This window comes from Gobius niger (assembly GCF_951799975.1).
Source record: "Gobius niger genome assembly, chromosome: 1".
Classification (NCBI taxonomy): Eukaryota; Metazoa; Chordata; class Actinopteri; order Gobiiformes; family Gobiidae; genus Gobius; species Gobius niger.
In genome coordinates this window covers 58,180,289-58,324,467 of record NC_136852.1, presented here as the reverse complement: position 1 = coordinate 58,324,467, position 144,179 = coordinate 58,180,289, and the positions used below count along the sequence as shown (strand labels likewise).

Below are 144,179 nucleotides of genomic sequence, written 5' to 3'. Positions count from 1 at the left end.
CACAGAAAGGCCCCATCCAGGTGGGAATCGAACCCGGACCTTCTAGCTGTGAAGCACGAGCGCTAACCGCTGTACTACTGTGCTGTTTTTTCTCATTAATTGTCCGTGAGAGTAAATACTACGCTCACAGAAAAGACAAAGGGAGAGAAGGATATTGTACATCCAATGACACAATGGAGATAATTTTGTTCACTCAAACTTGGCTGTAAACACTGCTAAAGTGGCGCTAGCCCACAGTTAGCTTAACTGTTAGCCTGTTAGCTTCTTCTTTGTTATTCTATTAGTGTGTATTGTGCCTCTGACCCGGAGGCAGCCAAGTTGCAATTGTGGTTTTCTGGACAGAGACAACGGGGGATGAAAGACCCCCCAATCATCCCATTAACACTTGTATTAGCCCCAGAGGGACTACGAAAAGGAATTATTAAGGTAAACAAGTTACTTAGTTCTTCTTTAACCATCACAATATGATTCTTCTGATCTTTTCATCTTAGCTCGCGAAACGTGAAGACCCAGCTCAGAAGAATCACATTAAGATGTTCAACAATATTTATTCTTTTGTTTCTTTCGATCGTGTGCGCGATGCTAATTTTTCTTCCGTGAGACTGTCCTGTCACAAAGCTTCAAACAAGATGGGACTCACACATGACTACTTCTTGGTGAGTGACATTGACAATTGCATGGCTAAATTGTCACTCAAGTTCCATCAGCAATTCACGCAACAGTCGAGTGAAATTCCTTCATCCTAGTTTTTTTTTTCTCCTTCCGACATGTTTCCTCCTCGTTTCCCCCCTCGTTTCCCAGGCTTCGCTAAAGGAATTGCTCAAGATAATGGCAGCAATCTATAGAGTGAAAGGGGGAAAGGAAGCGCTCGCCCCTATAACACGGGCACAAATCATCTCCGCCTGGTTGTGGATGTGTAAAGACTGTGGTGATGAGTAGAAACACATGCTTTTACATTGAAGTGCCGCCACAACGCAGCTTGGAAACAATGAGGGATGAGAGAATGGGGCAGAAACAAATATTAAGAATAGGGGTCCCTTAGTGTGTGAAGACAGTAAACATGTGACTTTTGGTGACTTGTGGGATGCTTTAAATGACTGATTCATTGTTAAAAGAGACAGATCTTTTCCAGACTGTTTTTTTGTGCAGATTTGACTGAAGAAACACACACACACACACACAGAAATCAGTAGGACTTTCTGTAACAGGAGTAATAGCTTGGTAATAGGATTGAAACAGGGTCTGTGAAAAGAAAGGGATCAGCCCAGAACAAAAGCAGTGACAGTGTTCTTGCGGTTTGTGTCTTCCTTGCTATTTTGATGTGTGTTTGTACAAGAACTCCAGATGTTTTGGTAATTATTCGAAAAGTGAAAGGGTTCCGAGGTCACTATAGCAGTTTGTTTGTTGACGGTGCGTGATGTTATGATAAGTATCTCACAAAAGAATCATAAATGAAATGCTTATTGGCTTCATTCTGTGACTGCAGGACGTTTTACACAAACATTTCTATACATTTACCCATATGCATATCTTAGTGTTGTCAGTGATTTCTATCCGTATTCATTTGAATAAAGAACAAGAAAGAAATGTATTGTGTTTCTTATAGAAAGTGTGTCTATTCACATGACAACCTTACTGACAACCTAAAATCACAAAAAAGTTCATTCAACATAACCCCTGCAATAAAAGGTTAAGATAGTCAAGGTGCTTCTAGCCACATTCACTCTTTAGTGCCTTGGGAAACATGCTGTATACTATAGATTATTCATGCAGGTTATACTTTACATTCCTCGTAACCCAACTGTGAAAAAAAGTATTAAAAAAGAGTTTCTTCATAGCGGAGCCATTGTTTATTATTTCACAGTGGTCCGTACACTCTTTCATTGAAAGCATCATGGAACCGGCGCAGTGTTATACACAATATTTATTTAGAATATTTAATTACAGCGCTCTAGAAATCGTTTCAGTTCTTTTACACTGACTCTTCCTTCGTATCGCTTTGTTTACATTCTGCGACTGTCCTTGATCATCTCTCACTGGGTCTTCATGTTCAGGTAGTCATGCTGTTGACATTTGTGTCCAAGCCGGGCCTGGTGACATGGCCTTTACCACCACACGCTGAGCTCTTCTTGGCTATCCCATACCCCCCACTGTCGATCTTAACCCACAGAGTCCTTATCATCCTGCCAGAGCAGGACCCAGGGGGGGTGGGTGGTCCAATGGGCGGGTGGGACTATCCTCAGGAACAGCGTCTGTGTTTAAGTTGTGTCTAGGTTGGCCTTGTTGGTGACTGCCTGTAGCATTGGTGCTCAGCAGGGAGCATTGTCAGTGGCAGGTCTAGACACAAAACCATCAAAATGTTACAAGTAACAGAAAATATTACAAATGAATTCATGTATTATAGTACAGTACAGTACAGCGCAATGAAAGAAAGTAGCGTCTTTCATTGCTGTCTCAGAGCATAACATAATCAAGTTTATCAGTAAAAGCACATATTAAATATTTGTACTTCTGAAGTCCTGTATGCTCATAGTTTTTGGGCTGAACATAAGCAATTGAGCCACAATATAGCTGTGTGCCATTGTCTTGGTATGGGCTCAGATCAACTGACATGGTTGTGCCAGAAAGAGCACTCAAAGTAAAAAATAAAAAGCAAACCAATACAAGAATGAAACAAAGAAAAACATGCTCTATACATCACCACACCATACTGTATAAAAATATGAAAAAATAGTCAAGGATTTTATATTGACTGCCTTCATAAAATCAAAGTGCAAAGGTGTATCTGCACGCTCCTGAACTCACACACATGCATAAACCTACACACCGCTATGTCCCTGCAGCCATGGGAATGGAGAATACTGAGGTTCAAGGTCATTTGAAGAATTCAGCAGCCCGGGGCTCGCTATTGTTGCCGCGCTGCATCCTTTGCTCACACATGCACTCAGATCCACACACAAACAGAATGTAGCATCTGTCGCCTCCGTCCACACTACACCAAGACCTGAGCTTGGATATGTCCATCAGGTGTGGACTTGACAAGTCTGCGCTGATGTAACAGCTTACCTTTTTACTAAGGCTCAGTGATTATTATCCATGTACATTTTCTTATTTTGGTTCACATTGACATCATTTCTGCTTCCATAGTGTGGTAGATTCATTTGCAGATTGATTTGGCAAAGGCCAGTTGCCCTTCCCTCACAGACCCCTCCATTTATCCAGGTTTGGGCTAGATCCTATGTACACTGTTTTATGGCCCTCGACAGTTTTTACAGCTTGATAAATATGAAGAGTAGTAACAAATATGGGTTCAATGTTGTATTTATTTTTGCTATAAATGTTTTTGTTTGCGTAAGATGGAGCGAGATGGGAAAAGGGGCACAGTCATAGCGGTGGTTGGTGTGATTAGCCCCTTTGTTGGAGGTCTGTTGAGCTTCATTGGCTCCAGAGAATAGGTTTCTAATGAAGCCAGCCAAGCTTGGACCAAACTTTGTGCTGAAGACAAACTAAGTTATGGTGGTCCGACAGAGCGCTCAGGGTGAGCTGACTGATATACAACGCCTGGACATATGGTCCCCTCAACAGGGCCTCTCACAGCCACTTTCTCATGTCCTGCCTGAGCTTAACATGGTTTTATGTTGTATCTATCTTTATATGATGAAGTGCATACTAATGTCGAAAAATTTAACAAACCTAGTTCTGGTCGTGGTTAGTTACGATAGATGTCTCAGTTTAGCTTTCAAAACTAAAGTAACATAAAATGGATGTTTTTGCTTGTGGTAGCATTAGCCAATTATAAATGATAGAAGTTAATAATAGTAATGATCACTTTCCCGAGCAGCTGTATGTCTTGATATAAGGCCTTGTTTATACTAAGGGTTAAGGAAATATGTGGGGGAAAGGTTGTCTGATGTGTATAAGGAGTGACAAAGGCAAAAGAGCTCTAGGCATTGTCTTTCCAGTTGACCCCAATGCTGGATGTTTACTGACACATCCTAAAAGATACAGAGTGAGTCAGTAAACCAGGCCAATCAGGTCACGGTCCACTACACTATCACTGATGTGGGAACGTGGTCCAGATCTGAAAATACATGAAAAACCTAAGAAGGTACCCCAACAGAGCAGTTCATTTCCAACGTATGTCCAGTATCAACACTGGAGAACTGACTTTCTAAGAACAAGACTGAACTTTAATCCAACTGATCTGTAAATGGTGGTTGAATTATTTCATTTTCTTGCACTCTTGATTACATTAGGACCAGTAAAGCCTGTACTACAGTTTGAGAACCCTGTATTGTGTTGGTTAGTGAGTTATTTGGCCAAGAAGACTGCAGGTGAAGCTGGCTGCGCATTGAGACTAATTGCTAGAGTCAGGGTGGGAGCTGCGGGAAGGTGGACCGGCCTCTTGGTAACTGAGCCGCGTTGGGGAGAAAGAGCCCACTGCCGGGCCACACAGGAGGCTCAAACAACACTTATTCTACTGGCCAAACTGTCAGCCAGAACAACTTCATTGTAGCCAAAATTGGAGTTGAATGCACAGCATAGACTTGTGGAAGGGGTTCTGTAGTGGGGGCTGGGGGGGTGCGGCGGCGGGTTTGGGGAGAGACAGAAGGGGGTGTGTGGGAAATTGGGGGGACATGGGAAGAAGGAACGTGTGGTCCTGGGGATGAATAGGGTCAGACGGTGTGAGTTCATTTTACTGAGCACAATTCCCATAGATCTCACACAAGAGGCAGCAGGCCAGGAGCAAGGCACTGGCCAGAATGGAAAATAATGTATTAAGATGCATTCTGGGGAAGGACAAAAACACATACATTGTCCCTTATTGCCATGCAGGAAACTTTTGGAAACTGTAATGGGTTCCCATCCTGGTGCATGTCTTGCTGGGGTAACGAAGGGTGGTCTTTACAATGCCATCGACCACATTTGGATTCGAAGAACGTTACAAATATTATTACACAAACACATTATCCCTCCCATCTTTCAAGTACCAACAGAGTAAAAACAGGATCAAACCAAGTCTAAAAAGTGGTAAAGAAGGAAAAAGACTTAAATGCGTGACAAAAGCACAAATGAAATGATCTCCAGTTTAAACGAATAAAGTCTAAATTTGCAGACGACCCTGAGAAACACATGAAGAGTACCACCAGTGGAGGTTTGCCAAGTCTCAGCAGCCAAAACCGCACAATAATATTGTGCAGAACTGCCTCTTTCTGTCTCTCTCACTGATAACATACCTCTGATTGCCTTGGATTTTAGATCTTTTCATTCGAAATTGTGCTTCAGCTTTTTTCCACACGTGACGAGGAATAAAAGCCGCACAATTCCACGGTTGTACCACAGACATGGCAACCCTGGACCAGTAATATACTGTATGTGGGACAGTCTGAGAACCACTGTTCCGGCTGCTATCTCACAATTATCTGGTCTCGGTAAACCTTACATAAAACATTTTTCAACTTTCTGAATTTATATTTGCATTCTTTCTTGCCAATCTGCATAAGTAGCTAGATATCAATAGTGCTTCTTCTGAGCCGTATCCCCATTCCCTGGCCTAAAAATGCAACCAGTCTTTGAACTATGATTTGTATTGTACAGAAAAAGAAAAAAAAAAACTCCCTTGACGGACAGTAAACATTTTCCTCCTACCCTGATTTACATTACTTTCGTCTTCTCTCCTGGCTATTTCAAATTCATCTCCCTTGCCCTGGGTAAATAGAGCAAAAGGGTGAAGAAGTTTACTTAGTCACACCAAGTTTAGGGCGCTGAAGAAAGTGTGTGATTGTGTAAAGCAGTCGGCTCTCTCATATGTCAGCGCGGCAGTAGAAAAGACACACACACACACACACATACACACGCACGCACACACACACACACACACACACACACACACACACACACACACACATAGCCCTGTTTGATCCAGAGCTAGCCCTGCAGCTCCCAGAGACTCAACAAAAGGCCTCCTCTATCCATTGTACGGGCTGCGCGTTTCCCAGGAGAGGGTTTGCCGCAGCCAGAGAAGGGCCCCAGATCGCTTTCTCTCAACGTCCGTGTTTATTCGCTCTATGGTCCGGCAGAACATCCCTCCAAAAAGAAGCGACCTTAGTACTTTGGATTTGTAGTTTTCCCTTCTTTTTTTTTTCTTTTTGGGCATTGGCAAGGAAATGAGAGGGCAAGAGACAGGCAAGACAGACAAAAAGAAGAAATATCCCAAGTTGTTCTCTGGCGTTTTATTTGCTCCTTGTCTTTACACAAGTCAGCCTTGTCAACCTTGTTCATGAATGTAGATCCGCTCGGTGGGAGGGGGAAGATTTTAGTCCTGATCTTGACAAGCCCTCCCATCCCGACTGCATACTAATTCTCTAAAACCACTGAACCAGTGCAAAATAAATACAAATTCCTAGGGTGAAAGCAGGTTCTTTAGCAGATAGAAGCCGTCCTTAATAGCTGTGAGGATAAGTGGATGGTCCGCTTTGAAGGGACATTGCCATAAGTTGGGTATATTATATCTGAAGGACCGCGTCAGAGTCGGCGGCTAAAATCCCACTGTAAATTAAGGCTTGTGTAAAATGTCTGTTTAATTTCAGTAACATCAGTTAATAGAGATCCTTGTGATAGCTCTCTAGTTTTTATGACAGTGCCATTCTGGATTATGTCCCTACCTGTTCCTAGCTGATGCAATAACAGTTTCCCCCAATAATGTTGCTGTTTGACGGCTTTTGTCTTACTGAAATTTAGACAAAAAACAGAACAGTGTCTTTTGGGAAACAAAATTTTTCATTTGTGTTAGCCATTTTCTGGCGAAATATAGACTTATTCATCACATACAAATAAAGTCAAGTCTAAATCGGGTCCATATGGATGTTTATTCACAGCAGATTGTTCAGTAGTAGCGAAAAACGGCAGTCGTAGCTAGTGTTAGCATTAGCACGATGTTAGCATTCTCTGTTAGCCTATTTATGTAATTATGGGCTGTTGAACCACTTTGCTCCTCTCCATATGGTTTTCTACTAAATAATATATATAGTAGAGAACTATATCATAATTCATCATTTGTTAAAGTCGTTTTTGAATAATTAGAGAAAGTTTAGATTTTTCTCCAAATTGTTTTCCCCCTTAACTGCTTTCAAACATGACCATGTTATGGGCGATTCCAGATATGCCATCTGTATCTATTAGACCATTGCCATTACAAAGGAGTCTTCCATATGTCACTTAGCTTTACTGTGATAATAGCCATCATTCCCTGTTCCTATTACTGTATGTTTGATAGCAGCATTCAAGATTTAGTTCCTATTCAGTCGGAAAGTGAAACTTGGCCATGGTTTACTCGTCATTTGAAGAAGTGTGTCCAAACCTATGGCTCGTTTTGCAGCAATATAAAGTTTGATTCATCCCAATTGTAGCTTGAATGTGGGACCCTGTCCAACCAACGGTTCATTCTGGGGGCTAAAGTATGTTCATGACGCAGGGCAGACCTGAGGAAGCCGACAGTCAAAAACAAACATAGTCTGCTCCCATCTAATCTGTCCAACACATTATCGTCTAAGATATCACTACACTCCCGTCTGTATCCACCTGTACCTGAACCACACTCCCTCCATGCTCTTTGAGGTGAAAGCTTGTGTGTCGTACAGTCACTGAATGTAAGTCTTTGTCACGGTGTAACTGTACTCCAGTGCATGATGTTTGATCCGGCTTGGGCCTGAAAGTTTTTCTTTTTTCGTCTACTTGTGGAGTTTGAAGAGTCTGCTTTTCACTCTTGGTCAGGGTGTTGAGTGATATTTCTGTTTCCTTTTAAAGGCTCCTCAATATTTGGATGAAAAATAAACCTGTTGTCCTTTAAATACCTAAGTTGTCCAAGGGGCAAAAGGTATGAGTTTATATAAAGTGGGAGTGAACCCTTTGGAAGTTCTTACAGTACATTTCTGCCTAAATTGGCCATGAAATGTGGTCTGATCTTTATTGAAATCACAAGAATGAGTAAACTGATAACTGATTCCACCCAAACAATTACATACACAGGAGATATTCCAAAGGGTTCACATACTTTTTCCCTCCACTGTAAGTTTAGTTTAGTCTGATTCAATTCTGGCAATTCACTTGAAGAGGGAAAAGTAATCTCAGTTGTGTGTCGTATTGATGAGCAAGTATAAGACTGTAGCCACACTACAGAGATGAAGTGAACATACAGAACCAAATGATAAATGGCAATTTCATTTGATTCAATCTGATTACCCGCACAAACCAGGATTCATTTTGTTGTTTCATTTTACAGTGTATATTTGAGGCACTGACAGGAATATTTTGTTGTCTGTTACATTTGCAATTCGTAATACCAAATAATTAGCATTGTATTGTGAGCATCAACAATTTCAGCTATCAACAACAATATCAACCATCAGCTGCTTTGTTCTCTCACATTACTGCGCTGTTGTCCGTGTTATTATATGTGTCCATGTGTTATTTACATTACAACATGGGGCCGCACTTTTTTTTTTCTTCTTCTTTTTTTGTTTTGTTATATTGTCGAGCAGTTGGGCGTTGACTTGCACTTCTTCTACCTTTGTGGCAGTTTGGGCTTTGTGTTTTTCCAATTTATGATCTTTGCGGTGTGTGTGGAGTGCGGACATTTGTGCATAATGTGCATGCAAATAACCTGGTCCCATTATAGCGGCTGTCTTTGTGTCAGCTCTGCTCCCTAAGAGGTGAAGATGATGAGCTGCCGCTGGTGGAGGGGGGGTGGGTGTGTGTGTGTGTGTGTGGGGGGGGGGTGTCCGGTACATCGTGTGTCTTCTTGCTTGATTTTTTTTTTTTTGCACACTCCCATCTGTGCCTCCGTGCTTATTTCAGATGTGAGAAACTGTATCTTCATTTGCATAAGAATAATTGACACTTCAAATTAGCCCTCCAATCAAAGAGGATTTTTTTTTTTTCCCACCCCCTCAGCATATGCGCATCCAGCCAGCTTTGTCATATACTGAAGAATATGAAAGGGAAAAAGCAAACGGGAGCACGTCATAAAGCTTTAACCCTTTCATTTCTTCCTCCCTGTATTTGATGTGCAGTGTTTTTTTTTCTTTTTTCTTCTTTTACAGCAAACATAACACAATCGGCTGTAAAAACAGACTTTTGTGGGGAAATAATAAATTGCCGCACCACTAAATCAGGGAGTTATATCACTTCCTGGTAGAGCAAAAACGTTGTCCCTCTGATGGGCCGTTTTACCTTTAAAAGCTCCCAGGTGCTGACGGTGTTAAATGCACGCGTTTACACAGCCACGGCGCTGGGATCGGGGCCAGGGAAAGCCGGTGCTATTTAGTGGAGTGTGCCGATTTAACATCTGCGCACATCCAACCATTAAAGCAAGTGCTATGTTGAATTATTGATAGTGGCTAATGAAAAGGATCAGACCAGAATGAACGAAGCACAGTCCCAGGGCTATGCCACACACTCTAATACACGTAGCATCATTAGCCTCTGCTGGTTGACATCTATTTCATTTAGTGCTGCGTGCGCTGTCTGGGGCCTCTGCCTAATTTCTAGAACATGGTGCGATATCCGACAACTAATGCTCAATATCGCAATTAAGGAGTTTCACATGAAAGAACTAATTACAATGTAGTCGTTATTCAGTAGGGCTGTGGAGTCAATTGAAATCAAATCGAAATTGCAATCGCAACTACAGTTCATTTCAATTCATCACGGGGCTTTTAGAATCAGCTGGTTTAGCAGTCACGTCACCTGCTTAAGAGTTTTGAGGTGTGATGTGTATGTGTGTGTGAGTTGTGTTTTAGGCTGAGATTATTTTCAAGTGTCTGTTTTGCCTACGTTCATAAACCATATTTGATTTTCGTATGAACGAATCGAATCGAATTGAAAACCGAGGTTGATCAATTTGATTTTTTTTGGAGGGTGAAGTGTCTTCAAACTGAACAAGTCTTAAACAAGGCAATGTTTTCAACATCTTAACAGGTCCTTTCTTTCTTTCTTTCTTTCTTTCTTTCTTTCTTTCTTTCTTTCTTTCTTTCTTTCTTTCTTTCTTTCTTTCTTTCTTTCTTTCTTTCTTTCTTTCTTTCTTTCTTTCTTTCTTTCATAGTATTATAACAATGTGTATAGTTTATTTTTGCATACACATTAGGATAGCCTGTAAAGCAACAGCTCCACTATCTTGATAACAAAGCTTTTTGTTCATGTAACTTGCTTGCTTTAGACTACATAAGTGTGCTGAACAATGAGATTGAAACTACGGCCAATTCACATTGCTGTCTGTGTAATGAAGAAGAATAAAGATATTGACATATATGTAGCTTTATCTGATGCGTGTTGGCAGTCTCTCCCTAACAGTATATTTGATATATACATGTACTATATATCGTGTCCACAGTTTTCAGCCTATTACGGAGTGGTGAAGTCCAGGCATACCAGGATATTGAGTTGAACACATGATTATTAAGAGTGGTATTTTTTTAGCTATAGAACTGGGTAAGGATAAGAATGAGACTGTTTTGGGGGAAGGGACAGAGGACTGCTGGTGTTGAGCGTTTTGGGGAGGAGGGAAGACTAAGGCGCCAGCCCCACTAAAGCTCTCAGCATCCCCCCACTTACGGGATGGCGGATGTGTCTGGGGGTATCCATGACAACACCACTGCGTGCCAGGGACGTGCCTCGGCAACATGGCCAACCAGCAACCAGTCTGAGTGTTTGTGCACATCCAGAAGGGGCCACATATCAGTAATATAAATATTCACGAGTCTGTATCGTTTGAGAGGTATAATACTATTGGCAACAAAATCTGCTGCAAAACAGTGTTCCAAAATGTTCAATAAATGTAACAAATGTAAAAACGTTATTGGTTTGCATTTCAGGAAAGATCACATAATTTAGATTTATATGGTTTACTTTAAACACAACTTAAAAAAAATTGGGTAAGAAATGGCCTTGGTCTTGACCCACAAATGCTGTTTGTACTTTTAGTCGAGGTCTCATAAAATGCTTTTGGGGTTTTGATTTGAGGCTGTCTTTCCTACCGTAGTTGCTCCTCTATGGTCTGGAAAACCTGGAGTAGAGCCTGTCGTTGGTTTCTTTCCGAACAATCAGGAGCCCACTTTTACACTTTGACACACTCACAGTGCCACAGTCACACTCGTACCTACTGCACAGATCAAACTGTGTTATAATAATCCCATCTGGGATTGGCCTGGATTCTCACTCAGGAAGTAGCCATATAATGATGCACTGATGAGTAGTGTGTGTGCGTGGACGAGCAAGGCAGGAGTGACTTGGACAGACAGAGAGAGAGGGGACTTGAAGATGTTTTATGTGTCATGGGTTATATAGGTTACTGTTTTATATTTTAGAGCCACACACCCCACACAAGCAGAGATCCGAGGGGAGTGTATTTTTAACCCACCTCCTGTGCATTTGCTGAAGGGTTAAAGGCCCAATGGAGAACCAAGTAAATAATTCACAGTAGCTGAAACTCTTTCAGTGTACCTTTAAAATGAATGGGGGAGGGCAATGTAAGATTGTTTTAACAGTACAATATGGTCTTGACTAATTGTGGACTGTGTTTCATGTGTTTTAGATTGAACGCTGACCTCTCCAGATCTGGAAACAAATGGTGGTGTAACAACTGGAGTCCATGGGCTAAAGCCAGCGAAGATCTCATCCAGCTGATCTCAGAGGTGACTCTCCTTTGAAGCATTACTGTTTCTGCACTCTTGTTATGGGCGATATTTCATCAGCTCCCTGCTATGGATCAGCTCTCTCTGTGCCTTCGTTTCTCCCAGCTCTATATGCAAGTGTCTATAAGGCATTTTGAGTGACATTGCTTCTGTCAAACGGTTGATTGAAGGAGACACAGAGAGAAATGCTGTGCTAATGAAATCGTCTGACCCACATCCTTTAGTGCTATCCATTTCTCCAAAGACACAGAAAGGGCATTTATACAGGTAAACCATGACTGTTCCCTCAAGTGAAAGAGGGGTTTTTAGAAGGAAGCACTACATCCATTATTTACTATACTGAGGTTGCGAGACACTTAGGAGATAATGCAGTGCTTCAAGCATACAAAACATAGAGGCTCCAGTGTGCAGGCAAGGCCATTGTTGTGTGTTTTGAACATGTCTGTTTCCATCCATACTGACAGATGAAAAAATATGTGTCTCCTCTGGGTTGAGAAGCATGGGCAGAGACAGATAGAGAGACAGACAGCATGGTGAAGGGCTGTGCGCTGTTTGAGTGTGCTGTCAGTCAGACCTCTGTGAAGTCTGTGCAGATGTGTACATGTCTTCTTGTTGCCCCCAGCCTCTATTCTGTATCAAGCTCTACATTTCATGCCAGAGTCCAAAATGATATCATGTAAATGAGTAGTGCAACACCGAGCAACCCTTGTCAGAATTTGTGTATTTGAAGATGCATATTTCTGCCCATTGCCTTCAGTAACTTTGACTCCGGATAGGATTGAATGGAGTGTAATTTTGAGCACATCAGCAGCTACATCAGTGGCTCCTCATGCCAAGTGAATGGCTGTGACTGCAGTCTACTGGGAGTAGTTAGCAGGGATAGCGACTGGCATAAAACTCCTCCACCCTCTTATCAGACTTATGGCAACACCAGGGATTTCTGTCTGCCTTTGTCAATCCCCCAGAGGTGCTCTGACATCAAGTCCTTTTGTGGATGAGGAAGGCCACTTCCAAGAACATCCAGTATTTTTCCGCATAACTGTGCATGATGATTGAGAGCACTGGTGCTAGTTCCACATATATTTTAAGCAGCTCCAATCTGAATTTATGACAGATGCCATATTTTATCACATCTATGACTGGATATGCTGTTTTCGAAACTTGTACATATCAAGCAGAAGACAATAATGAGCATCAAATTTCATAAGGCCTAATTACTATGCATCCTGCATCAAATCTCAGTGTGTTTTGGTGGTAGCTTGCTGAACTAGGTGTTAAAACTAGTGCTGACTTTACTGGTCTGTTGATTTTTGATTTGCTCTCACTTTCTTTCGAATTGCTCAGAAAGTGTGAGTGAAAGACGGGCCGTGCTCCCTGTGCGTACAGTGCGGACATCAGCCTTATGTAGCCTGTAGAAAGTGCAGAGTCAGCAGTACAGATGAGCAGGATGCACAAAGAAGCATGGAGCTGAGTGAGATCAGCTGCCACAGACGACAGGCCGCCCTGCTCTGCTCGCTGTGCCCTTGAGGTACCGCTGCAGCACTGAGTAGAGACTGCCTTCATCTTCTAAGGAGGGGCTTTGGCTGATGGCTCAGGGACCCCTGCCAACCGTACCCCTGTTTACTGTACGGCATATACAATTCGTCTTTGATGTCACAGGTCTCGAAAAACTCTGAAATCAATTAGGATGCGCATTAACACTATTTTAAATGATGTTCATTCAGGGAAAGAGCAAGTGAAAGATATTCTGGCGCAGGTGGTCGCTGCTGCTGAACGTCTATCCATCTGTCAAATGGTCCGTTTAAGATCCTAATCCTCTCAGTAGTCGTTTCAGTTTGTCTCCAATGCCTCCAGCTGTTTACGGAAGCCTCTGTATTGACCCCCTTCACACCTGTATATTTGTGGCGGGAACATAATCCCATAATAGGCGCCGAGGAAGGGAGTGTCTGGTATGGCAGAAATGGAGGACAGGCTGGTCGCACAGGTAGCCCAAGTTCAGTGTGTGTGTGTGTGTGTGTGTATGTGTGTGTGTGTGTGTGTGTGTGAACGAGATACGATAAGGCGTTCCCCAGACCCTCCAGTCCCTATTCTCCTGTATGGGGCAGAAGAAATAGGCAGCTGTTACCCTGAGACACTCCCAGCCTTGTGTCCTCAGGTACAAAAACATGCGGCGGCCATCTTATCGGGTTCTAAGGATATGGTGTAAGACAATACATGTGAGAAGTTCGGCGGGAACAATGGGAGGAAAGTGCACTGTGATATGAGGGGGCCAGTGTCAGCTGCTATTGTCGAGGGCCTTTGTCAACTACAAGTATACTGGAAACTCGCTCTTCAACTCCTTTCATGCAAAGGTCCATACCCGGTGCCCTTTTACACACAGCCCGTTTCGTTGGTTTGGTAAAAGTGGAAATAGAAGCAAGCGGGAGATTTAGGAATGCCAACAAGCTGTCACGTTATAATGCTTTGATACAAGAGCTTATTTTAATGCAGTGTATTTTGTCTCTCTTTACAGGTGGAAGAAGCTCAATCGGACTACCCGCGCTGGATACAGAGACTCCGAAACAAAACCAGATATCGAAATTGGTCACATGCCAAGTGGGAGTTTTGTCATGTACCTACAAATCTCTGCAGGCTAGAAAAGAAAAAGAAAACTTTTTTTTTATTGCAATATATTGTTTTGGTTTTGAGATGGATCATTTGCAAGCCCGTAAAATATTATTGAGACAACTGAAAAGCTGTCAGCAACTGTTTTATATGGTGTAACGAGTTGTAACTGAATCTAACAAGTATTTTTGACAGCTAAATAAAGCCTTTGTTTTCTCTAAGTGATGCCTAAGAGTGAGTTTCCTCCGTTCAATCTTTGCCAATGTGTTACAGTTAAAGAGCTAGCGACTTGACATAATTGGGTCCTATTTGGCAATGAGAGGAGCGCGCAGGCTGATAAAAGCTGGCAGGGTGATCAAAGAGTTCCTGATCAAAATCTTGTACCTGACACACTTCTAGTTTACCCAGACTGCGCACTTACGAAATATGAAGAAACTGTTTCCCCGTGTAATACAACCTCAGTCCCCTGATAGTGCCAAAGGAATGTTTCTGCACTGGCATCAAATAGGGCCACATAGTGTATGGTTTGATGAAAAACAGAAATCTAATTTTGTATACATTAAAAAAACTATTCTATATTTTTTCATGTACTTTAATTAATAATGTACTTTAATTGTCTTATATTAACATACATGCATATTGTGTGTTGAAAATGTGCAGCTACTTTTACATGACTACCTATAAGTAAATGACCAGGATCCATCGCTAACATCTAGTACAATCTGGATCAGACCGTACCAGTTGAAAAATGTCAAAAATTCTCGTTTTGCATGGTCGGATCTTCCGGATCTTCAAAGTTCCAAGTAGAACTTCAATATGCAACAAGATGAAGTGCGAGTGAGTAAACCTTTAACGATAATGAACTAGACTGTTTTGCAGTTGATCAAATGTTTAGGACCACAAAAGACCAAATCTGTGCAAACATGTGGATTCAGTGTCCTTTTCTGTCAGGTGTTCACATTGCCATGACGTCCTGATGGCAAAAGATAAAAAAGTTCTTGTTTTGAACGTGGTTGGGTGGTTGAGCTGCATAAGCAGGGCCTCTCGCACCTCAGCGCACCATCCCTGCTGAGGTGGGACGCAGTAAAACAGTCATTTTGAGTTTCCAAGAAGATCCTGAGGGTTATGGAAAAAAAGCCAAGTGGGGAAAGTTCACTAGCGCTGAGCAGAAGGATTCGATTGGCTGTCCGTCAAGACACTGGACGATCCTTAACCCAAATTAAGGCCGTTACTGGAGCCGACTGCTGCCCAATAGCCTTCTATGGCCTCGTCTCCTTGAACGCCACAGAACTGTCCATTTGGACAATATACTATATGGGGCATTTAAAGGTAGAAGTACGTTTAATTCTCTGATGAGCAAAAATGTAACCCCGATGGTCCCAATGGTTACCAGTGTTACTGGTATCACAAGCAGATCCACCTGAGATGTTTTCTACGCCCACTGGTGAAGGGGGCGCCATAATGATCTGGGGTGCTTTTTCCTTCAGTGGAACAATGGGGCTTCAAGTGGTGCTGGGGCATCAAACGACCGCTGGTTCTGTGCAATTGTCACAGAGCATTCCCTCATGACTGAGGCCCTTGTCTGTTTGACCACTGGGTTTTCAACAGGACAATGCTACAGTTCACAATGCCCGCAGGACAGGAGGATAAAATTACTATTTTGGACCATCCTGCGTGGTCCCCTGATCTAAATCCAATTGAGAACCTTTGGGGATGGATGGCAAGGGAAGTTTAAAAAAAGAGAGTAGATTCCCTTGGAGAACTGTTTCCACTCCCCTCTTTAGAAACGCTTGTGTCAAGAATGCCGCAACACATTTCTGAAGTAATCAACAATAACAGTGGAGCCACTCACTACTGAGTTCATGTTTCGAACATTGATGTCTGTTTTGAGGGGGTTTCAGGTTTTTTTTGGTTTTTTGCTTGTTTTGTTGAGGTGTGGTCCTAAACTTTTAACCAGATGCTAAACTGCCTCTTTTAGTTTAATTGTTGTTTTCAATAAAAGGTTTATTTAAAGCATTTTTGTCTCACTCCCATTTCTTCTTGTTGCATTTTGAAGTTCGACTTGGAACCTTGATAAGATCCAACCATGCAAATGTGAATTTTTGCAATCTTTCAACTGGTCTTTCAACTGGACTGTATTGTAATATGTTGACTACAGGAATGTTTTTGAACACCTCATATTCAAACAAAATCTGCCCAGTCAAAAGTGCTGTTTGAATCACACACTAAAAAAACTCAGCCAGGGCTACATTTGGTCTTTCAGTCTCCCATTTTACATCCATCTTTCTTTCATCTTTCATTACCTCTTCATCATTTTCGCCATATTAATTTTGGCTCATCCATGCTACCTTCCACTCTCACTGTTCATTTCCTCCACAAGCTTCACTCTTCTTCCCCCAATCCCCTACAACCATCTTTCACCCCTGCTATGCACTTTTTTTCTCCCCCTCCTCCCTAGTTTGCCTCCTCACCCCCTTGCCTCTTCTCTCTCCCTCCTTCTCAGATGTCAGATCATAGTCAGGTCTTCCGCTTGCCCTGTCATCACATTTTTCACACATCCTCAAACCCTTAATTGGGCCTGTATCATCATATCAACATCATGTAGAATATGTGATCAAGGCCCTAGATGAAAGATGGCCACCACCTCTCCCCTCCGCTATCCAGCTTCTTCACATAGACAACAGTAAACACACTGAGGGTTGCACTGGGACAGGGAAATCCGAATCCGTGTAGCTTTTTACACCTCGTGTTTGTGCCGAAATGTCGACTTGATTTTGACAGCAGAGACGGTGTGTTTCCAGTGTCCAATGATGTTTGTATCTTGTGGCTTGCTTTGGTGATGACACAAAAGATGCCCTGGAGCCAGCCCATGTCACATCCGCAGGTAACTAGCAAAAATCAAACAGGCAACGAATGGAAAAAAAAGTGTCTCTGGAGTGCTAAAATAACTTACAACACTGTATGTGTGGCATCAGTGTGAAGGATGCAACACAAACAGCATTCCCGGTGTGGGCTGCGCAGTCAATCACAAGGAGGAAAAAAAGACTTCAAACGTAAGGTGGTCATTGGATAGGTTACTTACAAGAATAAGGGTATTTTATTATTATATGTTTGCAATGCATAAGGTAGCACTTAAGTTTACATTACTTTGATACATTGTACCTAAATTAAATTTAGTACAATGTCTGTAACCATATGTAAAAACATATACCTATGGGATAGATACACATTGGAATAATATGTATTTGTAGTTTGGAGGTACATAATGTAGTAAGACATAACTCTAACCCTAACCTTAAGTCCTACATTATGTGCCTGCAAACTACAAATACATATTATTCCAATCTAACCCATAGGTACAAATTATTACACATTGCTACATATGTACTACATTGAAACATGGATTGTACTAAATTTAGTTAGGTACAATGTATCAAGGTAGTGTAAAATAAAGTGTAACCGATAAATACTGTACATACTGTACATCAACAAGCATACAGGGAATGTGGTCTGAATGTGATTGCTGCTTGGGGGAAAAAACACATGCAAAAAGTGCATTTCTTCTATAGTGACACAAGGCCTCGGTCTGTCTTGATAAATTGACTGATTGACTTTTGGGTTAGTGCTAATCTTGTTTAGCTGCTCTGGGGCAACTCACTCACAAACACCGAGGTATATATTATACATACACTGTTTCGGTATTACAGTTCTGGAGTGAGACTCTACAGTATATTGTCCCTGCCTAGGATGAAGTGCAGGAGTCATTATTTATTTATTTATTTATTTATTTATTTATTTATCTGGTTTATTTAATTGATGTCTGATGTATGCCTTAGCTATTTTGCAGCACTATAAATATTCTAAATATTCTGATAATATGATATTTTCAGCAAAAGAAAAACTTAATTTTAAACCGTATACATTCTCCAATCTGTCTTTTACTGATAATTACCCTAATTGTCTCATGCCACCAAAATAGGTTGAATCATTGTTATTCCTGCCTGCTAATAATTGGCTGCACCGTACATTTATGTTTTCCACTCTTTAGAGAGGCAATAGGACGAGCTCTTCGATGCTACTGCAGGGTTAAATGTGTGCACACCGTTATAATATAAGACAGAATCCGCCATAGGAACATGACCTTGGAAGTAGCTTTGGGGAAGGTTCAGCGAATAGAACTTCTAAACTCCATTATGTGATAGAACTTTCCTCTCTTTGTCTCTCTCCTCCTTTCTCCTACAGACGGCACAGTATTTCACTTTTATCTACAGATAGCAGGGCCGGGTGTTATCTTATTTGGTTTGGGAGAGTATTCTCAGGTACTATCCGCCCAGGATCCCAGCAGACGACAAGATACAGAACTCCAGGACTGGAAACTTCACAACGAGAAAAATGAGCTTTTACAGAAGCTACACAACTCTACTATGTGTTTTCATTACTATTGTACAGGGGTTTTTTTGTCAAATAAAGGTAACAATCGGTGTCAGGGCGGAACATGCACAGTGTGCTTTTAAGTTTGCTATATATATTATATATCTATACAATAGCTATATGAAAACTATCACTGCAAGAAACATATATTTAAATGTTTCAAATGTGTGGTTTTCTTGTCTAAAACATGAAAGCAGAACTAAGTAAGTCATAGCCCTAAAGACCATAAGTATATTAGCATGTTTCATTTTTTTTACTCACTAATTGTCCTGAGAGTAAATACTAAGCTGACAGAAAAGACAAATGGAGAGAGGGATATTGTACATTGTGCCACAACTCAATGACACAATGGAGATAATTCTTTTCACTCAAAATGGGCTGTAAGCACTGCTAAAGTGGCGCTAGCAAGCAGTTAGCTTTGCCCGTTTGTCTGTTAACTTCTTCTGGACCCCCCCAATCATCCCATTAAAGGGTTATTTCAGAATTTTTGACATAGGGCCTCATTTCCTAGTTATCCAGAGTGTTGTTGATTTCTGGAGATTTTATTTTATTTTTTTATTCATGCAGTCCTTATATTTGAAGAGTTTAGTGGTGCTAGGCTAATGCATGTCTATGGTAACTAGTAGCCTGCATTAAAAACAGTCTGACCCAAGCACAGGGCACCTGAGGCAAATCACTTATAATACCAGACTACTGATATAAATGTCTGTGTTGACTGAATAATTTTTTAATATAACCACTTTGCATTTAAAAGAACATATATATATATATATATATATATATATATATATATATATATATATATATATATATATATATATATATATATATATATATATATATATATATATATATATCCAGAGATATATAAAAAAAAAAAATGTTTTCCAGTAACCTAACAGTAACCTATATATATATATATATATATATATATATATATATATATATAGGTTACTGTTAGGTTACTGGAAAACATTTTTAATGCAGGCTACGAGTTACCAAAGACATGCACTAGCCTAGCACCACTAAACTTTTCAAATATGAGGACTGCATGAATTAAAAAGATATATGTATCTCCAGAAATCAACAACACTCTGGATAAGTAGTAAATGAGGCCCTGTCAAAAATCCTGAAATATCCCTTTAACACTTATTACCCCCAGAGGGACTACGAAAAAGAATTGTTAAGAAAAACAAGTTTTAGTTATTTTTTAAATTCAAAACATTCTGCATAAAATTTCACCCAGTGCCTTAAATAAAATACAACCATGTATGTATTTGTTGTTGATAATTGGTGAGTCTTACTGTCAATGGACTCACCTCCTAACCCGTAACTTTGCTGGGAGCAGGACTTCACCAGCTCATTTCCATGGAGACGACATATATTGCAACCTCAGTGTTCCGGCGTGTCGCTTTGAATAAAATGGCAAGTAATTATTATTTTTGTTGTTAACATTAATCATTCTGTTAACCACTTGCACTGAAAGAATACAGGCAATGATGTGCAAGATCTGTCACCATATGCTGCACTGACAAAAATATGGACATTTTCTGGATTGGGTCCTATATGATAAGAATAATTCTGTGCTGTGTCCATGGTGTGCGGTGTTGCCAATGCAGCAGCGAAGTGGAGTGATTGATTTTGAAGCATCTTGACAGTGTGGGGCTGTCCCGGGAGGCTGTGTGGACCACCAGCTCCACTGTCGCACCTCTGGCCTCGCTCATTCTGACACCAATCCCCTTTTCAATCTCACCGCGTTCCCCCATGCTTCCTTCTCTTTGATGGCTTTATTGATATGTAACATTGATATTTAGGTGGAGGGTGGGGATCCTTCATGTCAGTCAATAAACGTTGGGCGATTTTGCTTTATTTGCAGCAGATAGCCTATAGCATTGGGTTCAATGGCGGAAGAAAATGAAAAAGGAACTGACCAGTTCTCCTCACTCACATTACAAAGGTATGCCTAACTATATGGGCCCTATATAGAGGTGTCGTTTGAAATAAAGTGGTTGTGTACATGGGCAGATGAATCCATATGTACTCCTTCACCTTATATCAGCCCCAGGACTATTGAGGCAAATGGAAGAGGATTGAATCTGTACTCAGGAAAGCCATCATATGGACAAATTAATTTAACACACAAAGTTAAAATGGAAACCAGGGAGGAAAGTAAAGAATTACATTTACTTGTGTACTAGTTGCAGGTGTTCATTGATTGAAAATATATAACTTGTACTCTGCATTTAGAGCAGACGTAGGCAAGTTTGCTCATAAGATGTGGCTGCCAACACAACTATTACAGTGAACAAATAACAAGTAGCTCACATAGTATCCATCCATAGTAAAGCATCCATACAGAACATAGATGAAATTATTGGGTGTGGTGTTACTCTGTACTCGAGGTTACAAACTCTCTTACTTGGGTCCATTTTGACCACCCATCTTCCGCTGCATACTGACCTCTTAAAGTCAAACCGAGAATTGACAAAGATATTCCACAACCAAAACTAAAATAAACCTGAATTTGGGAGCAGCGCCCAGGAGAGTGCGGAGAAACATCAGAGCACACTCCACATTTGAATTTGTGGATTTGCCAGTGCAGTAGGGTGAGCCTTCCAGTTGTCACCACGACTAAGGGTAACAAAACAGAAGCCGTGTTCGCCTGTGCTCCGCCATTAGAGCTATCATGTCACCCGCTCCTGGGGCACCGGCTTTGTTTTCCCATCATGCCCCTCTGCTGCCTGCTGCTTGGTTTAAACAAGCAGTATTCTTCTTCTTCAGCCTTTCAATTATAGCATGCCCTGCAGCAGCACCCGGCCCGACACCACATTCGCAGAGGAGACAGCAAAGACACAAGGAGGTATTGATTTGAATTTGATGTCTTGATGGCTGTTGCTCTGCAATTGAGATTGTCACTAGTTTGGGATCCTAAATTGTTCTATAACATTATTACCTAAACTCTACAATGACACACCCACAAAGATTCAGTCAAGTACAACCACATTTATAAAAAATGACCTACCACATAAATGTATTGTGTATTGTTTTCGGAAATATTAAATACAAATATATTCACCAAATCTGAGTCAGGATCTTGGTCAGGATTGCCTGCAGTTGGAGAAAAAGACAATATTGTGCACATTTCAGGCTGATGGGGGAAACCATATGCACCTCCATGGGGAAAATAATCCAGCCACAGGAAGAATTTACAAACACCGCATATGAAACTGGACTGGAGTGAGGTGGGAGTAAATATGCCATCGCGCTGCCATAGCAAAACATTGATTTTTTTGCATATTGTAATGCGAGCAATGCTGCGCCAATGATTACGGCCGCTAAATATTAATTATCATGCTGTCATTTCGGAAGTGCTTTGAATGCCTAAAATTGATCAAAAAGACTATTTACATACCAATGGCATGTTGAATTGTGTTATATTTAAAAAGTGACTTCAGAACTTTGCAACCCTGCAGAACTAATGGATATTTCACTGTCCAGAAAAGTGTGGTCCGTATGTGTCAAAGTAGTTCTCATCGCTCACTGTCTTTTTCGGAGTCCCACGGCTGCAGGACATGGGTCAAGTTCTCCCATTGAAAGGGTGAAAGAAAGGCTGAAACCGTGCGACCATAAAAGCACGGCGTCTAGACACGGGCCCCCGGCCCATGACCCCAGTTATACCATGTCCCCCAGGGGCCCATAACACCTTTGTCTCCATGTTGATCAATTCCACTTCCTGTCCTCATCGCCTTACCACAAACTCACCGACATTTAAACTTCTCAAACTTCAACTGCTGGCATGCACGTTCAGAGCTGGACTCAAAATAAAACTTTTAAAGCATGACACGAGGAAATATAGGACCTCATCAAAAACACTCTTTTTTATTGGTTTTCATTTTGTCCATTATGTTTGAAAACAAACACTTTATTTATCAGTGAATAGGGAGATGTTATCTTCATTGTACAAGAAATCTATGAAAAATCACAATGTTTTTTATTGTGACAAATATAAAATACTAAAGGTGTTTTTTTGTTTTTGTTTTTTTTACTGTACAATAATGATTTATAACTCAGTGAAAAGACACTTTGACCCCAAACTACATTTTTTGTTTTTGTTTGGACTGCGGTCTAGGTCACAGAAACTCTTTTTTAGAATTTGTTATTTCGTTACTCATCTTTTATCATTGCTTACTTGTAAATACATGGGAACTGACTGGATCCTAACCATGAGACGTCTGGATTTTAGGCAGGGGATTGATGTGCTCTGTTTTTGGCATGAATTATCATCTATAGTCCCCCAGCATAATTAGCCTATAGGCCCAGACAGAGCACACATGAGCAGGACACTTGTACTGAATGGGCCACAAGGGAAAGCAGCCTCTCAGACGTCTGCACTGCACAGGCCCTGCTTATGGCTAGCTGCTATGATAATTAGCCTCTGTCTTCTCAGACTGAGATTTTTTTCCCACATACCTAAACATATATGACAATGAACATCTGAGCCACGGGATTCAGAAAGAGACCGCCTGATTGTAAATACGGTAATTGTTTTGTGTTGCTGCACGCTGTACTGAATCGTAATGGTTTATGACCAAATTTAGTTCATCTTTAATAAAGGTTGTCTGGTATGTATAGCATCAGTTTATGCTGTCATCAGCCTTTCAGATCAGGAAAGTGGGAGTAGCCAATTTCATCACATGTATGTTTATGTATTTTCTTATCTAATTATAGCAGGACCAAAATCAATATTTACACACTTGAATAATAACAACATAAGTAGGCCTATAACATTATGATACACTAAGGTTCAACTCGTAGTTCATCATTGCTTTATAATTTATTGGTTTCTCTGCAGGAGGAGCTCTTTTTATGATTGTTTACAGCCAATACTTAACAAAGATACCTACTCCTCACATATGGGACAAACTCTAAACCTGATTCCATCACACACAATATTACTCTATATACAGTACACTGTAAACTGTTTTTAGGTCAAGCAACACAAAGACAGTTGGTCCAGCCCTGAAATGCTATTAGTCTGAAAACAATTGGATCTCCCAATGATTAGACACTTGATTTTGCTCTGTATTGAAATTTGGACATTCAGTCGCCGTCGGTATCTCAAACTGTATGCCTCCTAAATCCTGTGAAACACTCCTGGATTTAAAATGATCTGCATCACACCAAAGTCAATTACTCATAATAGATTGTTTTTTTCTGATGATGTTGAAATAAGACACACTCAAGAAGCCACAATAAAAGGCTTCATAATTTGTTTCTTTTTTGCGTGAATACTGATTAAAAATACTGGCACTTGATTTTTCCTATTGTTCCCGCTTAAACCGACACAAAATCTATGGTCAGTAGTTAAACATTTCAATAGGATGCGGTAAGCCCTTGTCAGTCCTCTACAGAGAAGCCCTTTTTGTTGCGGGTGGGAACGCAGTGCACACAACGACTCCTATCCTGATGAAAGATGAGGCATATTGAAAACTATATTAAATTACCCTGATTAACAATTTAGCTACGATCAGGGAGACGGCAGGGGTGCTCTGTGGGGAGGCCCAGCCACTATTCAGCGCCACAGCACCGGGGTCGAAAGGTGCCTCAAGTTCACATGCTCCTCGCCTTTGTTATGCTAAAAACTGCCTCAGCTGCCGTGTTTCACGGACGCACAAGCACTTCCCTGCAAAACTTTCAGATATTTTGTCTACCTTTTGATTTATTTATTTGAACATTTTTATTATTTTGTAAAAAAAAAAAAAAAAAAAAAAAAGAAATATAGTAATAGCCTTCACATACTACCTTACATGTTGTTTTGGTTTAATTAATTGCTGTTACATCTCAAAAAACCTTTCAAAGCTGCAAAAAATGCATGAATTACTTTGAGCTGGCACTGATGATCAATACAATTGAACACGCCAGTCTATAATACACATATCATGGTTCAGAGGTCAAATGCTGGCCAAACAACCTTGACCTCTAGAGGTCAAAGTCTTTAGTGCGAACATGACATTGCTACACAGTCCCAACAGTGTCTGCTATGATTAAATGTTAATAAAATGTTATTCTTCAAAATTCAAATGAGACATTGTTTCCCTTTATATCTGGTTTAATATATATTTTTGTATTACAGTTTTTTAAACCATTAGTCACAATCACCATAACAGCAGCTTGAAATACACAATAAAAAAGACAACAAGGACAATCTGACTGGTACATGTAATTTGATAAAAATGTGTATGATAATAATTTCAATATTTCTAAAATCATGCATTGCCACACAAGCCGTTTCCTCACAATCTGTCGCAGAGCCGAATCCGCAGACCTTCAAAAAAAAGAAAAAAAAATCCTCATCAATGCAAATGAAAGCCCCTAACCTTGGAGGGGGCTCGACGACGCTCCGCATATTTAAAAAAAAAAGAAAGAAAATCCAAAATCACATGCGTTTATTTCCACATCATGCCGCAATGTACATTAGTCCATTCACACAAAACAGTTGGTCACATCCGCAGAAGAGTCTCCTGTTCCCCCCATAAAACGAGTGCTCGTGCTGCCACAAGAGAAAATAAGGAGGCTTCTAATTCTGCCAGCATAATTGCCTGATTATAATGAGCTTCTCTATCTCTCTCCTGCTCTTGCTCGGCCTTTATTTCATTCTCTCTGGGTGTGTTGATATACGCACACACTGGCTCTGGAGCTTAATTCTGGTATGATAAATCATTCTCAATTTGAATCAAGGCCAGAAATTGCACGGTAATATTTCCTCGATTTGCAGGGGTGGTAAGCAGGACAGAAAGCACAAAATATAAAAAAATATATACAGGTGCCACATGAACAAAAAAAGATGGTCCAAAAATTCATGCATTTCAGCCGTGTGGAAGGGCAGAAGTTACATTTGTTGGTTGTCTTTTTTCATTGTTGTTATGATATTGCCCTGATATTGGTGCTAAATGAGAGAAGCTGATTTGCACAGTAACCAGAATCTGACTCATAACTGTCAAATGGTAGCAATAAGAAATCATTAAAATATATATATACTGACCTTCTGTCAGTGTGTATGGCTTCGCGGTCAGATTTTTTTTCATCGGGAAATTACTTTCTTTTTGCAGTGACTCCAAATGATTAACATAGTATGCATTTATAGTGTCAAATCACTGCATTAATATAGTGCATTTCGGCAAACCATACAAATCACCACCAAAGTGCTTTACAACTAATACAATCACTCAATAGGAAACAGGAAAACAACGAATAAAACAAAAGTGGACAATAGCAAAATATGAACTATTCACAAAACATCAGGGAAACTTTTGTGTAGTTGATATTCTCTGCGCAGTATTTTAGTTTTAATGGTGCTACGGTGGCGCGTTCCACTAGAATTTGTTCCTCCATTGCTTTTAAAGCCGTCTAAGCCAAAACAGCCGCAGCCTAAATGAGCCTGCCTACTCATGAATGCTGCTGCTTAATTACAATCATTGATGGATAACGCGCTGAGGGAAAAGACGCCTTTGCAAGAAAAATTGAGGCTTTGGCATTTCTTTAACATGCGTGTGTGCTAAATGTGTGAGCGTGTGATCCCAACCCACAATACTATTATTTTGTGAAATGGTTTTGAGAACAAATTACCCCAATGTAATATTGTCTTCAAATGTATCCTTTTTAAAAACTTAATATACTGTATATGAGACAACAAAAAAAAGGGTGAAAATGTCTAATCATCATCAAGTCTAACCTGTGTTAAACTGTAGAAAATTGATTTTACATGGAACAAGATCTATAGCGCAATGCTGTGGTTAACATAATGCGGGCTCACACTACCATTGTACTGTGTTTAAGCAAAAGCCTGTGGTTTGTGTGAGGGAACACTAGACTAACATAAATTATTCAGAAGTATTTGCATTGTAATTTACATTCTGGTAGATTACAGAGGGAGCGGAGCGGCGACACTGCACCAAAGAGAATTATATTCTGGATGGTGAGGAGCTGACACACATTTTTGCTCTATTTTCTCCCACTGCTTCAAGGTATACTGCTGAGATCAGTGACACACATTTCACACTGTTGTTTGATTAATAAAGGAAGGAAACGACGTATAATGTGAACTAGCACATGCACAAAGAGCCTCCCCATTAAATATGGATAATGACATTCAAGAAAAAGTCTTTAAATGACTAGGTTGAGATTTTACAGTAATATTTGTAGAGTCTTTATTTATATTGTAGAGCGTGTGAGTAGAAGCTCAAAGGCAGCAGTCAACACAGAGATGTCACATGGATTAAACACTAGGAAGGGATGTGGAACTCTCACAAGTGCACTGAAAATTCAGACTATTATGTTTCATCTAAAAATAACAAGCCCGACTAAAAGGAACGCACAACAATGAATGAGAATAATAAGAGTGAAAAAAAAAAAAAAAACTCCAGAGAAGTGGAGTTCAAACGACATCAGTGATAGTGCAGTGCTATGAGCACAGTGTACAGTACGAGACCGCCTTCAATTATAAATAAAAGGCACTCTGTGGGAGATGTGGAAATAGCCTAGACAGATACACATCCAAAATCTCTCCAGAGCCAAATTTGTTAAACTATGTCACACGATGGAGATCCAGACCTACTAAATGTGGTTATTTTCTGTGGTGATGTGGTGTTGCAAGATGCATCATTCATGTTCTGGGGATATATTTTGGTAGATGATATTATCCAAAAGACGGCTCATCAATATTTGCCTTTGTGTCGTGGGAGATATTTCACCAACGGGTGAGGTCTGAGGAGGTCCTACATACATAGGTTATGTCAAAATTACGTTACACTAAACAGTAATGCCACTAGAGCGTAAAAGTGAATTAATTAGTGTTTGATTTTCAGTAGGCTAAACAGTCAGAATAAAATATTACCCTAAAGATTGGGAACATACAGTAGGGCCTATAATATTAACTTTTTTCCTATTACATGCATGATGTTTGCAGCTTAGACTTGATTTTGTTACAACTCACCTCATGAGCTTCTATGGTATTGTATACATGAGTTACACATTTAAACAATCTGTTTGATATTGCTCTCTATATGAATTATAGTTTTATTTATTTATTTAGAGTATAAAGCTAACTGAACTGTAGGCCTACTTGATTATTATTATAAATATTAGTCAATAATGGTGAATAATTATTCCAATAATTCCACAGTTTGTAAAGATTTAAAATGAGTCGTCGGTGATTGCATGATCAGTAAAATAAGTGTTGCAGTGAGAAAGGGTTAGGAATCACGTGACGTAGCCTACTATGATGCACCTGTTTATGGGTAGTGTACTCGTTTGTTCTCTTAATCGCAGTGACAATTTCGCCTCTTCGCAAAGGTACAAACTTTCACCCTGAGTACAGATTCAATCCAGCCAGAGCCCAAAAACATGTGAATGAAGTAAAAGCAAGCGGTTTATTTTATATCTCTCTCCTCTCGGGTCCTTACAGTTGTTCATAGCACTCATAGAAAATCCTGTAAAGAAATAAGGTATATCACCATCGTTATAATTTTCTATATATGTCTATATTATGCATTATCACATAATAAGCAACAGCTGTGTTGTGTTTGCATATTACTAAATTACATATTTAAGATAAAAATAAAATAATCTTGCTTTATACACAGGCATATCTTGAGCCGCCTCCTGTCCCAGAGTTTCAGCGTGACCTCTACTGCAGTTAAAAACACTAGTGAGCGGAGGTTGAGTTCATTGATTTTTGGCGATGTAACACATCTTCAAGTTAAAGCTATAAGGTGAATGAGAAACCCATTAGGTTTGGAAACACCGCACTAAGGGCTTATGTGCTCCTCGCCGCTTGATTCCCGATCAGGGCTGCTCAGTGTTGCCGGGGAAGACTTTTCAGCTGCACTGCATCAACATGGTGAGTGAGAGAGGCAGCGAGCACTGGACAAGGATACATTTTCAGGGAAACCTATTGGTTCTGATTTGACACGTATCTGGACATATGTATTTAAGGACGATTCGATGCCTTTGCTGCCATAATGGCTTCTTTAAAGTACCCCTTTCCTTCAGGTTTCTCGTTAGCTTAGCTGTCTTTGCACGGTAGCATGCTAGCTGAATGAGCTAGCTTTAATGCTACACCTGCGTTGACAGATGTAGTCTAATATGAACGTCTTCTAATATTATGGTGTTTGTTGTTTAAGAATTGAGGTGCATAATCAGTATCTCACTCTGAAGTTCGGAATCACTCAAATTAATGCATTGTTGCGTGCTATGTCAGCCAGCACCGGTAGCCAGTTTGCATAGTAAGTAGGTTTAGGGAAGGTGTGTTCACCTTTGTTGCTGCTCAGTGTGACCCCAAGATGCCCACAGAGGTCATAATCTGAGGTCACAATAGCTCTTCTAATTTTACCAGCTTCTTCCTGCTATATTTTTTCGCATTTTTGTTTCCCCACACTGTATTTTACTCAGGCCATGTGCACAATTCAGCTCCAATCCAGGGTTTTAGATAAGATGGGACTTCATTGATCTCACAAAGGAGAAATTCACTTGTTGCATCAGATGATGTGAAATTATGAATCACTTTAGTTAAGGATTGGTGGTATTTCAAAGTCTTGTGGTAAGGCTTTAAAGTGAGCAGAATTCAAAATTAAATCCATCATTTATTTGAGCAGTATACAGCTGCTCAGGTGGTTGAGTAATTTTATATCTCTTAGGGTAGTGGTTCAATCCAATGTCAGACCACTGAATACCGTTGTTGTGTTTTTGGGCAAGACACTCATCTTAAAGGTATTCATGATTTGTGTGAGTGAAAAACTGCCGTTGGTGGTCACAGTGCTCGTTGGCACAGTTAGTAGCTACATCTCTGTCAGTCAGAATCAGGAGGGCAGGGTGCTGATTTAACTTTAAAGTTGCATTATACAACTTTTTATGTGTCCATCACAGTGGTCTTAGGATGCTCCAGGATCAATTGTTTGGAAGGTTTTCACTGCAGAGGGACCCTCTCACCAGAAAACCTACAAAACAATTGATCCTGGAGCATCATAGAGGCCACCGTCATCGAAAGTAAAGGCACCTTGCTGACCACTCATGCAGCTGCTGGGTCACTACAAGGTGAAATATGCACAAATATCTAACTTTTTTTTTAGCATAAAAAGTTGCAGAATGCACCTTCAACTACACTTGGTTTACCATACCGATACCTGAACAATACTTTTGTTTTTTTCGATAAATGTACTGAAACATTATCTCATCAGAAAGCAGAACAATACAATAATGTTAATTTATTCCGTAAAAGTCTTTTAAAATTGTTTCATTTATTCAGCTGAAACAACAAAGTAATCTTTTTAAAGGAATAGGCCACCGTTTTTACATACTGAGATATGTTCTTACCTTAGCTTAGACGAGTTCTTTTGTACCTGTCTGGTCTTCATCTGTGCCTTCAATCAAAGGCATAATAGTAGTTCGGCGTCCTCACAGTAAAGTGAAGATATTACTACACAAATTTCAAACTACTCCTGGTATTATTACGCCTTACAATATAGTTCCCCCTTTTATCCGCCTTAATTTTCTGTAACTATACTTTTGTAGTGTAACACTTCACACAACCATATTTAAATAGGGAAAACGTGGAAGAGCTTGGTAGCTTCTATCTTGACCTCGTTTGGAGCTATAGTGGAGAGGAGGACAGGCTAAATGCTAACGCCGTCTGTGCTGTGTTTACGTGATTGAAGGCACGGGTGAAGACCAGAAGGGTACAAAAGAACTCGTAAGGTAAGAACATATCTCCGTATGTAAAAACGGTGGCCTATTCCTTTAATGTTGTCCCTGGACCAACAAATATCAAAACTTGGTCCCTAAAAATACACTGCTCACAAAAACTTAGGGCACACTCAAAAAACACATCCTAGATGTCAATCAATTCGATTTTTCGGATGAAAATCTTTATTCATAGTGTAGGGCAATGTGTTGAGAACAAAATAACATAAGAATGATAAATGTCAAATTCTCAGCCCCTGGAGGTCTGGATCCAAAATTATAGTCAAAATCAAAGTGACAAATCAGGTCACTGGTTGATCCAAATTCTGTAGAAATTCCTCAAAACTAGTCAGTATCATCCTCAGTAGTGTGTGTGGCCTCCACGTGCCTGAATGCACTACCTACAACGCCTGGGCATGCTCCTGATGAGACCACGGATGTCCTCCTGAGGGATCTCCTCCCAGACCTGGATTAGAGCATCAGTCAGCTCCTGGACAGTCTGTGGTGCGACGTGGCGCTGATGGATGGACCGAGACATGATGTCCCAGATGTGCTCTATTGGATTTAAGTCTGGGGAACGGGCAGGCTAGTCCATAACATCAACACCTTCATCATGCAGGCCCTGCTGACACACTCTTGCCACATGTGGCCTGGCATTATCATGCATCAGAAGGAACCCAGGACCCACAGCACCAGCATATGGTCTCACAATAGGTCTGAGGATCTCATCCCGGTACCCAGTGCCAGTCAGGGAACCTCTGGCTCGCACATGGAGGGCTGTGTGGCCCTCCAATGAAATGCCTCCCCAGACCATCACTGACCCACCACCAAACCGGTCATGCTGGATGATGTTGCAGCAGCAGAACGTTCTCCAGGGCGTCTCCAGACTCTGTCACGTCTGTCACATGTGCTCAGGGTGAACCTGCTCTCATCTGTGAAGAGCTCAGGGCACCATTGGCCAATCTGCCAATCGCTGTGTTCTCGGGCAAATGCCAATTGGGCTGCACGGTGTTGGGCAGTAAGCACCGGCCCAACTTGTGGACGTCGGGCCCTCATACCACCCTCATGGAGTCGGTTTCTGACCGTTTGAGGACCAACATGTACATTTGTGGCCCTCTGGAGGTCATTTTGTAGGGCTCGGGCAGTGCTTCTCCTGTTTCTCCGTGCAAAATGAGCAGATTGCGGTCCTGCTGCTGGGTTGTTGACCTCGGTCGGCCCCCCCAGGTCTCCTGGTGTACTAGCCTGTCTCCTGGAATCTCCTCCAGGCTCTGGACACTGCGCTGGGAGACACAGCAAACCTTCTTGCCACAGCACGAATGGACGTGCCATTTTGGATGAGCATCACTCCCTGAGCAACTTCTGTGGGTTGTAGATGCTCCTCATGATATCTCTAGTGGTGAGAACACTGGACAAATGCAAAAGTGTTCCAAAAATACGGTACAAAGGATGAAGACAGGGAATGGTCTGTGGTCACCACCTGCAAAACCATTCCTCTTTTGGAGTGATCTTGCTAATTGCCTCTCATTTCCACCTGTTGTCTGTTTAATTTCCACAACACCAAGTGAAACTGATTCACAATAAGCGTGGCTTCCTAACTGGACAGTCTGATATCCCAGAAATTTGATTGACTTGGAGTTACATTGTGTTTTTTGAGTGTGCCCTAAGTTTTTGTGAGCAGTGTATATATTTCTTCCGGTACCTGCTTCGGAGTTTTTTTTGTGTGTGTGTACCAGTAGTAATAATAATGCACCGGTTTTATACAGCGCTTTTCTGGAAACTCAAAGACGCTTTACAATGCATTAATCATTCACTCCATACTTGGTGGTGGTAAGCTATTATTGTAACACAGCTGCCCTGGGGTAGACTGACGGAAGTGAGGCTACCAGTCTGCGCCATCGGCTGCTCCGACCACCACCAACCATTCACTCGCACACTATATTCCTCAGGCATCCTGGTGTTACCAAACGGTCTCCCATCCAAGTCCCGACCAGGCCCTTGCCTGCTTAGCATCCAAGGTCTGACGGGATCGGGCATAGCAAAGGCAGTAGTACCTAAACCTTTCCTTCAATACCATAGTGGTATAGTTTAACGGTTCCCAGCCCTAGTCCCAGTGTGGGCACCAGTATACCTCACCGAGTGTGTGGGGTGTATGAATAAAGCTATGTAATGTTTTAGGCCATGGACCTCAGTTGAAGTTGCATACTTGTTGAGTTGTGCAAGTACAAAGATAAGTAAAGCCACAAGCGGCATCGAACGGCCCTCGCGGGCCGTGCCTCAGCATTCTCCAGACTTCCTGTCAAAATGGCGGACTTCCGGTTTGTCAGGAGGCGTGGCCAAAATAATATTTTTTGTTTGTCGTCACATGAAGAATGTTTGTACCGAATCCCATCGCTCTATGACAAAGTTGACTTTGGCCCCTCCCCCATTGGTGCAATGTATTTTGAGTTTTATAGGTGGTGCTGTCGCGCCATTCCCCCCCCCCCCCCCAATATAAAACGCTGTTTTCGTACCCTCCGCGCACCTCGGTACGTGCGCTTCGCGCACTGGCCGCTCGGGCCTAATTAGAGATATTTGAGTGTGAAATATGAAAGGTTCGTCTCTGATACCTGTCTTCAAAGTAAAGCCACAGTCAGGTCATTGTTAAACTGTTGTGCCTTAGTGGTCAGTCGCCCGTTATCACTTCAGCTCCAACTCTCCACCACAAGATTTCATTTGCTTGTTCTGTGGAAGGGGGTCAAGCAGACTGGCACAGATAAGGGAATCCTGCTGGCTCAATTTCTCCCAGGAAGTAGATTGGAGAAAGTCTCCCACAGAGAGTGGTCAGCGTCTACCAAACTTGGAACATACTGTAGCTTTTGACCTATTTACGGGGACCTCTGGAAGGTTCAAGTGATGGCACCATTTCTAAAACTTTTACTGAGCCAGAAATTTTCATCTGTGACTTCAAAAGAAAAAATCATTTTGGATTTGAGAGTTGACCCATGCTGAGTGTAATTGCTTTTATTTGTATCCATTCATGATCTGAAATTTAAAACAAATACTGTAGAAGTATATTTCTTCACATAAAAACACAGGAAATGAAGTTGAACAATCTGGATTGTGGGTCACATCTAATCAAGTGTTTACAAGTCTTAATGTGTATTTTATAACTTCTTACTTTTTTACCTTTTATCTTACCACAAAAGTACCAATGAGTCCTAATACACGGGTAAATCCTGGGCTGGGAATCTCGCTCATGATCTTTTACTGTGGCGTGACAGCACTGGCTACATTCCCCTCAGCCTAAACAATATAACAGCAGGCGTGTACTGTACTGTGTGAATTTAGAAAGAAAAATGGTCAGAGATCTGTTGTTGCTCTGATTCGTTTTGGTGGGGCTGTTTGTTCCGCCTTGAAAACAAAAACGTTTAAAATGACCAGTATACAGAGTTAATTTTCAGCTTAACATATTAGTTGTGTCAGCCCCGGTTAGTATTTGAAAACTGTATTGGGGAGTCATTGAGGTAATAGCTTCTTTAGGCTTGAGTGTCTGCAGGGACAGATATCAACTGTTCCTACAGCTAGTTAAAAGGATAGGCCAACCACTACCTCCTGCCAACCTGAGTGGATAAAAGCACGGCATGATGGGAATGATTCTGGCCCCTTAAGCTTGAGTGAATATTGATCTAAGCCAGCTCGCCTGATATTGAACTCCTTGAGCTGCTGCTGTAACTACCCCAGGAGTGCCGGCTGTTCAGTTAGTGTAATCATCGAGGTCACGGCAAGAGGTGGTCATTTAGCAATAGATTTAGACCGGATTTCAGTTTAGAAAGATTAGTGGTTAATAACATTTTCAATAATTGCTTAAAAAGAGAGCATGTTAAGACTAAATCGTGCACATTATATATAGTCTTATTTGTTTTTTTGAAATGAATCCATACAATTTTTAGTCTAAATTCTTATTTTAAGGCAGTGATGGATAAATATCTTACAGTAATTCCCTGTGTGGATTTGCGGGCGCTCAGTCACCCACAATGACCAAAGATGTTGCAAGCATTTAGCCTCTCCCAGCATATTCCTAGAGCTCCAAACTGGGGTGACGTTAGAAGCGACCAAGCTTTTCCACGGTTTCCCTATTTAAATCCCGTTATTTGGATTGTGTAACTTTTTACGTAACTGAATTTAAATAGGGAAAACGTTGAACAGCTTCTAACGTCACCCCAGTTTGGAGCTATAGGGATATGCTCGGAGAGGCTATGCTAACAACATCTTTGGTCTTTTTGCATGACTGAGTGCACGCACAAAGACCAGACAGGTATGTATCAACTCGTCTAAGCTAATGTAAGAACATATCTCAGTATGTAAAAACAGTGGCCTATTCCTTTAACTTTCCTTTAAAGTTCTATGCCTTGAGTTTGTAAAAATTCTAATTTTGTGATATATTGTTTGTGCTATACAAGTACAATCACACAGTATAGACCCCCAATTTTCATTTAGCTGTAACAAAGACAAAGAAATGAGGGCTAAAAATTGTCAACTTTGGGCAAATACAAATAAAGTTTGTTTCAAAATCATTCTTTGTGTTGACAGCTTTGGAACTTTGGGAACCGTTGCCCTCGCTTATTTTTTATATTGTTTTGGGTAACGCTGACAGAGGATTTGTTTTTGCATCTTCCTTTGTCATTGGGTTTTTTTTTTAAATTTCTTTTTAGTTACGTGTTTAATTCCAATTCTCAAAAATGGCTGTATGCTCTTTCTTTTAAAACAGGTGCTGTATAATATGTACAATGCCTACTTTGTGCTTTGCCTAATTATATTTTAAATGTCATTCTGAACTGCACTTTTCTTTCCACAGGGTGTGATTGGTGTGCAGCTGGTGGTTACCATGGTAATGGCCAGCGTAATTCAAAAAATCATACCTCATTATTCCTTCGCAAGATGGCTACTTTGCAGTGGCAGGTAATGTACAGCCCTCCGTCCTGCCTCTGCTTTGCCGCGCCTTCTTTCCTAGTTTGTTCTGATGAGGCTGTTTACATGAAATGGTCCCGGACAATAGTGGTGTTTGTTTTGATGGCAGAATGTTAAACTGGGTTGGGGAGAAGATGAAAAAGAATGGTTAAGTTCCCCTTCAAAGACCAAAGGGGTATCAGAAACTGGGTCTGCCCACTGGGATGGCACATAAAATAAACAGCATCACCCACTTTCCTCTAATTAGTGCCACACCATGCTTTAAGTAAACAGCTTATTAATAATGGAGAAATAAAAAAATCTTTCTGGGTTTCAGGTTAAAAGAATGTTTACTAAATGCATTTCCTTTTACAAACTCTACTCTTTCCAAGTAATCTTCAAAAGACCCAGAGTAATATCTATACCTCCAGTCATCTTTTTACCACTCCGAGACAGATAACCTTACTGGTATAAAATAAATACAGCTGATAAAAAGTACTTGTTTCTTCATCTGCCCCTTTTAACCTAATAAGTTTATTGTTATCCTGCAGAGTTACACTGTCACCCCCAAGCCCATTTTATGATAGTCCAAAAACATCATTGTGGGTTAATGCTATTCTTCTTTCAATGTCCGTAACCCCACATATGTCTCTTTCCTTTGTCTCCAGTCTGCGGTGGTATCAGCACCCTACGGAAGATGAGTTGAGGAGCTTAGCAGGGAAACAAAAAGGACAGAAGAGGAAAGACAGGTAGGTAAAGGGAGGGGGGGGGGCTGCAAAGAAGAAGGACTATTGTTTGGGGGGGTGGGGGGGGGTTGGGAAAATGCTGTGGCACAGAGGAGGTGCGGGCTTTCATCAGAGAGGAGAGAAAAAGATGAGAAGCGGGCTCCGGCGATGGATGGAGACCACAGATATGTCAGTGTGGAGATGAAGCTGATGTGTTCATGTGGCTCATTTAAGGCCTGTTTGAAGTCAGAAGACACGGGTTGGCTGCTGTTGTTTGTCTCCTTAACGGCGCTTCACTGAAACTTCAGCTTAGAAATTCAACAGAAGTTTGTCCATTTTTCCTCCCCCCCTGTATGGAGTCAATGCTATTTAGGCTATTTTAGGGGCTGACAGTTTAAAAGGCTTTCCTCCACTTGGGAATCAAAGTATCCCAAACGGCATTATATCTTCAAAGTGGTCAGGTGTCAAGCTTTGATTCCGAAGGATGATTTTTTTTTTCTCTCCTCTGCTAGAGTTATTTTGCTATTCAAAAAAAAAAAGTATCCAATTTTCAGGGTGGCTGCAGGTGGACGTTTGAACCATATGTTGTTCACATGAATTGAGTGGTTTTTTTTCTTCCCTTTGTCCTTTATGAAAAATGAATAGGGGAAACTGAAATAATCCCTTTTCTGTCCCATGCTCTCAAAGTCTTTATACTGACCCGGTATGAGGCAGGTCAGGTTTCTCTAGCGCCACATGTTCAGTAATCCCTCCTAGAGAGAGATGGACCAGTGTCCCTTTTGCCTGCTCATGCCATGCGGCTCGTTTCCCATTGTTAGCCGCCTGACTCCCGCGGTCAGGGGTGAAGCTGAGCCCCTGCTCTGGCTGTCAGGAGCCTCAAAGATGAAATCTGTCCTGGGCATGTTTGGCCGGAGAGTCTTACCGTTTGGTATTGTGCCGAGGATCCAGCCAACGCACAGGACTGAGCAAACAAAGAACCAAAACCAAGGAGGCCCACCACCAGACTGTTCCTCCAGCCAAAAGAACAGCTCAGTGTTAGCATGCTGCCAGTGGGCCAGCACCGCATGAGTATTACCCATTGTGCCTTGTCCTTAGTATTAGGACCACTATCTACAAAATACAGCAGTGATGAAGCAAATGGTTCTATTCGACCAATGCTACGTTATTGATAGAATAAAAATTTGTATTTTTTGTTTTGTGCATATTTTGTCAACAAGGCCTATTTGTTTTCTCAGATAAACATGTTCAAGTCAAACATTGTGTTTTCTAATTGAGTTTTTCACAATTTGACATGATGTAAAGCTTGTTTCTGTTGGTTTTTAATCGGTTCTCAAGTTATCCAACCAGAATGAGCCCCACACCTGTGGTTGCGACATCCTATGGGTAAAACCAGCTTGGGAATGAACATGAATTACTTCACTAGTTAAAGCTCAGTGCCTGAACTCTGGAGAGTCTAAGCTTTCAAATGAGAAATGGTAGAAATTCTTTGCAGTTGTAATAGTTGTAGAGCACAAGCTGCAAACATTTAGCTTTTTACTCCCTCACTGTATCCCTCCTGTGCATGTCCAAACAATGGGACACGGACAGTCCGCTCACCTTTTTTGTTTGTCCTCTGTCCTCAGGAAATACAATGGTCACATTGACAATAAACCTCTAACAGTCCCCAAGGACATAGACTTGCAGCTGGAGACCAAATGTATAACAGAAGTGGACACATTAGGTGAGAATCTGGGTATGAATACACATTTCTTTTTTGTCCATTCTATACTTCAGTAAAACCAATCTCTTTGCACTTGTAGCGTTGCACTACTTCCCGGAGTTCCAGTGGTTGGTGGATTTCACAGTGGCAGCGACTCTTGTCTATCTGATAACAGAAGTGTACTACAGTGTGGCCCAGCCGTCTGCGGAGATGAACATCAGCGTGGTGTGGTGCCTCCTTGTACTCGCCTTTGTCATGTATCCTTTTGTCATTGCTCACGTTAGCCTCGTCCATCGCAAACCATTTTATATGATTGTAGTGAACGGCGTCTAAAAATTGGTTCTGAGGCTCTACCTGGCATCCCATCTGGGATTACTTTATAATATGATGGTGTTTATTGTTTCAAATCATATGTGCTTTTTTTTTATTGCAATGGACAAGAAAAGTAAAGATTGCTGCCTCTTCATTCACTTTTCGATTTTCATGCACTCGTTCCCTTCACTGGATGTTGTCTATTAACATCTTTTTATCCATAAGAGACTCTGCAAGTCATTCCAGGTTGATTTTCCAAATGCTGCAGTAACTGTTAGAGGCTAGAAAATGACCCATACTAGCAGTGTGCGCTTTTATGGTCCAAGGCTACCTGCTATTTGCTTTGCTGAATGATGGTTAAATAATATGCATTATGCTCGCCACCAACCCTTGGGATCAATCTTTGCACCGCTTCTGCTCGAGCCAGCGCTCCATGCGTTCACGTGGCATGTTATTTCCCATCCACACTGGAGATTGGAGGCACACTTTCCAGAGCCAAGCGTGCAGAGACACTTAGGGAAAGGACACACTGGGCAGCAGATGACAAGTTGTACAGTATGATGGCTTGATTAAAAAAAAAAAAAAAAAGAGGATCTGTATTTATCTTGATCTTGTGGTTCATTATATGTGGTTACTTGTATTAAGCTACAGATTTGTCCTTGACCTCCTCACAGTAAAACACTTTTTTCAATCACGGCTCACTACTTCAAGTTGGAAGAAGGAGGCGAGCGCTCACTTTGTATTACGTTTGGTTTCTTCTTTTTTGTCAAAGCCATGGCCATCCTCATCGTCACTGAAAGCTACCTGGAGTTTGGCCTGGAGACCGGTAAGAACACTCATCGACCGTTTACTTACCATTATTATTTGAACACTAATCGTTACTCGATCTACAGGTTTTGAAAATTTCTCTGACAGTGCCCTCCAGTTTCTGGAGCATCAGGGCTTGGAGTCACAGTAAGTACACTTCTGATCTTTGCAGTGGATCATCTCTTCATATTCTATTTCCTGTAAATCAGCTCGCTGTTTCTTCACAGGGGTCCGATATCTAAACTCACCTTCAAACTCATCTTGGCTCTGCTCTGTTCTTTAATTGGAGCCTTTCTAACTTTCCCTGGGTTACGGTTGGCTCAGATGCACCTGGATGCACTCACTTTGACTCATAATAAATTGACACAGTAAGTTCTACGGTAATTGTATTATTGCTGTCACAGGTTATTTTAACTCGGGGTGCCCTTGTTCAAGGCACACAAACTGACATTAACCTTGACTCTTTAGGACCCTGCTGCATATCAACTTCTTATCACCACTCATCATGGTCTTACTGTGGGTGAAACCCATAACCAAGGACTACATTATGAACCCCACTTTTGGGAAGGAGAGTGTGCCTTTGTAAGTGTTTGTGAAAGCATTCTGAATTGCAGTGTTTTGTCTTCAGATGAGAATTAAGTTTGTCTGTTTCTAGAATGACTGAGCAGACATTTGATACTCTGAGGCTGTGGACCATCATTGTGCTTTGTGCACTGCGACTGGCTATGATGCGCCACCATCTGCAGGCCTACCTCAACCTGGCCCAGAAAGGAGTGGACCAGATGAAGAAGGAGGCGGGCCGCATCAGCTCTGTGGATCTACAGAAGATGGTAAATGAGCAAACACAGATCGTGCTTTCTAGATATTTATATACAATTTTATACTGTGTTGCATTCAGATTTCTTTTTTTATATTCCTTCAGGTTGCCCGTGTTTTTTACTACTTGTGTGTAATCGCACTACAATATGTTGCACCACTTATAATGTTGCTACATACAACTTTGCTGCTAAAAACCTTAGGTAGGTAGATGATTCTGCATCTTTTAATTACCATTTTAAAGCAAGTTGCAGCTTGTAATCTCTTTCCTTATTGCAGGCGGACACTCGTGGTGGGTGTACGCTGAAGAAGACCTGCCTTGCACCCAGGACTCGGACTCTGGTGCTGTTGTTTCGGCAGCCGCAGACGCCATGAGGCCAATAGCGGACTCTGTGTTAGAGACAGGAGCGCGGGCCTCTGTTGCCCAGCTGTCAGTCGCCTTGGGAGGCTTGAGGACTGTCTTCAGCCCATTGCTTTTCCGGGGCCTTTTCTCTTTCTTCACGTGGTGGATCGCTGCCTGTCTGTTTTCCACGTCTCTATTTGGGCTTTTTTACCATCAGTACCTAATGGCAGCATAGCATCGGCAGCCTGAGGACAGTTCTGGACACGAGGCTTGTATTGGGGTAGTGGAGGCAAATTGTTGCCCCACAACTGCTCCTACACTCAAGACTGACCATATCGCTGGACCCCTCGGTTCAACTTGTAGTGCTTCCTTCAGAGACTTGTTTTTACTGCTGTGACATCATTTTGGAGGGCAATTTGAAGATTTATACATTTACAAAGCAGAGTGAACTGTAATCTCTTCGCTGTGCCAGTGTCCTTGGCACAATACTGAAAGAACCAGTCAAGTTTATAATTGACATCTTAAATGCTGAATGAAATGTATCACTTGGTGTCAAATGTTGTGTGTTCTTTGATCAAATGGCGGAGATGCCAACTATTGAAATTTTTTTGTGTGTTAATAACGGTGCTTCATAACAGTAGTTCAGTGATCATTTGTGTTGCTCATTTATGCGCATTAAGGGACCATATATTTTCTCTACATATTTTTCTCATATCTGTGTTCAACGACCTTGTCCAAACCTCAAGTCTTAATTAGTACAAGAACATTTCTATGGGTCTAGAAGTGCCCAAGTGGTCCTAGCCTATTGTTGAGTAAAAGATTTTCACCATCAGCAGACAGCACTCCAATGTGGGGGTTGGTCGTGTGAATATAATGTTTAGTTGAATTGGGCCAATTAAAAAAAAACTATATACACATTTATGAACTAGATTTGATTCAGCTGACTGACCACCTTTTACAGTGGCCCCAGTTGTTCGCATGGTTGTTTTTGGGATTGTGGCCTAAATGTTTGGGCCCCTGCCCTACAGTAAACCGTGCCTCCAGTAAAGTGGAAGGTTTTATAATTGCCATTGAAAATAAACTATTAGTAATAATAGGTTCTGCAGTTGTGACGTGCAGATTCGCTTGAGCCATTTGGAACTTATTTCAGAGTGTAGGATATTAAGCTCTGGATTGAACAGCCATAGCAGTGACTGTGGCATTGTTCATCTGAGGAGAGGTCACTGTATGTCGTTAAGCTAATGCCTTTTCCCCTTTTGTCCCTGAAGTTGCTTTTAACCTTAGATCTTTGATTTCTACATTTCTGTTTTATGGCAGATTGTTGATTTGTCATAGTCAGACTTAAATGGTGCCAAGTGTAAGTGTTTGACTAGACTTCGATACTATGAGAAATGCTCCCGTGTCCTGTCCTTCAGTGTTTCCAATCTGTCCAGTCCAATGTCTGTTCTATTGAAGAATGTAAAACTGAATATACACTGATTAGGCATAACATTATGACCACATACATGCTGAGCTACCAAGACTAGTATTTAACTGCTTTAGTGATGTAACTGGTTCAATACCACTTTCCTTGGTCTCTTCTGAAAGTTAAAAACTGTACTTTTGGTGATGCTTTGATTCTGTCATTGAGCTTGACTGCTATTTCTCCTTCCGCATCAATTTAAAGCTAAATGCCCTTCCTCGGGCTGCACACATTGCATTCTAATCGAAATCGCAGCTTTTGGTTTGCAAATCGCTATCACCACTAAATGTCCTGTAACAATTTTACTCCAATATATTTCTATACACAAAAAGCAGAATCAAAGTCTGTTTAAGAGACTGGTGCTGAGTTTTTCCGATATCAATGTCAGCGTTGGTTAATCAATCTGTTGGAAAATACCATACCACTTTCCATGATGTATAACAAATTGAATTTCTTTGGGTTGCGGCCCGTCTTAAGGTGATGGTGTGCGCTGATGCTACACCAGATTGTGCATTCCTTCTAATGTTTCCAAGGTTTAGCTCCCCTCTCATGTAGTCGGCCATGCATGTCACCTGATGTCGCAATCTTATGCCAAATATCAGTCACAACTGTTTATCGCTCAGTTTCTTTGCATTTTTCTTTCAGAATTCATCATCAGTTCATTGAGGACTTTACAAATCAGTTCCACAGCATGTCACTTTACATTTCAAAGTCTTAGTTTGAGTGTTGTACATCTGGGAAATGTGCACATAATGAATGTATTAATCCATTGTCTTGATTCTTTTTGTTTTTGGCGAGTTGATTTAAACATCCTGCACTTCAGTCTCGTGGCTCGTCTGCTACCTGCTAAATGTGTAAATCTTCGAGAATTTGTTGTCGACCATGTGGGGCGTGTAAGCTTTTTTTTTTGTGTTGACCTTAATCATTTGTTACTGATCATTTTCTGATTAACTTGTTTAACTTATTTGAATGCACAGTAGAGAGTAGCTGGCATACTTCGCATTAATTACCGGGTCAGGTCTAGTTGTGTTCATTGCCACCAGTGTTTTTTTTTTGTTTTTGTTTTCCCCATTGTTGATTTTATGAAGTAACACACTGTTCTCATTTATTTATTCATTTTAGACCTCTGTCTTAAATAAATTGTTATAAATTAACTTTTGTTGCTTGGTATTTATTCAGTGACGTATCCCCCCCCCCCCTTTTTTTTTCTTTTTTTTTTTACCAGACTACCCCTTGAATCAGGGAGACGATTCCAACCTTGAGCATTGGTTTCATCTCATTTCAAGTGGGTTTCAGCAACAAAGCTTTGGTTTATGTGTGGAAGGTGGGAAAATAAAGGACCAGTATTTTTTAGAAAAGCAAATTTTATTCATATTTAAGCATAAATGTTGCATAAAACACAATTTCTTGAACGTTTTTTGCTAGACTGCAAGTTTTGTTTTAGCTCCAACACAAAAGTTAAAACCGTGTCTAAAAGTGTCACTTAAAAGATTTTATACAATGATTCCAGTTGTATTTTATACACTGCCGGTCAATAAAACAAACATTCTCCTAATGACCAACTAGACACAGAAAATGTTATTTTTGCAGTGGGTAATCAAAGAAAGGACTTAGAGGACCTAACCGAGGTCGGCGGCACGGTGGTGCAGTGGTCAGCGCCTGTGCCCCACAGCTAGAAGGTCCCAGGTCCGATTCCCTCCTGGACGGTGCCTGTCTGTGTAGGTTTCCTGTGGGCACTACGGTTTCCCCTACCACTAAAAACATGTACAATAATTGAGGATAAATGTGTGTGTTTAAGAGAGCGAGTGGGGGACGACAGATGGAAATTAGCCAGTGTTACTTTAAAACTAATATATTCTGTATTAGTAGTTACAGCTATAAAAATGTAATATGTTTGTATTACACATTACTGTTTCAAAAATGTAGCTGAGTTACACTACTTTGAGTTACTTTTGAGTTACTTTTGGAAAAACATAAACCGAAAATAGTAATTCCACTGAGCAAAACTGCAATCAAAGATTTCTATTTACTTCTCTTTCCCCCACTCTCTCTTTGCTTTGACGATGTAAACTTAACACAACTACACATCTTATACACCAGTGTCCCTTATTTGGGGAAAGTTTGGCAGTTTTTTGTTCGTACATTTAAATGCACTTGTAACTCGAGTTACATGAATTGTAATGACTAATTTAATGACTTTAATGACTGTAATTTATGTAAGTAATATTTCTTAGTTACTGAAAAAAGTAATATTTTGTAACTCGTTACTTTTGTAATACGTTACCCCAACACTAAAATAAGCCTAAGGCCACAATCCGGCGTGGCATGTTTACATTTATGTTCAAAAGTTCATTTATTTCTGTAATTCAGCTTAATATGTGAAACTAATATATGATATAGACTGACTACATGCAAAGTGACATATGTCGAGCCTTTATTTGTTACAATGTTGATAATTATGGCTTACAGTCCATTAACAAAATATTCTAATTTTAAGAGATTTTTAATTGGGTTTTTTACAAGCTGAGCCATAATAATCAAAATTATAACAAAGGCTATGCATATCTCACTTTGCATGTATTGAGTCCATCATATATTTGTTTCACAGTTTAAGTTGAATAACAGAAATGAATTCAGTTTTTAATGATATTAAATTTCTGAGTTCTACCTGTATGTTCATTAACAAGCCAAATTAAGAAATAAATGTGAATGAATTAAAATCTGCCTTTTGTCAACATCTCCATGGCGACGAGCTGAAGACGTCCCGCTCCCAGTGAAGTTACGGTCAGGTTTGAGGAGAGCCGAGCCGCCCACAAAAACACACGTTTGCTTTATCATTGAAAAAAAAAAAAAAAATTAAATGAAAGTTATCAAAGTATCTGTAATGAAATAAATGCTTCTATTTAATTCTATTTATTAGGTGAAATGTTACGCAGGGTGGCTTTAAGTCAAATGTCAGTTTTACCGAACATTTGTACAACCAAATGTGAAACTGAATCGGAAACTGCCAAAAACCTTTCTATTTGAATTCAACAATTACAGCTCAGATTCTACTGATCTGAGCACGTTTTTCCTCTTTCTGCTGAACAAACAATTGTCAACTCGTGATCAATTTAAAGTATGTTGAAACTGCATTCTTTAATATTAATTCACACACACTCACAACAGATGTTAAAGGTGCATTTTGAAAATAGTTTGCCAGAAAACAGCAATGAAAGCCCGTCAGCGGCGACATGCGTAAACTAAAACCTCCTTTCACTTTGTCAACTCATAGAATTGGGAGTGAAAAGATTTATTGAAATACAGCAGAGATTTTTCTAACAGCTTTTTGTGCAACCTACAGCCTTGAGACTAAATTCTTCATTCTGTGCATTTGTCAGAAAATGTACCCACGCCCTCGCATATGGTTCACTTCTCGCTTCCTAAAACTGTATGCACTATAATAATGTTTTCCAAAGTGGATCTGTTGAATAGTCACATTATAACTCATACAATGTCTCTTCAAGGTTCTGGCAAATCAAAAGTGCCGTATGCTCATGTGGTGCCGCTCAGTAATGGGGAGATTATGCTTTGTTTCATGTAGTTTTATGTTAATAGCACATATTTGGACAGGCTTGGTTTTGATGGAGTGATTCGGCAGGTTTTGCATTAACTATGACTGGAAGTGTCCTATTGCTGGTTTAAGGCAGCACAATTTTGGGGGGTATAAAAAGGTTACTGTGATTGACGATTCATAATTTAAAATCACATATTAAACATAGGAGTAAAAATACTGCCCCCATGTATTTCAGTACATGTTTATATAGGTCTAAACTACAGGTTTATTATGAGACTCCATGGAGACAGAATATACAGCGGGAATACTATATGTTTACATACAGTAAAAAGACACGTTTGCATTTGATCCTCAATGTCTGACATGAAACCAGAATTAACTTTTACTGTTTTAGGTCAGTTAGAATTTGAAAAAAACATTTGTATTTGCTAAATGCCAGAAGAATGAGAGATAGAGTTTTCTACACAGTTTTATATTACTTTCTACAAAGCCAAAGGTTTATGTACTTTTCATTAATATTTGGTAGAATTGCCTTTAAACAGTATATTTTCATTGTCATTGTCCATTTGGAAAACCCATCTGTGCCCAAGCTTTAACCTCCTGGCTGACGTCTTGAGATGTTGCGCCAATATTTCCACATAGTGTTCTTTCTTCTTTATTTTGTGAAGTGCACCAGTCCCTCCCGCAGTAAAACAACCCCACAGCATGATGCTGCCACCCATATTTCATAGTTGGGATGGTGTTCTCAGGCATGCAAGATTACCCTTTTTTCCTCCAAACGTGACGATGGTCATTATGACCAAAAAATATAATTTTCTTTTTATTTTATTATTATTATTTTTTATTCATTCATTCACCTCAGACATAGACACAGTCACAGTAGACATTGAATAAAACAAAAAACATAAATAACATAACAATACCAAAATCACAATACATTTCACATAAAGATAATTCCGGACTAAGACAAGACAAGACAAAGACAAGACAAACAAACACAAAGACAAGACATACAAGACATACAAGTCCTTGACACATTTTTCATAAATTCCATATTATTTTTTACATTATATTTTACATTATATTTACATGATTACATTATATTTTACAGTGGCTCTCAAAGAATGGGCACTCCACCAGTCTTCCTTTGTTCTGTTCATCCTTATACACATTTTTATCTTGTTTGGAGTGTTTATTGATTTGATAATTTTCTTTCCGTCAGATCACAGGATATATCTCCAAAAATGAAAGTCTTAATCCTTTTTTATTTGCAAACTCCAATCTGTCTTTTTTTCTGTTTCTTTTGGAGTAAGAGCTTCTTCCTGGCAGAGTACCCTCTCAGCCCATGTCGGTACAGTACTTGTTTCACTGGATAATGACACTCTCTTACCAGTCTCAGCATCTTCACCAAGTCTTTTGCATTTGCTCTTGGGTTGATATTCACATTTCAGACACAGCACGTTCATCTCTGGGACACAGAACCCGCCTTCTTTCAGATCTGTTTGATGACTGGTCATTTCCATCATTGTTAAACCACTGAACGTGGCACCTTCAAGTGTCTTGAAAGTGCACCCAAAGATGAACCAGACTTGTGCTTCTAAGGTCAGGACATCACCTGGGCTTTCCCAAATTGTTTAACGGTATACTAATTTTAGTATACGTAAACTTCTGACTTTGTAAAAAATAACAAAAACATTTGTAAAAAATCTCTCATTCTTCTGACATTTAGCAAATAGAAATAATGTTTGAAATTCTAATTGACCTAAAAAAGTAAAAGTTAATTCTGATTTCACGTAGGACAGTGAGGAAAAAAATGCAAATGTGTTTTTTTATAAAGTGTATGTAAACATCTGGTTCCCGCTGTATATACTGCCTATATAATTGCTGTCTTTGCAATATGAGAATAACCTTGGATTTTGATTGTTAGTGTAGCCCTATTCTGTTTCGTATGTGCTTGCTTAACCTCTTAACTCCCACCTGAACGGATCCCATTTTCTCCAGTTTGGCTTTACCCTAATCAAAAAGCTTATTGGGAAAAAACACCAAAATAGCCACAAAAAATGAGAGGAAAACAAGGATGTAAACGCAAAAAAAATGTGACAAAAATTCAACAAAGATGTGACAAAAATGTGACAAAAACTCAACCAAAGAGTGACAAAAATTCAACAAAAATGTGACAAAAACTCAACAAAAATGTGACAAAAATTCAACAAAAATGTGACAAAAATTCAACAAAAATTCAACAAAAAAATGACAAAAATTCAACAAAAAGTGACAAAAAGCTCAACCAAAAAGTGACAAAAATTCAACAAAAATGTCACAAAAACTCAACAAAAATGTCAAAAAAAAGAAAAAAAAAATACATACAAAAGGTGACTCAACACAGCAACAATGCGAAGAAAAAGATCAGTTTTGTGGGTCTTTGCTTTCAAATGAGGCGTTACACAGGCCTATATAATAGCCAAAGAGGACAGAATGCATTTGGTTTAAGCGGGTGGTAAGAGGTTAACATACTGTACCACTGTTAGACAATAACATAAAGCTTCAGAATTGAAAAAAAAAAAAAAAAAGAATTCCATTGCAGGTCAGTTCAAAATCGTTCCATTAAATGCTTCAGTCGACATCAAGGGGGAAAAAAAGTATTTTAAATTGTATCTTTTACCAACACTTAAGTTGTCGTGGTTTTGGTTTCGTGCCGTATAAAAATGACTAATTTACAGTGGCATCGATTTGTTCAATCAATAGCTGTAGTAGACACAAAAGATGTAATAACAACAACTCTCCACTTAATGCACAACAACTAGGCCACTTAATACAGGCCTTGAGTGTCATTGTTACCATGAACGGGGGAAACTCGGCCAGGACCTTCTCTTCTAAGGTAGACAGATCAATAAGACAGCTTCCAAAACAAACCAATAGAGAGCTCCCATTATATCCTTGAAGTGGCTCTATTCACTTGCCCTAGTCCAGCCCATGGATACCCCCCCACGCCCCCCTTTCTCAATCATCCCAGTGCCTCTGTCCCAAACGCAGCCTGGAGATGCTGAAGACCTTGTAGAGCAGAGCGGCACACATCGCTGTAGGCTGCACTCAGGATCCTACGTTGCATTGTTTGACAATTCTCCTCCGTCTTCCCTCTGACCTCGTAATCTGCAGTTTGACCTGAAAAGGAATGAAAGTACTATTTTAGAACACGCTGGCATTCATTTAGGGGAAGCTACGGGAAATTGTGCTCATATTTCTTAAAGGTAATGTAAGGTAATAAGCAGTAGGTAGTACATCTCAAGTTGTTGATGTGGATTTTTGCTGAATGTGACAACTTATGTCTTAACCTCTTAACCCCCACCTGAACAGTGCACATTTTTTCTAGTTCAGCTTTACCCAAATCTAAAAGCTTCTTTAAACCCCCCCCCCCCCATCAAAATAGCGACAAATAAAAGAGGCAACAAATTTTATGAAAAAGAGGCAAAAATGTGACGAAAAACAATGTCTAATAAGTGTGGACAACACGGCAACAAGACAAGGAAAAAGATCCATTTACATCAGTTTTGTGGGTCTTAGCTTTCAAATGAGGCGTTAAACTGGCCTGTAGGCTGTAAGAACCAACCAATAGCAACCAACCAACAGCCCGGACACTTTAGAATTGGACTTTTATATAGATTTACATTCTTTGCAAAACATGATTTTTATTGTCAACATTCACCAGCATCAACATTTACATTTTGCAGTGTGTGAAATATGATATGACTAAATGAAGGGCTCGTGCGGCGCCGTTTACTTCACATTCACAACCATACACTCAACCAAAATTGCGCATGATAAATCTGGTAAAAGTAGTTGGAAACACGCCTCTGAGCATGCAGGGCATATTTAAATGCGGTCAGTGTTCGTGATTGAGGTCCAGTGCAGAAGAAGCAGAAATATGAAATGGCTGACTGCCCTCGCAGTAATCACTACTTTTACATTAATTCTTTTGCAGATGAACATTGTTCCTCTGGGGTTTGTCCGCGCTTCATTGTTGTAGACGGCTTTAATTAGCCGCTCCCTGCTACGAGCCTTGATACCTGACTATTCACATTCAAATGAACCCAGAGACTGTAACAGCTTAAAGTAAAGCAACAACTATGAGCATTTTCATAATCACATAGACGATATATTAATCCATAGTAATACCTGAATGCTTTTTAATTACTTACGCTGAAATATCTCATGTTTGCATCATACAGTATAAAGGACGACAGCAATGGCCCAAATCACAGTATCTTTGTAACATGAAAGTAACAAACTATAATATAATAATGGAGCTAGGGTGACTCATGAATAGCGAATCATGAATATTGAGTGTTTTAAGAAATTATCTTTAGCATAGCATGACCACACCTTATCAGAGGTCCGCAGTCAATATAGATTTTGATGTTCTTTCATAATGTGTGTATTTATGCAGATTTCTTTGTTCAAAGAAAGGTGTCCGTCTTAGATTTTTGCTGCACACTTTTCGACTGTCTCTTTGACAACTTCACAACCATCTATCGCTATAGTGCCACACAATGTTGAGGTTTCTGCATACATTAACTGAAGCTATGTATTTGTTGTTCTCCTTTATTACATTCATGTCAACACTTGCCTCCCAACAACAGAATAGACTGCCCTCTAGTGCTCCTGGTGACGCATGACGCCAGGTCGAAGGGGGAGGGGGCCGCTGCTTGTTGCTTGCTTTAGCAGAATGCCATGCTTTTTTCTGTGCCATCCAATCAGAACGCTCCTGGCTAACACTGCTTACACCCATGGCAGCGGAACTGGGCGGTGAATGCAAATGCTCCCCCTAAAAGATCAAGGTTTTTTTTTTTTTTCTTTCTTTCTTTGGCAATGGTGCACCACTTGTTTCTATGCCTTTCATGTTGGTCTGATGATGGCGATAATAAGAGGGGTAGGACGGCCCGGATAGAGCCAAGGCACAAGGAAGAGGCATCAAGGAGATCTTTCATATGGAATGCTGCATCACATGACATTAGTGTCTTTCACGGGTACAGTTTGACTGACAGATTATTAGAAAAATTGTGAGAAATGTGCCATTGTCTCCATCCATTTTTCAGCTCTGAAACGCCAACACTTTTTGCCACTTGCACAGTGGCTCTGAACTGGGACAAAGAAACTCATTGCCTACATGATGATGATATTACTCCCCCCCCAAAAAAATATGCTTCTACAATATTGAAATAAAAAGCCTTCACAATACAAATTCCACGTCAAATGTACAGCCTTCAAGTCTTTGAGCAAATAAAACAGATCCACACACTTACAAAAATACAAAACTAAATATAGGCCAACGAGAGATCTTTGCCATGGCCGATCTCCCAGCGCTGACCGTCAGGGCTGCAGAATTAATCGAAACCGCAATTTGGTAGATTTGCCATGAGCAAATCAGAAGAACTGCATTACTATTTTGGCAGTACATTGTCCTTTTATTAAACAAAACACACGGTATGTTATCTTACAATGTTTAAAGCTCCAAATCCTGTTGTTTAGACCACAACAGGTTCTGAAATGCAGGTGATTTTTGTGCCAGTTTAGCACTTCATACTCCAATCTTCTCACAAACGCTATTGTTCCTGCCCAATGTTTATAATATGCACAGTGAACACTTAGTTTTCAAACAAGAAATGCATTTTTTTTCTTCGTAATTGTAATACCTTTTGTATAATCATGAAACCCTAGTCGTCATGTCTGAGTTTAGGGGGAAATACTCTTATACTTCTTTTTAATGAATGCAGTTTAATAGTATCTCAAGATAGCACATTTTAAAACACTAAAAGATTAACAACAAATGTATCAAGTCTTGGGAGCATTTCAAACACTACTTAAAATCATTTCTGTATCTCTCAAAGTATACTTTTGAACTGAGGCAAAAAAAAGAAAGAAGAAGATCTTTACATCTGCTTCCTTGGGCTCTGCCTGCTTTTGCGAAAGACTGAGTTAATAGTAACAAACATGGCCTTATATAATTGCTTCCTTTGTGCTCCTCAAACAAACGCGGGCGGTGTCATGTCGCAGAGGGATCTTATTGTTTAGCGTGCCTCGGGTCTGGAAGACTTCATTTATGGCATTATGTTATATTAGGCTGATGATGCACATAGCATTCACGCGGCACTTCAGCTCCGCGCTTCTCATATACATTGATTTAAAGGCACCCTATGTTCCTAATTAACACCGGGCATATCACCGCCGCTCACAGGAAACGCAAGACTGATTGAGAGGAACGTGGCAAATTGTCGACATTATTCGTGATGCAGGAAGACGTTTTGCTTCAATTAGGAGGCATTGTGAGTTTAAATATGACAACAATATCTTTGATAAATGAGAAATGTGTTTTGGCAAGAATCTGAAATGGACAAAGGATAAGCATTTAAGATTGAAGTTCTCCATTTTACAACACTTAAAGTTACACAAGGATATTGTTTGGCTTTTTGACAGCGGGAAAAAACAAAAATAAAGAACAAAGCAAAGATACTGTTTTGACAACAGCCGGTGTGCTTTCTGGACAAAAGTTATAGCTGAAGAATAAAGGTTGTCGGGAAGAGCATCAAGTGCAAAGTGAGGACACGCTAGGTGGCAGATTTAAGAGATATCAATATTACAAACATTCAAATAGCAGAAGTCATTTTAGCTTCCCATCACCATCGAGTGCCCGTGAACTTGTCGCGGGACCTTATTGCTTGTTTGATCTTGTAACCAGGCACGACCCCTTGACCTTTAGCTTTTGGCCCGACAGCACGTGGGGGTGACCACTGAGGAGGGTCAGCGCAGTCCCGGGGGACACTATCGCCATGTGAAGTGTAGCGCAGGACTGAGAAGCAGTGGAGGTATGTGACTACGAAATGAATGCATATTTATACCCTATATTCATCAAGGATGTTTTTGCAGTGTGTGTGTGTGTGTGTGTGTGTGTGTGTGAGGGGATGGCGTTGAAAAATGTCACACACACACACACACACACACACACACACACACATGCGTATAGGAAAGCTCCATACAACTTTTTTTTCTCCTCGGCAATATTTCATTGCAAAGTGTGAAGCAGGAGCAGGAATGGAAAAATGCACAGCTCTTTCATCATTATCAATTTTGTTTCTAATGAAAGAGTGAGAATTATACATCACTTTGAGCATATTAGGCCTGGGATAATATAAAAATGCTTTCTTTCTTTCTTTTGAAGGCTTTTCTTTTATTCTTCATACAAAAGACTTTTATGTGGTGGTGGTGGTGGTGGTGGTAAATGCATATTAAGCAAGAACAGCAACCATCATTCATCTTCTACAATGCATAACCGAAAATTACGGCATTATCTCATGGCATGGAGAAAGGTATAGGAAGAGCATTAATGTGGGAGAAGGCAGATGCTGGGGGAAGAGAAAAGTCAAACCTCATTTTGCAGTAAACCAGAGCCAAATCCGATGGGCTCCATCAGCTCTCTTCAGAGTTCAGTGTTTATGGTCAGAGCCGACTCACACGGGCGAGTAATACTTCTACTAGGTCCAAGGTCCAGTGATGTAGCTCTATTGGTGCTTGTGTTTAACATAAAATTACACAGTGTGGGGCATCCTAGAGGCTCCAGTGCCTGCTATAACAGATACCCTGCTATAATGATCTTAGTAGACCAGCATTAGCTTTTATTTAAGAGGACTTGGACAGTTTGACGCAGGCAGATATTCTGTTGAGGTCACTTATACTTAAGGGTTGGTTTGCTTGTGAGTTTCGAAAAATGTGTTCCTTTATTATACATTTGTAATACGGAGCCATGTATTTGCATGCACCGAGATGATATTAACTTCCTTTGTATAATTCTGTTAAAAATACTCCATGAATCGTGCACTTTTAGCTAATACAGCTTAACCTTATGTTCAATATGTTTGTCATTGTGCTCTGTTTACCTGTTGCTTTGTACTGTCTGTGTAATGCAAGGTCGTCAGTGCAAATAAGATATTGTTCCCAATCGACCTACCTGGCTAACTAAAGGAATAAAAATGTTTGAATTGGTCTTGTCACCCAACGACATCGGGCACAAAAGTCTACATCAGTCGACCACTTTTCTGTACAGCACCAGTTTAAACCATAGTTAGCAATATTTCATTCCCCACATGCCTCCCTGATTTCCTTTCTGTAATACTGCCTGTCAAAAAAAAAAAAAGGCAAAAGCCCAAAATATAATTTGCAGAGTTTTATAACGTGTGACCTCGCTCGTGGAACCCTTGGAGGTCCAAATCTGACTGGAGTGCATAGAAATAAAGTGACAATACTATGACTGTCAGAGGAATAATAAATCATTCTTCTTTTATTAAAATGTGAACAGCTGTGTAAAGTACTGTATATTAAATTTTAATGTATATCCTACTACTACGATCCAAAATGGCACTCTGAAAGTGAGAGAATGTCGAGGTGTGAGGGGAAAAAATCCGCAGTCTGGAGAACACAAATTATCTGCGGTACAACAAAAACTGCTAAGAAACCCATCATTAAACCAATTACATATTCCATATTCTTATTATTTAAGTGGACTTCAGGTTACTATTTTTTTTTTTTTACCAAGATAAGGCACACTGCTCTGGTCGCTCTCGCTGTCTGGTATCCCAGGGTGCAATGTGGCCCTGGTCGTCGGTAAGCCACGCAGATGAAAGAGGACTACCCCCGGTCTCTCTGTGATGTCGCTGCCAAAAATGAAAAACCACTGACAAATACAGGCCGGGGATTTTAGGAGGCGTAAAATCACCCTCAATGCATTTCATGTCAATATGTCCCACATTTGAAATCCTTATTATAGATTTGGTTTGGGGTTGGGCAAAAAAAAAAAAAAGGGATGTGCTTTCATTGTTCAGGGATATGTCCCCCTCACTCACTCTCGCACACTCACTCTCGCACGCACACACACACACACACACACAATTGGTTCGCCCTGGAGTCTGTGCCACGCCACCCACCTCCGCATATGTAACCTAGCAACTATTTAATTAAAATAGCATCAGCATTGAGGTTTTCTCCGCACATGCAAGAATTTCCTCCATTGCCTTCTGCTCACATTGTGCATCAAAAATTATGTCTGCCAAGCATTTTTCTTTTTTTTCTTTTTTTTTTGCTTTGTTTAGAAACATTAACAGTCAGGGTTGGTCTTGGCGCAAACGCACTGACCACCATCACAACCTTGACGATCCAACAATATTAAGGCCACGTTTTTGTGAATTTCCCGCTCCCACCTTGGCCTTTTCTTTGTACGCCATGTCACGGCCCCCATGGAGCGAAAGCACGAGAAACCTTTCAACGCTTTGCTTTACATGAATGTCCAAGCAGTCAAATGCAGAGCAATTAGAAGGAAATGTGAAGCAGCAACACATGTCAGGGAAAATCCGAGCAAATGCCACTCAAAGTATGCACAGCTTCAACTATAGAGCAACATATTGCAAATCAACGATGTCAAAATATGAGCTCTGCAAAGCTAATGGGCACTGGGGGGGTTATCTGTTTTGTGTAGTCACAGCGCTCAAGGAAGACACTCCTCTCTGAGACGTGTCCTATGTTATTACCTAAGAAAGAAATGCATTGGGAAAAGTCACAGCAAGATTGTAATGAGCCACTTTCCAAATGGGTACATTACAGGGTTGACCTCTTCTTCAGGTTAAGCATTTCGACAAAAAAGAAAAAAAAAAGAGAAAAATTGACATATTTCTGCTTCTTATGTCCCACTTTGCCGCTTTTCTCACGCGCCACTTTTCTGCAAGACGACAAAAAAACCACTTCAGACTCCGCAATTCAGAAAAGAAAAAGGAGTTAAGAAATGTAAGGAGATAGAAAATCCTCACACCCGTCCTAATAGTCAGTGAGAGTCGATTCAGTTTTAAAGAGGTGCTGACATCGAGACATTTGTGGAGATCTTTGCAATATAAAGTATCAATGAGCAATGAGCAAATTCCACTTCGCTCAAAAAGTGACATGAAATATAATTTAGAATAGATCAGATATAACAGCTATGGGAATGTTCATTTGTATCTTCAATGTAAATCTATGGAACTTTTAGGTGAATCCACTTCTGCATCAAAATTAGTTTAAAATGACCAGGTTTGTGTCATTCAACATTCTTCACAAGGACGAATAAGAACACTGCATACCGAGTGCATACCGTGGGCACCCACTACTCGCCAGGCCCGAATCAGGGGGGCAAAAGGGTGCATTGCAACCTCATTTCAAATGTGCCCCCACAACAGTTACTTTAATGACGACACTCTTCTGTAACACCCGTGCACCCTCAGTCTGTTCTGGAACCGGAGCAGGTAACACTTTCTAATAAGGGTTGCGTAAGTATTAATAAGGTATTATAAAGCATTAACAAGCCATGAATTATGTGCTTGTAGAGATATTAATACGCTGCTCATTGTACTATTATCAACAACCATTGTAAAAACCCAAGAATTATATGGCTAATCATGGCCTACCCTATAACCTTAACCCTAACCCATAAGGCTAAGAAGATTACTAATGTTTATTAATACCTGCCAAGGAGACTGGTGAAGATTTGATTTGGTCTATTTTCACATAGTAAAAACAATATTCGCATGATTACAACTGGTTTCAAAACTGCGATGGAACGAAACCCTCAAGGGCAGGTGGCAACCTCCGCAAGTTAAAGTTAAAGACAAATGTAAAGCATGTAAGTTAATATAATAGTCAACAAATATATTGTCATAAAACAAAAAGTACAATTCTAAGCTTATAAATGGATCCCCATGAGGAAAATTGCAATATGCGTCAGCCACTCTGAGTGAGAGATGGTAAGATGTAATGACTAGGGCAGGGCGATATGGCCTAAAATCTATATCACGATATAAAAAAAAGAAATATTATGGCAATGATATATTTGACGATATAATTGACAGTGGACAAATTACTTCAATTCTTCTTCTTCTTCTTCTTCTTCTTCTTCTTCTTCTTCTTCTTCTTCTTCTTCTTCTTCTTCTTCTTCTTCTTCTTCTTCTTCTTCTTCTTCTTCTTCTTCTTCTTCTTCTTCTTCTTCTTCTTCTTCTTCTTCTTCTTCTTCTTCTTCTTCTTCTTCTTCTTCTTCTTCTTCTTCTTCTTCTTCTTCTTCTTCTTCTTCTTCAGTGTTTATGATGCTCTGATGGAGTTGAACGATATCAAAAAATGATATTGCGATAACGATATGCGATACGATATGGCCCACCCCTAGTAGTGACAAAAAAAAAGCCAAAATGAAAGACTTACAAGTAAATAAATGAAAGTACAACAATACAGATTTTCATAAAAGTCAGTGGCACGATGCAAAATGTGAAGCTGTAAAGTGTGTTATTTTAGTTAATCTAAGGACAGAGCCATAACCTCCAAGGACAAATGTAAAACCATTGTCTAGTTCTCATAATTTTGCATATGGGGCATGTATGCATGAGATTAATTCTGCAATCATCTGGATTCTCAGTGTTGCCTATAGCACCATACAGTCCATGTAAATCCTTGTGTGTGTGTGTGTGTGTGTGTGTGTGTGTGTGTGTGTGTGTGTGTGTGTGTGTGTGTGTGTGTGTGTGCCCGCGCCGCTATTTGCATAATGGCACATGATTTTGACAGGCAGGACGAGAGAGAGGGACCCCTTGACATTTTTATAATGGCACTTTACAGGGTGGACAAGGTTGGGGGGGTGGGTAGGATATGAAAGGCAGTTGTGTTGGAACAAAATATACAGACCTTCGCTGTATATGTGTGGCACTGGTGAAGCGAGACAGTGACCTACAGGCGCTTCACTCGGACTCGGCCGGAAAACACATGCAAGCTGTAATTTAGGGCCACTTTACAGTACGGCAACAAATACTTTACGCAGCCGTATAAGCAATATTTCACAACTGCGGCACAGACAGATGAATGCGCACGGGTGCTCTAATAAAATTTTATATGATATGTGGTGGGGAGTGGCGGTTAAAAAATGGACACAATTATAGTCGAAGAAGTCATACGCAATCAAAGATAATTACAATGCCGGAGATGGTCAAGAGGAAGAACCAGGTTGTCTTTTTATGTATAACATTGATAAACTTAAAGGGAAAATATATCCATGACAACAGTATATATTTTTATATTTAAGAGATTATGATTATGTATCATAAGTAAGGCTAGACAATAATCTCACTGTATCAAAATTAGAAGTTTGATATATTAAGGCAGGAAAACTACCACGATAAACAATATTATTGAAGCCACAGAAACTCAAAAAACTTAAAAATGACCATAAAGCTGTATTACTTTAGAAAAAAGGGGGAATTGGGCAAACTATAAATATTGAGCCTAAAATGCATTGTTTATTTGTCATTTATTGAAATTATCATGACAAACCTAATCATTATTATTATTATTATTATTATTATTATTATTATTATTATTATTATTATTATTATTATTATTAATCATTATTATAAGTTATAGTTATATATTTAACGTAAAAATGGGAACATTTTAAATATGTCCAGGAGCATTAACATTTGAGACATTTTGAGCTAAACTAAACAGGACATGTTTGTAGAATTTAAACATAATAAGGCCCAATGAAGACGGGACATTTTGTTATTTGCATTTTTTGTTATATTGCCAAGATAATTTCAGCCACTACGATTAGCTTATTGTGACCATTCAACTTGCAATTTAGGTTTAAGTGAGATTAATTGTCTATGCCTTACGTTGCTCGGTCATTACACACACGTTGTCAATACATCTGATCTTATCCAGGGACTCGTCGCTCTGGTACAGGGGTCTGTGGGAGAGGTCACGACAAATGAGGAGGTCACAGACTGGGACGTCCCGGTCTTTAACGTCGCACACGCCCCTTGTGTCTGCTCCCAGTGACACGTGCAACAATGCCGTCTTCTCAGCAACACAAACAGGGCACAATATGAGGACATATGCTGCAGCCGTCGCTTTAGCCTCTGTCCACCAGTCCCTCATCTATCAGTACGTGGGAACTGGGCAGCCCTGTCTGCAGTCGCACTGGAGTACATCATTTTGTACCAGTCTGGGACATAACAAACACCGTGGGGTTCAGGCGTGTGAAAGTCAATCAGACACAATAGTTTGCTCTCAAAATAATGGATGTGAAGACATATTCAAGTCCCTTTTATACGTAAAAAAATAAGTCATTTTAATGAAAGCAGAGTAAGTGCGGATAAATTCTTCGAAATAAAGTTGTTTCATCTTATCTGGTGCGAGATTAGCACCAAAATGTCTGACCAAGAAGCATAAAGGTCGTAAATTCCTGTTTCGATCTTTTTGATAGCATCTGTTTTGGGCATTTCTGTCACTAGCAGTAATTCACCACACTTTTAGACCTGTGAACACGCCATTCACTCCATCTGCAAATCTTTGTCAACCTGACACACATACACATTCATTAAAATGCATAAAACCTTTGCACACCCCTGCTGCATACATTAATTAGCGCGCCAGTAACAAGCTAGCCTCTCCATTCACACCCTGTGCCTCTTTCATTAGCATGACAGTGGCTAGCAGCGGCCAGGGGCCCAATGGCTGTGAGCTCCTCTCCTCAGGGCCTCTGATTAAAGGCAGCACCCCTAGGATGCAAAGCCCTCCATTCCTTTCATCATGGCACCCATGCAGCGTCTTTGGGATGATCCCGGCCCGCTAACTGTCAAGTATACCTGCTTCTTTGGGCCATCTCTTTGACTCTTCTCTCCATCCCGTCTTGCCTCTCTCTCTTCGACCACTCCAGTCTACTCTCCTCCATCTCAATGTAATTGTCACCTCCTATCAGACCCTTATGGGCTTCTTCATGGAAGTTAATGCATGTATGTAAAAGGGGCCAATGGCAGGCTGGTGTGCTATCTGCTCTGTGCACATATACACGTCACACAGCTGTACTATATGAGATGGTTCACAATAGTAGCCCCAGGTGACCCGGGCAGGGTGCCCACTCTAAGGGCTTATCCATATAGGAATCACCTATTCGTCTAAGGGCTTATCCATATGGGAATCACCTATTCGGACAGTTCTCCATCTGCCCCACAGAGGCTATCATCTGCATGGCAGGTCCATCAGAGTTTTCACCCCTCTACCATCCGGCCTGGATTTCAAGGAAAAGCGTCTCATTAGCTATGGTCCTTGAAAGAAGGGCACTCCATTTCAAATTCAGTTACACATTCCCTTTGAATGAGACTGGGAGGCAAAGTGTGAGGAAAGCAGGGAGATGGTTTCTGTGGACGGCAGAGGCCTGGACCTGCCGCGAGGGAGAGCGCTGGGGAACTCTGCTGAGGCGCTCATAATTTCACACCATCATTACCTCCACACATTTATGCAAATGGAATTTCAGGGAGACACCGGACAAATGGATTTAGCCTGAGCTTTGGACAGACATTTTGTCAAACATGTAGAATGGGGATTTACACACTGCAGTATATTATATGAGAATTATCAATGGAACGTTTTCTGTTTCCCATAATAATTACACACTCATAACCAGCACAAACAAATGAAAATTAATCAAGTACATTGTTTGGTACCATTTCAGTCTTTGCATTCAAGTTGGTCAAAATTAAACATAAATACTGTCTATATGCAACTTGTGAACAACTTCCTGCTGGAGAAGCTTGTTCTGAAGATCCATATATTGAACACACTGTACCTCAGTAATGAAGACTGTAAGGCAGTAGCTGTATGCAGTGGGGGGCAGGTCCACTCTGTCCTAACGAGGAAGTATCTTGTGGAGAGGAAGGTCAGGGGGCGTCATGGCCTTTGCTTCTATCGCAACACAGCAACATCACAGGAAAATGAAGAAAATGTCATTTAGTGCTCCTTCAGCCAAAGCCGAACAAATAATTAGGATTAGTTGATGTTACTTCAAGCACGCAGGGAGCCGGTGTCATGCAGTGTTTTATAGTTAATGACCAGCGTGCAACAGCGCTGGGGTCGGGTGCAATAACGTGGGAATCGATTGCGCTGACCTTTCCTCAATTTTCATTCCTGACCTATCGATTATGACACCTATTGATCTGCCTTTCCACTGTGTTGTGGACATCAGACAGAGACTTGTGAGATGGACAGAGGGAGGAAGGATAGTTATCATGGAGACCACCTGTCACTCCTCGGGTCTTCCCTTCGACAACCTCATCAGAGCTCTCGATACACACGGCGGGAGGTCAGGCCGCGCTTCATAATAAAGAGCTGAGAGGCAGAAGGAACGCAGGCTGGAGGGAATGGGCTATGGCACATCTCACAAGAAACAGCCAAAGCACCAATGACATTTCCACTATTCTATTAGAGTGGTGGGCACCAGCTGCACACATAATGATACACTTAATATTGATCATGCGGCGGTGGAGGAATGTCTGCATTTAGCAGAATATCATTTAGTCTAGTTGTGAATAATTTGATGGATGTATTTAATGATGTTTTGCAGGACTTGTATTTAGAATTTGGGTAAGTTTGTTTTAAAGAATTGTTTCATTGAACTTTAGTAGCTCTAAATAGTTTTATTTTCTTTTTATTATTTGCGCATGAAAACAGTGCAAAAATACCATAATGTTTGATTGCTAGTGTTTCCCCTAATCTGACAATTATAAACCTGACAGAATACACCTGTAACCCTAAAGCTGTTATTCACCTGTGCATCATATGTTTAAGCCTGTGGAAACCGCAATTTCCGACTAAAGTGCTCTCTTCAATCCTAGAGAGTGCTAATAACTGCAGAAAGATAATTTCTCCTTCTTAAACCTGTAATTTACTGCTCATTGCAGTGAAATTAAAGAGCTGGAAGCGATTCCCTCACAGAGGGTTAGGATCCCCAACCAGGGGGGTCGGACTGAGGGGTAAAAGGGTACTGTTTACACAGGGCCTAGAGCAGGGAGGGGCCCTCAAAAAGCCTAACCACTCAGCCACCTTGCCACCAAAATAGCAGAATACAGAAGACTTGGGTATGCAGCAAGCTACAGGAAACTTGTGCGTGTTCCAGCAGTATGGGAGGGTGAGCCTTGTGCCCTACGGCACACTGCAGGGGCTAAAACGCTCCTCCACATGTGCAGCGGCTCTAAGACACAGCGTACATGGGATTACACTGAGCACTCTAGCCCCAGGCAGTCACCGGGAGAGGCTTGCACACCTCCTGCTCTCACAATGTTCATGTAAGTATATACCCCAAACAAATGTGTAACAAAGATTGAAGCAACTACTCCTTTTCTCATTAATGAAAAATCTTAAAATGAGCCTCTAGCCTGAGGCTGTGGGTGCGTTAGAGCCTCTCAGAGGACGCTTCAGAGTTTAAAGAATTCTTTCCAAAAGGACTTGAAGAGCAAACCATTGCATCAATAGAACTTAAATCCCACATTAGGTCAAAGACCTCAGAGGCACAGAGCAATTTGGCAGTTGTATTCTGTCTCGTGATATTGTCATACTGTATTTGTAAAACTTCAGGTTATTAACAAAACAGTTTTGCATTAACACATAGCATAATCTACTATCTAGATCTTTGTCACTCTGGCGACAGGTGAACATGGGCCTGTAGACTCACTTTGTTACTGCATTGAACAGATCCTTGTGTGTGTGGATGCAAAACTTTCTAAACAAGATTGAAATCATCATCTTTGGCGCACAGAATCAAAGAGAAAGTATCAGCAGTAACCTATTAAATCAACAGCTTTTTATCTGTTGATAAGTATCTCCGCCACGTTAGTGCCATATGAACCATCTCTGAGAGTCTCAGGGCGAGTTTCCTGCAGGTGCCCAGAGTCAGGGCTTAATACACTCGTTGCTTTTAATTCAATTATATAAGTATTCAATGCAATGTTCCTGTTCTGTAAAGCCCATTCAAATACTTTATACAAATTGTGCTCTACAAATAAACTTGTTTTCTTTCACATGCCTTACTGCATTAAAAGAACCTGTGGATGGATCAAGAGCAGAGATGTGCTAAGAGCTTACATCAATAAGAATTTTACGAGTGTGTTAAACATCCTGCATACTTTTAATTGTATGTCTTTTCAGGTATAGATAGTTTATACTCTCCACTTTGTGTTGTGTTCAAAGACACAAAAGTGTTGGAAATATTTCATATCCTCCTTCAACTCTTGTACCCATTACCCGTTAGTGCTTGGAGTAATTGTGATTTGAGTGTAACCCCAAATGTGTATAATGAGTGTGGCGATCCATAGAGGGGCACAGGTAAAGTGCTTTTAACGAGAGGGCCCTTATTTCTCCAGTCAGAGAAGAGCACTGGCGCTATTTCACGTTCACCTTCAAAGCAGTGCTTCAAATTGTGCCGACGAGACTTTATTTCCTCTTATCTTCTACTGTATAGGTCCTCCAGAGCAAAAGTGCACCCAGTAAAAATGTAAGGGAATGGTGTGTGACACTGTATAACACACAAAGGCACAAAAAGACAGGAAGACTTGAATTAGTCCAATATGAAAAAGCAAAATGGGGGAAGTTAGATATTACAGCCAGCTATTGCTCCCTGCCTGCACTAAAAACACACACAGCAGAGTGAGAAACAAACCAACAAAAGCAATGTTTATTTTGGTCTGTTAAAACAAATAAATATGATCAACAATTGTGTGTTTTGGCACAAAAGGTCAAGTGTTCCTGGGCAATGGCTGTGAACCTACATCTATTATTCTATACTTGTTGACGGGGAAATCACACTTGTGATCTTTGAGGATCACTACAGTATAGGGCTGCAATCACTATTCCCAATGACACGTTATTTTGTTCTTGTGATAACACTGATAGCACGCTAAATATTAAATAAACTAACTCAGCACATATTCAAGCATGCAGACCTGCATATTCTGTTGGACCAAACCCTTCGGCCACTGCCGCATGGGAAGTAAAATGGGGGGAGGAAAAATATAATTTTGAGTCATTTTTTAACAGTGTGTTCTGTTGTCAAAGTAGCACTGCTGACACATACATGTCACCAATAATGCTTGTTTCTGTAATGTTTGGAAGAATTGATTTGGATAACTTTATTCATAATAAAAACAGTCTGTGTTGATAACCTAAACAGCCATGGCAGGAGTTTCTTGTTTACTGTGATTATTACACACAGTTTGGTGAAGTGACTTCATGACACACAAAGTAATTTACTGCCATTGTATCCGTGACATGTCAAACGCAGCATAAATATAAATTGTCCTGCAAATTTAATTGAAGTGAGCTTCCTGGTTCTAAGTAGCATGGCAGCATGTGCATTCAAACAAAGAGAGTCACTCAGACTTAGGGAAATCACTTGGGGTTTGTAACAGTCCATATAAATTAATAGCATTTTATGCTTACTGAACTAACAAATAACAGCATCCATGTTTGTATGGCTGATGCCATGGACATGTGGAAGAAAACTGAATTAGAATAGTCAATCTTGTGGTAAGTAAGTTACATAAAATCTATATTTTGTCAGATCCTTGCGTACATTTCCTGGTATTCCATTACCCATTGATAGAAATCCTAGTTGGAGACTGCAGCCAACTTGAATGCTCCCCTCCTATCCGTACAACAAAGCATCCTGGACGAAAGAAATACAGCTGGAAACCTTTGAGGTTGGATTGGATGAATGAAAAAAAGAGAAAATGTCACCAATTCCATCTACGAAGATTTCAGATAGAGTCTGACAATGAAAGTACATCAAAGGGAAATGCAGACCCCACAGTCTTCAAAAGGCACTGCGAGCAGCACATTCAGGGTTATTAAATAGATGAATATTGACAGGGTTTTTCCTATTTCAGGTGAGCGGCACCTTAGCTATCTCCACTCATCCAACAGGACAGTGGAGATGGCAAGCAGAGCACCTCACAGCCATTCACCGTGCCTTTAATTGACAGGCCAAACCCAAACGGCTCTCTGCTCCCTCTCCTCACCTCCTCGCTGCTAACTTCGCCTGCTGCAGTGAGCTGTTGCCGAGCCAATCAGGGCAGCTTTTGTTTGCTGAACTCCCGGTACGTCCTTCAGCACTTTGGCCCCATTCATCTCGCCAAACAATCCCCTAAGAATTTAACTGGTGGGCAAACACACGGCACATGAGTAATGATGGGGGCACCTTGGCGCTCGGTCGGAATATTTACCCTGTCATCAAAAGAAGGGGCATGCATATAAATCTAACGCCTGCTCGGCAAGTTCAAGTTCAGGCGTTTGCGAGTGCACAGGCCAAAGGGAGAGAGACAACAAGATCTAGCTGCATATATGGCACGTAATCCTGCACAGAATCTATGGCGTGGTGAGAAAATTAGCTTGCTTTGTAACACGGCAGGCAAGCAGAGGTTGTTTAAAATGTCAGATCCATGAATAAATACATTTGAAAATAAAATGGCAACCCTCCCACTCATCAGAGCTATTTGACAAGAAGGTATGCGGAGACTGCGTGGCACACAAGTATTTTTCAGATGCAAAGGTTCAGTGTGAGGGAATTGGAACAAAGTTTGGAGTTTGCGGTGGAAGCGTCATGACCCTTTGCTTTTATGTTTTGCAGTCTTGTTTAAGTCTCTCAATAAGCCGCATTTTTCTGCTCCTGATAAACTCAATTGGTAAGGGCCAGGAAACAATTCAACTAAAGGGAGAGCCGAGAAAATAACTGCAATCAGCTGGCGGATTGCAATGTTTTGTCTGTGATTTGGAAGACTGGAGAGATTCTATCAGGCTGGCTCTTGTGGCTGATATGCTACAGGTAATGTGTTCTGCTCAGGTAAACCTACAATGTGACGAATCAGAGACATTTTCAGGCAACTTGCAGGCCAACACACAACGCACAGCAGCAGCCACCATGGTCCGCTGGAGACAAGCAAACAACGTGTGTACATTTTCCCTCAAAGTACCTCATCTGTCGCAATGGGATTTTCCTCACGGTTCAGCTTCATTCATGAGCACCAAACTACACGCTATCAACTCTTATGTTTTCAATGACTTAACCTGCAGTACCTTAAAACCACAGCAATTCCCATTCCAAATCTTTTTATCTTTCACTGTTACCGTGAATGTATTATCCATTATGTAAGTATTGTTGCCAGAGGTGGGTAGTGCTGCATTACATTTACTCAAGTACATGTACTTGGCGCCTTGCTTTGTGTACAAAATGCACAGTATAAATAAACATGCCTCGCCTTACTTAAAGCCACACCGCGTAGAATTTTATCCAGGAAGTAAAATTGAAATACAAGCATTTTTTAATGACAGATATTTTCATAATTGAGAAATACCTCATAAATGTATGAACAAACATGTGCTTTTGCGGCTCTGCTAAGACACGCCTGTAACTTTACCGGGAGTGGGTACGTCTCAAGCTCGTCTCCATGGAGATGTTGACGAAAGGCAGCAGAATTCGAGATTTAAACAGGTTAGGTTCTCATCCAAATCCGTTCTTTGATTACCCACTGCAGTAAGAGCATTTTCTGTGCCGGGCTGGTCATCAGGAGGCATGTTTTGTACTGATGGCAACAGTATAGTCCAAAATGTTATGCAGTGTCCCTTTAAAGGTGCATTATGCAACTTTTTTAATGAAAAAAAGGTTGATATTTGTGTGTATTTGACCTTGTAGTGACACGGCGGCTGTATGAGAGGTCAGCATGGCGCCTTTATTTTTCATCTCTATGAAGCTCCAGGAACAATTGATTGGAAGGTGTTCACTACTGACGGACCCAATCACCAGAAAACCTACAAAACAACTGATCCGGAAGCGTTGTAGAGACCACCATGATCAAAAGTAAAGGCGCCATGCTGACCTCTCATACAGCAAGGTCAAATATGCACAAATATTAACTTTTTGGGGGGGGCATTAAAAGTTGCATAATGCACCTTTAAGTCATTTTTTGAGGTAATTGTCGTTTTTTTTTTTTCATTTCTTTTTACTTCTACTTACAATATTAATTAAGTATCTGTACTCTTACTTGAGTAAAAAATATAGTAACTCATGACACTGTGAGTAAATCTTTAAGTGACAAATCATTTTGATTTCATGATTTGTTTTTATATGTTTTCTGGTATTTTCTTTGAAAATTATAGAATATTAACATTATTTCATGTTTTGTTTCTCATGTCACTACTAAAACATAAATCAATCTTTTACGCTCAAACAGTTATTCAGTTCTCACACTACTCCAAGTATTTATTACATTTTTCATGCACTCCTAAATATTTGAGCCACGAATCTTTATTTGTACTTGAGCAAAAAAAAAAAAAAGTTTGGTATTAAGACAGCCCAATATATCACAAAATGATCACAGCATTACAGTATATCCACATATACTTGGAAGTAGCTACAATATATCGACAAGTCTTCCATATGACGAAGATTGACACATTTGCAATGCAGCCTAAAACAAAAACCCATGGTAACTTAAAATTGGGCAAATGTTTTTTTTAGGTCTTTTTTATAATATTTGAAATCAGTCATATGTGACAATAATGATTACAACATTCATATCCTGCAGCCCATTTGCTTTGATAACATTGACAAGAGTAACTTGTCATAACACACACAGCATGTTGTTTCTATTTTCAATGTTTTATTATGCTTTAGATGATTTACAGAAAACATAAGCTGTACCAGCACTTAGATGTTTTGCTGATCAGATAATTGTTTTGCCTCTTGAGGGAAAAAAGAAAAAGAGAATTGAGCAACATTGGGAAAGTGTGCTAAAAATAGTTATTGCTGTTCCCTGAAATATTTAACATGATGAGGTGTTAGAGGAGAGGACAAAGTGAGAAATGCCTCACAACAAAATGGCTGCCATTTGTCAGCCGAGGCACTAACCCAGGCAGAGATACAGTTTGTGCTGGAGATCCAACTGCACGTACCCTCGGCAGAAACAACTCCGATAGTGTCTCCATGTGTGCATTTCATATCGGCAGCTCTCAAATCCACGCTCAGATCAACAAAGACGAGGCACACATTACTGTAAGCACCTCACACCTGTCAGAGGCCCCGAGACGGAGCCGGCACAACATTAAAAAAGGATGACCTTATTACGAGCTCGAATGTGGGTCATATTTTTTCCAGGCGTCGGCTGAGAAAAGGCTGATAATGGCATGATGATATGTTTTATTTATTCATTTTGCTGATGTTTATTTATTATTCAAAAGCTCAGTGTGTTAGCTTCAAATGACATGCTAGCACTACAAGAACTAAAATATAAATCTACATCTACTTATTCAGGAGAAAAAGAGGGGGGAAATAGAAGCATGTTTAATATGGATGTATCTTTTGCGGGTATAGCCACAAATATAGCTAGATTTCATACAATCAATAGTCTTATCCCTAAGGTTCATAGCTAAAATACAGGCTATTGATAATTTCTGTAATTGGACATGATTTGCTTAGGAGTACATTTGAATACATCAGATATTTAAATGTAAACTCTCATCTCGCCTTCCTCTACTGTCCACACACGGACACACAGAGGACAAAGGCCTTTGTACGGTCTTCCACACCAGCTCTCCTCTAGGGGCCAATACCTTGCTCCAAAGCCCTTTACATGGGCAGCAAGCCGGAAAATGACCCCATGCTGTCCTCGCTCGCCTCGGCCCCGCCTGGTTACGCCCGTTTCCCAGGAACCTGCTGTGGGTCCAATGGCCCCTGGGCCTCCCTCTCACGCCACACCGCCTCCCCGGGCCAAACGTTAAGGCAGACTCCTCGCCGCGGACAATGGAGCTCGCCGAACGTGGGAAAGAAATGTCACAAGGCTCTCTGACAAGCCCAGCCCGACCCCCTGACCTCCCCATGGGCCTCTTTATGCAAACAAAGAGCGTCCGAATAAAAGCAAACCCTGCGTTAATCAGATTCATAACCGTGTGAGAAGATGAGCACAGCCTAAACCGGGAGCAACAGCGCTGTTCAAGGAATGGACAAAGCAGACCCAATTTTCAACACCTTTTTTCCACCCCCTAAAAAAAATCTTATATATCTCTCAACAATAAATCTATGTCTTACTTTAAGCTACAGACTCCTTGAACTCCCAGTTGGCTTGTAAACAGGTCTGGTCATTTAACCTTTGGCCCCCTGGTGTCTTGTCACTCCACCGCTCCTCTCCACATCAGAAGTGGGTCAGAGAATGATGTGGTCAGCCGAGCCACCCGCCACCGGGTCATACGGACACACCCAAGGGTCAGAGACAAGTGTTAGGGGGGCAATTTGTCCAGGGGTTAATGACAGAATGATTGACAAACAAAAATGAGTACATCTAGTATACTTGGGGCTCTGGGGCTGATTATGTAACTATAGAAACAGACTCAGATTAATTAGCCATATTCCTATTTAATATATAATTGTACATACGATTATTGTGCAATACTGAAAGCAAAAATGAGTGAAACAAAAGAATATAACTGAACAATCGTGTTTTTGACGTTTCATTTTATAACATCCAGATCGCAGCATTTCCTCATTTACATCCATGACCAGATTACAAGCACTTATCTGACCACTTGAGCCCACTATACACCGGAGCTTGTGTCCTCTGTCCAGGTCAGATCGTGCCGAGGGAGTGGTCAGCTGGTCATCCTATTTGCAAACAATAGGTGTAATCTGTTTGCTCAAGGCCCAATGACAAGGTCCCATTCACGGCCCCAATAGAACAAGGGTACATGTGAGGGTCAAGCTACGCTGGTCACTTGGGGTCAGAGGTCGCAAACCATGGCCCAAGGGACTGTTCCCAATGGACTTCCTGCTGGTTAGTGGAGTTCATTGAAGAACCTGGTATTAGATATAGTGAAGGACGTTGGACATTTGAGATGCGAAAAAGCGCGGCCATTCCTTGACATAAAGTAAAACCAGGCATTCTCAGGCCCAGTGTCCACGCTTTAAACTTGTCTTGCAAAATATCACTTCGCAGTCATTATGTAAGCAATGTAGCTGTTAAATAACACCCTATTTTAGCAATCAAATCCCTGGTGTTACCCCTTCCTATAAAAGTATGCATTGGAAGTCATTAACGGTCCAGAGAGCAGTGAGTGGAAACAATAATTATCTCTCTGGACGGTCTTTGAGGATTGCATTTTCCATGTTGCACTCGAAGGTGAACTGTTCTGCATAGAAATGGAAGGCCAGAGGTAGTGCGTTTTCTGATCACGAGTTAGAACCCCCATTAGCATGTTAATATAGGGTCTTTATCCATACGGGCACAAACTCATAGTCCAGATACTTTTAGCCTCTCATATGACATACGGCAATATGGAGGCATTCTCTTCTTTACACAGATACTACTTTTCAAATCCTAATGAGAAGTGCGGGGAAGTTCGGAAGTCAAATTCAAGCATGTAAATTCATGAGTAATGTAAAGGGTAAGGGTAATATAAAATGGGGATTATCTCCACCACGTCAAAAAGAAATCTCCCAACCAATCACCAAAGTTTTGACTGCTTTACACCCTCCATCGCCAAATCTGTCTGACTGATCATTTCATATAGGGAAGGTTGAGATGATGCCCTGTCCCACGTCTCCTTGCAACCCCCGGCCATCATAAATCTGCCTGCATGGCCGATGATCGTTTATGAGCACTTTACATGAAGATGGCTCTCACAAACAACGCCCTTCAGCAGTAATGAAAGCCAGGCATCAAAGTTGAAGATCAATGTCAGGTTATGCGAACGACGCCGGGGCACACTTGTATGTATATATGACCCCTATGTAAAAGAGGATATTCATATTAAGTAGAACACAGGACTGAGAGTGTGTGAAAGTTACTGAACCAATTGTATTGAGCAATAAAACCATCACGTCAACACTATAGGAAGTGAACTAAGTAATGACCTGGCAACGTTACTCCTTTATATTATTGTGTAAAACTGTATACTGGTGCAAAAATCTATTTCCAAGTCAATTAGGTTCAGAATACAGAGCAGAATGACCCAGTGATATTGAGTTGGATGATATTTCCTTGAACAAATTGTCCTACTTACTGTATATAGCAAGGACTCATTGTAGGAGGTAATTTGTCCATTTGTCCATCTCTCCAGCATCAAAAACAGGTTAAGACAAACGGTTGGTGAATGTACTGGGCTGAACTCAATAAAATGAATGGACATTACGGACAGGGCTTTTAGCTTGAAGCACAGGTCAAGGGTTAAATGACTGGGGTCAGAGCGTGTGAGGATACGTCGAGGGACCTCTCCGATCAATGAAAGGCTGTTGAACATGTGTGCTCCTATTACGGGATGGCTGACGAGATGAGTGGGACCTGATCATCATTTCTTCCCCGCCGTCCGCTATTGCCGTCACCTGATCTTGTATAATGTTGTGTATTTGACAATGGGCATGTCCGCTCCACCCACACCTTATATTCATTTAAAGCAAGGAAACCCTCAGATGTAGCTTGATAATTTGTGAAAGTGGTGAGTGATGGATACTATTAATTGTATTTAAGAGAGAAAACGGTTTGGTTCAAGCTGGGAAGCAATTTATGTCCTTGTGCAGTTTTTTTCCTACCATAGTGTATATTGTAAACAGGTGGGGGGGGGGGGGCTTTTGTATGATTGGCCAAGTTTCAAACATTACTGTAAATAAAGGCATTTATCCACAATGAACTCCTGTCCTATGGAGATATAATGCCGTTGGAGCTCTCTGCCACTCGAATTCATGGCGCAAAAACTGAAAATATCTCATGCAGTTCTAACTCAGACTGGATTAAGATTTCGAGATATAAATCACAATGTTACATTATACATATCTTTGCCTGTACTCTGTATTGAGAGAAAGTTTATTAAGATAAGATAAAATAATAAGATAAAATAATCCTTTATTGATCTCACAATGGAGAAATTCACGTGTTAAATCAGCTCTCAAAAAACACTCAGGGTGTGCAACAACAACAAAAGGACAGGAAATGTGCATTCACTTGAATAGTAAATAAAGGTATCTTAAATACAATGAATGCAATAATAATAAAAAGGTTAGAGCAGACTATAAAAGATTATTAAAAAAATGTCAGCAGTGCAAATTATTTCAGTCTTGGTGCAGGTAAAGTGACATTGATACAGAATAACATAATTATATGTATTGTGTGTATTGATTGATGTATTATACATAGTCATTATGTATACTGCTATTTCTGTGGATGGCTCTGACGGAGGAAATCAGCACCTTGTATTGCTCAAGGTTTTTTTTCCCTCCATTTGTTTGTTTTTCTTGTTATGTTTCAATGTATTTTTCTCATTTTGTAAGGGATTACTTTTTGTGCAAATTTTGAGTTTCTCTGCTGATCACAAGGGAAATGGGGATGTGGGGAACAAAAAGGGGATGAAAAAGGAAAGTGTGATGCATACAAACTGGTGCGAAAATGTAAATGAAATTATACACTTGAATAAAAAAATGTATCACAAAAAAAAAATAGAATTGTGCTTTTAATAGAAAGTGTTGTCTTTATCACTGTATCTCACTGCAACATTATGTAACTTTTTATGGGGGAAAAAAGTTAATATTAGTGCTTATTTTACCTTTCAGTGACCCTCGTGTCGGCCTCTTGGACACACTAGGATCAATCTTTTTATTGGGCTGTTTCTAGTAACTTTTTGGAACATTTCCATGGTTACTAGTAAAGCACAGGACAGGGTTTTTTCAGCCTGTGGGGCCTCCCTTTGAAGCTGTCCCGCAATGTTGTTTCTAATTTCACAACTCGAACTGCCCTGCCCGCAACCATTAAAAACAGTGCATTATAAACATGACAAGTCTGAATGGACCACAGCTTTAATTCGGTCCGAAAAAGGATCTTGAAAATTGTCTAAAACTAGCAACATGATAGCAAGAAGCAGCAAGCAGACGTAATAAGGAATTCTTAATTCAATTATTTTTGTTTTAATCATTCATGAATAAACGGGACTGACGTGTCTCATCCCCTCACGCTCGCACCTCAGCTCTTACTCCCTCCTGTTCAGCGCTCAGGGAACGTAGGAGCTCCCTCTGCAGAAAGCACAGGTAATGTAAACTCACGCATAGACACACATGACGTGAAAACAGGATCCACCTCATATTTACATCAAAAACCTGTGGTACAAGTGTTACAAATAGGTGCAGCTCAATACAATGATAGGTACCTGCACTCCGATGGTGTGTGGACGTTACGGGCCTTTTTTGACCTGCCCCAAACCGACCCTCAATCAAATGACTGAATGAATTTCATGACCTAACATGATATGCAGACGCGCATAAAAAGTTACATAATGCACCTGTAGCTCTATGCAATACAGAAACTTTTCCACTCACTGCTCCTACTACTTGGTCTTGTCTTTCTCTGAGTGAGTGACTGGGATTTGACCAATCATAGTGAACTGTGAACTTCCAGAAGAAGCTAATTTATTGTTAGTCCGACTGTAACCTGCCACACACTGTACTTTGACCACAACCTTCAAAACATACAGTTCATTTTCAACTAAAACGCCACTGAGTTATGACCTGAAAAGTACACCCAACTTCTTTGCCCTTTTCTTGGGCTGCCTGCTGTAGCCCGAGTACTGTGCCCAGACTTGGCCCTTGCTGTGCCCAGGCAGCCACCAGCTCAGGCCAGGCCCTCACCACACTCTCAGATTAAGAATGCCTCTCCCCATTGCCCACTTTTATCTTCGGCCAACTGTCCAGTCAAGCATACGCTACAGGCCTCTTCTTATCCTCTTCTTCCTGCTTTCTAGCTATCCCTTCTCATGCCGGCAGAATCTGAGGGTGGCGCATGGGGACAAACGTGAGACCTCCGAAAAAGAGTGAGTGTGTATGTGAGGGGAGTCGGAGAAGGGGAAAAAGAGGCGAAAGAGAGAAACGCACATTGTACTTTTCAAATGGATGGGAAATGATTCGCTGGGATTTGCTGACAATTATATGGTGGGGTTTAATCAATTCGGAGCATTCACAGCGTGGAGAGGGCTGATCCCCCAGTACAAAAGGACAGACCACGGGGGGGCGGTACCTGAGAAAGCGCCGGCCTGGTGTAAGTAACATGAGGCAACACTCCCCTCCCCGCACATAGCAGCGCAGCATATGGCCCCTCTCTGAACTTATTAGCCGCCGGATTAAGGCCAATCACAGGGACTCAAGGGCCTTGTGGCTGCACCGCTTGCACCTCGCGTGCACCCCATCCCCTGGCCCCCCTCTTCTTCGGCTTCTTCTTCTACGCCCCCCAGGAATGAAGCTGACTGACAAGGCGCATTGTGTAGGGGCACCTAGATCACCACACCCCTCACATACCCTGTCATGCCGTCCGGTTTGATGAGGTTATTTGGTAGAGCCTGTGTATAGGATCTGACCATCTAACCTCATACTTTACTCCGGAATGAGATGTTAGAACAGCTCCCTTCAAAAAGAATATCTACATCAAAAACCACCCACCCTCCCTCCCACTCCCGAGATAATTCCCCCCCCGATTGCTATGTTAATATTACCTGTAAATTAGCAAGCTTCAAGGAGTGGATTAAGAGCACCTGAATGCGAACACAAAGATTAGCCTGGTCGATATGAAAGCTAATTAGCATCTCATTGCAGCGCGACATGCAAGCTCGACGTGAGTGCAGACACGCTGGGAGAAAAGCCGCCGTTGGCCAGAGGTTGATTATAGGTCCATTATGCGCACGGTACTTAGCGATGGTCCAAGAGTAGGAATTAGGAGTTTGATGGCCGCAGCGAGGGGGGACTTGCCGTTGGAGTACAGAGGAGTCAGCCGAGGGCCTACAGAAGGGCGGTTATACAGTAGACAAGAGTATTCATGGAGAGAGATTTGACAAGAGAGGAGCCCCCTATTTAGTCGCTCATTTGATCTGGCAAGCGGCAGGTGATCCTTTGTGTGGGATCTGCGGGGGTTTGTCCAGCATTCGTGACCCGTCTTACCTGGCGCCCTTCAGGACACCTCATTTAGGCAGGCGAGAGAGGAGCTAATTCGGTCCCAGGTAACCACCCACAGCCGCGCTCCACCTGGTCGTAAGGTTGAGGGGTCAGCTCCATACTGGGACAAGGGGGTATACACTCAGGGCTCTGGTTTGCTAATCCCCTCACATTCAGGGAAGGTGTTGGGTGACCCCGGAGGTCAGACATGGAGAATATGAGCCATCTTCCTGCTATTCTTATTGGGATTAAAGGCGCAGCAGGGGTGGGTCTTCGGAGCCGACGCCTCACGCTTGGAGATCATGAAGGCATGTCATAGTTGGGCATAAGATGGCTGGGCGTCCAACCGTGGCCCCATGTGATCTACGACCCCACATACAATACTGGTCCTAACCAACAAAATAGAGGACAAGGAAACAAGGCATTACTACCAATTACAGATAGTATTCTTTATGATATGTTGAAAAATCATTTAATGTCGCAAGCTTCTTCTAATTTTCCCTGTAATGAGCTGTATGCAGTACAGGATGCACATACAGAAATACTATGGCTGAATACATATCATTATAGTGTCCTCCCTATTTCTCCGTTTCAAGGATGCTAAAATGGAGTCCGTCAAAGCACACAATATATTCTTTTTATATACTGCGCACATAAATGTATCCTATTCATGTGCTTCCCTACTCCTATACCAATCTATTTCTTTTCTGTTTGCCTTCAGAAAAGTTGGTCTTGTTAAGCAAAAGCCGCACAGTTGATCCCTAATGAGAGTGGAGACCCTCTATAGCAGTATATGGTGTGTCTATACCTTATCACGATCCGGCCTCACTGGCTTTCATGTGTCTCGTCATTATGAGCTGAGTGACTGCTCCTCTGAGACGCTGCTTTTGAGAAGCGGGGTAGAGAGCAGAGCGGGGGGACCTTTCAATCTTTACATACGGAGCAAAATACTTGGGCAAACACTGATACAGACACATAGAAAGGGAGGAAAAACGTTATGTGTAATTGTCAAGTTATTTTTCTGCAGCCACCTCGGCTCAATCAACGGGTTTGCACTTTGTAATAGCATGACTTTTGACAACCTCTCACCTCCGAAGGCACACCAAGACTGCCAAGGACGGCTTTTCAAATCTTTATGATAGCAATAGGCTACAATATGTTCTTTAGTCTTTATGCAACTTCAACTTCAATATTTTTGACAATAGCTGAACATGGAAAAAGGTTCCAGAATGAGATCAATTTGCACTTTAAGAATAATTAGCTGTGACTTAATATTTCTTTGGTTGGGCCATGAGACCAGTCATCTTATGTTATATATGTACCACAAAGCTAAGTTGTTGTTATGTTGTATGTATGGAGGGAAAAAGGCCTATAACAATAACGCTGGTCTATTCCCTTATCATTTTCAATTACATTAATTGTCAATAAATACATTTTTAAAAAAAGTAGTTAACAGCATAGGTGGTAAATGTACAGTATTGTTGAAAATGTATGTGAACCCTTTCACACATTTCTGCTTCAATTGGTTATAAAATGTGGTCCAAGCAGCTATTAATTCCAAGGGTTCACTTACTTATTCCACGCTGTCCTGTGAATGTTTACATGTTATGGCCAATACAAATATCACAACATGTAATTGTTTGGGTGGCATTAGTTAAAGCAGACATTGTTTACTCATTGTTATGATTTTGATACGGATCAGACCACATTTTATGACCAATTTAGCCAGAAAGGTTCACATACATTTTCCTCCCACTGTAAGTTATGTTACTTTGAAGCCTCTGGGGGGAAAAAAGACTCTAAATAAATCATCTCAAATCACAAGAACACACCACACTCCTGTTAAGTGTATTTAGCAGAGCCTATAAGCTAACAATAGCATTAAACTAATAAAATGCAGTAGCACTGGGCAACCCATTTCCGATTAGCATAACGTTGAGCCTGCGCTATTAGCTTCCATTATCAACAGACTGAGCACCGTACACATCAATTTCATCTGACACACACCAGCACTTTATGCTCAAATCGAGTTACCCACTCAAATCGGGCTAAGGCTAGCTCCTCTAGCATCAAACACACTTTTGATTCCAAGCACCACTTCATTGATGCCAGACGTGTTGGCATGCCACAAGTTGTCAATGCCTCTGCACTGATCCACATCCGCCGGGGTCAGACGGATCATCAGAGTAACCAAAAAGAGGAGGGGGGGAGCTAGCGTTAGCAGTGTGAGCAGAGGTTGGCCCGTGAGATATTTTCGGTTGAATGAGAAGTGTTACTGACAATCTGGCAGGCCTTGACGCTGATGTGTGTGTTTGACGGTACGCACAGCCTGTTGTCAGCCTCTGTGACCCAGTGCTGTCACAAAGGGGTGATGGTGTGACAAGGCAAGACTGTTTGAGGAGTTTAAGTACCACGGTCTGCCGAGGGTGGGCTGGTTGCGCAAGGACAAGAACGGGAGGGTAGTGCTGAGGATGCCAGTCTTATTTTTGGGAGACAGAAATCTTTGGCACAAACTCTATTCTCTTTTCAATTAACTTTTTAGAGAGGTTCACTGATTTGCATTTTTGGTACTTTCTCCAAATGTTCGTTCTTGACTCTCCAGTTCCCCAACTGGCCCAGCCCTACTACTAGTCAGGGCTGGGCGATATGACTATAAAAACAGAATAGCAATCTGATTCCTGTGCTGATGTGCTGTTTTGTTGATACCAGATTGAGATTCACTGCTTCTTTTTATTGAAACTTTATTCTCAAACACAGACACTCATCAATCGCAAGGAAGTGAGAGGTCTCAGGTGAAGAAGATACAGTAGCTTTAGTCAATCGTAGAATTGTGAAATCAGGACCTAGTCTCTATGAATAATATGGCATATTGCCCGGCTCCTACTACTTGCTACAGCACTCATTGAAAAGGCTGGTCAAATGCAGAGATGTACAGTACTGTACAGTAAAAAATGTGCAAAATATTAGGTATTGACTTAGTAAAGCTCCTGGCCTTTTCTCAGTCCACAAGTGAAAAGTATCATGATATGAATACTGAATATCAGAGCGTGTCCTTTGTTCTGGGATATTATTTAAAAATCACACAAACCTACTGCACTGGCTGGATCTATCAGTACAATTTGCTTATTGAAATTCTCTTGTTTTAAAGCCACACTCACCAAGGACTCACTTGCTGAGCATACAGAAAAGTCAAGCGTTTGATTTAGGTACAACAGGTAATAGTACAATTCCTGCTACTGCTTTTTGAATACAAAATGTACCCGAGTTGAAGATGACAGAGGCCCATTTAACATTAAAAAAAAAAATCAAACATCATAGCAACTCACAATGGGTAATACCATTAAAGTCCATTTCACCAGCTTCAAGATGACCATATCCAACATCCAACCAATGTGCGGCCAATAATGTGGCCAGGTACTGCACATCTTCAGACTGATACTTGCCTTCAGCCAGCAGGTGCTAGTGACTCATTATGGGGGGTGGAGTCAGGTAGAGTTTGATTGTCTGAGGGTTTGATTGTCTGAGGCTATTTGCAACGGAGTGGGAGGAAGACATGAGCGACGCGCACACAAATTCAGACACACTCGAGCAGAAAAAGACTGGAAGACTTCTAGAGCGGGTGTAGGCGGGTTTGCACCAGGGCACAGTGCAGACACAGAGCACTCGCGCTGCTATTGTCATGAATGTGTGGGATGTGAGGATCACAGTCGAGAGACCTACTCAGGACCCGGACTGTCGCCTTAGGGTGCCCTCTGTGGATTCCTTCATTGTTCTGCATCCGTGTAATTCAGACAGTTAGCAGTTCAACAGTTTTGAGTAAGTCGCACTATATTTGTTGAGAATTTACTGGTGCAGGTACGGCTGTAGTAGCATTCAATGTTATGACAGTTAAATGTGCACTTCCTATACAAATTATAGTGATGACTTCCTTTAGATAAGAAAAGCTTAAAATAAACAAGAAAGCTATATCTGTAAAATATTTTTTTAAACAGTATACATTACACTTCAACTATTAACCTTTGTTTTAGTTCATATAAATCAATTTAAAACTGCAAAGTTATTGAAACACTGTCAATGACGACAATCATGTTTTTATCTATGCTTAGGTATGATTTAAAGGAGTCATTTTCGTTATATCCTGATCAAGAGTTGCTGCTATAATTGTTGTAAACGGCGAGCCATGTTAAATCAAAGGAACAATGCCCTCCTCTGTCCGAGATGTGAATTAGTGCCTTCATTACAAAACACACAAGACAAATGCAACACAGCGCTACTGCAATAACCGAGCTTCAACAAAGTGATGTTTCAAAAAAAAAAAAGAAGAAAAAAAAAAAGTGTGTAAAAAATGGATGACACAAACACTTTGTAAATGTAATACTTTTGCATTTGAACTGATGAGTGGTGCAATATGCAGAAGCTGGAATCAAATAAGCAGCGTGCAGGAGGAAGAGAAGGATGCAGATTGTGAGCCGAGAGAGAATAAGGAGCTTTTTGATCAGGAGTTTCTCGGGGATAATTGTCAGGACGTGGCGTTTGCACGATGACTGACGAAAGAGAGAATATGACAGTGGGATTTGTTGGGGAAACATGAAGATGTGTCAAACATCCGTCAAACAAAAAAAAATGCAATATTTATGGATTCTTGAAGAACCTCTGTTTCTTCTCGCACAAATCCTCACCACGCATTATTCTCTATCAACACAGAGCCCCCAAACGCACCACAGTACACAGATTAAAGCCAGTTTAGACCTCAGGTAGCTTTGCGATAACAAAACAAAGATACACTCAAACGTTATGACTTTAATTTAAATCAATATCATACATTAAACATATTTCTAATGGTGAATCAATGTATTTTTGTGTTGGCTGAAATATAGAATACTCGTGAACACACAGGCATCAAAGAGGGATGTTTAAAGAAGAACAAACATGTTTTTTGTGCTGAACGCTTGTTGATTAATTAGAACTATCTGTCTGAGGGCCTCCTGCTGCCTGCCGTAAAGCTCTTGTGGCGCACGCACTCTCACACGCCTCCAAAGAAAACAAAAGGGGCTAATCATTTAAAGCCAATGCTTTGTAGGTGGGGCCCAGTCATTATCGGGCCTCAGCAGTGCATGGTTTTGTTGGTTTTAGCTTTGCATCCTCAATCAATTGCTAACAGGAAGAGCTTTAATCAGGGTTTTAATGCAGCTGTACAAGAGGTGGGCAGGCCCATTGTCTGCATTTGAAAAGCTGATCGGAGGGGAGTCCTCTGGCGTTTCTTTACATTCACCTGCTGGGCTTATTGGCTCTCTTTCTGGAAGAAAGGGACATGGCGAATGAATAAGGAACACAGCCAAAGTGTGGCCGAACTATGGGTTAATCAAGGAGCTCCGTCAGGCCCTGCTTATGCTGTGCCTTTCTCTTTCTCAGGCCAATTGAGACACACTGAGGAGCCAGGCTAGGACCAACAACAGCAGGTCGAACGGCGCCATGAACTAATGATAGTTCCCCTACTGTATATAAAGAAATGGGACATTAGAAAAAGAGAGGGACAGAGGACATTTTTAAAATAACAATGAAATCTAAATCACATGCTCAAATTCTGAATGTGATTTCCTCTAATTACAGGTGTTCACTGTACAAATTAATCTATATGTTATTGTTAGAGCAAACTTCAGCTATTTTGCACACAAATTAAATATGTTTGTCTGTCACTGTGGCATAGCTGATATTTTTCACCATATCCTACCAGCTGAAATATTGTCCATATTTACAAATGACCAAAATCTCATTTACACCACGGTTACAACAGGCTCTGATAACTCCTCCTAACATTTCCACAAAGCAAATTTAAAAGAACATTGACCTTCTAAACAAAGACGTTCTGCTTATAAAGCGCTTATAAAGTGATGTTGTCACCCCATCTAGTGGTAAGACATTGCATTTCACACTTAATGTCCTTGATTCTGTGCATAAAAGCAGCCCTAAAAAGGAGCTTTTCAATTTATCTAGACAAGAATGGAACAAATGTGTAAGGGTGTAATGTATTTGAATTTGCGATGAATCAAAATGCCTAATTGCTTGAAATGCCCTGGCAACTTAATGGACATAAAGTCAAAAAAAGATGATCATTAATCAGGCTGCTAAAGCAAATTTTCAAATTGTGTCTAAAAAATGCTCACTTCTTCACTTGTAAAACATGAGAATAATCATTGTTATTATAGTAAAAGGGGAATTGCACTTGAGGAATAATTCATGGCATATGTGCACGTGGAAAAGTATTCTCCATGTCCCTTCGACGTCAGATTTGCCTGAGCATTTGCGGACTGTGTGAGTAATGGCTCATCCACCTGACAGGACTTTTTGTTGGAGTCTCCAGGAAGTCCACATGAAGCCTCGAGCTCCTTCCAGCAGGGGCCAACGACGCACTTAGGACGGGCTCTCCTTGCCAACAAAAGATATAGCAGCAATTAGGAAAACAATAGGGGAGGGCGCGCGTGATTATAGCAGGGGCACTCTAATAGGCAGCATCCCACTTTCACAATGTCAGTTTGAAAGGCCACGAGTATAGCGTCAGAAGAACGGGCCTTTTAGATTTCAAAATGGGATTGGATGCCCTGTATATGATAAAAATCAGCATGGCAAATATGATCTTTTAAGGATTTTACTTTTATTAATATTTACCTTTAATAATTTTTGTACTTAAGTGCATTCAAATTATTTCTGAATGTTGCTTTGCTTTTATGCTGGTGTTCCTGTATTTCTTGTAATCATAAGAATATTTTTAAGGAAGAAAAAAAGTAGGAACTTATCCTCCATCCCTCAATTTGAACTTTATTAAAACAAATGGAAGAAAATCCAATTATTACAAATAAAAAAATCTAATCTTGTAGGCAAGACCGCCATCTCTCCATTTAATTTGAAGAAGATGAGTGTAGCATGGACAGTCATTTTAGCAAAAGGTCAAATAACCACTTGCAAATTGAAAAATTAAAAATAAATAAAATAAAATGGCATCCTCTAATTTTCTGGCATGCTTCAGGTGCAGCCTTGAAGCTTCATTTGCATTTCTAAAGCAGGCTTTTGGAAACGGTTTGGCTCGATTAGGATTTGGCAATGCCAGTCATTAAAGGAGGCCCTGCCCACAAGCACCCGCCACTTCTATTCCAATTTTAAATCTTATAATTCTTGGTTTATATTCAGCCATCATAATGAGATTAAGATGCACAACTCCCACTGCAAGTTGTTTTTTTATATTAATGCATGTTGTATTCATACACACACACACACACACACACACACACACACACACACACACGAACACGATTCTGACTCTTCTGTTGTTGATTACGGCAAAATATTTTTGTTTTAACTCACATCTCTGTGTTCACGTAACGCTTTTTACTTTGGGCCAAAGGGAATAGGAGCTGTGAGTTACAGAAACGTCAGTCTTTGTTTTGCGCAGTGCACTAAACACCCTGCTCACTTTGCATTCAACGTGAAGTTAAAACATCTCATCAAATTTTCTTCGAATTTCTAGTGTGGAGAAGAGTGTGCTACATGCAGCGAGACATTCAAGGACAGTTGGATTCGCCACAAAGAGCGTGCCATTTTTACTCTCCCTACAGCTATGACTGTGATTGAATTCTGAAATGAGCTGAAATGTCACAAATCCTCCCCAATATGTTTGAAAATGAAAATTGGCCTTGAGGCTTGAGAGTTTTCTATTAAAGGTGTGCTTAACACCTTCTGTTAAGTGTGGTGAGAGTGTGTCAAAAATGCAACATAATTACTTATCTGTGTGCTCTTAAGCAAATGTCTCAGTCTGGAGTCTTCACTCACAGCTTTTGGTGCTTCAGTTAAATGGGACTGACTAATGCAGGCGAACATGGAAGTATTAACACAAATTCTGTTTCTCCATAACAAGAACAAATATCATATTGAAAAACCTTTTATTTTTAAATAATAAAAGAATATTAGAAAAGAGTATTATATTTAAAACTTGTATTTAAATTTGGAAATGTTCAAGTAAATGATGCAAATAATAGTTTGGGCACAATTTAAGTAGATTTTTTTTTTTTTTGCTTCGTGCTTAGGCCTCAATTTAAAATGAAGAACCAATAAGTAGTTTTAAAAGGCTTTCCAAAATATCGTTTTAAACCTAAAATAGCATTTGAGGGTGTTCGTATAGCTCTAAAACACTAGTTTGATCTATCTATCTTCCTTGGTCTCTTCTCCTCATGTCTCAGGTAAAGCTGTATTTTCAGGAAACATGAAAATGACTCCCCTTGCTGCTTAGTATTCACGTCACGCAAAGTGGGTCTGTGTTCCTCATTTAGCGGCGTACTGTACAGCTGGGGAGCTGTCCTGCGCACGACGGAGGCTCTATGCAAATTACTGTGGATTTGAATGGAGATGGAGGTAGACACAAAGCTCAATTAGAGCCTGGAGAGAGGAAGGCGGTGGGGGGTGTCTAGAGATGGGAGGAGGGGAGGGGAAAGAAGAAAAACCCTTTTGGCTGCTTAATGCAAACCTGAAGAAAACCAGCTAAGACACGTTTGAATACAAACAAATGCAAAAGCAAGAAAAAGGTTGTAAATTCAGCAGCTACTCTCAGAGGGGCTACAGCATCTCATGCTATGATGTGTTTCAATCATTCACAGTGGATCCCAAATCATCTCTATAACGTTTGAAATAAAATCAGGCACCAAAGCCCTTTCCATCATCTTACACACGTGCACACAAACACACAAAGCCAGTAGGCTACAAAAGCTAGAATAATAATATATTGACATTGATGAATTATTTCCCAAGAAATCAAAGATCTAAATGTATGCAACGACAAGAGTAATAAATTCTAGTAGGAAGCAGCTAATCTCAGAAGGTAACACATCACTCAAATCAATCAGACACAGGCCAAATCATCATAAAAAAACAACATAAAAAAGGTATTGCTGCACTTTCTTTTATCCCATCTCTCACATAGGAACTCAAAGGCCCAACAGCCATTTTGCTTTTGATATACAAGTCAATGGTCAATGCCCAGCAGCAGTACATTGCACCTGACCCAATGTCCTTGGAGGAGTCTCTTATCCACTGCCACCCTGGGTTACCACAGCAACGGCGATGCAAATTAGAGGGGGGCTGGGCGGCTATATGCAAAATGAAGGGCAAAATAATTAACACATACCAATCGGCAGTTTCAGCCCAGATTTAAATAATTAGCTTGTGTTAAGTGGAACAGGACTGACTGCATATGGAAAGACAAAGTCACATCTTAAATACACATCCTAATACTTACTCCAAGAAATAGTATGTGTAATAAATTCCCATTTCTAAAATGTACCTTTTTTAAGTGTCTTTTTTGTCATTACTTCTATGGAAACATGTTTTGAGCAGATCAAGTTATTGTTCAGAAAGTGCACTCGCTTCTACATCTCGGGGATGCACAAAGAGCTGAGGGCAAACATTAATTATGAACTGATCAGAGAATGGCATAGGCTATATAATTTAATTAAAAGTAGGCTTATTACAAAACAAAAACAAAGATTTTATTCTTAACTGTAACTACAGCATAATATTGTACATGTGAAAATGGCTTCATAAAATGTACAATATTCTTTGGATAATGACATAAAAGCCTCTAAAATCTCAAAGAAGAAGAAAAAAAAAAGCACAGTCAAATCAGAAAAAATCCAGGCTTTATGCACATACACTACGTGAAAAAAGGAACTTGGTGAGCAAGCAAATGGTGTGGGTGAAAATAGACATGAAATGTAGTCAAGAAATTGCAATGACTGTAGCCGACAAAGAAGTCTGTCAAAAAATTTTGCCAAAGAGAAAAAAGGTGTTAGCCACAGCAAGCTGACAACGTGAACGAGCGCATGACGCATTGCGCGCACACATGCATCAGTAAACCTAGCGGTGCTCTCATCAATAATGCATCACCGCTTCATGTTTATGCATTTCCAGACTGACACCAGCTATGGATATTGTGGTCTTGCTCCCCGGATTTTAAACCGAGCGTACAACCCCGTGCGTTTAACAAAACAAACAGCAGCGACAGACATCGAAGACGAAAAAGGCAAAGATTTAGACAGTGAAACCACCGCAAAGCAACGTACCTGGTTAAACGCGAAATCTCTTTCGTTTCTTCGTTTATGCAGACTTGAAGGGTTTCGTGATAGCGCCGCTAAGGAAATAAAACCGTATCTGTGGTTATATGCAAATTAAAGGCTCCCGCTGAGTACACGGGCATTTATTATTCATAAATGACTCATGTTTATGCAAATGAGGGTATACGAAAACATGGGAGGGGGTTGAGTGGCTTCTTCCAAACATGTATGCATGCCTATGATTTCTGTTCCACACGACTTCTCCGAGTCCTAGTAATTAATTGATTGACTTGACAGATTTTAAACCTTTGCAACAAACAAAAGCATTACACTCAATATTTTCACCAAAAAAGCAACTTACGCGCCATTAAGACTTTTGGCAATGATGTTCAATTTTGAATAGTGATTTACATTTAAGGGGAAGTGCTCAATTTACCAAAAACAACTCCAAACAACTCAACTATGCTTGCAGCTTATTAGCCTACGTCATCTTAAGGCGCCAGGATCCCCATGACGCTTCATTTCTGCGACGCGTGTTTGGTGCAATTAAGTTCGAAACAAAAAATGTGTTAGTCACTGAAATCATATCTACTGCATATAGTGGATTTTTGTACAGTGCTATTGATGTGGTCGGACTGCTCACGTAGAGGACGTTTCGCAGTAATCAGACGAACAAATACGTGCTAATGCTAACAGGCTAACACTCTTTCAGATTTTGACAGTTTTTTCCCCGAAAACTCGTGATGTTCCACTGCAGCTCTCATAAAAGCTACTGGATATTCAAGGACGAAGAGGAGCTTTCGTTATTAAGATGCGAGGCCAATAAAAAATGTATCAAGAAAGTGTTGGAGACTGTCAAGGTAGGAGCTTTCTCAAAATGTGATATGGAAAGTGTAAACAAGTTCACTTGGTTAATTTGAAACCGCCAATTACTTTTGAAACAGTTCGGGGTTAGTGAGTCAATGTTCTTGAAGCGGCATGAAGAAGAGTGTCTCCTGAGGCACTATGAGAAGAGGCTGTTGGACTTCTGCAATGCTTTTAAACCTGCCATGCCAAAATCCGTTGTGGTATGTTGAAAATAATCTATGTTGTATTACTTTAATTTCTTCTTTCTTGTTGTAACTGAAGAACGTTGCATTCACCAGCTTTCTTTCATTCTGAAATGTCCAGGGTACAGCTGTCATGTATTTCAGAAGATTCTACCTCAACAATTCTGTCATGGAGTTCCATCCAAGAATTATTATGTAAGTATGCAGACCTGATCATCAGGGCACTATCAGCATATTCCTTTAAAAATGCATCATTTAATTTGAATGTTTTGCTTTAGGCTGACCTGTGCATATCTGTCATGTAAAGTAGATGAGTTCAATGTCTCCAGCAGCCAGTTTGTGGCAAACCTTGTCCATGAGAGTCCTGCGGGACAGGAGCTAGTGGCCGAACAGATCCTTGAATATGAGTTACTGCTAATCCAACAGCTCAACTTCCACCTGGTCGTCCATAACCCTTACAGACCCATGGAGGGTCTGCTCATTGACCTGAAGGTAAGTGTGTATCTTCCATTGATTATGACTAGCATATAGAGAAGGGTGGTTCTTGTCGCCATCTGTATTGGGTTGTTTTTAGAGTAATGTTTTGCACCAGAAATGCAAGTAGCACATTTAGTTGGAAAGGGTTTCACCTTGTCATTGTCACTGCCTTGTTTAAGTGTATCTAACAGTACACAGATTATACAGTTTAAGAGTTGTGTGTGGTGCAAATCCTGATTGAATTTCTGTTTAGCCTTTTGTTAATTCCTTCCGATTTGCATTTTATCCAAACCCAATATCTGAATATGGTGCTTGCCACATTTCAGCCAATCAGCCCCAGGGTCGCTCGTAAAGCTTGTTCAGTGCAAGATTTCTGAGACATCGCTTTTTCTCAGTTTCAGAAACGTTCAATATTTTGTTTTATTCCCAGACTAGATATCCTACACTTGAAAACCCAGAGTCTCTGAGGAAGAATGTTGACGACTTCCTGACACAGGCATCTTTGACAGATATAGGGTTACTCTTTACTCCATCTCAGATCGCTCTAACAGCCATTCTGAACAGTGCATCACGGGCTGGGCTCAACATGGAGAGGTGTGTCTAAGTTTATGATTCATTTATGTCTGGCCACTGATACTGACATGTATTTGGTGTTTTCAATATCCAGCTACATTACAGAATGTTTGGGCTTGAAACAGGACAAGGAGACTCTCTCAAAGCTGTATGACTCAATGAGAAGTGAGTAGACTGCAGCGCCACTGGACACCACTAGATGGCCATATAGATCACCATGAGGCGTTGAATCCCCTGTGTTGTCCCTTTTGTAGGAATGAAGATTATTACCAAGAAATATGAACTCCCCAAACCAGAGGAGGTTAATGCATGCAAGCAAAAGCTGGAGAGGATACATGCTGAATTTGTGGCAAACTCAAGCAAGTAAGGGTGGAATTTTGTGTGAATACATGAAGAGAATGTTTCAGTAGATAGTTTTAAGATGTGTGCTTTTGTACTGATGGCTGGAAACATGTTGTGTAGCGCTTATTACATATTACTTACAACATATTTTCTTTGAAGATCAGAATTCATGCAAGTAAGATATTTCCCACAACTCACTCATGTAATATTTTATTATTTCCAAGTTGTATCTAAGATGCAAAAGGTTCAAGGTTCAATATCAGGTAGAAAAATAAAAAGGAACTCATCAGCTGTATGAAAAACACAAAAAGCACTAGAGCACGCCACATTCCTACTTATATCATCCATACTAGCATAGCAGATAGTGGAATAGCTTCGAAAAGACATTTAAGCTCAGTTGTAAATTTGCTGCCCTTAATAGTCTTTGAAACACTTGGTGAGTTTGGTGAGGTCCGTGGTATCTTAAGTGCAACTACAGTAAACCGTTCAGAAAACTATTAAAGCTATGACAGGCACAGATTTAGACTTTTTGCAGCTGAAAGAGACTTCAGAGGCACCTCAGGCCAACCTTTTTGACAAGGAATTGATAAATCTGTGCATGGCATGACTTGTGTGGTTGATATCTACTCAAACAGTTTAGGGATGGTGTTGGTGGGTGACCGAGGGTAAGAAACGGCAAATGCATAAATGTTTATCCCACCCAGTATAGGTGACATTTAAAGCAGCATGTACAGAAAGTAGGCCCATACACCAAATTCATTCGGGGTTAACATGCATTTGTTTACATACCTCCTACAAAAGTCTGGACTACCTTTTAAGCTACACAAAACCTCGTTACTTCTTCACATGTTTAAGTATGTACTGACGAACAAACGAGCATAGAAAACCTTGGTAAGAGTTGTTTTGGAGTGACATACATAGAAAACAAAAATGTAATTGATGGTTGCAAACGGGAGTGTATACAAGGGGGTTTAAGGCTTGTGTTGTCTAGGAAAAGGTTAATATTCCCTGATGACAGCAGATAATGCTACTTCATTGCTTTGGATTCTTTTCTCTTCTCATTCTTATCCAAACCGTGACCTACTTTAAAAGGTAACAGAGGGCGTCATCCCTTCAGTCAATACACAGTTGGCAGTACATTTTGGACAGGTTTTTTTTTTTTTTTTTTGAAGGTCAGTTTTCAGATATGCAGCAAGTGGATTCTGAGAGAACTGCCATATTGTATTGGACTAACAGGAGCAGAGGCCACATGCTTAACAGACTCATGTCTTCAGGACGGCTGGCTGTGTGGTTCAGCTACCATTGGCACTCCGATTGGGATCTGCAGACACATCACATTACCTGGATGGCTGCAGCCAAAGACATGATGGTGCATTCTGTCCTGTAAAATAAAGTCGATAGGTTTGTCAAAAGTACATGCGCTCAATTCAATGTGGAGCAGTATAGGTGTTTGGGTATATGTTTCAAACTAAAACTACTGATGACATGGAGACTATTCTACATGACCGTGGGAATGGGAGTTGATTTGGAAAAAGGGTTATTTTACGAATAAGTAATACTTATTTTTTCCTGCAATGCATAATGGTATTTTATTTTTTCCAGTAAGCGTAAAAGAGGTTATGAAGACGACGGACATGTATCTAAAGAACCACGCCTAACAACAGAAGAGGTAAGACTGTTTTGTTTAAAAAAAAAAAAAAAAAGGAAATCCGGCAAGTTCCTAACCAATTTTATATTCACAGGAGTTGTCTGATGATGATCTGATATGAAAGTGTTCTGTATTAAGCTGTATACATTGGTAATAAAAGTATTTTTTTAATGTAAATTGCAGTAGTTTTGGTCAACTTTCTCCAGCACAAATGATGACTCCAACTACTTTACGAAACGGTTTAATAAGTGCATGCATGTCTGATACAGTCTGGACTATTTAAAAATTCAGCTGTAAACTCTTACTTGGTTTCTGAGTATTTCTGGCAAAGAGTTTCAAAAAAGACCAAATAATCAATGAATGCTGATAAGGAAAAAAAAAAAAATCAGCTTATCTCACTTATATACTCATGATTCCAGCAAGAGAATTTATTCTTAGTATAAAATAGCCATACGTTTGTAAAAGACTTTGCTCCAATCTAGAAAACAAAAGAAAAACAAATGCAAGTTTCAACACTTTGCAGATATTGTCATAAGTTTAAAATAAATCAGTCAGTAATTACAGTATAAAAGCATAATCCAGTTACAAGAATGTCGGGCGAAGAGGACTACCATCTTCATGTCTGATGGAGGAGGGGATACTTTGGCAACTTTAGCTATTAACACATAGTGGGTACAAAAACTGACATCTTTCAACAAGATTTGGCCCTCATGGTTAAAGAACAAATGGTACCCAAAACTGGAATTAGAATGAGCATAACAAATGCATATGTTTTTCTTTGAGCACTGAGATAGTGCTTGGCCGCTGTTGCATAGCTCTCTAGTGGCAAACAAGACAACGGGTGGACCAGGATGAGGGTGTTGGCCGTCGAAGGACATTGATGAAAGATGGAGCGGTTGCCATGGTGATGAGGGTGGAGCATGCTGGGTCTGGTCAGGTTCCACTGGAGACTCGACAGGAGGATTGTGGAGATGAGAGGGGAGGGCAGTACTACCTGTTGCTGTTGGACATGGCATACTGAGCCTGCTTCTGCTGGAGGAGCTCGGTGATGGCCAGTAGCTTTTTCAGCACGTGCTGCAGGAAACAAGGCACAGGATTCAATCCACAACTCATCAACATCGCAGCTATACATTTCCCATATTTTTACAACAATGTATTCCTTACATGTTTGTGCCAGGTTTCTTAACACCCAGCATATTGGTGTACTGTTATGGTTCTATGTGTTTCGGACTCTTCAGCACAGTGTGATAACAAAATCATGCATTTTTCCTGAGAATTTACTGTTAAATACTAATAATAGATCTATGATAAACCATATTGTGATACAATAGAATTACCATATGAAAGCACTATGCTTAATCTCAAATAAAGCAGTGGTTCTCAAACCTTTTACACCAATATTTGACCTTCCATGTACCAACAGGCCTAAATTATGGACTAATCAGAACTAAATATATCTAACACGATGTGAACCAATTCTAAAAACAATTTAAATGCTTTACTAAAGCATCAATGAAATTCCCTCCAGTTTGCTGTTAAGTGCTGCTGATCCCTGTTGGCCCATTGTCTGTAAAGATGTGTTGATGCCATAAAATGAAAACTGTCATCTAAGACTTGTGGATAGCTGACCTGCTGAGCCCCCCTCTCGTTGCTCAGAGTGCGCAGCTCGTCTGAATGTGTGGCACAGATCTCATGCAGCGCGGCCAGGTCCCGCGACAGGTCTGTCCTAAAGTGCTCAGTCGTTTCAGGAAGTTCAGGGACATTCTGCAGACAATTACGTAACAAGATTATTAACTTCTGTTCAGGTACAGGTAATTAAACGACAACTTTGGATGACTTACCCCTAACTCATCCAGGAACATAATCATCCTATGTTTGTTGTTTTTGATAAATGGATTCACACCCTCCATATAGGGCTCCTGTTCAATAACAAAGCGTAATTCATGACTAAATGAACACAGGCCATTGGAGTGCATAGGTGTCCTTTATAAAAGCATACCTTGGCACCAAACTCTACCAAGTTGGCAAGATTCTGGACTGACTTGGCTACTAGCGTGAGGGTCCTGACTGCCGTTGCAGATGGCGGGTCTGAAACAATAATTTGATGACAACAGTCGGCATTCAGTATTTCACAGTACAAGTACAGGAGCGGAGGATGAACTCACCAGCAATAATGTTGAACATACGGGGATTGAGGATCGCTGGACAGATCAGTCTTAGAAACACAAAGCCGCTATGAAGCAAAAAAAAAAGGAATCAGTGACGAGGCTGGGGAACGTTTTTGCCGGGACATTGTATCGGCTTCTGTTTGGTCACCTCACTACTCTCGTCCGCATGGTTGTGTTGGTGGGCCATTTCTGCTGAACTGACTTTTGTAAACAGCCGTAGATAAATCGGAGCGTCCTGAAAGCAAATTTTTGATCACGCAAAAAGGCAGAATACAGGTAATACAACAATGAATGAACGTTTGTGCATTTGCTCTTACGGTGGAAGTATCTCAGCGGCCATGAAGATCTTCTCCACCAGCTCAGACAAGATGTTGAGCAGATGAGCCAGATTCAGGTTTACATCCTCATTTTTTTCTAATTTGGAGGGATTTAGCTAAAACAAAAACAAAAGCTCTATTTATCAAGAGAATGTTAAAGGCAAACAGCACTGTAGATGGAGGTTTTGTGGTACCTCACACGACTGTTTGCTCTCCATGATCTTGAGGATGGTGTCCTTTAAAGCATGATGGACAAACGGAGTGGCTGTCGCTTTCATGTACTGCTCCATCAGCGTGCTGGCCAGCGTGGTCGCTCTGAATAAAGTTGTGGCCTCGTCTGGTATCGACAATGAACACAGTTACACCAATTCACTTTACAGTCTGTGCATGTAAAACGAGCGCCTGTGCTTCTTTTCTCACCCTCCATGTTAATTTCTCTGTCGTTGAGGGTCCTGAGTAATGGAGCTTCCGCGTCTTCGTGCCTAAAGATGCGCAGCAAAAGGCTGGCCAGTAGAGTGCGGTCTTGGCCACAAACATGAGCCAGAGCATAGATAACGTGGAACTCTTTCTGCAGGATCATCTGAACATCGAGTAAACGCATGAATGGCTTTGTTTAATAACTCAATTTAACAATATAAACCAAAGAAGGATTAAGAAATGCACCTCTTTGAACTCGCTGTACTCCTCTTCGGGCATGATCTTCTCCATGGAGTACCGAGCTCGAACCCGTAAGGACCCTGGCTCGATGCCCTTCAGAGGCACGTGGGAACTAAGGGGGAACCACTCGTCGATCATCTGGCCTTTTTGTAAACGGTTTAGCTGACAACGCATAAACACTGGGAGGAGAAAAGAGGGAGTTTTAGAAAAGTATACACCTGATAAAAAGTAACCTATCTATAAACTGTGTGTGCTTACGTATGTCACTTTCTTTGCTCTTTTTTGTTTTGTTGCTCAGGCTGATCTCAAATCTGTTTATTTCATTTGATAAGTCACTGAAAAAGAAATGGTTTGAATTAAAAAATGTGGAATAAAGCGTCAAGATGATAAAATGTGAAGGAAATCCAACTCACTCAAAAATGAACTCTTCTGTGAAAACGGGATTCTGTCCCTCTCGTGGATGTGTCTTTGCGACCTGGACGCTGTTCAAGTAGATGTTACAGTAGGGATTTGTGAAGTACTTCACAGGCAGTTTGTGGGCCTCCTCCACATATAGCACCAGACTGCTCACCTGGGACAAGTGTACATAAGTAGGGATTTGACACAAGGGGAAATGATTACGCTTTTATACAAACACATACCTGTCTTAGCCGTTTGTTTGTCGTGGGCTGAGTGGTTTTTCTTAGGTTACTGCAAAATGTGTGAAGGCATTTCATCCACTCCTGAAAGAAAATAATCAGTTGCATGTTCTTAAAAACAACCCACAAAACTATAAATTAAACTATTTATTTGCTTTCTTACCTGTGCATGTTCTGGAGCTTCACTCGCAAAGTAGAAAATGTACTGCTCCTCGCTAAAGTGCTGAACAACAATCTGAAAACAGTTTGGCCTAAAAAAAAAAAAGAAAAAAAAAGAACACGTTGCTTATTTCATGGTGAACTTTACAGACACTAATGAGTGGAGGGATAGGGGCAGCTCACCTGCCAAACAGACTGTCATGAACACCATACACAGAGCACACGCTGAGGTCGATCAGCCCTTTGGGTTTTGTGGCTCTTTTTTCACTTTCAAAGTAAATGAGCTGGGCATCGTTCCCCTCAAGAATGAAGTAAAGGTTCTTCCAACGTTTGCCTTTTCCTGAAGATAGAAATTCAGAAATCAATTTTAATTAATATATGGCATTATATATGGCATAATATACATTCATTCAAATTAAAAAGCGTTCAAGAAGGTTTTGGTTAAACTATGCTGAAAATAATGTAAAAAAGTTATACCTTTGTTGAAAAGGAGGTAGCCTTTCTTGACAATGTTTTTGTAGAAAGCGTCTTTTGGTTTCCGCCGGATAGTGTTGTAAATTTCTCTTCCATCAACAGTGTCATTAATGACTTGCTCCTGATTCTAAGAAAACATCATCAATAATCAACTGTTATGTTTTTTTTCTTTTTTTCTTTTCTTCAATGATTAAGGCAAGACACCTGAAATACATACCTGGACTGACACCGGGTCTTTAAGATTGTACCCTTCGACAATTTGCTCTTTTTTATAGTGGTCAATAATGTCGTCAACACTGCCATAAAAAAACAAAGACTTTTCATCAGCTAAAATTCTAAAACAAACCAGATGAATAATATTGTTAAAGATGCGGCTTCACACCTGTTGTAGTACCTCCCCCCCATCATGTACTGATTGTTGGGGGTGGGAGAGATCTTAAACCTTTGGATGTTTTCATTGGTGCGAAAGAACAGGGAGTAGTCTCCAGGCGTGTTGTCTGACGGCCGGACGAGGAAGCTGCACACCTGGCCCACTGAGAGAAGAAAATACATGTGCATATTCAGCAACTTATTCATTGAGATTAATGGGTTGCAGTATTCACAGCCTGGTTATGACAAAACAAGGCACATTAATGTCACACTTGATTCATCGTAGGGTTTGATCAGGAAGCGCACCTGTCATAAGGAGGTTATAGGCCTCTTGTTTGGTAATCTTTCCATGGTACCAGCTGCACACAAAATAATGAAAGTTAAGGGTAAATAACTCCATTCTCACATGTTTTATCAACAACAACAAAATGCAATAACTTCAAGTGAATATGAGTTCATTGAAATGGAATACCACTTACATTTTTCCCTCATGTGGATCCTCCTCCCTGCCCTGGTGAAAAGCGCAGTTTTTAGTAGGTCAGACAGGAGGCCAAAGTTTGTGGTTAATTGTGATACAAAATTATGATTTTAAAAACTCAAAACATACCACTTCTTCCACAAGATCTTCAACTATCAGACCCTGCTCTTCTGTGCGGACATTGGTCACCCACATCCAGCCATCATCCAGTTCATTGTGAACAATAAACATGTCCCCTTTTAGGAAGCTGCAAATGTGGAGAACTTTAGATAAAATCACAGCACTATATGATAAAACACACACTAACTACTGCACATGATTCACCAGCAGAGGGCCCTAGCGACCAATACGACTTCACCTAAATCCTTCAGAGAAACATGCAGTACATATACAACACTGCAAAATAACTTTAAATTTGGACAAGTGGACAATGCTATTTCAAAGAGGAGGTTAGGGCCCACCTGATTTCATCAGTATCTGGCACTTTGGTGTATGGAAGGATGGCCCTGACTCTCCTCCGATCTTCAACGGGCTGTAAAACATTCACATGCAATTCAAACACAAAACAGATTTATACTTAAGTTATACTAACTCATAATCATATATTAATACTAAATTAAAAAATGGGATGAATCTTTTTTTTTGTATACACAGTGGAGATGACAGTCCAGCAGTGCATGAAGTTGGATTATAACTTAAACACTTGTGGCTCCTCACCTCTGGAGGCGCCACTGGGGACAGCAGTTTCTCTCCTTTGAGCAGACAGGACACATAGCTGTAGTATCCGATCAGGTCTGAGAGAGAGGAGAACCGCCGCCCGCCAATGTAATAGTCCCCACACATGGCGATTATCCTGGAGAGGGAGAGGAAACCATTATTAGATTGTGCTTGAACACAAAGAGGCCCTTCAATATCATATTACAATCAAATTTACAAATACATCTGAGATTGACTGTTCACAAGAACTTTTTGTCTTGTATGTTCCTCCATCACGTACTTGGCTCTTTGTACAATCAATGTATTTACATAAAAAATAATTGACGCACACATTGAGCTTTAAACTCTTTAAAGACAGCCACAATCTCAACAGAGTAATATAAAAATACAGCACTCCATTAAACCGAAAGAGCTTTTCAGAATCAACGAACCAATCTGAGCGCCGAACAGACGGAGCAGAGCGTTTTTTCTGAGTCTGTCTCATTCCATCTGCCGTGAAGTTGTGAAAGAGCCCCGTGGTGCTGCTGCTGGTCAAGTGGGATGTCCTCCTTTTTTTTACTTCAGGTCCACCCACTCATATTTAATGGAAGGGGGCATAAACAGCACACTCCTAAGTATGCACGATGATAATTCAAAAAAAAGCCTTCTCTTGTGATTACAGCAGTAAAACCAAAGGTGACATGGCAGTCTCGACACTGTCATGTTCCATTTGATCCAATTTTATCCAAGTGTAGATGAAGGGCTGCACAATATATCGAAAAATTATTTTTATCGCAATAAAAGGTAACGCAATGACATTTACAATAAGTCACAAAACCAGTCAGAGTCAGATTTACTGTTTTTTCTTTTTTTTTTTTACCAACACAGCCGGAAACAAAAAAGGATAGAAACTTAGAATATGTAAGCAGGGGTCCTCAAACTTTTTTCCTCTTGGGGCCACATTATCGTTCTTGACTGTGATGGGGGGCCGGGTTGGTTGGCTATAACATATAATTGTACGACCCAGACCAAAATGCAGCAGGCCTCATTGCGAAGTAGAGATTACCGGCCTGGCACAGTCATCACCACTACTATATCCACAAGATCAACACTTGATTCCTGGCACATATTTGTGTAGATGTAGTGGTTTGAAAAAATAGCTATCAAGTCTTCACACTTTGTTTTAATTTGAAATACAAATCCACAAGTAGTCCATTTATTTTTATTTTCAAATAAAACATCATTGCGTAATGTGACCAAAGTAAGAACTGCTTACACTTGTATTGTGCTTTACAAGCCTTTGTCGTCATTATTCATTCACTCCACCCTCTGTGGTGGTAAGCTTCATTTACCACGTGGCTATAATGTGTGGCCATACCGTCTTTGCTCTACCCAATCCCGTCAGACCTTGGAAGCTAAGCAGGGAAGGGCCTGGCAGGACTTGGATGGGAGACCGTTTGGTAACACCAGGAAGCCTAGCGAATGTAGTTGCGTGAGTGAGTGGTTGGTGGTGGTTGGAGGGGCCGATGGCGCAGACTGGTTGCCTCGCTTCCGTCAGTTTACCCCAGGGCGGCTGTGGCTACAATAGTAGCTTACCACCACCGAGTATGGAGTGAACGAATAGTGCAATGAAAAGTGTCTTTGAGAGTCCAGAAATGCGCTATATAAAACCGATGCATTATTATTATTATTATTTATAATGTGTTGTTTATATCCTGATCTCTTTTTATGTCAGTGCCCTCTGCTGGACGCGTGTGGATTTTATTTTTTATTTATTATTTTATTTATTTAAATTGCCCCCTAGTGGCTGGAATGAGTATACTGGTTATTTAGTAAAAAAAAAATAAGTCAACACCAGAGGTTACATTAACCGAAAATTCTCCGTCATTTACGGAATATTTTTTACTTTGACCGAAAATTTCAAAGGCCGTCCGTCATTTTGAAGGATTGAAAATCAAGCCGTAATGGGGAAAAAAAGACGCAGCTCTGCTGTTTTTCATGGCGCGCGGGGCTCTCTCTCTTTCTCTCTCTCAAAAGTTTCACACCGCGTCTTATCTTAGATGAGCTCTTACAAGTTGTATCACTGCCTTGCTAGCTAACTTTCCTGACCCGGGCGCTAACAACAATATGGGGAAGAAAAACACGATGCAAACGCGGTTAAAGGCTAATAATATCCTTCCCACCTGGAGCACTCTTCTCACGTACGTCTCAGGACGAGCTCATCTATTTCCCCCTCTCTCTCTCTTTCTCTCCCACGTGTGCGTAGCGGCGGCGCGTAGTGCAGTGACGTGAACTGGTAAACATTGTATATATGCACATAATATGCAGCCTATATATATACACATTTATTGCTTATAATGAGAGGTTAATTAATGAAGGATAAAAATAGCTCATGACGGATTTTTTTCAAACCTTTCCGTCAAAATGAAGGAGAGAAATTATTCCGAGCGAAACCACTGGTCAACACAGTATTGGGCTAGAGAGACTTTTTTTTTTTTTTTTCACATACTCAGGAATTTGTGCTCTATAAGTCAGGGGCCGGGTTAAATCATCTGACGGGCCGGATTTGGCCCACAGGCCGTAGTTTGAGGACCCCTGATGTAAAGGTTCCTTTGTAGTCATGATTTAAAACTTGTCTGGATCCAAACTTACAATGTTTTATGATTTTTGACGCAATTAAGTGAAAGACAAAAGAACAAGTTATGTATGTTGTAGTATTGCAATACTTTCAAGCCCTAAGCAGAAGTGTTGAAAGTGTTTGAAAATGAATGAATGGACTTGCCTGAAGTGGTTGACCACGTTGGTCATGCTGAGAAAGGACAGGACAAATGAACCGGGCCGGCGGTCACTCTCCCTGATGAGGTAGCTGCCAGGGGTCCGGGCCTGGCGCAGCCGCTCCTCAGCAATGGTTCGGTCCAGCTTTCCATGGTACCACCTGAAACGACAAAGAAAGAAATGCCGCTGAAACATAGTTTACAGCTTGATTTTTTCTAAACTAATCCCAGAAAGTCCATTTGGTGTTGGTCAGTGCATTCAACACAAACTGAGTTATACATACTTCATTGCTCACACTGTACTTAATGTACGTGCGTGTCTTGGTCCGCAGTCCACTGAAATTCTTAGTTCTATGCTTTTAACACGTCTCAAGTGCAAACACAGGAAAGCCATTTATATTTTAAATAGTTGAAACACAAAGTCCACAAAAGCTCTCTACGGTGCAGATTTTGGCCACTCACTAAACTAACAGTTGGCTTCAAGAAGAGGTGTGGTTAAATTTTTAGCAGGTGAGGTTGAACTTGACAGGCCTTAGCGGCTTCAAGTAAAAAATTAACACACTTTTTCCAAATGTAGGTCTAGGGCCTCTCAGAAACAGGTCAATGACTAAAAACATTCTGGATGAGAAGATGAATGAGGTTCTGCAGGAGTGACATCGAGTGCTCCCAACCAGACCAGGCTCATATGAGGATCACACTGCAGTCGACTCACTGTACTGTGTGCTACTGCGAGAGCGAGCTGAGGTGGTTAAGACACGGGACCGCACTCCTGTATTTGGGGTTCACTGCCACCAAAAACAGTGTCATATAAAAACACACACCTTTGAGGTGGGAACCAGTCAGTGGGGCTTGTTTATCGGCTGGTGGCAGCACACTCTCTGATAGTGTTGATAGAAAGCTCTGCATCTGTTTCGCAGGAGGAATGCCTCATCATGTCAGTACTTGAGCAGAGTATAACTCAGTGACACAACCGTTCTCTCTTATGCCTTAAAACCTTACCCAGATGGACAAAAGTGAAAAACTTAAGTGACCACTGCCAGTGAGGGTGAGAGAATCAGCACAGCTGCAGACCAGAGAATGTCCCTGGTTATTTGTGGGCTGTGTGAGTGTTTTTTTCTCCATTGCCCAAACAACATCCACATCCTCCTGACAGGTCCAGACCACGACCCCAGCTCAGGATCTGCAGATGGGTGCACTGCAGTCACCCACCGCTCCTGACAGGACAACCCAGTGGCACCCACAGGAATTGGTCTAGTATAGGGGACAAATTAGGTCTCAATTCTGAACTTTGCAAACTTTTCACACCACCTTATAAAAAACTTTTGACCTTAAAGTACCGCCAGGCCAAGATCAAGATCGGGTCAGAAAAGGGTCTAAAATAGACCTAGATTGGACTAAATTATGTGAGTAAACCATGTCGTAACAAAAAAAAACAGCTAGAAGCAAGTCAAGTACCAGAGTTTGAGAACCACTACCTTCTCTTATCTGGGTTCAGGCTGGGGATTACCTACATCATTTCCTACGGCACATTACCAAGTTATGTTTTTGCCAGTGCCATACAGTAAATAAAACATTTTTTTTCCAGCTGTCACTTCTTCTTGCATCATGGATTGGTTGTTGGAGCTTTTGAACAGAATCCAATCCTTGAATTCAATCTTGCTCAATACACATACATCTTAAATCTCATTCGTATCTGTCTATGACATGGACTAGACAGAGTAGTCGCATGTCCCACTTACGCAGAGTTGGCCCTCTGCTGCATCTCTTTGCCGTCAGCCTCACAAGGTGTATCCACTCCACTGATGCTGTGACTCGCCGGGCAAAAACTGAGCGCTCCAAAGTGGAACACATAACATCGACTGCTCTATGTCCAAACGCAGCATCGCGATGTGAACCTGGTGCGCCTGGGATACGCTTATCCTCGCCTTCTAATACAAGGATCCACTCGAGAGGAATGAGCAGCAAAAGGTTTAAATTTAGAATCCATAATATTTGCTTGAGTTGACTAATCCCATTTCTCTGAGCAGCATGTGGATCCTTTCAGGGTAAAACGCTCAGCAAACTGTAGGTCTGCATTTTCACTGTATGTGCCCGACTTTCTCTAACTCTCCTCCATCGCTCTTAAAATGTGCATCACCAGTACGCAGCCTATTGGCTCTGAACGCGCGGGAAAGCAGAGACAGGGAGTGGCAGTCTCTAATGACAACAATTTTACTTAATCTGCCAGTGGACAGTTCTCCTGATCATAGCTGACTACAGTTTTTACTTACACTTATTTTTTACTCCACTAACTTTCCTATAATTTATTATTTCATCCTGCGAACTCTGGCTGTAACATCTGCTACAGCTTCATTACAAGGTAATTGCATTACATGAGTGATAAGCAGCCTCTCTGTACTCTTATGCCATATGCCTTTGAGTGTTTCCTTGACAGGAACCTTTGTGGCTGTGGTCACAACATTTAGCTCAGTCACAACAACTAGCATTCTTTGTAATAATTGCAAGCTTTGAAAACATGTGAATTACAAGCACCACAAACATCTCGACTGTTTAAATTCACTGTTGCAAGTGAGGCATTAAAATATGTTTAATAGGTTTGAGGTGGTTCTTATAGGAGCACATCCAGTGGCTCCGGAGTCTTAAAAACAGGATGCAGGAGAGAAAAGCAAGCACAGCGTGGCTATTGGAGGGGCATGACAGGATGTGGCATAACATACTGAAAATGTATGGAGCTCATAGGCTCTGCCTTATCAATACGGAGTATACAGGGACATACTTACTAGTTTGTAGGCTGTATACTTGGGCCATGACTCTGTAAATGTTGAGGAATTACTCATAATATGTTGGTTGTTTTGTTTACATCCTAAAACTCACCATACAAGTAGTGCTGTGTTATTGGTTAAATAATGACTTTGGCATCTAGAGACACATCCGCTGCTTTATGAATGGCAGACTGTTCCAGGGAGATGCGAGTTCTTTAACTGCTGTTTGTCTCTCTCTCTCTCTCACACACACAAACATTTTCACTCAGCTACATTCCTCCAACGTGGCTTTCTCCACTTCCACAGTCGACCTGGAAGACACAGTGGGACCACTTCCAACAGCGTGGAACAACATCCACCGTTACTCTAAAACCTGAGTCATGCTACATGACTTTACCGTCTGTCCGCATAATTCAGAGCAATATAAGAGTGGTCCTGGAGCTCTGCTACAGAAGGCAGACACACTGAAGGGCTGAGGGGAGATGTCCACTCACTCCAGGCAGTCAGCTGTGAAAGTACGTTAGGACTACTGCTGCTGACGGCACACAGGCCGTATGCTATTCTATACACGGAATTACTGAAGTTTTCTGTTTTCCTATGAGCATGTTTATTCATCGTATGACTCCTTTTGTTAAATCATTCATACTTCACAAGGCTGAAACCTGCTCCAACAAAGGTGGGACCAGGGCAGGATCCACAATGACCAGAGCAGTTCTCACACTGACGCACTTTACTAATATTCATTCTATGCTCACATTCAACTCCAACCACATCCAGAGAACTTACTTAGCCCAATAGAGAGGCAGAGAGATATAATCTCTGCACCCAGAGCCCCAGACAGGTTTGCCAAATCATATTGATTTAAATTTGAATTTGCTACTCAAATCAACCTTTAACTACAAGCACACAAAAAACGTATGTAAACTGTATGTCCTGGGATCAACTTTGATTGACTGAATGCTCCTGAATCCACTGGAGTCTACACGAGTCACTGAGTAAAGTTGAGCAGCAGACTGGCTAAGCCAAAAACACTGCATTAAATAAATGCATGCTTTATATGTACGTCTTCGGTTGATGACCGTGATGCAGCAAACAATAAATCTTTAAATAAAACGCTGCTCACGGCAAACCAGTTCAACTAAACCATGCTTGCCTCACTTAGTTAATCTAAAAGAGAAAAAAAGGGGAAGAGGCTATTAATATGCTACTGTGGGCAATTTTTTGTTGCTTTCAACATCACAATTACCAATTCTCAGAAACCACAAACCGAAAAAGAGGAAAGGACTTAGAAAAGGTGCCTCTTTCTCAATGCAGCTTACTTTCTAGTTCAGTAAAGTAAGTGTAAGATTTGTTAAGTAATGTATCCCTTGTGATGCCACTCATGTAGTAATTGAGAGAATGCAGCAGCATTACCTAATGTAATTTGATTAAATAGGTTTTACTGCGATAATACCTTAACTTCATTCTGACACCGTGCTATGGGGAAAATAAACTATTCAGAATTGTGATCAGACCTGATCCCAAAATGATTGACTGGGAACCAATCAAAGTCTTCATGGTGCAGATAAGGGACAGGACCACCCTAGTCAATGATAAGCTCAGCACTTTTCAAATGGAAGATGAACAAATGATTTACTACACTATCACAGTTAATCAGTTTATGTTTCTTTTAACAGGATGGTTTACAGCCAATCTTGTCAGAAACTGAGTAACCTTTTTGTTGGTATAAAGTCAGGTTTTCTGGGTTAACTTAAGAAATAACAATAAAGTGGAATGTCAGTGTCCTAATCCAGAATGGGGCTTTTACATGCCCCTTAAATATTGTTGAGTATTGACTTAATGTGGAAGTATGCTCATCAAAGACACTGTGCGCTATCTCTGCAGTGGAGCAGTCCTCACCACGGGCCTTGTACTTACTGATTGGTGGGAGGCGCAGACAGTGGGAATACCACCTCATCGTCATCCACCCATTCCGGTCCATCCGGCATGTCGCTTTCATCCAGAGTACCACCGAGCCCCCCACAGCCCACAGACGGGGGAGGAGGAGGCAACGGGGGGAAGACACCGGGTCCGTCGGGGCAGGACGATGTGGGTGAGACCCGGCTGTCTGGACCATCAGATGTGGGAGAATAACACCCGCTGCCCCCGGTCCCTTGGAACTGTCCGCCTCCCCCACCACTCCCTGAGGCGGACAGTGATCCACTCATGTCCCCTCCAGGCATGGTGAAAGCAATGCTCATGTCGGGCAGGGAGTCCGGAGATGTGTTGGAGTTCTGGCGGAAGGGCTGCGTTGGTCCTTGTCCCAAATCAGAGACTCGCACCCGGGGCTTAGGATAGTAGGGGAAAGAGGCAGTCTCCGGGCCTCCTCCACCAGTCCCTGTCTTGACTGAGCCCGTATCCTCATTGCTCACCTCGGCTGCCATCATTTTTGGTAGTTATATAGAGGGGAAAAAGTCCAGAAGGGAACCTGCCCTTCCCCTCTATTTCCCCAATAGTCCTTCAGGGTTTGGGCTACGGGGAAACAATGCAAAAAGTTTGTGAGATACGCGTTCAGCCTGTCAGCTAACGTTAGCCGCTGAGCTAACAGCTCGTTGGACCGCACCAGCGGGCGTTAGCTTCACTCCGCATTCGCTCGCTGCTGAAGACAAGCTAATGCTAACAGAATGGCTAGTAGCTTCGAGACACTTGATGAGTTTTCCTCCCTATGTCTTCATTGTTTATCAACTTTAAAGTTCGCGGAGAAGAAACAAACACGTACTTACACTTTAAAAAATTCAAGAAATACATAAAGGCACGACTATTTCCGTTTGTGTGTGTCGGGACTTCACCCTTCTCGGCACCAGGCTGTCCACTTGTCGGGGAATGTTGTTTTATTGTCACTGCTGTGTGTAATCCCGTCTTTTCCAGTGTTTGTTGTTTCCTTTTCTCAGACTCTGGGCGTCTTTAATTTAGTCCAAAAATGACACGATCCCATCGTTTACATTTCCGACATAACGATATCCGAGAACTATTTGGTCAAAGTATACATTTTCTTGCGTGTGCGTGAACTTCGTCTTTATTTCTGGTTTGAGGCTGGTGGTGGTGGCTGCTGCTGAGCTGCTCGTTCTCTCCCCTCCCTCCTGAACTCTTCCAGTCAGTAGGCAGAGCCAAGTGAACACAGAGCACCGCATCATCCATCCATGATATCTTTGATCCTAAACTTTTTTCAATGTGCAGCGTGTTAGGTCATTCTTATTTGTTGCATAGTAGATTTCTCTGTTTTCTTTTAGTCAAAGTGTAATTGGCAAGTTCCTCGCTTTTTTTTCTTCTTTTGCGCCGTCTGACCAGTGACCAAAGGGTAAGCCAACACTTTCGTTTTCTACTGTTCTCAGTCCTGAATTACATAAATTAACCATGTTTCTATGTGGTCTTACTTTTAACCAATTCTTGTGCTCTAGACTGTGATTCTGTGAACATTTATTATCAACCCATTAGTAGGCCTATATCATTTATTGAACTTTGTGCATTGTCTGGGAGAGAGGAATTGCATTGAATGATCAAAAATGAGGACACCAAGAATGAGTGATGATTTTTTTAGTTTATTTGTATTTTTTTTCCTGCTGAGCTGGGGATGTCACGCATTTCAAATTTTTGAGTCACGATTATTGTGAGAGAAAATGCTGCAATTAAGTTTTACAATCATCCATAAAATGCATGCAACAAAAAAGTGTGCTGGACCTCCACATATTTAAATAATTATATTTGTTGCAGTGCTTTTACTTAGGCTATACTGTATTTAGGAGCCTATTAGGCTATTTATTAACACCAACTTGCATTATATTACAGCCTATACCTAGGCTTCAGTTATGCTGCAGATACCCACCTTTTGCACACATCACAATATGTTAAATTTTGATTTTCGTCAATAATTCTAGGTCTTTTTCACAAGTGAAATGAGTTTCCCTACACAGGGTGGGTTGGCGCACCCATCATTGCACCCATCATTGCTCCTTCGAGAGGACCAGCTGCGGTAACGTGGGCATCCGTTTTGGATGCCTCCTGGTCACCTCGGAAGGTGTTTCAGGCATGTTCTATTGGGAGGAGGCATCGGGGAAGACCCTGCACACACTGGAGGGACCATGTTTCTGAGCTGGCCTAGTGTTGCCTTGGGATCCCCCCCAGAACAGCTGGTTTGGAGTGTGTGTGGATAGGGAAGTCTGGGCATCTCTGCTTAGACCACTCCGTGACCCGGACCCGGTTAAAGCAGAAGAAAATTGATGCATCGCTGATGTGCCACGCTTGCATGAAATATGTCCGTTAGAAATAATGTTTCAAAGATAAAAGAAAAACTCAAGTAAATTGTATTATAGCCTATGTAATGGTAAATTTGCTTTATTTTACAGACAACTTAACGGACTGTAGTGTCCTGACTGTAATTAGCTTCTTGGGGTTTAGGTGTTGCACCTTTCTTAGGAGAAGTAAAGTAAATTTAGTTATGCACAAGGTGTGTTTTAAACTTTGCTTCAATTCTGCGCTGTTGTTATTGGGCCTGCTTGTTTGAAACTTCCGCTGGCATTGCCTTCAGTGTGTGCAATATGTGCCGTGTGTCAGAGAGTTACTAATGTGTTGGGCTGGCTACGGCACAGTCTGCTGCTCCACACCTCCTGTATATGAGCCCCTGCGGGAGTTGGAGGTGGCTGATAAGGAGGCTAGTGTGCTGCTATTTTTGTATGCTGTGTGCTAGTCGTAAACATCTGTCTGCTATTGATTTGTCTATGTATGAGTAAAGGCAAGTAACGGGTTACATTAGAGTGAAGAAATGGTAGCCTAACTTGTAAGAGTTATTTTTTAGATTTCTTTCTTTCAGAGTAGAACTTTAGCAAAACTTTAGATTACATTACAAGTTGCCACTGTTAATAAGCTATATATCATGCAAAAGTGAACAGATTTAAAAGATAGCATTTTTTGTACCATCATTTCTTATTAAGGTTATATGCGATCTATGTTTGTAATCAAGTTATCTAAAATATTTTTCAGCAAATCTCCATTAGTTTGTGGATTTCCATGATTTTCATAACTACTGTTACTTCAGTAATATTTTTACTAGAAATACTCACTTGAAAGTTTCTTCCTATACTGCCCTATGCAGTCTGTTATATTTGGTGAGAAATGTTGTGCATGTTGAAAGGTGAATTCAAAGGTTAGAACTTCTTATTTCCTCTTCGCCATCACTCACAAACCCACAGTGTAGCCAAAAATGACTTTCATAGCAGTGTACGGGGCTGTTTTTCACTTTCTGTTTTATAGGGCAAGTGGGGGAGTTTGCAGCTGCTACTTGAATGCACATATGGACGGAGTGGTGGTGAGATGGGGGCGGGGGGAAGTAGCACACTTGGACCCCTCAGTCACACATTCACACTGGGATGGGGTGGGGAAATTGGCAATTCTCTCAAGAGAGATAGGATACAAACAGCAATTTGAGAAATTAATGCCAAAAGGAATTATGTAATATAATTAATATATTATAATATACATTAATACAACAAGTTGGTCGGTATCATGAAGATGAAAACTGCTCAAATCGTATTGTATAAAATGCATCTATAAAATATTTTTTCTGGATTTATTGAAGTCGTAACAGTGGTAAGTGGTAAGTAATTTTCACAAAGATGAATCTGGCTTTGAATGAAATATTGAAAAATCTTTCTGGAAAAAAACAAAACAAATATCAAATAATAAAAATATAACAGCAAACCCAGGCACTCTAAACAAATATGAACAGCAAGAGGAAGTATTTAAAAGGCTTTTATATAGATGTTTTGCCCTGATGAAGACCTGGTGGTCGAAACATGTTGGCTTGGCCAAATAAATATGTATAATATACTTCCTCGTGCTGTTCATATTTGTTTGGAGTGCCTGGGTTTGCTGTTTTTTTTTGCAATTTCGATCCCTTTCCCAAGAGCACCTATACAAACATTTGGAATATGGGATGGAATTTGGGACACCTAGAGCAATCAGTCATATAACGCTTTCTACACACATCAAATAATATACAAAACTTGAAAATATTAAATATTTTATTATTTAATACAAATCAATTTAAATGAATTGCTACAACTATATTTTCACATAGAGTCACAAGCTATTGCAGTGTATTGTGCTGCTCATAAGCCTTGATCACATGACATGTTGAGGCATGAAGGGCACCAGATGCACAGTATACTGCAAAGAACACTTGGAGATCTTTGATTTGCTTTGTGACTATCGGCATTATATTGTACTATTGGGGTGACAATGGCTCAGATGATTGAGCATGTCGTCCAATAAGCAAGTACTTGGTGGTTCAAATCTCGACTCCTACAGGGGCAGATTGTTGGTGTGTCCTTGAGCAAAACACTTCACCTACCTCCTCTGTGAATGTAGTGTGAGTGATTGACACAGGCTTTTAAAGTGCAATACAAGTGTAAGCCATTATTATTAATTACATGATTACGTTTACATTACATTTTGACTTCCTACCTCTTTTAATATTCCCCCCACAATATTATAATATTGATACCCCATATAATTTAGGTTGAAGTATGGCTGTGTTATAACCTGCCATTTTTTGCCCTTTGGTCTAATATTGTTTATATAGATGCTTGTCCAGATGGACTCCGGAGGGAATTAAGAGCACTCAAGCACACGCGGAACGACAACTGATACTCTGCAGACAGCCTACTATTACAACTAATGGACTGCATCAATAGAAAGAACTGCTCTGGGCTTTATTATTTAAAATATGGACCAACACAAGTTAACAAGATTAATTTACTTTGCACACATTTACACATCAAATCATCACTGCTTTAATTTTACTTGACAACATTTTTTTACTGCAGGATCGATAGCTGCAGTAAAAAAAAAAAAACATGCAGAATATAAAACTGAGAGAGCAAACCTCTGAAAATGCACTGGATGGCTCAGTGCCCATTCTTGAAGTCAGGATGATATCACTTTGGCAGCAGCAAACCTGGGCGGATCCTTGTTCTTGGGTAAGTCATGAGGGATGGCCTGCTTGTCACTGGAGACCGATGAATGTAGCGTGTCATTGGAGTGACTTCCTGTTAAAAGTGTCTTACAAAAATCAGCCTCATAATGAAACACATGCACAGTGAGCAGGTGAGACAAAGAGAGGAAGCAGTGGTTTGAACGCAGGTTCTTACGAGGCTATTGTATTATTGCGGTGTATTATTCACAAGCTCATGCTAATTTTAGGGATTGGTTAATCCTGAGACAAATGGTTATATTTAGCATCAATAGAATGATACAATGCATGCAGAAAGCCCTATTGGCAAAGAACTGCGCTGAGCCTAGCAAATAAGACCCATCCATTTAAATGCTAGAATGATGTAAGTGACATCATCTGCCATTAGCCAAATAACCAGCGACATAAGGATATGCCTTAACTAAACATGCTGTTATTACATTATTGCTTTATAAAGTTGTGCAGCCTTTAAAGGGCCCAAATTCTCTTTTAAACTTTTAGCTATAACTATGATAATGCCCTCTTGCACCTGCTCTCTGTTGGTGTTGTTGGTGTTGTTGTTGTTGGTGTTGGTGTTGTTGTTGGATCGTCAATGATCGGAAGGTCGGGGTTCGAATCCCAGCTCCTGAGGATGCCCACTGCCACTGTGTCCTTGGGCAAGACACTTCACCCACCGTCCCTCCAGTGTCTGCGTACATTGGCGTATGGATGAGTGTGTGAATGGGTGAGTGATTCCTTGCTGTAATGCTCTTTGGGCCAATTAAAGATAGAAAAGAACAATAAGAACAGTTACCATTTACTACAGATGTTTGTAAGCTCTCAGTCGTACAGGTGTTTTGTTTGTAATTTACTACAGATATAGCTTAATATATGCTTATGGCTGGCAGCTATGGTTTTATGCTTAGTTAAACTGCTTCAGTTCCTACCAGTAAAAGTGATCAGCATTCTTGGAAACTGGGGACACATACATTTTCACCCATTTTCATTACACATTAAGTTATAAAACATAATATTTGTTATCACAAACTTGTAGGATATATAATTTCAGCAATCCAACATCAAGAGATCACAGCAAGTAACAATCCTAAGCCAGGACACAGATGAAGGTTCTTGAGTCATTGTCTCTACTCTAACTTGAATTGGAGGGCACAGGACCACCTTCATCTCGGATGGACAGTTCCCGCATGACTGAGAGCTTACACAGACAAAAAGCCTGGATAAATGAAGAGTCTTGCATTATCAGTCTTAAGCATATGTACGTACAAATCTAAGTGCCGGTTTAAAGGAACAGGCCACCGTTTATACATACTGAGATATGTTCTTACCTTAGCTTAGATGAGTTGATGCGTACGTGTCTTTGTGCGTGCGCTCAGTCATGCAAATGTTGTTAGCATTTAGCCTCTCCTAGCATAGGTATAGCTCCAAACTGGGGTGAAGTTTGAAGCTAATACCTTTCCCTTATTTAAATACAGTGATGTGAAATGTGACATGATCCAAGTCTATTTGCACAAAATTAAACATTTCGATTTTCTAAGCGGATAAAATGGGTACTATATTGTGAGGCGTAGTTACACCTGGAGCACATGTCGGAACTGACAAGTTGTGGAACCTGAACAAGCACAAACTGCAGAACTTGCAAAAAATTTGGAAAAGGTTGCAGAAAAACATCAATTTGCGGAAGCCCCATTATAAGGGATCATTGAATCCTTTGTTGGATTGTATTCAAGAAGTTAAAATATGGATGGAGGCCAACTTTTTAAGTCTAAACAAAGATAAGACAGAAATTGTAATATTTGGAAATTCTTCTAATGTTCTTGACAACTGTGACAGCGCCATTGGCCCACTCGCTTCCTTCTGTCACCCTTTTGCAAGGAATCTCGGTGTGTTTGTAGACAATGAATTTAAATTTGAGAAACATATAAATCATGTTGTCAAATCAAGCTTTTTCCATCTTAAAACCCTAAGCAAGGTAAAAAACTATCTACCTGCCTGTGACTTTGAGAAAGCCATTCATGCTTTTATAACTTCGCGACTTGATTATTGTAATTCTGTGTACACTGGTCTTGGTCAGCGTTCAATTTGTCGCCTCCAGGGGGTACAAAATGCAGCCGCTCGTCTCCTTACAGGGACCAGAAAGAGACAGCACATCACCCCTTTGTTAGCTGCTCTACACTGGCTCCCTGTGTATTATAGGATAAGGTTTAAGCTTTTACTTGTTGTCTTTAAATGTCTCCATGGTGCTGCTCCTCTGTATTTGTCTGAGCTTCTGGTACGTCACGCCCCTGCTCGGGCTCTGAGATCTGCTGATCTGCTGCTTTTAGAGGTTCCCCGCTCCAAATATGTGACTAAAGGGGACAGGGCTTTCTCTGTTGCAGCTCCAAAACTGTGGAATGACCTGCCTCTCCACATCAGAGCTGCTCAGACACTTGACCAATTTAAATCTTTGCTTAAGACACACTTTTATGCAAAAGCTTTTAACACTGTCTAGCACATATCTGGCCAAATCTAAGCTGTTAGTGCTTTGCTGTTTTGTATATTGTGTTTTGTTTTTTATTATTATATTTCTATTTGTTTCTGTACTGTAGGCCTTTTGTGAAGCACTTTGGTCAACAGCAGTTGTTTTAAATGTGCTATATAAATAAATTTGATTTGATTTGATTTGATAAGTCAATGGGAAAAATCGGCCGATTTTTGGCCGATTGCGTAAAAAACGGAAGTTGCAGAATTCCCAAAAGTAATCGCACAATTCTCTCCAACATGCGGAACGTTTTGACGTATAACTTGTGGAAATTGTGAAAGTTGTGAAAGCTGCTGAAAAATGGGAAAAGATGGAATAATAATAGACTAGACAATTTTGCAATTGCGATTGACTGCGGAATCGTAGGCTACTAATGCAGAAATTGCAAAAATTGCAAAACATTGTAAAAAAATTCATAATTGCAAAATACTGCATTATATGCGAAAATGGTCAGTGTACTTTTGGGTATTTGGATTTTCTTCATTGGAATGAAAATAAAAAATGGAAAAACAAGTTGTTTTTCAATTTTGGTTTGCAAATCAAAAAATGAAAAAAAAAAAAAAAAAACAGCCATTTTCCAAGTGAATGGAACATTGTTTTTGAAGATAAAGCTGATTTTCATGTTTGCATTGTATATTTAATAAACAAAAAACAAATTAATGTTTGTTTATGTAACCGGAAGTTGTCATATTTGTGCTCCAAGAGCGCTAAATACAAACGCCTATTATATGAAGGTGCAGTTTGCGCAAAAACATCCGCCTTGTGATTGGCAGCCTGCGGCTCGATGTGTGCCGCTGTATTGGCACATTTAGGCCATTCCTTTGGTTAGTGGCCAGCAGACACTATAGATACTATAATAGGAATGATGGCAATAAAAAAAATCTTTATATGAGGCCGGAGTCTGGGGTCTCCTTTGTGCACAGTGAGGCACTGGTGTCAACCGAAGAGCGCATGATTTTCTCTGTCATCAATAGTCTATTAGCAAATCAAGGGGAGGAACACATTCACTTTCATCTCAAGTTAGCAAAGGTCTAATGACAGGTGCTGGAGAGACACAAAAAAATATGTTTTGGATAGCTATAGGATTGAGGCTGTGCGTAAAAGTTACCAAGTGTGCCGCAGAGCGCACGGAGCCCCGAGTCAAAGGGCGGTTTTGGTTAGTCAAGAGACTGATCTAGCTACTGAAGGACATTATCGTAGAGAGACAGTAGTTGTGTGTAAAACTGATTAGATCAATCCTATAGCGTCGGGGTCCGGTCCGGTTCGCCCTGTTGGTGCTTATTTTCCCGATAATGACCAGCGTTCTATACATTATCCCTTACTTATACTGCTTTATATGCGATAATCCCCATTAAGTTGTATTATACTGCTTTATATGCGAAAATCCCTATAAAGTTGCATTATACTAATTTACATGCAACTAATTTACATGCAACTAAGTTGCATTATACTGCTTTATATGCGAAAATCCCTATTAAGTTGCATTATACTAATTTACATGCAAAAATCCCTATTAAATTGCATTATATGCGAAAATCCCTATTAAGTTGCATTATACTGCTTTTCATGCGAAAATCCCTACTAGGTTGCATTATACTGCTTTATATGCGGAATTCCCTATTAAGTTGCATTATCTTTATATGCAAAAATCCCTTTTAAGTTGCATTATACTGCTTTATATGCGGAATTCCTTATTAAGTTGCATTGTACTAATTTACATGCGAAAATCCCTATTATGTTGTATAATAGTGCTTTATATGCACAAATTCCTATTAAGTTATTATTAATTATTTCCGCAGACAATCAATAATAAAGAACGTGAAAACCAATTATTGACTGCAGAAGGATTCCGCAGTCAATCAATAATATTAAAGAACGTGTAAAACAATTAGACAATCAATAAATGAGGTTATCCCTTCAGTGCGGACACACTGTGGGGGTTGACACCAGAACCTGCTGGCTGTCCTGCCTATTTGCTGCTGCAGCATACATTACACATCACACAATATGACATCATTGCAGTCAGAAATCTTTCTCAATGACCTGTGTGCCTGTGTTCTGTCACCTTGGATTATGGTCTGTACTAAAGCTGTCCATTGTTCTAAAATGTAGCAGTTTTGCGCCAGTATTGTATTTTGTTGCTGTCGACTATTTCCTTTTCTGCCCGCTTGTCGGTTTCACCGCTTAATATCTGTTGTACTGTTTGAATTTCTGAGGAATCCGTTGAGGCAACTGTTATTCAGCTCGACAATTTTTATTCATGTTTGACAAGGACAATGCAGTCAGACAGTCACAAAGTAAGTTTGCTGCTGATGCAACACGCACAGTATTGTTCATGCTATTTTTCAGCTCCGGTCTCTGGGCCTTTTCTACACTACATTACAAATACATCTAGAATGAAATGTTACACATATCACACATTAATTATATGTTTGGATTTATAATCAATGTGTGACGTGATGTCATATTTTATACTATAACTTATAATAATGGCAAATGCTTTGCATCAAATAAAGCATTATTGATTATTTCCACTAGTTGTTATACATGACCTGTTTTAGTCTTTAGGTACGTAGTTAGCCCCAAATATCTTTATATAGTGCTTCTGTATCATATCATATTGTGCTGTGGTGAGCCCCAGTCTTTATCAAAATCTGTTCTTCTGGTCTGTCTGTTCTTCTTGTGTCCCCAAATGTCCTCCTTGTTCCACCTCACCTCAGAGCCAGCAGCAATCGCAGCCCGTCAGCGTCCATCTGTCCGCCCATCACGCTGTCCCCTCCCCTGTGCTTTTAGGCCCCTCTGTTTAATTCATGAACTTCCTGTGGCTCCTGTCATGTCTCATCGCAGCCAGAGGAAAGCAGAGTGTAAATAATGGAGCGTCCCCAACGCACACTGCGACTTGCAACACCATGTGGTCACATTCGGCAGGGTGGGCAGGACAGAAATCTGTGTTCATGTGCTCCTTTAAACACCGATGTCAAGCTCAGAACATTATTTTAACACTAGAGGTAATGCAGCCATAAAAGTCATCCTTCTGATGAAAATAATAAACGTATAAATCTACTTTACCCTTCAGAGGTTCAGGTCAGGGTGAAAAAAAGTATCAAGGAAGCAGTATAGGTGCAAAACTCAAATTTAAATGTGTATATATGTCCAAAAGAAATGCTAACCTACAATTTGTATTTTGATGCATGTGGGAGCTGCTGTTGTGGACTGAGAATGCCTCAGGCTGGCTCCATAAGAGAGTTCTGGAGCTTTAAGAGAAAAAGACTGGAAACTGCAGCCCTGGGCACTGAATAACACAAGCATACAACTCTTGCGCCTGTCCTAAATCTAAAAGCAGAATGAAGGTCACATGGGTAATCGCGATAAAACTTCCAAATCAATAAGCTTGCAGCAAGCTGACTGATGATTTGCTGATGTTACTGTGTGGAACAGCTTAAAAGAGAGAAACTAAAATCCACCTCTTACATTTATTTATTTATTTTTACAAAAATATGAAATGAAAGTAATTCAATAGACCAACTAAGCATAAAGGACAATTTATTTAAGCTGGATATTTCTCTTAATGCACTCTACCTTACAGGATCATCACTTACCACAATGCATTACACAGTACATCCAGGAGATTGAATAGCTTTTGTTTTCCACTTACAATAAATTGGAAAATAATTCAATAATGAAAAAAGAGCAACAGCATAGGATAACAATGAGTCAGCCGTGAACAACCACTCTTATGAAACACCAGTTATACATAGATTCTTTTAGATGATGACGATTATTGCACGTCCGTGCAGTTTGAGGTCCGACAGTAGTGTGTCATCCCAGCACCTGTGTATTGATTGCAAAAGTTATCAAAGCTGTGGTCTTAAGTTAACCGGAGAAACCCCCACTGTGTGGGAGGCATGTAGTGCGAGAGCATCTGTGAAAGCGTACACAAGAGCATATGTGTGGCTCTCCTGACAGAGCATCCATGTCATGTCATGTGATCTGATGGCATGCTGTTCTGTCTGCACACAACAAATGATATTGAGAAAGTTCAACCACTAACTGCATGTTCTGTGTCCAAGAGTGGGGGGAAAAATTGATGGACACTTTTGTTGCCAAATTGTCTATAGTCTTTTATGTGCATTTTGTGTGGGTTAGATCCAGTATGAGCTTTGCTATTTAAAACCTTAATAGCTAGAAAATTATTACTGCTAAAACGCTTATGAATAATGCAGTCTGGCTTGATCCGCTCCCCAGGAAGTGTGTCATAAAAATGTGTGAGTTTGATGTGATGTAACTGGCTGTTAGCAGTGCTGGTCCCACGAGAGGCCAAGGGTAACACTGGAGGAGGCTGTTTTTAGTGTTAGGAGAGGAAATGAAGAGGATGAGTATGTGAGGAAAAATAAGGCCACTCCAGGTGGGGAATCTAGGACAAACCTTTAGACCAGAGAGGTTATCTATACTGGAGTTACATTGTTTGCACTGTATGTCATGTCGTGGCTTCATTCAGTCTGAGGCATTATGTGTTTGTTTAGGCTATAATTTTCCATCGTAGTACAAATTTCCAAATAACATCACCTAGGTTGGTTAAGGACCCCTCCTGGAACAGCCACCTTAATGTGGTGGAGGGGTTTGAACGCCCGAATGATCCTGGGAGCTATGTTGTCGGGGGCTTCAAGCCTCCCAGGGAAAACAGGACCTAGCTGACGGGTCAGACAAAGAGCGGTTCAGAAGCCCCTTATGAGAGACCAACAGGCCCGGTTAGAACCATGAGGCCGTCCTTCTGTGGACCCACCACCTGCAAGAGGAGCCATAAGGGGCTGGTGCACAGCACGGCAATGTAAAAGTGGAAGAAAATGGATGGATGGATGGATGGATGGATGGATGGATGGATGGATGGATGGATGAACATGAGGATAAGCATCAGGAAAGACATGTGTGACTGTGTGCCTACTGAGGGTAAAAAATACATTGAAGGTTACATGTCTATACAATATTTGACCACTTATAATATTTAAGATAATATATAAATACAAATTTGTATTGACTGAATTGCTAGGTTTAGTCATTTGCAGAGGAAGTACTGTGATCATCCTTTTTTTTTAATGCAAGTGCCAACATTTTCTAAAATAAAATGTTTTTCACGTTCTTCATCTTCTATGCACTTTTCATCACAGTCGGTAAGATATGTTATGATTGGCAAATCCAAACTTGCTTGACAGACTTGCTCTTCTTTTCATTCCATGCCTTTTTCTTTTTTTTTGGTGAACCTCTCGGGGCGGGAGCCATTTAAAATCCTCTTTATGAGGCCCATAATGAGAGTTAAAGCTGACTCACACTTCCTCGGGGGCCCTGCAGCATCTCTGTCTCTCAAATCCATTCACAAGTGTTGATGTAAGAGCTGCAATAAGAAGGCAAACAATTGCCTCAGAATCTCAGTCTATGTTTTAACTTTAAAAGACAACATTTTTTATAGTGAAAGCCATTATTATTGCAGTTGAAACGATATTTACACTAAACATGATGCTAGGTTCAAGTACATTGTATTTTTGCTGCTTTTAATTTCAAACCAAATTGGTTCGACTTATTGGTAACAACACAGCTGTCATAAGAAAAATATAGCAAAAGCTCCCTCTGCTGGCCATAAGGTGAGACATAAGACATAAGATTAGGAAATAAAGTAAATCGACAATTAGTATGATAATATCCATCCAAACCATTCATCTCTGTGTTCTTTGTTACAATTTCTTTACATTATTGGGATCGATGGTGAATAAAAGTTCATGTCTACAGGTCACAATACAAATGTTAAAACAACAATCTCTTAACGCGCCTGGATAGGTTTTAGACTTGATGAGGAAATTATAACGACTGAGAGTGAAATTATTTTATTGCATGACTGAACTCTTGCCCATGTAGGCTACTTATAACCTGTGTATATCACTAGTGCTAAAGGAAAGCTGTACAAAATGCTGCGTCTTCACGTTTCTTCATTTGCCCTACCACGAGCCAGTAGATGGCACTAACAGACCGATAAATAAAACTTGTCACCTTGTGCTAAACATGCATATTATGGCAATGAGACATTATGTTGCTTTCTCTGTTATTTTAAAAAACTAAACTAACTCCGGCCCTGGAAAATTTGACTTATGTAAATGGCCATGAGGTGTTTAACTCAAAAACTGTAGTGTTTGCACAAAGTTGTAACAATAGCCAACTACCAAGACTCCACATTATTGGAGAAAATGGGGAGCAACATATGGTGCATATTTCGGACTAACCATATCATTTTAATTCATGAATCTTCTCAGACCTTAACAGCCACGTAGAATTGTTTTCCCTAAAAAATCCTGATGTATATAATCAGATACTAATAATGCACAGGGGTCAGTATTCATGAGTAAGTATAGGGCGGTCAATACGGACATCCACACATGCCAGGAATCAGCGAGCTACAGGTGTTTTTGTTTTATTATATTTTTGCCAAATTTTATAGTTTTAAGGTAAGAAACACTTTAGAGTTGTCATTCAGTCTTGTTATCTCATTCAAGTAAAGATTGAAGCAGTTCTAAGTAACTCATGTCTCTAGAGGCCATGTTGCAGCAAGTTGCGTTTTTTTTTTATCATTAATTGTCCGTGAGAGTAAATACTACACTGACAGAAAAGACAGAGAGACAGAATTACACAATGAAGACAATTTTTTTCACTCAAACTTGGCTGTAAATACTGTTTCAGTGGCGCTAGCCCACAGTTTGCTTTGCCCGTTAGCTTGTTAGCTTGTTCTTTGTGATTCTATTAGTGTGTATTGCGCCTCCAACCCGGTGCAGGAAAGCTGCAAGTGTGATTTTCTGGCACCAGGGGGAGATGAAAGACCCTCCAATCATCCCATCAACCCCCAGAGTGACTACGAAAAGGATTCATTAAGGTAAACAAGTTACTTACTGCTTTAACTGACATAATATATTTCAAATTTCAAAATGTTAATATAAATACAAAATGGATGTGACTATGCAAAATAAATGGGCTGATAAATGATCCAATCAAAGGGGTCATTTATCAAGATAGGTGCTAAATAGCGAGTACAATCTGGAAAATAGGATACTTTCTGTGTGTTGCCCCTAATATACCATCTGAAATGGCGTGTATTACAGAATGGGCCCTGAATCAGGTGTATAATGTTACAATGCAAATGACAAATGCTGCGCTGCACTTGGTAAATGATTTTGATGCCTGATGTAGCAAACATGATACAAATGAAAACCCATACTGTATATGCAATATAGGCTCAGTAGACCCTCCTGCAGTTAAATGAAAATTCCAAAAATATATAGCAATTATTTCGTGATCTGGGCTTTACAGGGTCAAGAAGTGACACATATCGCGACAATGCTTTCACTGTTACACGATGGACGGATTTTAGCGCCATTGTTGCCTCAGCTACATACATTCCTGCTCGAGTGGCACGAGATTACACAACAGAAAGCGTTCCTGTTTTTTAATGAAAAGTTTCAGTGTATCCGAAGTTCTTCACAGTGAGTTTGCGCCTCATGTTTTGCCCCATTAGCGACCTTCACAAAGACAAATTGGTTGCATTAGCATCCACCTAATGCTCATTTATTATTTGCTGTAATATAGTGGCATGTATTTTTACACTCCTGAAATTGATTGTGTTGTACAATGGGCCATTTAGGTAGGATGACGCCATTTTTACAGCCTCGTAAGTCATTTTAGTGGCGGTGGCAGGTATTAATGAGGCTGTGAAATGAGGTGGCACTGGATGTGGCGCTAAGGTCTGCCCCTGTCCCATTTGAGAGCAGACAGGAAGACATGCATGCTTTTAACTGTCCCGCTGCCCCTGCCCACTCAGCTGTAGACCATAAGGCTGCAAATAACTAATAGGGATTCCCTTCATACTGAGTAAATGTGTGTGATAAGGATAGCCATTACAGGTGATCCATTAGCAGTAAACCGGTGAGTGACTGTGTTGTCTGTTTGGACAGTGTGAATGTACACAGCCAGATGTAGTCCATTCATCAGCCCTCAACGAGCCGGAGCTGCAGGGGAACGCCATATGTTGTACGGTACTGTTTCTGTTTAGGCAGGGCATTGTAGAAATTACTCTACTAGTTCAAAGCTCATGTGGGGAAAATGTGGCTATCACTGTTGTTTTAGTTACAGTACAGATAAGTCAAATAGAATATCACCTGGGGTCTTATGGGCAGTGGCCAGTTTGCCATGACCTCCAGTTAACCAGGAAATATCACCCACATGCAATCCATAAAGGTGTATTATGCAACTATATTTCAAAACAAATGTGTGTGTATTTGACGTTTCAGTGACCCGGTGGCTGTATGGGTGGTCAGCATGCTGCCTTTACTTTTCTTCACAGCCACCGATCAATTGTTTTGTGGGTTTTTAGAAGTTTTTTTCTGCTGATGGAACCATCTCCATGGCTATGCATTCATACCATCCAGAAAACCTACTAGAAACTCTACAAACCAATTGATCCTGCAGCGCCCTAGCCACGGGATGGAAAGTAAATACTGACCATACTGAACACCCATACAGCTGCTGGGTCACTGAAAGGTCAATTATGCACTAAAAACAACTTTTTTTTTAACCTAAAAAGTTATAAAGTGCAACTTGAAAGGGACTATACGGAGTTAAAAAATGTTAAAATGAAGTATTTTCCTCCCCCTACATGTTCCAGCCACGTCCTAATTTGTAGCCCAGACTTATTCACCACAAATGCCTCTAAAATTCTGCACTGTCACTCAAAAAGGTGTTAATTCGGTCCAAAGTGCCGTCATGCACGAGCTTAATATAGGAGGTGCAGTTATGCGTATGACCTGAGGTGGCAGTAGTGAGTATAAAATGGCTAACTTGCATCTAGCCCCTTTAAGTAAAAAACAAAACAAAAAACATAATAAATGATAAAATGACAAATCCAAAAACAAAGTTACTAAAATAACTGCTACGGTTTTCCTCTATTGTGAACACACCTAAATGATTTCTGAAATTTCAATTCAAACAGGCTATTAAACTCACATACATACAGATTAACATTAATGAAATTATGAAGAAAGATAAAACACTACATAAAACAGTTATTAATTTACATCTGCTTCCCACTGTTGCTAAGAGAACCTTTCTCAGCTCTAATGATTTTGCAGAAGTGAAGATCTCGTGTCGACCGTATAACTCAGTGGGGGATAGGCCGGATTTAGAGGCTGGAGAGAGAGATTACAGGTGGAAGTGAATCCAGCAATCTGAACAGTAATCGAAATCATCACACTGTAATGTAGCACATGAATAATTCAGCAGGAGAAAAAGCATTACCCATATCATTTTGTGGAAAAATTATAATTCCTCTCTAAACTATGATCAAACAAATGGTAGAAGACCAGTCAAGCCTATTTTTCAAATGTTGACCACAAGCCAAAAAGACGGAAAACAGCTACAACTACATTTCATACAACAACAGTTACATTTTGTGCAAAACCCTGTAAATTTTCAAACCTCCACGAAACTGGTTAAGGTTCTGTATTTGTCATTATACAACAACTACATGCAGCCAGTGTCAGAAGTGCTTCTATTTCTCGATGTACAAGCACTTCTTAACATTAGCAGCAGTACTTTTATAATACAGTTCAACCACTTCTCATTTCTACTGCAGTGAATTGGTAGCAAATTTTCTGCAACAAAAGAAAAAGGGCCATTAAGCCTGTTCTAACATCCTCCGTGAATTTCCTCTCTCACAGAAAGGTCAAGAGGACTTTCTCTGTCTCCACTCTTTCCTATGCGTGTGTCCAGTGCCAGAAGTATTTTGGCTGGATGACAGTGTGAGCACTTTCTTCGATCTGTATCTCTCTGACCCTCTCCTCTTGTGTCTCGACTCTCGCCAGTGCTACCAGTTTTTATCCCAAAAGTCAGAATTCATTAAAAAAATAGCCTCACATTTTGTTTTCATTGCAAAAAACGATAAAGGAAGTACAGCTCACTGCTCCGACGCTGTAAATGATTAGTTTTTAATTAAAAGTTTTAATATGTGTATAATTTTGATATTTGTTTTTATAGAATAATGCTGTTTAACTATTGTTATTTTTTGTTTGAGAGTAATGTAATTTTGATTCTGCTTTACATGTGGTAAACTTAAGCTAGCTGAACTGAAGCTGTCTTATACAGGCTCAGTAGAGCTGCTGAACTATATTAAATATCCTTTTGCCCTGAAAAACATAGCATTTACCGGCAGAAATATAGAAGAAATACTTTTGTTGCTTTTGTGGTTTCCTTCGAATAATAAAACTTGATGAACTTCTGAACCAATGAAAAGCCCTTGTCTGTAAAGTACAGTGTCTACTCTAGGCTGTTTCTACCGGCCTTAATTTCGCTTACTGTTCTACTTCCGATATAAAAGTGTCTAATTTCATTTTGCATTGAGATGTTTGGCCGCTTGGGGCCTCTGTGAGTAGATAGGTGTCATTACTGCTGTTTTATACTGTGGCTGGAAATGCAATTAACTCTCAAGAAAAGACAGGGGGAACAAAACAGTGCAGAAAATTGCATTTGCAGTCAAAGAACTAAGCTTGATTGTGTTAGCAGACTTTCAAGGTAGGCGCAATTAAATTTTGAAACTCTAAAAGGCTATAGCTGTATCAAATTAGACTTACACACTTTGTTCCTTTTATTCTTATGAAAATTACACCAAAGTAATAAAATATGATGATATCGCCATGGGGTAAGTGTTTCAAGGATAGGCGCTATGAATAAGGTTGCTTTGTGATGTGATGACACCGCATGGTGCTAATACTGCTGAGAGGGGCTGATAACGATAGGTTAGATCTCAGCCGCAAATGATGAAATAACATTGAAATTCATGCAACATGGGGCTAAACTTTGGGCGGATTATTTCTACCATTAAAACTACGGTACCCAAAAAATGAGCTTTATTACAGGCAATTCCAGTGTCTATTATAACTCTAATTCCTGAAAATCTTCCTTTTCTCATTTTCTTGCACATTTGAATCATACACGCCAGTCCAAAAGCCTCCGGGAAGGCAAGCGGGTGATATGTTCTTTTCAGGGGCGCTTAGATGGAGTTTGAATGGAGACCCCAGACTTTCGACATATTGGTTTTACAGGCCACCGTGTGAAAGACGGTATGATGTAAGTGGGATATTTTGAGAGCGGAGAAGGCAAAGGTGTAACAGGTGTGTGGGCTTTGTGCGAACAAGAACATGATGTGCTCAGACACAAGAGTCACAGAGGACATGGTGATATGAAGCAGCCTACTGGTGTCTCAGTCTATTTTTGCCGCTGAATCATGTGGGTAACATAAATGTACAGTCGGTCTGGATTGTTTTCAGTCAGATCTCTTTTACTTATTTCTATCATATGGCAGTCTTATAAAATCATATTCATTTATCTCTTGTTTGTTAAAATTCTTCACTGGTTTCTGTGCAATTAAACATGTTAGAAAAAACAGTTGCACTGAAGAGGCACCAAAAGCCCTCTACAGCTGCAGCAGAGTGGAGGCGTCACAAGAGGAGCTACAGGAAACAAGAAAGGGGCAAACAAGGAGGTATCCGCGCAAGATTCACAGCTAAGCCACACATGCCTTCCCTACTATTGTTCTGGCTAATGAACGTTCACTGGAGAATAAAACAGATTAACTGCGAAGCTGTTCCCAGAAGATGGTGAAAGACTGTTGTGGAGCGGAGGTAGCTGCGCAGGAGGAAGGGTAAGGAGGAGCTGACCAGTGCAGGACACCACAGAGGAGACTGACAGCAGGTGCTGCGGTTTTCAAGGTTGGTCCATTGTGGCGGCACAGCTCAGTCACAGCGGCTCAGGACGTTGCACGCTTGTACGATGACAAATAAAGTACTTACTCGCTTAAATCTTCATCATGATACAATGCACAGGACAGGGACTTGCAATGCAAAAAGATGGTTATGACTGACTGCATGACCTTAGCTTGATTTGTCTTGTGTGATTGTATTTTCAGCTACTGTCAAGATTTTCTGCTATTATCTATTATGGTAATATAGTAAATTAGGGCTGAAACCAATTGATTAACCGCTGTCCAACCAACTATTTAAACAATCGGCAACTAATTAGTAATAAAAATACACAGACTCTGCATACAACATTGCCTACCATCTACAGAGAGGACAGATTTCAACATGCTGATGAATGTACTGGTGATTTGATCACAAATACAAAAACATTTACACTATGTAAATGTAATTGGTTACAATTTTTGTCCTGGTCCTCAAGACGATTATCCAATCAGAAAGCAGAAGAAGCCCTATTCTGAGGGTTGCCAGATCCTATGGGTTAAACCAATTTGGAAATGAAGATAAAATAATGAGATAAGATAATGAAGAGGGACTTTCTCCTGCGCCACAGTCCTTGCACCGTTCAAATGCCAACAAGTCCTAATTAGTGCCGACGCAGCCTCCTGTAGGTAAAGCTCAGTTACTGAACTCCAGAGGTTCTTAGCTTTCAAGTGAGGAATGGCATGTTCACACATATTGAAACTTTTGTATATGTGTTAAAGCAACCCAAGTTCAGTTGTAGTTGTAAAGTGTTTTTTACACCATGGAGTGCACATCATTCAAGTATTACCTGTAAGTACTTTAAGATCAAGATGTCCTCACCTGCTTTTGTGATTAAAAGTTTGTGAAAAGATACATTTTCATGTGCCTTTTGCAGTCTATACGATTAATTCAAGTTCAAGAGAAGATTAATCAATTACCAAACTCATTGTTAGTTGCATCCCTATTCCAAATGTTTGCACACAAAAAACCCACATTTGAATATTTGTGTGCATTGTGCTTCAAATGTTTTACTTCTTTTTTTTGTTCCAACAAACACCATTTTGTCTGGTGATTCCCATTACAGATTCAGCAAGCGCCTAAGTTCACTCAGCTTCCTCATTTGCCATGCACACTGAGCCGTCAGAGGGAGCCTGCAATCTCCCCTTATCACATCTCCTTTCCACCTCCTTACTCTATTATACACACTTTTCCTCACTGGCCACCCACACTCCTGCTATGACTTTGTTCACCAAATTAACTGGGGCACCTAAGTGATTGGAACAGCCAGTGAAAAGTCAACCCAACTTGACATTTTAATTGGGTGCATTGGCCTTTTACTGTTTGAGCGGAGACGATACGCAGCGGCACGATAGAGATGTTACAGCGAGCAAGAATTACTCACACAGTAGTCTGATCAGACAAGTAGATCTTCGTGATATATTTCAAAGCATTTATAATTACAAAAAGGGATGAGATAACCGGGTAAGACTTGCTTGATTTACCCTTGTCAAAAAGATAGCAGATAAAAAGTAAAGAATTTTTTAAAGTGTTGAGGTGTTGTAACATTTAATATTATTTCATTTTAATTTTTTGTTTAATGAGGCTCAATATGGTGCCAGATTATGGTTATGGCCAAATTTTGGTCAACGCGAGATCAGGTGAGCAATATCCGTGCCGCTAGAAATCCCATACAACGCAAAATCACTGTGGTCTTCCATACTGAGGCTTACACATGTTTTGGTGACAGATGTCAAAAGCACACTGTGTGCAAATGTTCAGTTTTTGTCATTCTTTCAAATCCATTGTTACCTTGAGTCTTGTTTTGACGCGATTTAATGTGAAAACAAATTGCTAATTGATGAAACATAAAATTGCTAAGAATGTGTTCGTTCAAATGTCAATGTCAACTTTATTTTTATAGCACATTTACAACAATGCTATATACTCAAAGTGCTTCACATGCAAGGCAAAAAGACACAATATAAACTACAGTATAAAATTAGAGAGTAAAAAAACCCCACACATAATAAGAGTGCGGCGTCAGCAGTGATGCGGTCGCTGTATCGGTCTGTCGTGGTGAAGAGGGAGCTGAGTCGGAGGGCAAAGCTCTCGATTTACCGATAGATCTACGTTCCCATTCTCACCTATGGTCATGAGATTTGGGAAATGACCGAAAGGACAAGATCACGAATACAAGCGGCCGAAATGAGTTTCCTTCGCAGGGTGGCTGGGCGCACCCTCCGAGATCAGGTGAGGAGCTCAGTTACCCGAGAGGAGCTCAGAGTAGAGTCGCTGCTCCTTCACGTAGAAAGGAGCCAGCTGAGGTGGCTAGGGCATCTGTTCCGGATGCCTCCTGGTCGCGTCCCGCGGGAGGTGTTCCAGGCATGTCCTAGTGGGACAAGGCCTCATGGAAGACCCAGGACACGCTGGTGGGACTATGTCAATGAGCTGGCCTGGTGTCGCCTCGGGTCCCCCCAGAACAGCTGGAGGAGGTGTGTGTGGATCGGGAAGTTTGGGCATCTCTGCTGAGACTGCTGCCCCCACGACCCAGCCCCGGCTAAAGTGGAAGAAAATGGATGGATGGATGGATAATAAGAGTCAAAATGCAGCTCAACTTGAACCAAATGCCAATGCAAACAGATGCACAGACAGAACAATGTAATTACTTGTTCTGTTAAAGAAAATTAAGACAATATTACATTGATGGAGGATGTGTAGGCCTATTATTAGATAATCATTTTTATTTAAAAAAATATGAAGTGTATGGGTACTGTTTTCTTTTGAATAAATATAATAGTTGCACAATAGTAGTGGTTATCAATAGGAGCTGAGTATTTGTCATATATTTATAGTATTGTGGGTGAAGTAGATACTAGTGGTGGTAACAATACAAAAATACCTAGAGGAAAACATTTCTGTTTACCTCTTCTTGAGTACTATTCATTTGTGACCAGAGCTGTATACTTCTTCTTTCACTTCTTTGTACAACAACAACAACAACAACAACAACACAAAACCAGCCACAGTTGTTCTCCTGATTGCCCCGTTGACTCTTCTGTCTTTGTGAATGTTCCATGTGTTTCAGTGGGAAAGACAAACCCCCGACAGAAGTGGTTCCAAGTCTTCAGTTCCTTCATCCAAACATCTGTGCCGCTGTCCCAAAGAACACGGGCCCGCTCTCAAACTATCCCATTGTGAGCACCCCCTGTCCCTCTCCCCCTGCCCCACTTTTCCTGTCTGCTCTTCCTGCCTTTACAGATACAAGGTTTTCATTCACACTCCCCACGCGCTGTCAAGCTACCTCTGTGCCTTCTATTGTGTCTCTGTTGGTGCCCCTGTTCCTATTTTCAAAAGAAACAATTACTGTAGCGTCCCTGCCCCGAGAGAAAGCCAAAAAACAAACCGATGTGAGATCAAATGGTATTTGTATGGACGCTTACGGTGCACATCTGAGCTTGTTTGATAGGTTTGGCAAAGTTGGATAAAATCATATCAATGCTGTGGAGTTGAACAAAGGGAAGACAATGTGACGTCAATGGCACAGCTGTCAAAAAGAAAAGCTTGAAAATAAGATAATAATCCATTAGGAATCTATTAACTTTTATGCGTAATGTTCTAGTAAGTAAAGACACAAGTATGTACTGTTTATGGCTGCTCCACCCCGCTCTTACATCTAACTACACACATTTAGGGTATGCAGTAATGCAATTCAAGGGTAACTGAAACCTTGTATCTGTCCATATGGGGGCGCTATTATGCTGTCTCTGTACACCGCTGCACCTCTGTCCAGGAGACTGCCACGAATAATCTGACTAGCCTACAAAATATAGAGAACAGGCTTACAGACGTTTCTAAAGTGCTAACTGTCAGAATGAAATATAGAAAATGTTTGCAGATGTCTATATCTATTTAACAAACTGATCCATGCTTTGAGCTTCATTCTACTTTCAGATTAACAAGAGATGAAAGTGTCATGATGCAGGTTTTCAGCACATAATTTACAGTTTAAATAATCCTGCTGAACACAACAAAGCTACTGAGGAGTGACTAAAGAAGTGGTGACTGCCCTAGAAAAATGTTCAAATGTGTTATTTTTCTCTCAGAAAAATAGCTGTTGAAAAAGCAAGAATAAGTGCATCTGCAGTGGTGTTTTTCTACATTCACACTATACCTTGCACAGATTCGCCATTTCTAAAGACATCTACTTGAAAATAGGCAGTCTCTTGTTCGTATAACCAAGCATTCAAATGATGCAATGAAACGCCTTAATTGAATCGAGTCTTTGAGCTAGTGTTCTGCATTTACTACTGCAGTTTTAACTGTACGTCTGTTCAGTCATAGTGTTCAGCTTGTCCAGTTTAGGACCAAGGAAGGAGTTCATCCTGTCTCTAGCCCATTCCTGCGAAGTTATGGATTTTTAGCGAAATAACCAGTTTGCTCACTCCAGCCACTAGGGGGTAGCTTAGATTTAAAGTGTCCAGCAGAGGCCACTGACATAATAAGAGATCAGGATATAAACAGCACATTACAGCCACGTGGTAAATGGTCAGTCTGCCCCACGGTGACTGTGGCTACAATAGTAACTTACTGCCATCGAGTGTGGAGTCAATGAATAATGACTTTATGTAGCACTGTGAGAAACATGTGAGACAGGCTGATTATGCGCAATAAGTAAACTGTTGTTTTTTATGAGGCCACAGTCCATAACAATATATGCGGCCTGCGACCCGCCTTGGGGGCTGAAATTCGGCTCTCGACCAAAACGACTTCGACACCCCTGAAGGTATTTAGATTTAGAAAATGGTAGAACAAAGGCAGGAGACTTTGCACATCGATAAGGATGGGTACGTGGGAAAAATGCAACGTTTCGACATTGCATGATCAAATGATCATTTGCCTGAGGAAGATCCTGTTGGGTCGAAATTTGCATTTTTATAAATAAACTTTCTGCAAGGATTGTGTTTCCTTCCTGCAAGATTTAGAAATAGTAACACACACAAGTATTTGGAAAGTTTAAAGAACCCATGGTAGCAGAAAGGTCATGCAAACATTGTCAAAGCCCATTCCAATATACTACAATAAAGACTTAATTAAAACATTTTATTCTATAATTAATGTTGGAACAATGCACAAAAATGCTGTTATTTTGCCCATATTTGTCCTTCATAGCCACAAATCTGCCTCCTGTAGAATGCGGTACATTTGCATAATGCACATTAAAATACTCTTTGTTTATAAGCGTGGCATTACCCCCACGAAAACCATTAGGCTGCACCATTTGATTCTTTGACTTAATTGGATTCTAACAATATAACTAACAAATGAGCAGGACAAGTATTCATTATTATTTTAAAAGTCAAACATAAGTGCACTTGCCTCCGAAAACTATTTCAAACTTGGCACGTTTTAGGCTTTTGCCTTCATGAGAGACTACTGGTCAAAGTGAAGAGCATGAATCTGCTTTTTATTAAATGGGGAACAGAGCTAACTTCAAAAGCGCTGTATAAAAATATAAAGAGCCGACCATCTCTGAGTAGCCCTTCAGAGGCGTTAATGTAGGTTTTATGTGGGAGGATGGAGGCTGAATGCATGATTATTTAACATGAAAACTTTTTCTCCCTCAAACTCAATGCTATTAGCTCTGTCAGTGTGTGGTGTAGTGTTGCATTATTGAACTAAAGACTTTTTGCACTGGCATAAGTAGGCTAAGAGGATGCAGAGATTATGCCGTCTTTCAGATCTTGACCGTGCATGGGTGTCTTGCTAGGCTATACTGCAACTGCTCTTTTCATATCAAAGTGAATGCGCAAGAATCTGAAGTGACACGCAACATATTTCTCTCCATTTGCTTCATTAACTCTGACATAGTGCGGAGAAGTTATGGGGTTCAAAGTTGAAATGCATTTAACTCTTTGCAATCCATCACGACAGCTTTAGATCAGTGTGGCCATAGAGTGTTGTAGCACAGAAAGACCCTGTGTTCTGTTGGTTATAATAAACAATCATAGCACAACTGCACCCATAATATAAGCAGCTCTTAACACAGTCCTTTTGACTCGCCATTCAGTATAGGCGCATAGGATGGTGGCGCAGCGGTTAGCATTTTTGCTTCATAGCCAGTAGGGCTTTAGTTCAATCCCTGGCCCTTTCTGTGTGGAGTTTGCATGTTCTTCTTGTGTCTCCGGTCACACATGGGACTCGTGTGTTTATTAACATTTACATTTACATATGGACTTGTGTATGTTATTGTACGTATTTGTGTTGTTTATGTGGACCGCAGGAAGAAGAGTTATTGCTGTGGTAATAACTAATGGTGTTGGAGCTATTTTGTACTTTGCTTAATTTAGGTTTAAGTTTAGCCTAATTTCTTTCCTTTGTTTTGCTTAAAGGAACAGGCCACCGTTTTTACATAAGGAGATATGTTCCTACCTGAGCTTAGACGAGTTGATACGTAACTGTCTTGTCGTTGTGCGTGCTCTCAGTCACGCAAAACACCCAAAGATGTTGTTAGCATTTGGCCTCTCCCAATGTATTCCTATGGCTCCAAACAGGGGTGAAGTTGGAAGCGACCATGTGTAGCACTTGGATAAGCGTTGTGATGTAATTATACATCTCCACCGATAGGTGGCAGTCACGCCAAAAAGGGTTGGCCTATGAACTGCGTTATAGGCCAAGGGTGTGATTTTCAAATGATGCTTTTTTGAGTTGAGCTACCGAGCGACACACCGCTATGATGCTCTGTATGCTTGTGTTCAAGGCAACTTAAATAAACTCGGTTTTCTACACCCAGTCGTCGTGTGAGTGGTGTAACATTTTGGAGGTCCTACCGAGATTTATTTATTTTTTGGATTACCTCACGGAGAGAGACTGAAAAAGACAACGAAGACGGTAAAGAAGTGTGCCAGAGTGAGAGGCTAACGCTAAGATACAGCTTGAGTCTAACTAATGCGACACGAACCGTATTGTTTTTTTTAAGTCAAACCCAGTGAAAAAGGCTATTTTGCAAGCATGTCGGAGCATCGCGAAGATTTTTTGTTGGAGATGGAACAGAAGCTATGCGGATTTTCTGCCAAAGAACTGTTAAGAGCATGCGAACTGTCTAATATTACCGGAGAAGACGGTGAAGATATGAAGAGCTTAACTCGCAGAGCTCTTGTGAAGCTCATTGTTGAGTTTTGTGAACGAGACGAGCTTGTGGAGAGTGAAGACGAAGGCATGTCTGTACTATTGGAGTTAAACGATGTGCTCGACTCGCTGATTCAGACACGGTCATCATCGGCTGTCGGCGCGGGAGCAGCGGCGGTCTGGTCTTCATCCATGGACGCGGCGGCAACTGGGGAGGCTACGCACCCGGAGCAACTCGCAGCATCGGGACGGGACCAGGCGCCGGGAGAAGACCTCGCAGCGGCGGACACATCGCTGGAGCTTCAGGCGGCCCCAAGGACGACGCTGGACAGTGGGACTCAGCGCAGAGGGAGAGACTCCACCAGCTACAGCTGCTGCAATGTTTCTTCAGGTGGATTCAGGAAAGATCTCAGAATTTTCGGTCATGTTGGTGAGTCAACAGCTAAAGACACCTTGAGCTTCAGTAGCTTGGAACATCAGATTGAAAGTGGCTTGAGAAAGGGCTACCCCGAATCTGAAATAGTGGAAGCGGTAGTTCGTGCCATAAGCCCTGGACTGAAACTACGGAGCTATTTAGAAGGAAAAGTAGATCTCACCTTGACCAACCTAAGGCAAATACTAAGAGCCCATTATGCTGAAACGGATGCAACTGTGTTGTATCAGCAGCTGACTAAGGCAACACAGGGAATAAATGAAACATCCCTTGATTTTCTGATTAGAGTACTAGATTTGCGTCAGAAAATCCTCTTTGCATCAGAGCGTACCCAGTCTAGCCTTAAGTACAACAAAGAGCTAGTCCAAAGTCAATGCTTCCAGTCAATTATGACCGGACTGTTAAATGACAATGTCAGAGCAGAAATGAGGATGTACCTACAAGATGAAAACAGCAGTGATGAGCTCCTGTTACTGAAAATGCAAACTGCTCAGTACAATGAAAGTGAAAGAGCTATTAAGACAAAAGCAAACAAGTCGTCCTTTAGGGCAGGACTAAATGTAGTTGAACGGACTGAAACACTGAATGACTCCGGCACAAGCCAACCTGTAGCTAAGGCGAATAAGCCAGCTAAAGACAACTCCCTATTCACCAAAATAGAGGAAAGTAATACGGCAATCAGAGAGCTTACAGGTCAAGTTGCTTCACTCATGCAGACTGTTCAACGTGACGTAAAACATGGTGGTGACAAGCAGGCTAAAGTCTACAAAAAGTCAGCTCAGAGACCAAAAAGACAATGTGCTGCGTGTCAACAAGAGAACAAGGACTGTGACCATTGCTTCAAATGTGGTAGTGACTCTCACTGGGCTAAGGGATGTAGAGTCGGGGGAAGTCAGAAGCAGGGAAACCAGAGGAGGCTGTGACTGAGGGACAGGCCACAGCTTCAAAACCAAAGTCCCAACGTGATCAAATCCCCAAAGCTGAAATCTCACCCCATGTCCAACCGACAGAGTGTAGCCAATACAAGCAAAATGTGTTACAAAGTAACGAGACAATAAATGCCAAAACTAACCAACCACCCAATGTATGCAATCTTAGTGCAAAATGCAAAAGAGTAGCACAGCTGGTAGGCAAAAAGTGTCTAGTTTGGTGTAAGATGAACAAATGTAAAACTCAAGCACTGTGGGACACAGGTGCCCAAGTTTCAATAATGAGTGCACTGTGGAAATCAAATAACTTACCTAATTTGAAAATCCACCCAATCAGTGATTTACTAAGTAGTGATGAACTGTTAGACCTGAGAGCCGTAAATGGATCTGAAATCCCTTTTCAGGGCTGGGTAGAAGTTAGCCTTAGCCTTTGTGATCCAAAAGGGAAATCCACAGCTCAAGATGAAGTCTCAGTTCCAATCTTAGTGTGTCGTGACATCTTGCAAAAACCAATAATAGGGTTTAATGCCATTGAAGAACTGATTAAGCAGAACCCTACTCGGTCTAGTGACAGAGTGTCTTTACTAAGAAGTTCACTAAAAGTTGGAGCAGGTAAAGCAGAAGCGCTTTTAAACCTTATCCATTCAGCTACTAGTGAGACTGTCACATACCCAGTCAGATCAGGACGTACAGCGGTTATAGTGCAAAGCGGAAAAATTCACTGCATTAGCTGTCCGATCAAAACAGATTTAAAACTACAGACTGAAATGCTTTTTGAGCCAAATGAAAACTTATCTTTAGATGAAGGACTAAAGTTTAACTGCCAGTTACTAAGTGTATCAGGTAGTACCCGAAAAGCTAAGATCTATGTCACAAATACTACAAAACATAACATAGTTCTTCCAGCTAAGACCCTTATAGGCGGTATTGAGAGAGTGACGTCCTGCTACCAAGTGAATCTTGACCAAAGTCAGATTAGCTCAGTTGTAGCTGAAAACGGTCAAAACTCACCTAGCTCACCTGAACAGCCTTGGGACCCACCCGTCAATTTGGGTCATCTCGGCACAGAACAACAAGCTGCTGTCATGGAGATGCTTAAGGAGGAATCAAGCGCATTTGCCAAGAACAAAGATGAGATAGGCTACATCAAAAATCTGAAAATGGACATTAAACTGACTGATGAGGTTCCTGTAGCCAAAGCCTACAATGCAGTCCCTCGTGCTCTCTATGATGAAGTGAAAACTCACATCCAGGACTTGTTGAATAAGGGTTTCATTCGCAAATCAACTTCTCCTTATGCCTCTCCAGTGGTGTGTGTAAGGAAACGTGATGGAAGCCTAAGACTATGTATTGATTTTAGGGGGCTTAATAAAAAAACCATCCAGGACAGGCACCCTATACCACGAATCCAGGAGATACTTGATGGACTTGGCGGCAACATGTGGTTTAGTGTGCTTGACCAAGGCAAAGCGTACCATCAAGGTGAAATCAGCGAGGACTCAAAGAAATACACAGCTTTTACAACGCCTTGGGGGCTGTACGAATGGAACAGAATTCCGTTCGGTCTCACCAACGCACCCTCAGCGTTTCAGCGCAGTATGGAGGAGAGCCTGGAGGGCCTAAGGGACAAAATATGCACTCCATACTTGGACGATGTTTTAGTGTACAGTCGGACATTTGAACAACACATTGAGGACTTAAGATCTGTTCTCAAGCGTCAGCAAGCTTGGGGAATAAAACTGAGACCCGACAAATGTGACTTGTTCAAAAATGAGGTCCGCTATGTCGGAAAAATTGTTTCAGCGGACGGTTACAAGATGGACAATAAAGAGGTAAAAGCAGTACAAGCCCTTAAAAACACTCCTCCAACAAACATCAAAGAACTTCGCAAGCTGTTAGGGTTTCTCGGGTATTACAGGAGTTATGTGCAGGATTTTTCAAGACATGCAAAGTGCTTGTATGATTTGCTTTCTGCTGACCCCACTCAAAGCTCTAACTTACGGTCAGCTAAGGCGGGGCAGCCCGCTCCCACTCAGAAAATCATATGGACTGACATTCACAAAAAAGCACTGGATTACTTGGTCGATGTTTTGACTAATCCACCTGTGATAGCTTATCCTAGATTTGAGGACCCTTTTATACTGCATGTAGATGCATCGGAGGAAGGGCTTGGTGCGGTTTTGTACCAGAGACAGGAGAGTAAACTAAGAGTTATCGGATATGGATCAAGGACACTAACACCGGCTGAGAAAAACTATAGGCTGCATTCAGGGAAACTTGAGTTTCTGGCACTTAAGTGGGCCGTCACAGAGCGCTTCAGAGACTACTTGTTTTATGCCCCGTCAGTGACAGTTTATAGTGACAATAATCCTGTGACCTATGTTTTAAGCACAGCCAAACTAAACGCAACGGGACACAGATGGGTTTCCGAGTTGGCTGATTTTAACATAACACTGAAATACCGACCTGGGAAAAGTAATATTGATGCAGACTTTTTGTCCAGAACACCTGCCAGTATGGACTCATACATGTTGGAGTGCACTGAGCAGTGTTCACCTGAAGTGTTAAGTGCAATGCTAAACGCCGTGGAGACACAGAAAGAACAAACCGTGGAATGGATCTCAGCTATAACATGCAATCCACAAGTAAATGAGATCATTACTGACAATCAACCGGACGTGAAAATCACAAAAAAAGAACTGTTACAAGCTCAGTTGCAGGACGCAGCCATAGCTTATGTCCTCAACCTAAAGAAAACAGGAGAAAACTTTGACAAAGCATCAGTGAACAAAGACTCTAAGGTAAAACAACTACTACGTGAGTGGAAAAAACTTTTTGTTTCTGATGAAGGGTTGTTAATGCGCAAAACTGTAACATATACTCAAATTGTGCTTCCAGAATCATACAAAGATCTTGTGTACAAATACCTTCATTGTGAAATGGGTCACTTAGGGGTAGACCGTGTAATGAACTTGGCTAGAAGCAGATTTTATTGGCCGAACATGCAGAAAGATACTGAGTTTTTCATTACACAGGTGTGCAAATGTAATATTCAGAAGAAACCTACAGTTCAGCGTAGGGCCCCTATGTGTCATGTACCCGCTACTGCACCTTTTGCAATGGTATCCATAGACTATCTTCACCTTGAAAAAAGCAGGGGAGGGTATGAGTATATTTTGGTGTTAGTTGATAACTTCACTAAGTTTGCCCAAGCGTACCCTACTCGCAACAAATCTGGCAAAACTGCTGCAGATAAGATTTTTAATGACTTTGCTCTAAAATTTGGTTTTCCTGGTAAATTACACCATGACCAGGGCAGGGAATTTGAGAATCACTTATTCAAACAGCTGCAGAAGTACACAGGGGTTCTCAATTCGAAAACTACACCCTACCATCCACAGGGGAACCCAGCAGAAAGATTCAATCGTACCTTGCTTTCTATGCTGCGGACCCTGGATGAGGAAAAGAAGGGAAACTGGAGTGACTATGTCAACAAAGTTGTTAACGCTTATAATTGTACAACTAGTGAATCAACAGGTTACTCACCCTTTTACTTACTATTTGGTAGACACCCACGTCTTCCTATAGACTTAATCTTTGGACTGAATGAGACAAATGGATGTAAAACACATGAGGACTATGCTCGAAAATGGCAACAACAAATGAAAGAAGCATATGACATTGCATCCAAAAACATTCAAAAGACTCTTGCAAGAGGAAAGTCACATTATGACCAAAAGAGACAAAGTGCTGTACTCTCACCTGGGGACAGAGTTCTTGTCAGGAACATGTCAGAGAGGTGAGGTCCAGGAAAGTTACGCTCATATTGGGAGGATCAGGTTCATGTGGTGATCTCTCAAAAAGGGGACAACAGCCCGGTTTATGAGGTAAAGCCTGAGCGTGGCACAGGACGCAGTCGTATTCTCCATCGCAACATGCTAATGCCCTGTAATGCTTTGCCACTTCCCCAAGTAACCCGGAATGAGCCAAAGGGACCTAAACCAAAACACAGGCCAAAAGACAAAAACTTGACCAACTCGTCTGATTATGCAGAAAGCTCAGATGAGGATGAGGAACAATATTGGACTCAAAGAGTAAGGTGCCACCATCATCGGTCTCAAGAGGACTCTGTGGTACCTGCATCTTCAACCGGACTTGACCAAACCAATCAGTCAGACCATTCTGATGAAGTTCAGGAGCAGGCAATGGACACTCATGATCTCAGAGCGGACGCTGAGGAGTTTCAAGTGGACATTGTAAACGGACAGGACAATACCGAAATGGACATTCTTGAACAGGCAGGGACTGTTTCCTCTCCAGCCCAGCCCAGTGGTGTGGACACAGAACTGTCAGACACTGTGCTGAGGAGGTCTCAGAGAGAGAGACGTCCAAGAGAAACATTAACTTATGATGCACTTGGTCAACCAGTTCAGAGAGTTATTGGTATCAATGCCAATCCACTGTATGCTAGTGCAGCGATGACCCCATTCTATGGACAGTTTGGAGTACCTTGGATAGCTCCACAGATGCCTTATTATCCAGCATATGTGCCTGTGGGTTATTATTGAACTGTGACGTTGACATCTTTTTTTTTAATTTACATTTTCAGACTCACTTGTTTGATATTGTGAGAAATGTACTTGCATGGTTAAACCGTTAGTGTGACTTGAGTATTTGATACTTTTGATATGGTACATAACAAGATGGATTTAAGTGACATTTAGTAAATTTGATATTTCCAAATAGGGTTACTGTTAAAGCGAAAAGACTCCGGAGTAGTACAATAGTGAAGTAATGGTAACATGTTTTTAGAGTAAATGAACAATACTTATACTTTTGAAAATCAACTCAACTGGTTATGAGCTTTATGCTTATTTGAGCGAAAGTACTATGTGATTGTATCACGTAAAATTTCAATAATATAGTATGGTAAAAGTGATCTTAATGCACTGTACAACATTTGCTCTATATTCCAAAGTTATGCCATTTCGATAACGTCACATGTAACATACAATACTGTTTTATATTTAGCCAATGTTGGGGACAACCTTAATTTAGCAGGGGAGGATTGTAGCACTTGGATAAGCGTTGTGATGTAATTATACATCTCCACCGATAGGTGGCAGTCACGCCAAAAAGGGTTGGCCTATGAACTGCGTTATAGGCCAAGGGTGTGATTTTCAAATGATGCTTTTTTGAGTTGAGCTACCGAGCGACACACCGCTATGATGCTCTGTATGCTTGTGTTCAAGGCAACTTAAATAAACTCGGTTTTCTACACCCAGTCGTCGTGTGAGTGGTGTAACACATGCTCTTCCACGGGCACGCACAAAGACCGGACAGGTATGTATAAACTCATCTATGCCCAGGTAAGACATATCTCAGTGTGTTAAAACAATGGCCTGTTCCTTTAAGTTAATGCATATATTTTTCGCTAATTTAGATCGTTATTCACGTTATTGTTTATTGGTCACTAGTGGGGCAAATTTACGTAAGTAGGTCAAGGTGGGTGGGACGGCAGGCTGCAAGGACATATGTTTTTTATTGCAGCGACTGAGAGGCTGCAGAAAGTGTCTGCATGCTTGCTTTAATGTGTAAATAAACCACCTCAAATGCACGATTCTGGTATGGACAATTGATTCATTTTATATCTCTAAAACTGCCTAAAGCTGACCCTTGACGTAGCCTCAGTGGCCATTTGAAAAAAATGTATTGTTTGTTTAAGTTTATGGACAAGTAGCCACTACAAATGGGGATCCGCAATGAAGATAAATAAAGATAAAGATTAACATGCCCTGTCCTGACCAAATGGAACAAACTCAGCTTTTATTTTTCTAGTCATTGAAAAGTAGTGTATTGGTGTAGCTGTAGTCGAATGAAGTAAAATTTTAAATTAAAGCATTTTTTTTTTTAAGATGCATACTGTACATGTGACTTCCAAAGAGCCTGTAGTTGAATACTGAGGACAGACATGAATTTTACAAAGGAATTTACATTTTGTAACTGTAGATGTTTGATCAGTTTATAGTTAATATCTCTGTAAATGTATTTTTGTTCACTCTATCAGTGTCAGTTATCAGTTGAAAACAAATGCTGAATCATGATCATTTTTGGTTATTTCTTTCCAAACCAGTGAACTGCCCATAGCGTTCCACAGGCCTTTGCCTTCTGACATTATGTCCATCAACTTACAGTATATAGAACTTCATGCACATAGTCTTATAAAACTTACATAATGTCACTGGGCAAACCATCCTGAAACATTGATTGCATATGAGAAATGTGGTTAGTGGTTCTACTGTATTTCTCTATATTTCTACATTAAGACGTCATATTTTGTTGAGCAGCTTGCTTTTGGTCTTGCAGGGACCAGTGTACATACACAGTGGTATTGTATCTACAACCATTCATCCCACTAGGCAGCCTTCCCCAGAGGTTTTTGTGGACTAATTGTGTGGAGTTTCTGGCTGAGGTGGTGGGAGGTGCATACACACTTCATCTTGTGCACTGACAGTTCCCTACTTCTCCAGTCAGCATCTTTGTGGTGGAGTGTGGTAAACAGTGGAAGTAAGGGAAAGTGGCTTACAACAAGAATGAAAAAAATCTGATAAACAAAAATCTGGAGTTCAGTTTGTCCTTGAAACTTATTTGACTGACAGTGGATTGTCATATTGTGAGGAAACATGTTTTCTAACTTCTGACGGGATGCTATGAGTATCAGGGCATCACATGAACTTTAGCGATTTATTGCAACAAAATGAGGATACTGAAAATGATAGATCTTACAACCAAGTTCTCATTAGAGCTCAGCAAGCAAATAATTAGGTTGAAATTGTATGTTTCATTTTTATATCAGGATTTAAAAAAAAGTATATAACTAAATACTACTGACTGTAATATGAGAAAAGAAGATAGAAGTTTACATTGTGAATTGATGCTGTAAGCGTTGAACAGCTCCTCCTCTGAAGAGAAAATTAGTTTATAATTAGATTATACACATTCAAACCACAGTACATTTTGTATGTCGTAAACTGTAAATTCTAATGTAAATCAACCGGCCCTTAATAAAGTGATACCTTTATAGGTTGCATATATATATATATAAGCACTTCCTTATGCAACCCTCTTCACAAAGTTTTTATTGTCTCCTCACTGGATTATAAATTGTATTATGGAGTTGATATTTTCACTTGTGATAATCCTGCATTAAAAGATGATTCTATAATGAGTTTCTGACTAAAATGAAGGCATCAACTTAGGATGAAATGCAAACCCTGACGCACTTTCATATTTCAGCCACAGTTGCATAGTAAATTCAGCATGACAACCTCTGGCGAGAGTCTTGGCATGACAGGAGCATAATCCTCCAGTAGCTTCTTTCCTGCTGCCTCCCAGTGCCACACGCTCAGATAGGACAGGCCGTCACAGGCCGTCACAAGTGTGCGATGTAGGCTATTGTGGGTGCTCCAGTGCTGTATGTGTTGCAGGTATTGGCCGGTGCGATCACCACAACCAGTTTATTTTTTTGTTCATGGGGAAGTATTGGGTAGCTGAAATAAACAAATAAAAAGACGGGAGTCAAATCACGATGTAGCGTCCAGGCTCTCTGCTTGCCGACTCTTTTAATTGTCATTTTTAACAATGTAATGCACAATATTCATCTTTTCCATTTTTCACATACTGATCTGACCATAGATACAGAAATAGTTGAACAGAAATTCTCCAATACAATAGCTTTTACTAATCTACTAATATACGTTCATGTCAATTTGACATTGTCGGAACATAGGGACCTTGCTTTTTACTTACTTTTTCTTAAACAAAATAATTAATTTAAAATCTTTAACCAAAAAAAACTCACAATGAGGAATAACAAAATGACGGTGAGCCAATCTAACTCCAGTAGGCTAACGGCTAGCGCAACAGTAATCTCATATTTACTAAAATGAAACAAGTCGAACTTTGACTACTACTTAAAATACAGCATGAGCTATTTTTAACAGGCTTCATTTGAGCCAAAAGATGTGTTTATGCGACAGTACAAACCTGAAATAAACAAATAAAAAGACGGGAGTCAAATCACGATGTAGCGTCCAGGCTCTCTGCTTGCCGACTGGCGAGAAGCAGGAGTGAACGCTCTAAACCCGTCTCCCAACCAGCGCTGCCCTCTAGCGGTAGGCGTCGATATTACCTCAAATACCCAAACCCTACTCTAATTAATAAAATTACTATAATAACAAAAAACTATGTGACCACACATAGTGGGCGTCACACGCTCCCTGACAAACGAAAGATGGCTCCCGACATAAACCAAAATATTTCATTACCTCAGTCCATATTTCCTCATAACCAACACATATTAATCTTCAACTTTTTTTTTTCTTCTTTTTTTTTTTTTTTTTTACGAAGTGTCTTTAAAGTATCAAAAGTCTATGAAACAAACACCCCAGGTTGCGCGTATACAGGTGTCTGGTAAGTATAAGGCGAATATGCAACTGGTGGTGTATAAGTACCAGGTAAGTATGAGTATGGCATATACATAGGTGGCATGTAAGTCATAACTGGATAGGTGTTCTGAGTAACAGGAAAGTATTGTAGTTTTCCATCAACTAAATTAACTGTTCCCTGTGTATGCACTGAAGGATGACCTAATGTCTCATACGTAAACACGTGACGTGGCCTCCTATCTCGTGCAGACCTTCTAACCTCGGTGTGTTCTACCGGGGGAGTAGATAGTCTCTGTTCTTGGTCAGATGCCGAGTTGTCCTCCGGTCCCTCTTCCTCCGGCATGGCGAGTGCAGGATGTTCATTACCACCTTCTTCCTCAAACACCTCCTCAGGCATGTGAGGTGCAGTGGGTAAATCCTCAGTCTCTTCTCCATCCGGTGAGTGTGGGGATGCAGCTGGTGTGTCCTCTCTGGTAGTTCTCACAGGTCGGTGTCTGTTTCGTCCATTTGTAGATTCTCTGATGCGTCCTCGTGCTGTTCTTGGCTGGCATGAGGTCTGCTCATCACTGTTTTGCCTTTGCACAGTTCTTTCAGCAGGTATCCTCAACCAGTAACCAACGCAGCTCTCTTCATCTGAGTCGCTTCCAGAGTTGTCACTGCTTTTAGTCCGTTCTTGTGTCTGTACAACTCTCCTTCTTTTTGTTCTGTTTTCACTTGGATTGTTGTCACTTTTAGGTCGCGCAGGGTGTGGACTGATTTCAACAGGTAAGTCATTTACTAACAACAGGAGATTGCGATGTAGTGTGCGTGTCTTTTTCTTTTCTCCGCTCTCAGGATGAACAACATACACTGGGTTTTGGCCAAGCTGCTCTTTCACTAAGTAAATAGTCTTTTCCCAATAGGATCTCAGCTTGCCGGGCCCTCCACGTTGACTGAGATTACGGACTAAGACTCGGTCTCCTGGCTGTAGTACAACACCTTTTACTTTCTTGTCATATGTCACTTTTCCTCTTGCACTGGACTTTTTACTGTTTTCACTAGCAATGCGGTATGCCTCTGACATGCGCCCGGCCCATTTCTCTGCATATCCTTTAGGTGAGTATGTTTCTCCTTCCTCAGCTAACCCAAACAACAGATCCACGGGCAGGCGGGGATTACGGCCATAGAGCAGGAAAAAGGGCGAGTATCCAGTTGCCTCATGGCGCGTACAGTTGTACGCATGTACAATGTGTGGGAGGTGGTCTTTCCACCGCAGCTTTTCAGTGTCTGTCAGTGTCCGCAACATTTGGAGAATGGTTCGATTGAGTCGCTCTGCTGGATTACTTTGCGGGTGGTATGGGGACGTGCGTGAATGACCCACACCAGACAAGTTTTGCAGTGTCTTAAACAGTTCATTTTCGAATTCACGCCCCTGATCGTGGTGTAGTTTTTGGGGATACCCAAACCGGGGAATGAAATCTTGGAAAATGCGTTCAGCTGCTGTGCGTCCACTTTTGTTCTTTGTGGGATAGGCCTGAGCATATCTAGTGAAGTGATCGATAGCCACTAGTATGTACTCATACCCTCCACGACTAGTCTCAAGGTGCAAATAGTCAATACACACGAGCTCTAAGGGGGAACTTGTTGTTATACTACCCATAGGGGCTCGAACGTGTGTCACAGGTTTCTTTGACATAATACAAGGGCATTTCTGGGTGACATATGCCTCAACTTCTTTTGCCATGAAGGGCCAATAGAATCTTTCCCTGGCAAGATGGAGCACTCTTTCGGTACCAACATGACCCATCTCGTTGTGTAACTGCTGCAAGGCTAGGCTTCTGTATTTTGCAGGAAGTACTAGCTGCTTTTTCTCTTTTGTTCTTCGGTATAGGAGCTCGTTTTCCAGGTGTAACTTAGTCCATTCATGTAGTAGTTTCTGTGCTGCTCCACTCACTGTTTTACGTACCTCCTCTGTCAGTTTTGACTGTGATTCTTTCAGTCTGATGACTTGACTGATGGCAGGGTCTTCCCGCTGAGCTTTGACCAGGTCACTGTGACTGATGCTCCGTAGGTTGGCAGGGAGTGGCTGGTGGGAGTCTGGGGCAGTAGCGTTGAGGGCGGCGACCCAAGCGATGTCCTTCTGCTGGGCGGCCTGGCTCCCATCCCATGCAGCTCGAACAGCCTCATCTGAAAAAGTCTCAGTACACTCACACACATACTTCTCAATGTCTAGTGGTAAACGCGAGAGTGTGTCTGCGTCGATGTTCGTTTTACCGGGTCTGTATCTTATGTCAAATCTAAAGTCCGAGAGCTCCCCAACCCATCTGTGTCCAACCGCATTAAGTTTTGCTGTGCTCATGACGTACGTCAGAGGGTTGTTGTCGGTAAAAATGGTGAAATGGGGCGCATAATACAAATAGTCCCGAAATTTTTCACATACGGCCCACTTCAAAGCGAGAAACTCTAACTTCCCACTATGTAAATGGTAGTTACGTTCAGCTTGTGTCAAAGTCCGTGAGCCATAACCTACGACACGCAACTTGCCATTCTGACTCTGGTAAAGGACAGCTCCTAAGCCCTTGTCTGAAGCGTCTGTGTGCAGTGTGAAAGGCAAATTAAAGTCAGGGTAGGCTAGTACAGGAGGGCTAGTGAGGAGAGAGACTAACTGTTCTAGGGCTTCCTGATGTACAAGTGTCCATGTGACAGGCTCTCGCGAGTGTAACTGTGGTCGCTTACTACTTTTCTTACAAGTGGGACTCTGGACTTTGCCTGGCTTCATCTGAAGCAGTTCATAGATTGGCCCGGCTATTTTGGAAAAGTCCTGTATGTAAGAGCGGTAGTACCCCAGGAATCCTGCTAGTTTCCTCACATCGCCCACAGTCTTTGGTGTCTTAGATGTCAGTGCCCGTACAGCTTCAAGGTCATGTGGGTCTATCTTGACTCCTTCAGCGGACACAATCTTGCCCACGTACCTCACTTCATTCCTGAACAGTTCGCACTTTTCTGGTCTTAGTTTCACACCATGTTGTTGTAGGGCACGCAGCACTTTTCTGAGGCACTCAACATGTTCATCGAAGGTTTTTGCATAGCACAGTATATCGTCCAAATAAGGAAGGCAACATTCATCGCGTAGGGGGCCAAGCATCTCCTCCATGCTCCGTTGGAACGCCGCTGGGGCATTTGTCAGCCCAAATGGGATACGGACCCATTCGTATAAGCCCCAGGGGGTGATGAAGGCAGTAAATTGGCGGGACCCTTCGGCAACAAAACCCTGGTGGTATGCCTTTCCCTGGTCTAATATGCTGAACCAGGCATAACCACCAAGGGTGTCTGTCAAGTCTTGTATTCTGGGCAGTGGATGTCGATCTGGAACAGTCTTTTTATTGAGAAGCCTATAATCAATACACAAGCGTAAGCTGCCATCTTTTTTTCTGACACATACAACTGGAGCAGCGTATGGGGACTTAGATTTTACTATCCACCCTTTCAACAGCAGTTCTTGTATGTAGTCCTTTACTTCTTTAAAAAGTGGTTTTGGTATTGACGAGTAGGATCTCTGAACAGGGATGTTATCAGTCAGATTGATCGACATTTGTAGTGTTGGTATGCATCCGATGTCTGTACTGTCCTGGGCAAATGCACCCGATTCTTCACGAAGCATTTTGTGTACTTTTGCTTGTTGCTCATTCGTGAGATGACTTACATCAACAGGAGGTTGCCATGGTGACGGGTCAGTTTTAGGCGAGGAGGTACTGCTGATGGTTACTGTGGGGTCTGCATCTTCCAGTTCTTCGGGTGAGTTCATGTTTATCACTTTGTCAAAACTCTGTATACAACCAAGAGCTGTTTTTCTTTGCAACGTCACTGCGTGTTTGGTGTTGTTGCCCACAGGAACAAATACATAAGGGTACTTTGAATTACGTACTTCCACGAGACCCTCACCAATGTCCAGTTCCGCAAAACGTGTGTTATTCGCATCAGGTTCGAAGAGAAATACAGTCTCTGACAAGTTCATATTTGGTGAAACATTACACTTAATCCACGCTACTTGACCTGCTGCAATAGTTGTGTCACATTTACCAGTGCGGAGTCTCTCATTTTGAGTTGACGGTTTGTCAGTTTGAATAAAGTTCACCAGCAGCTCTGCTTTTTCTGTAGGGATGGACATGGCATTACAGAGTAGGCTGGTGAGTGTTGGAACAAACTGCTCTGGTTGCTTTTGAATCACTTCCTCCAGCACGTTGAAACCTAGTATTGGTCTCTCCAGAGCAAAACTACTGATGAGGAAGGGCACCGTGATAGACAAGCTGGGATCTACATTACCCATAAGGTTGACTGTTATAGCAACCCAACCCTCAAATGGAAGACTATCACCATTTACAGCATATAGTTTCAAGTCATCCTCTTCATCAACAATTTCGCTGAGTGGCCTAATACTTGTGTCAGGAAGATATTTGTTTTTCCACTCTTTATCAATAATGCTTACTTGGGCCCCAGTATCTAAGAGTGCACTAACTGCGAAACCGTTTAGATTGCACTGGGTGAGCGCTTTCTTCCCAATAAGCTTAGCCAGTCTTTCACTTTTAACATCAGGTAAGTCCGTAGCCAGTGTGTTGACATGTTTAGGTTCTGTCTGTTGTCCATTTTCTTTGTCTTTACTTGTTGCAGGTTGGGACGTTGAGGGGAATCCGGTCACTGTTTGTCCCTTGGCAGAGACCGGTTCCAGTTTCCCTGACGTGATGGTTTCTTGAGACAGCCCACGGCTCGATGTCCCTCTGCTCCACAGTAAAAGCAGTGAGGACAATCAGAACGATTCTCTGCAAGACATGTTGCACACCCATGTCGTTTTGGTTTCTGATAACTCACTTTACTCTTTGTGTATTGACTTGTTTGTTCTGCCTTTTGTGACTGTAGATTCTCAACCATACTTGTTAACTTTTCTACTTTCTCTACCAGCTGTTGGATGGTGTCTGTCTTTTTATTATCGTTTTGTTTTTTCACGTTAGTGACCTCTTTTTCAGAAGCGCCCTGAGCAGCGTTTACTTCAGCGGTGGCACTGTGTGCATTTGTATTTCTTGGTCGTGACACAGGTCCAAGACGACGCTGCCTTTCGCTTTCATCACTCATTACTCTCTTTAGATGCTTAAGGATTGCCTCATCAGTGACTGAAGGTTCAGCGAGTAATGGTTTCAGTTCTCTGCGAATGTCACTGTGTTTGTGCCCTAAACCCTGGTACACTGTGTGAAGGAAAACATCTTGGACTGTGCTGGCAGAATACTTTACATCAGTAGCAATATGTTTTGACGCAAGCAGGATCTTTTGCTTAAGACCTATGACTCGATAAAGGAACTGCTGGGGAGTTTCATTGTCATTTTGCTTAGTGCACATCAGTTCTTGGAAAAGTTCAGTGTTGTTCTGCTCACCAAGGTGGGAGTGCAAAAAGTCCTTCAACTCACTTACAGTCAGTTCATCTTTATTCATCAGCATGTCTTTGAAATTACCTGGTTTAATGGCTCTGAGAACAGCTCGGACTATTTCAGTATCACTAAACTGTTCTTTGAAACCTTCTTCGATCTGGCGACAAACGTTATTATAACTTATGTCTGTCCCTTGATCTCCGATCTGTCCACCTTGGATTTTGAACTCTCTCCGGTGAAGATAGGGGAGATCCCTGAGTGACAGGACTCTGTCATGAGTGGGGTATTCACTATGTTGGGCTCTAACCTGTGGTGTATGCTGTCTTTGTACAGCCGGCTGAAATACAGGCTGAGCTGCTGCGGGCATGAACTGTGACATTTTCTTACTTAGGTCCTCATAACTACTGAGTAACCCCTGTAACTGTGTGCCATTTTGGTTCTCAGAATCAGTGTTTGCATTTTCAGGTTGGTTATTATTGCTATCTTGACTTATTAAAATGTCATTAACCTGTGTGTCTGGGGACTGGGCACCTTCTCCACTTTCACCCATCTTAGCAGACAAATCATGACTTTGAGAGAGTTGTTCAATCACATCTTTGAGGTCAAGTAAATGTGACATTCCAGCATCCTCAGACTCTATTAACTCTTTACTGTTCATCACATCACTGATGTACTGGAAACAACTCTCCTCATCCTCTGACGTGAGACGTGACTGGTCCACTCCAGGCATGGGCCCCAGTGATTTGGCAAGTAGGCACAGTTCATCTTCAGGAAGAGTGAGCAGGCTTCTCTTGATGCTCCGCACCAAACTTCTCCTCTCACTTTCTGCCATGACTGTCCCCTTTTCCTTTCACTTGAACACACTTGGACGTAGCACTCTTCAATCTTTGTCCTTGACAGGCGTTGTT

At 40.9% G+C, this 144,179-nt stretch overlaps 3 protein-coding genes and 2 long non-coding RNA genes across 7 annotated transcripts in view; 3 read left to right on the top strand and 2 right to left on the bottom strand.

Moving 5' to 3' along the window:
• Positions 1 to 14,878, top strand: part of LOC306978671 — a 31,087-nt gene extending 16,209 nt beyond the window's left edge. Inside the window, exons 3-4 of one of the 2 annotated variants that reach the window (XR_013793907.1) lie at positions 11,591 to 11,690; positions 14,203 to 14,878. This is a non-coding gene — a long non-coding RNA (uncharacterized lncRNA). The remainder of the gene's footprint in view (positions 1 to 11,590; positions 11,691 to 14,202) is intronic. The other variant, XR_013793908.1, reaches the window with a different exon arrangement.
• A 13,515-nt stretch (positions 14,879 to 28,393) lies between these two features.
• tmem161b (transmembrane protein 161B) lies at positions 28,394 to 41,777 on the top strand. Its single transcript, XM_079554959.1, has 12 exons — positions 28,394 to 28,623; positions 35,296 to 35,399; positions 36,056 to 36,136; positions 37,735 to 37,832; positions 37,912 to 38,068; positions 38,798 to 38,949; positions 39,017 to 39,077; positions 39,158 to 39,298; positions 39,399 to 39,512; positions 39,586 to 39,760; positions 39,853 to 39,949; positions 40,026 to 41,777. Exons 1-12 carry the CDS (start codon positions 28,621 to 28,623, stop codon positions 40,322 to 40,324), a joined length of 1,482 nt encoding a protein of 493 aa, XP_079411085.1. The 5' UTR covers positions 28,394 to 28,620; the 3' UTR covers positions 40,325 to 41,777.
• Positions 41,778 to 47,667: 5,890 nt separating this feature from the next.
• LOC306973677 lies at positions 47,668 to 84,269 on the bottom strand. The gene is made up of 3 exons (XR_013793578.1): positions 84,035 to 84,269; positions 80,265 to 80,355; positions 47,668 to 48,269 (listed from the first exon to the last, which is right to left on the bottom strand). It is a non-coding gene; the product is annotated as an uncharacterized lncRNA (long non-coding RNA).
• Positions 84,270 to 84,535: 266 nt separating this feature from the next.
• Positions 84,536 to 88,260, top strand: ccnh (cyclin H). Its single transcript, XM_079577282.1, has 9 exons — positions 84,536 to 84,889; positions 84,974 to 85,096; positions 85,200 to 85,273; positions 85,357 to 85,570; positions 85,986 to 86,149; positions 86,223 to 86,293; positions 86,383 to 86,491; positions 88,073 to 88,139; positions 88,216 to 88,260. Exons 1-9 carry the CDS (start codon positions 84,773 to 84,775, stop codon positions 88,237 to 88,239), a joined length of 963 nt encoding a protein of 320 aa, XP_079433408.1. The 5' UTR covers positions 84,536 to 84,772; the 3' UTR covers positions 88,240 to 88,260.
• On the bottom strand, positions 86,672 to 102,755 carry LOC306978535 (ras GTPase-activating protein 1-like). 2 transcript variants are annotated; one of them, XM_079577132.1, is made up of 26 exons: positions 101,528 to 102,755; positions 96,857 to 97,009; positions 94,096 to 94,231; positions 93,840 to 93,910; positions 93,508 to 93,625; positions 93,380 to 93,411; positions 93,207 to 93,259; positions 92,914 to 93,064; positions 92,749 to 92,827; positions 92,535 to 92,658; positions 92,241 to 92,397; positions 92,062 to 92,149; positions 91,902 to 91,982; positions 91,674 to 91,831; positions 91,519 to 91,595; positions 91,267 to 91,439; positions 91,024 to 91,183; positions 90,798 to 90,940; positions 90,604 to 90,719; positions 90,435 to 90,521; positions 90,284 to 90,351; positions 90,118 to 90,206; positions 89,960 to 90,037; positions 89,748 to 89,882; positions 89,113 to 89,192; positions 86,672 to 87,851 (listed from the first exon to the last, which is right to left on the bottom strand). In XM_079577132.1, exons 1-26 carry the CDS (start codon positions 102,034 to 102,036, stop codon positions 87,803 to 87,805), a joined length of 3,165 nt encoding a protein of 1,054 aa, XP_079433258.1. In that variant the 5' UTR covers positions 102,037 to 102,755; the 3' UTR covers positions 86,672 to 87,802. The 2 variants fall into 2 exon arrangements, with proteins under 2 accessions (XP_079433258.1, XP_079433259.1); XM_079577133.1 differs by lacking the exon at positions 101,528 to 102,755 and adding an exon at positions 98,588 to 98,921.
• Between the last annotated feature and the right edge of the window lie 41,424 nt (positions 102,756 to 144,179).

Excerpts from the sequence above, each read along its gene's own strand:
- LOC306978535 (XM_079577132.1), bottom strand. The coding sequence starts at position 102,036 with ATGATGGCAGCCGAGGTGAGCAATGAGGATACGGGCTCAGTCAAGACA. Across the intron at positions 93,065-93,206 it reads CTATAACCTCCTTATGACAG|TGGGCCAGGTGTGCAGCTTC; the intron begins GTGCGCTTCCTG and ends TTCTTCTCTCAG. Across the intron at positions 90,720-90,797 it reads AGAGCAAACAGTCGTGTGAG|CTAAATCCCTCCAAATTAGA; the intron begins GTACCACAAAAC and ends TTTTTGTTTTAG.
- ccnh (XM_079577282.1), top strand. The coding sequence starts at position 84,773 with ATGTTCCACTGCAGCTCTCATAAAAGCTACTGGATATTCAAGGACGAA. Across the intron at positions 86,150-86,222 it reads GCTGGGCTCAACATGGAGAG|CTACATTACAGAATGTTTGG; the intron begins GTGTGTCTAAGT and ends TTCAATATCCAG. Across the intron at positions 88,140-88,215 it reads CACGCCTAACAACAGAAGAG|TTGTCTGATGATGATCTGAT; the intron begins GTAAGACTGTTT and ends TATTCACAGGAG.
- tmem161b (XM_079554959.1), top strand. Across the intron at positions 39,761-39,852 it reads CTGTGGATCTACAGAAGATG|GTTGCCCGTGTTTTTTACTA; the intron begins GTAAATGAGCAA and ends ATATTCCTTCAG. Across the intron at positions 39,950-40,025 it reads TTTGCTGCTAAAAACCTTAG|GCGGACACTCGTGGTGGGTG; the intron begins GTAGGTAGATGA and ends TCCTTATTGCAG.